General features: G+C 46.4%; 1 protein-coding gene across 6 annotated transcripts; it reads right to left on the reverse strand.

The window, feature by feature from the left end:
- Positions 1-24,123: 24,123 nt before the first annotated feature.
- ARHGEF10L (Rho guanine nucleotide exchange factor 10 like) lies at positions 24,124-121,027 on the reverse strand. 6 transcript variants are annotated; one of them, XM_087702308.1, is made up of 30 exons: positions 120,657-121,027; positions 111,696-111,791; positions 106,301-106,552; positions 102,532-102,559; positions 90,383-90,465; positions 89,554-89,637; positions 86,038-86,210; positions 85,802-85,804; positions 83,577-83,687; positions 80,894-80,996; positions 72,383-72,486; positions 71,538-71,615; positions 70,553-70,732; positions 70,314-70,430; positions 68,050-68,142; positions 65,440-65,613; positions 63,755-63,900; positions 61,463-61,477; positions 59,374-59,558; positions 56,422-56,537; positions 54,128-54,255; positions 52,880-52,980; positions 49,442-49,563; positions 48,229-48,315; positions 45,779-45,999; positions 43,163-43,317; positions 34,831-34,976; positions 31,748-31,922; positions 26,551-26,673; positions 24,124-25,218 (listed from the first exon to the last, which is right to left on the reverse strand). In XM_087702308.1, the coding sequence occupies exons 2-30, from the start codon at positions 111,730-111,732 to the stop codon at positions 24,686-24,688; spliced, it is 3,873 nt and encodes a 1,290-aa protein (XP_087558434.1). In that variant the 5' UTR covers positions 111,733-111,791; positions 120,657-121,027; the 3' UTR covers positions 24,124-24,685. The 6 variants fall into 6 exon arrangements, with proteins under 6 accessions (XP_087558434.1, XP_087558429.1, XP_087558431.1 ...); XM_087702303.1 differs by lacking the exons at positions 83,577-83,687; positions 85,802-85,804 and adding an exon at positions 76,865-76,969 and having other exon boundaries at positions 120,657-121,026; XM_087702305.1 differs by lacking the exons at positions 83,577-83,687; positions 85,802-85,804; positions 89,554-89,637 and adding an exon at positions 76,865-76,969.
- Positions 121,028-135,314: the final 14,287 nt, after the last annotated feature.

Consider the following 135,314-nt stretch of genomic DNA (forward strand, 5'->3'; position numbering starts at 1 on the left):
TGGCCAAGTTCCTGGTTCTCTTAATCTCCAGAGATGACCCTTCAGCCGCCTCTTTAAAACCTTCCAATAACAAGGGATAAAGGATGTGATTAGGACTGCAGGGTGGGCCCCAGCTAAGACCATTGTCGATTTCAAAAGAAAAACAGGGGGGGGGAAAGAGTCTTGAAGCCATTTGCAGGCGCCCTAATATATATTTTGAAAGAAATTGGTTTTTTTTTTCTTTCTTTCCTTTCTTTTTCTTCCTTCCTTCCTTTTTTTTCTTTCTTTCTTCTTTTTTCCTTTTTCCTTCCTTCCTTTCCTTTCTTTTCCTTCCTTTTTTTCTTTCTTTCTTTCCTTTCTTTTTCTTCCTTCCTTCTTCTTTTCCTTTCTTTTCTCTTTCCTTTTTTCTTTTTCTTTTTCCTTCCTCCCTCCCCTACTTCCTTCCTTTCCTTTCTCTTACTTTTTCCTTTTTCTTTCTTTCCTCCCTCCCTCCCCTACTTACTTCCTTTTGTTGTTTTCTTTTCTTTCTTTTCCTTTCTTTTTTCCTTTCTTTCCTTTTTTTCTTCCTTCCTTCCTTTTTCTTTCTTTCCTTTCTTTTCTTTCCTTTTTTCTTTTTTCTTTCCTTCCTCCCTCCCCTACTTCCTTCCTTTTCTTTCTTTCCTTTCTTTTCCTTTTCCCTTTCTTTCTTTTTTATTCCTTCCTTTCCTTTCTTTTCCTTCTTTTCCTTTTTTCTTTCTTTCCTTTCTTTTTCTTCCTTCCTTTTTCTTTCTTCCTTTGTTTTTCTTTCCTTTCCTTTTTTCTTTTTTTCTTTCCTTCCTCCCTCCCCTCCTCCCTCCCTCCCTTTCTTTTTTTCCCTTTCTTTCCTCCCTCCCTCCCCTATTTCTTTCTTTCCTTCCTTTCTTCTTTTCTTTCTTTTCTTTTTCTTTCTTTCCTTTCTTTCTCTTTCTTTCTTTCCTTTCTTTTTTCTTTTTCTTTCTTTCTTTTTTTCCTTTCTTTCCTTCCTTCTTCCTCCCTCCCTCTCTCCTTCCTTCCTTCCTTCCTTCCTTCCTTCTTTTCTCCTTTTCATTTTGATGGCAGGCATATCAAGAGGTTCAGAGCAGAGACGCAAAATTTACGGCATGGATGCGCTCTTACACTTCAAACCCGAAAGGTGTGAAGATCGAACACAAAGGAACCACTAAGCATGTGCCAAGTGCATTTTCCCCCCAACACTTAACAACTCCATCCAACCCCAGCCTGTCAGGAATCCGTCTTTCACATCTAATTTAACTCCATCTTGGTTTTCATTTTCATGAAAAAAAAGTTCCCATCTGTTTGGCTTTTCTTAAAAAAAAATGAAATCTGTATAAAAAGTGTCATGAAAATTTCTCTCCATCTATCATTGCTGTTTCTTCTCATATTCTCATTTTGAAAAGCATTTTTCGAGTCCCCGAGATAAAGACACCTCCTTAGCAACTCAATCCAGGAAACATGAATTGTGAAAGTTGGCATTGAAAAATGAGATAAATTTACCTCTTGTCCATTTTTTACGTGGAGTAAATTCACATTTGGGACCCTATTTTCGACAGTCGACACCCAGTACCTGAATACCCTATTTTTTTCTCGTTTCTTGCAGTAAATTTTATTTAAATCAACATTGGAAGATGGGTAATTCTTAATCTCGGCCGCCAATCTTAAATATAAAAAGAAAGCGACAAAAGGAAATCAATGATTAGAAGTAGGAAAGAGTATTTCTGGGTTCCAATGAATACTCCGTGTACCTAGCTAGTTCAGCCAATGAAAACTCTGTGCATGCTTTGAAGCAGCGATCACCAACTGGTGGTCCATGGACCACTGGTGGTCTGAGAAATTTTTTTGGGGATCCGCAGAAAAATTATTTGCAGTTTTATATTGCACTAAATCAGGGGTCCTCAAAGTACAGCCACTGGGACGGGTACGTGCAATGAAGGTTTGTGTTGTTGCAGAGAGTCTCCCCCCTTTGGGATCTTTTTCTGCGGGTCAGAGGGGGGCAGAAATCCCAACTTGGGGTCTGCTTCAGCCTCCTGGTGGGGGGCTTTGGGTGAAGGCTAGAGGGAAGAGCCGCTGGTGGTGAAGAGCCGGAGGGGCTCGTTCCAATGGGACTGCATCATGGCCTGGAACTGGCGGATCATCTCAGCCCGCTGAGCCTCCAGGCATCGGTCCCTGGCCTTGCACTCCCTCTGCTTGGAAAGCCTATGCTCCTAGTCCTCAGTGAGGTGCTTCTGCTGAGCCTCCTTCTTGGCCAGATCCAATTTGAACTGAGTTGTTTTGCCAACTCTTTCTCATGGGGGCTGCCTAGCTCCAAGTGCTTCAACAACCCGCTAGCAACCCGCGGCTCAGGAGCTGCATGTGGCTCTTTCCTCCCTCTGCTGCAGCTCCCTGACACTGGTTGGCTCCACAATGGATAGGACTTTCAGTTAAGACAGGTAGAGGAAAAAGGACGCCGCGCTAGGAGGAGAACTCTATGGTGGGGCAACTGGATTTCTGGTCAGCAGAGGAAAAAGGATGCCGTGCTAGGAGGAGACTCTACGGTGGGCAACCGGACTTCTGGTCAGCAGAGGAAAAAGGACGCCACACTAGGAGGAGACTCTATGGTGGGGCAACCGGACTTCTGGTCAGCAGAGGAAAAAGGACGCCGCGCTAGGAGAAGACTCTATGGTGGGGCAACCAGACTTCTGATCAGCAGAGGAAAAAGGACGCCACGCTAGGAGGAGACTCTATGGTGGGGCAACCGGACTTCTGGTCAGCAGAGGAAAAAGGACGCCACACTAGGAGGAGACTCTATGGTGGGGCAACCGGACTTCTGGTCAGCAGAGGAAAAAGGACGCCGCGCTAGGAGAAGACTCTATGGTGGGGCAACCAGACTTCTGATCAGCAGAGGAAAAAGGACGCCACGCTAGGAGGAGACTCTATGGTGGGGCAACCAGACTTCTGATCAGCAGAGGAAAAAGGACGCCGCGCTAGGAGGAGACTCTATGGTGGGGGGTCAGCTCCACAATTGTAAGGGGGGCTTCCTGTTAGGACCTTTGTGGCTCTTTGAATGTTTAAGGTTGCCGACCCCTGTGCTAAAAGGATGCCAATGATCAACTGTCTGCAAGGAGTATCAATCCTTCCCTTCCCCACCATCCTGTCAGAGCTGATGAAGCTTCTTGGATGAGAAGCAAAACGTCTTCAAAAGAAAAGAAAAAAACCAAGAAAATCCAGTTGCTTTCTGGGCGCGGAAAAATCTCCTTTGAGACAATACTTTCTGCTGTGCACTAAAATTCAGAGGAGTGGGCTGCTGGTTAGGGTCCATGCCTTCCACAGCCCGCCCACCCCGTCTGCAGGATGCACACATCTCTTTCTAAGCCCATTTAAATGTCTTTCTCTCTCAAAAGCAGCGCAGGGCATCCGATGCCCCCAGGAAGCCTGCCAACCTGTTTTTATCTCTTCTTGGAAAGCCGGCTTGCGCACAGGTGTGAAGAATGCGTTGGATACGAGCACTAAATAGATGTGCTTTTGTTGTGAACCAAGGGTAAGGTTGCATATCATAAATAAAATGGAAGCAAAACAAACCTTCGGCTAAACAAAGAGACAACAGCTGATAAAACATACGTGAGTTAAAACAAATAATTGGGTGCCGACAGACACAAAAACACAAAATGAAACCCAAGCAAATTTTGTGCTGAAATCTCCGGCAGGGAGTTTAAGTAATTAATCAGCGGATTTCAACTCTGGAAGCTTTTACGAAGTATGGACTTCGATGGAAAAGATTACTAAGGTGGACTGCCCCTCTTGATGTAGATTCTACTCGTTTATTCTTCACTGCTATTATGTATCATTAAGGTAGACTGCCCCTAAAGATAGAGGTTCTGCCATTTATTCTTCATTGCAAGATCCAGTCTTCATTGCAAGGTATTATTAAGGTAGACTGCGCCTAAAGACTGAGGTTCTACGGTTTATTCTTCCTTGCAATTATGTACCATTAAGGTAGACTGCGCCTAAAGACAGAGGTTCTAAAGTTTATTCTTCATTGCAAGGGTCATTCTTCACTGCCACATATTGTTAAGGTAGACTGCCCCTGAAGACAGAGGTTTCACAGTTTATTCTTCATTGCAAGGGTCATTCTTCATTGCAATGTACAGGCATTATTAAGGTAAGGTCCCCTCACACATATGTGCTAGTCATTCCTGACTCTAGGGGGCGGTGCTCATTTTTGTTTCAAAGCCGAAGAGCCAGCACTGTCCGAAGACATCTCCGTGATCATGTGGCCGGCATGACTCAACTCCGAAGGCGCAGGGAACGCTTTTAGTTTCCCACCAAAGCTGGTCCCTATTTTTCTACTAGCATTTTTTACGTGCTTTCGAACTGCTAGGTTGGCAGAAGCTGGGACAAGCAACAGGAGCTCCCTCCGTTATGCGGCACTAGAGATTCGAACTGCCGAACTGCTGACCTTTCTGATCGACAAACTCAGCGTCTGAGCCACTGAGCTACCTCGTCAGGTAGACCGCCACTAACGAGAGAGGTTTCTACACCCGTGTAAAAAGTCTAGCAGCTGTTGGCAAGGCTGGTGCGTCGAACATTTCCCTCTAAACCCATCACGTGGCATGGCACAGCATGTATGTGTGAACCCATCAACCTGGATTTTTTGAGCTTTGGCCCTCAAAGCAAGTTTCCCTGCAGAAAGAGGCAATTTGGCAGCTTCCCCTGGCAGCCAGCTGAATCAGAGCCGGCTTTTCATCTCTTGGCAAGGTGGACCAGACGCTCACCTTCAAAGAACGGAAGCTGCTGAGATGTGAAGTCCCCCGGACATCAAAAGAGTCCTGAAATAGCTACCTGGAGGAGGGCCAGCCAGCCGAGCAGCATCCTGGGAGCACCTGATCCCATGCTTCCCTCCTTTCTCCTCCTCTCTTCCAATCTCCCAATTGTCAGACCTCGGTGGGGGGAGGGGGGACGTACTCTCCTGACTCCCTCTGATGGACAGGTCTGGTTTTATTGTCGTACGCCGAAAGCACGTGCGGGAGGGCGCATGCGCACGCTTGCCCACACCCATAATGCAATGTGTGCGCGACAACTCCTCACGCCTGTGTATGCGTGCACGACCCCCGTGCTCCCCCCACCCACCCGCCACGCAGAATTTTGGGCCTAGCAGGCCTCCCTGAAGCCTTCTGGAACAAAAAACAGGGCACAGGGGGGCGTGCTTAGCAATAGCAGTTAGACTTATATACCGCTTCATAGGGCTTTCAGCCCTCTCTAAGCGGTTTACGGAGTCAGCATATTGCCCCCAACAACAATCCGGGTCCTCATTTTACCCACCTTGGAAGGATGGAAGGCTGAGTCAACCTTGAGCCGGTGAGATTTGAACCGCCGAACTGCAGATAGCAGTCAGCTTAAGTGGCCTACAGTGCTGCACTCTACCCACTGCGCCACCTCGGCTGCACCCCCCGTGCTCCTCCCACCCTCCACATGTGCCCTTTGAACACACGCATGCATATCTCCAGCAGGCGCCCGAGCCCCCGTGCATGCGCAGCAGAGACCCAAAATCAGCTGGCTGGCGGGAGGTGCATGCGCAGGAGCTGAGCTGGGGCAACATCTTGTGTGCCCACAGAGAGGGCCCGGCGTGCCACCTGTGCCATAGATTCGCCATCACAGGACTAGGCAATCCTTTAGCCAAACAGGGGAGGGGGGAAGAGTCCCCTATAGTTGGTCCTCGCTTAGCGACAGGCTTGTACAGTGGCTATGCATAGTGAAAAAGTAACTTCACACGATCCACCCTCGCATCGAGGACCTTCTCAGAGGTGTAAAGCCAAGGAAAGATCGAAGGGAGAGCTTAAGCCACCTCGCGTTTTCACTTAACGACGCATCTCGAGATCCAATTCTAGTTGCTAAACGAGGACCATCTGTTAAGGCGGTTTCTAGAATATCCCCTTGCTGTCATTGGCAGCAGCTGCACTCCTTTTTTTACCCTTCCTGGGATGTGGGTTATGGCAACGAAATGCACAGGTACAGTATAGGTGGTACCTTGCTCAATAGTAGTAACTGTAAGAGGGATCCTCCCCTTGCCAGCTTTATAATGCATGGACTCTCTCCCTCCCTCTCTCTAACACACACACACACACACACACACACACACACACACACCGACGCCGAGAGAGACACAACTGAAATGTTCTTCTGAAGAAGTGAGGGTTGGGGAAATGGAGTGGTTTGCGTTTGGCGAAGGATGAGCAAAGAAAAGGACCATGCATAATTCATCCTTCGACCTTCAGCCAGGCACCGGAAAGAAATAACAACGGTTGTATTTTTAATCTATGCCCTCCGTCGCACCATCTCTCCTGGGCTTTCCCCAACGCCTGGTCCTAGGCCAAAGCAAGCAAGGAAAAGTTTTTTTTTTTTTTAAACACTCCAGGAAAGCCAGAAAATAATTGCGGTTTATGTCCGGCGAAGAGGAGGAGGAGAAGGAGGAGGAGGAGGAGGAGGAGGAGGAGGAGGGGGAGGGGGAGGAGGAGGAAAAGCAGAGAAAGAAGAGGAGCAAAAGGAAGAAGAGAAGGAGGGGAAGGAAGGAAGGAAGGAAAAAGAAAGGAAGGAAGGAAGGGTAAGAAGAGAAGAAAAGGAAAGAAGAGGAGCAAAAGGAAGAAGAGGAGGAGAAGGAAGGAAGGAAGGAAGGAGGAGGAAAAACAGAGAAAGAAGAGGAGCAAAAGGAAGAAGAGAAGGAGGGGAAGGAAGGAAGGAAAAAGAAAGGAAGGAAGGAAGGGTAAGAAGAGAAGAAAAGGAAAGAAGAGGAGCAAAAGGAAGAAGAGGAGGAGAAGGAAGGAAGGAAGGAAGGGGAGGAGGAGGAGGAGGAAGAAGAGGGAGGAGGAGGAGGAGGCAGCAGCTTGTCCCTACCGGAAGATACGAGAGAGAGAGAGAGAGAAGTCCTTCTGCCTTCTCTTGTGTGGCACCAGATGGACAGATAGACGCTTCAGGGCATAGAACAGAGGATAAGGCATTTTGGCGTTTCTCAGCTGGACAGAATCAAGACAGAGAAGTTGCATCAAGCAAAAACGTTCTCTTTTTTAAAAACCAAAAATGCAGAGGAGCCCTTTTGAGGATTGTTTAGACCCCATGCTCGTATGATTATTTCCTGGGGAAGATTCAGGGGTGTGTTTCCCTCCACCCCCCAAAAAAAAATCCCCAAAGAGGTTGATTTAAATCAAGATTGCCCACATGCTTTGGTCCTGGGCTTTTCCCCCATGCAACTGAAAAATAATCAACGACAGATAATCCCCAGAATTACACCCAGGCATTTAATCGCTTTTATAAACATGTTTTATAAACAAAGACGCTGAGCTTGTCGATCAGAAAAGTCCGCAGTTCAGTGGTTCGAATCCCAAGCGCTGCATAAAGGAGGGAGCTCCCGTGACTTGTCCCAGCTTCTGCCAACTTAGCAGTTCGAAAGCACGTAAAAAAATACAAGTAGAAAAATAGGGACCGCCTTGGGTGGGAAGGTCACAGCGTCCCGTGCAACTTTGGTGTTGAGTCATGCCGGCCACATGACCACGGAGACGTCTTCGGATAGCGCTGGCTCTTTGGCTTTGAAACGGAGATGAGCACCGCCCCCTAGAGTCGGGAACGACTAGCACATATGTGCAAGGGGAACCTTGACCTTTATAAACCTATTTCCTGCCTTCCACAGAGTTTAAATCTAGTAAATTCCTCCCTGGGTGCAGCTGCCTGGGACAGGGAGAGCAAGGAAATATTCCAGAAACCGCCTAAAAGCAACCAGAATTGGGACTCGCCACTCTGGCCATTAAGTGGAAGTGTGAGGTTGCTTAAGCCCTTCCTTGGTTATACAGACCTGAGGAGGACCTCAATGCGAAGATAGGTCAAGTTACTTTTTCAACACAGCCATAATTCTGAACAGCCACTGTACAAGTCTTGTCGCTAAATGATATCATGCCCCCGTCGGAGTCTGAATCTGCGGGGGACGATGAGCTGGAACAAGAGCCGACAGAGATTGAGAGGCCGGCTCCGTTGGCCTTGCAGGAAACTGGGGAAGGGCAGAGTCAGTCCGGGAAGGGTTTTTCAGGATTTAGAAAGGAGAACAGGCAGAGATCAGGCAAAGAGCAAGGACCACCTGCTCCTGATCCTAGAGCACGGAGAGAAGAGAGAAGGCGAGAACGACGCACAGACCGAGCTGGCTACAAGGGAGGAGAGTGCCCTGCTCCCCCTTCACAAGGCACACCTGGGGACTGAGATGTAAGGAGGTGCCGGTGGGAGGGGCATTTGTTGGGAACAAGCCTTGAATCTGTGGAGCCTCGTGTGCACTTGCCGACGCCCTGGTTACTGTTTGGCTAATCCTGGCTTACTGCACTCCTGGCAGCCAAAGGCTGCTGAAGGTGGGCGCGTGAGCTTTGTTCCAGGACTTGTAGGAAACATGGGGAAGTCTGGGGGCAAAGTTGGAGCAATAAAGGGGAGTTAGACCTGTTCTCTGGCTAAGTTGCTTTTGTGCCACTCCCAGGGGTCATCACAAAACGAGGACTACCTGCGAATGATCGGGGCAGTTGAAAAGCAGACCGACGTTGGCCTCAATTGCACCCCTCCCAACTTACATTTGGAGTTTATAGGCTCAGCAATGGTAGTTTGAGTAGGGTGTGCAATGAGCTGCCTCACCCTCTCACACTGCTGCGTCCGTCTCTCTCTCTCTGCCTCTCTCTTTTCCTGCCTCCTGAAGGCTCTGCTTCCTTAATGCTTCTCGTAAACTCGGGGTCCCTTTGCAAACAATACAATAGCAGAGTTGGAAGGGGCCATAGAGGTCTTCTAGTCCAACCCCCTGCCTAGGCAGGAAACCCTCCACCCCTTCAGACAAATGGCTATTCAACATCTTCTTAAAGACTTCCAGTGATGGAGCATTTACAAACTCTGGAAGCCAATTTTCCCCCTGATTAATTGTTCTCACTGTCAGGAAATTCCTCCTCCGTTCTAAGTTGCTTCTCTCCTTGATTAGTTTCGGAGCAAAACACAGGGTCACTACTTCACTTAAATCATTCCAGCATTGTAACACACATAGGCACACATGTCTCCATTCTATACAACAGGGGTCCCCAAACTTTCGGGCCTCAGGGACCACTAAATTCATAATTTTAAATCCTGCAGACCACTAAGAGGATCTGCCTAATGACTGGCTGGGTGGGCGTGGCTAGGTGGCCATGTGACTGGGTGGGTGTGGCCAACTTGATGTCACTCATGGCGAGGGGTGCCTCGCTGGCCTCTATTCACCCCTCCCAGCCACTCCTCACCTGCCTGCCCAGGCTCCTTAGGGCCACAACAGGAAGCTAAGCAACCACCAGGAGAAAGAGTTGGCAAAACAGCTCTGTTCAAATTGGATCTGACTGAGAAGCAGCAGAAGCACCTCACTGAGGACTAGGAGCATAAGCTTTCCAAGCAGAGCCTGCAGGAGTGCAAGGCCAGGTTACCGGCGCCTGGAGGCTCAGCAGGCTGAGATGGTCAGCCAGTTCCAGGCCATGATGAACTCCCACTGGAACGAGGCCCTCCGGCTCTTCGCCACCAGCGGCTCTTCCCTCCAGCCTTCGCCCAAAGCCCCACACCAGGAGGCTGAAGCAGACCCCAAGTCGGAATTTCTGCCCCCCCTCCGACCTGCACAAAAAGACCCCGAAGGGGGAGACTCTCTGCAGCAACACAAGCGTTCATTGCACGTATCCATCCCAGGGGCCGTAGTTTGAGGACCCCTGATTTAGTGCAATATAAAAAATCCAAATAATTTTTTTGCAGACCCTCCAAATTTTCTCACGGACCACCAGTTGGTGACCGCTGGTTTGCATAGAGCAATTTTTGTGGGATGCCAAGCAAATTGGGCACGGCCTACTTATCAACTGACGGTTCGATAAGCAAAGGAAATTTTGCTCCCAATTTGCAGTCGCAAAAAGAGGACTAGCTGTCCGGATCCGTTAAAACAAAGGGGCAACGGAGTTCGCCCGTGCTCATTTCCGAGTAAAGATTTGCTGCCAGCCCTCCGATGGAAAGGAAAAGCTGAGTGTGGAGAATTGATTATTGGATTCTCTCTGTGACAGAAGACAGTGAACCAAATCTCGGCGACAAAGAATGTGCCACTTAGCCGAGATGACGGATGGCGGAGACCCTGATTTGACACCAATTTATCTCCCCTTATTAGCTTTTAGTCCACTGAAGCCCCCCCCTGCTCTTCCTATGAAGTTCCGGCCGAGTCCCCGGAGCCTCGGGTGCGTGGCCTCCCAGCCGGCCCCCTCCACAACGCCCTCTGCAAACCTCCATCAGGGACTCTGACCTCAATTTGAGGACAGAGAGATTCGTTGGCCCGAATCTGCCCCTTTTCAACTCCATTCCTCCCGCGCTCCTGCCACTCGGACTAATTTGCCTCCGGACTCGGTCGATGGAGCACAGCGGGCCGAGGGTGCGGGAGAACCCTCCCAGGGGTCGGGGGTTCATCCCTCTGCATTTTTCCCCTTGCCGTTCTCTTTTTCTTACACAGTCTTTCACTTGCAAATGCCTGGAGCTCGGAAATTATAAGGCCTTGGTAAGGCCACACTTGGAATACGGCATTCAGTTTTGGTCACCACGATGTAAGAAAGAGGTGGAGACTCTAGAAAGAGTGCAGAGAAGAGCAACAAAGAGGATTAGGAGACTGGAAGCTAAAACATATGAAGAACGGTTGCAGGAACTGGGTTTGTCCAGTTGAATAAAAAGAAGGACTAGGGAAGACATGATAAGGGGATATTGGAAGAGATATTGGAAGGTGAGTCTTCCAATATCTCAGGGATTGCCATAAAGAAGAGGGAGTCAAGCTATACTCCAAAGCACCTGAGGGCAGGACAAGAAGCAATGGGTGGAAACTATTCAAGGACAGAAGCAACTTAGAACAAAGGAGAAATTTCCTGACAGTGAGAACAATTAATCAGTGGAACAGAAGTTGCCTCTAGAAGTTGTGAATGCCCCAACACTGGAAGTCTTTGATGTTGGATAGTCATTTGTCTGAAATGGTTTAGGGTTTCCTGCCTAGGCAAGGGGTTGGACTAGAAGACCTCCAAAGTCCCTTCCAACTGTCATTCTATTCTATTCTATTCTATTCCATTCCATTCCATTCCATTCTATTCTTCCACTGTATGTCATGACAGTTGTAAGCCGAGGGACACCACTTGACCAACTCAATTTTATGACATTTATTTTTGTAGTGGTGGTTAAGCAATGATCATGTTTTTTCAGTGAACTCATTGTCCACAAGTCTTTTTTTTTTACCAGACACACAAAAAGGGGGCGCAAATCAGTGTCACATTGTATAGAATAGAATAGAATAGAATAGGGAATAGGAATAGACTAGAAAACAGAAAAGAATAAAATAGAAAAGAAAAGAATGGAACTGAATAGAAAAGTATAGAAAGGGAATAGAAGAGAAAATTAAGAATTAGGAATAGAATAGAACAGAAGAATGGAATGGAATAGAATAGAATAGAACAGAACAGAATAAGGAATAGTAATAGACTAGAAAATAGAAAAGAATAAAATAGAAAAGAATAGAAATAAGGAATAGAAGAGAGAATTAAGAATTAGGAATAGAATAGAATAGAAGAATGGAATGGAATAGAATAGAGAATATGGAATGGAATGGAAGAGGAGAATAAAGAGTGGAATGGAGTGGAATGGAATGGAATAGCATAGGGAATAGAATAAGATATGATAGGAATAGAGCTGGATGGGACCTTGGAGTCCAGCTCCCTGTTCAAGCAAGAGAACCTATACCATCACAGGTAAGTGAGGTTATATGTAGGTTGGTTACTGACACCCAAAATACATTCACATGACTGAGGGGCAGGATTGGCACTCAAAACTCCAAATCTAGGTCATAAGTAGCTTTTTTTCAGGGTGGGGGGTCTGTTATACTTTTGGTCACTAAATGTCTGTTCATTTTGGGGAGGGGAGGGCTTATTTTGGGGGTTGGGCTTATTTTAGCGCATGTGCTTGAAAGCCCAATTGGGCTTATTATCCAGAGAGGTCTTATTTACGGGGGAACAGACTTGATTTCTTTCCCCCAGTGATGGAACCTAGCTGAGTTTCCCAACGCAAGAGTTCCTTGAGGAAACCCCTGGCCAGATGCTTTTCTTGCATTGCCCTTCATTTCTCCCTTCTGCATCCTGGTTTGTTGGAAAAGAGGCTGGCTGCCTTTCATCCATCATCCCCTCGGCAGCTCACTCAGGCTCTGTTTTTCCCGAGCCGAACAATACCGCAGACACAAAAATCGTTGCATTGCTGGTGACGGATGGCGTGAATGATTAATTTCCCGTGCCAAGGGCCAGAGAAAGCACAAATCTGGACATCACCCAGCTGGACACTGGGGGGGGGCTCCCTCTTTCCATGCACCCCTGCTGAACCCCCAATTCCCAGGGCGAAGGGTCGACCCCAAAGCCCCTGATCGCCGCGAGAGCAGCCAGGATGGGTGGATGGATGATTTGGACAGGGAATGATGGTGCCACGAGGTTTTGGCACAGCCCACCTTATTAAACCGAAAGCATAAAAGGTGACAAGCCATCATCTTCATTAGCCAGCTGGAAAGATGTTGATTTGACCCTGAGACCATCACGATTGCGGGCGCTTGAAAGCAATGTTTGGGGCAGGACGAGATCTAAACCTAGGTAGGGATTTCTGCTTGAAGAAAAAAATAAATAAATCACAAGATTGATTTCGAGCAAAAAGAAGAGATTTAGAGGGGGATTTTTTTAAAAAAAAACATGCTTCAAAAATTAAACCCTTGACCTACCGCTGTCCCAAAATAACTACAGCTAGTCCTCGACTTATGACCAGAATTGAGCCCAAAATTTCTGTTGCTAAGTGAGATGATTGTTAGGTGAATTTTGCTCCATTTTACAACCTTTCTCGTGACTGTTGCTAAGCAAATCATTGCCGTTGTTAAGGGAGTGACACCGTTGTTAAGTGAAGCGGACATCCCCACAGATTCTAACAAGAGTCGGAAGGGGCCTTAAAGGTCATCTAGTCCAACCTCCCCCCCCCTGCCCAAGCAGGAAAGACCCTACATCTGCCTCTACCTAGGATTGAACTCACAACCTCCCGATTGTGAGGCGAGAGCTCCATCTCTAGGCCACATCAGGCCACTTGGCTTGTCGGAAGGTCTCCAAAAAGGGATTATGTGACCCTGGGCCACTGCGGCCGTCGTAAAAATGAGCCCATAACCAAGCTTTTGAATTTTGAACACCTGACCATGAGGGAATGCTGCAACGGTTGTTAAGTGTGAAAAATGGTCGTAAGTCACTGTTGGGGGGTACCTGTACCTAGTTAAGAAAACTACATTGACCCTTGCTTTCCCAGAGATCGTAAAATGAAGTTTTAAAAAGGAAATAGGAATCAGGATGGGATTTATCTTGGGCACAAGGCTTCAATCCCTTAAGGGCCAAATTGCTCCCTGGCTAATAAATGAAGGCCAGGGTCAAAGTTATCTTTTCCCCAAGGCTTAGTTAAAGGTAAAGGTTCCCCTCATTTTTATGTGCTAGTTGTTCCCGATTCTAGGGGGTGCTGCTCATCTTGGTTTCAAAGCCGAAGAGCCAGCGCTGTCCGAAGACGTCTCCGTGGTCATGTGGCCAGCATGACTCAACGCCAAAGGCGCAGGGAACGCTGTTGTCTTCCCACCAAAGGTGGTTCCTATTTTTCTACTTGCATTTTTACCTGCTTTCAAACTGCTAAATCGGCAGAAGCTGGGACAAGTCACGGGAGCTCATTCCATTATGCAGCGCTAGGGATTCAAACCACCCAATTGCTGACTATTTTGATTGACAAGCTCAGCGTCTTAGCCTCTGAGCCACCGCGTCCCTTAAGGTTTAGTTACTTGTTCAGTCCCCCCTCCTTCGCTCGTTAAGTTTGACAGGCAGACAAACTTAAAAGGAACTAACTTTATCAGTCCTCAGCTCAAACTAGCTGCGAGCCCACAATAAACCTAAATAAAGTCTCTGCCTGAAGTTAACAGAATGCAAAACAAATCTCTCTTACGGCAAAACCAGGTGTACAAAAAGAAAGCAAAGCACTTCTCCAAGTGTCTCTTCGAATCAGGGTTACAGAAAGCCAATCACTTCTCCAAGTGTCTCTCACAAATAAACCATGACCGAGGATCAATGAACGTGGAATGAACGTTGACTCCTGCAACCAGGGCATGGCACCTCCGTCCTTTTATCACCAGAAGACGCCACTAACGAGCCCCAGCGGCATTGTTAATCTTGCATCTTGAAAAGACTCACAGGAGACTTCTGCTGAGTCACAACAGTTACTAATCCCTTTTTCTCGGTATTAATCGCGATGAATGAGATTGTGCCAATCTAGGTTGCGAATGTTTGCCGATGGGGTAATAGCCGGTTCATGCCAAGATGATGTCAATCATTTGGGTTGTTTTTAACGCTTCGTTTCCTTGTCGATCAAAAAGATTGGTAGTGCGGTGGTTCAAATCCCTAGGGCCATGTAATGGAGTGAGCTCCCGTGACTTGTCCCAGCTTCTGCCAACCTAGCAGTTTGAAAGCATGTAAAAATGCTAGTAGAAAATTGGGAAATACCTTTGATGGGAAGGGAACAGTGTTCCGTGTGCCTTCGGCATTGAGTCATGCCGGCCACATGACCACGGAGACGTCCTCAGACAGTGCTGGCTCTTCGGCTTTGAAACAGAGATGAGCACCGTCCCCTAGAGTCAGGAACGAGTAGCACACATGTTCAATGAGAACCTTTGTCTTTACCTTTCTCGTTGGGAGCGGGGTAGAATAGGGCAGCATCGAAAGATCCTGAATAAAATAGAAATAAATCAATAATTCTTAAGGCTTGGTCTTTTTCATCATCTCTCTTGCCAGGGAGAGAAAGGGGCATCCGGTTGAAGACAGCCTCCGTGCCAAAGCTTACGGTTATCAGACTAGAAGGCTGGGTTCACACGACTTACTAAAACATTAACCCCCCACCCCACAAAAATGGACATTAAATGTGGGTTATTGAAGCTGTGCAGTCTATTTTGCTGACTTCGGAGATAAGAGGGGAGGCGAAGATGAGCACAGAGGCAATTAACCTGTGTTTGTTTTCTCTTCTATGGAGTGTTGTTGTTTTTTTGTTCCAGCAAAAGACAAGCTTATTATGGCTTCTTATGAAGAAACACAACTCCGGGTCCTCCATCGCTAGAGAGAGATGGTGCTGCTCCCATCCTCTGCCCCCCCCCCAAACTAGCCCGAGGTGTCAGCTTCTGCTTTGCTGCTGCTTCGGCTGCCATTGAAACGGGGAGGGGGGCGGCGGCATGGTATTTGGGAAGGGAATCGTTATGTGCTGGAGGAAGATTCTAGATGCTGGCCTGACCATCTCATTGCGCATGTGGAGGAAGGGAGTTTCCCGCCAAGGTTAGCTGTCCAGCATTCCATCCTGGTGATGTCTTTTGAAGTTATCTCCCACCTGACAGTTGGGTGAATTATAATTGGACTATGGACTGGGGTGCCAAGGGGAGGGGATTGAATTATACATGATATTGAATTGAGTTGAGTTTATTAGTCTTGTATGCCGCCCACTCCCGGAGGAATCCGGGTGGCTTACAATAAAAAGGGGGAAGGGGATAAATAAGACAAACAACAATTTAAAATACAACAACATTCATAGTTACCGTGGGGCTGGATACTTCAACAGCCCCCCCGGCCTGCCGGAGCAGCCAGGACTTAGTGGTATTCTTTGCTGTTGTGCCTAATTAACCAGATTCAGCTTAGCTTCGCTACTTTTCATTTGTAATTAGTAAAAGTACACTTAATTTCAAACAAATGGACTTGAGTGGTTTCTTTCCTGATTATTAAATGAAGTCGCACCTGACAATAAGCTGAATCTCACCTCGCACCCAACCCGGAGTGAACAACTATCGAGGGGGGGGGGGCCCTCATAGAAAGAAAAGAAAATGTCTTTGCATGAAAGCGACCAGGAGGAAGACATGGGGGCAACGGCAGCACCATCTCTAATCAGAGGTGACCCGTTCTCTTTCCTCGCCTGAAGGAAGCCGCTCGAGAAGGCAAGAAAACTTTGGAAGGATAGGAAAGCTGAATGTTAGGTCAGAGGAAAGAATGAACAGGCAAAAGAAACCCAAAACCCCAACCTTATTTCTGAGCAAATCTAGACTAAGAAGCAGAGACATCATCCTGTCAATAAAAGGGCGTCTAGTCAAGGCGATGGTTTTCCCAGTTGCAATGGATGGCTGTGAAAGTTGGACCATAAGGAAGGCTGAGTGCCAAAGAATGGAGGCCTTTGAACTCTGGTGCTGGAGAAGAAGACTCCTGCATTGAGTCCCTTGGACTGCAAGGCCATCCAACCAGTCAGTCCTAGAGGAGATCAACCCTGACTGCTCTCTAGAAGGCCAGATCCTGAAGAGGAAACCCAAGTCCTTTGGCCACCTAATGAGAAGGAAGAAGGACTCCCTGGAGAAGAGCCTCATGCTGGGAACGATGGAGGGCAAACGAAGAAGGGGAAGGCAGAAAAGGAGGTGGATGGATGGAGTCACCGAAGCAGCAGGCGTGAGCTTCAATGGACTCCAGAGGATTGTAGAGGACAGGAAGGCCTGGAGGAACGTTGTCCATGGGGTCGGACACAACTTTGCAACTAACAACAAAAATTTCTGAGCGCCGTTTGGCAACTCAAAACAATTTCCGGAAAACAGTGGTTTCTGTAGGTTTTAAGAAATGTTCGCTGGAGGGCTGCAACATATATAGAGGAAGCTACTTTCGGCCGCAACCAATGTTTCATTTCCATCGTATTTTGAAATCCATCCACTGGTGGGGTTTTGTTGCAAAGAAAAGGTGGCAAGAACCTAGGTTTAGTGAATGGGTTTAGACAGCCTAAGAGACTAGTCTCTCCCCCCCCCCCCCCAGTCAATTTCTTGTAAATGCTTCTCATCAACAGCACATCCTATTCTCAGGATGTTTATTATTATTATTATGTTAAATATGTGGTTAATTTTTGGTAAGATTCACAGCCCTTGGGGCTGGTTGGTAGCTCAACAGCTTGAATCCTAACCAAGGACCTAGGAACTGTTAAGGTAACGTCGGAGGATATAAGCTGTTCCAAGTAGGGTGGTTTTTTTGTAGAATCAGAATGTTCAAGTCTGATAAATTTAAATTTTCCAAATAGCAAGGTAGCCCTTTAGGTATTGCTCCAAGGGCTCCAATTACAATCGGGACAACACACAATTTCTTTTTCCACGGTCGCTCAACTTCAATTTGCAAGTCCCTGTATTTTGTGATTTTTTCTTGCTGTTTATCTTCAATTCGTGCATCTCCAGGTATTGCAATGTCAATGAACCATACTTTTTTCTTCTGAACTATTTGTTATGTCAGGTGTGTTGTGGGCCAAGTGCCTGTCAGTCTGGATTCTGAAGTCCCACAAGATGATGATGATGATGAATATTATTATTATTATTGCGTAATTAATCTTTGGTGAGATTCACAGCCTTTAGGGCTGGTTGGTAGCTCAACAGCTCGAGTCCTAACCAAGGACCTAGGAACTGTTAAGGTAACGTCGGAGGATATAAGCTGTTCCAAGTAGGGTGGTTTTTTGTAGAATCAAAATGTTCAAGTCTGATAAATTTAACATTTCCAAATAGCGAGGTAGCCCTTTAGGTATTGCTCCAAGGGCTCCAATTACAATTGGGACAACACACGGCCTCTTTTTCCACAGTCGCTCAACTTCAATTTGCAAGTCCCGGTATTTTATGATTTTTTCTTGCTGTTTATATATATATTATTACATGAAACTCAGTCAACTGAACATTTAAAAATGCATCAAAAATACCATTGACTGGCACTGATGGTTGACACGGGTTGTTGCCAGCATCCTAGATATCAACCAAATACCTTCTTAAGATGTACGATGTTCTGGGTTCCACCACAAAACCGCGCCCGACTAAACCGCGTCGCTGACGTCATCAACAGGGCGACAACAGCGCGGCGACAGGAGCACGCTGTAAACCCTAAACCTAAAATTAACCCCTAAACCTAATCCTAACCCCCCTAAACCTAATCCTAAACCTAACCCTAAACCTAACCCTTAACCTAACCCTAAACCTAACCCTTAACCTAAGCCTAAACCTAATCCTAACCCTTAACCTAACCCTAACCCTTAACCTAACCCTAAACCTAACCCTAAACCTAACCCTAACCCTAAAGCTAACCCTAAACCTAACCCTTACCTTAAGTTGAATCGGCTTGCTTTCAAAGCGCTATTTAAAGCGCCCTTCTTTCTCCGCGCTGGCTGTTGTCGCCCTGTTGATGACGTCAGCGACGCGGTTTAATCGGGCGCGGCTTAGTCGAGCGCGGTTTTGACGGGTCACGGATGTTCTGAGTAGCACAGTTTTTTGCACTTCTGCTGGTGCTACTGCAGGAAGCTGCAGTTTCTTGATGTATTTTGTAAAATTCTTGGACATGGTACCAAGTGCCCCAATGACAATGCGCATCACTGTTACATGCTTCATCTTTTTTTATTTATTTTATTTAACTATTTATTATCATCATCATTATTATTGGTCTTAGCATTGCCTGGTGGTCACCCATCCAAGCAGAGCAGAGCTGCTGCCCCCCCCGGAACGAGGACAGACCCAGTGTCAGCCTTCAGGCTGCCATCCAGGGGGAACCTGTCCATCACCATGCCCGCTCGGCCATGATTACATGCCACTGACGCTGCCACGTTGATGCTGCCTCTCTGATGGCGATTGAGCCTGTAGCTGCATGTGGCTCTTCTACTCGGGTGCAACTGCCTACTCTGATGTAACTCTTTTGCTCCAATGCGGCTAAAAAGGAAAGAGGCTATGAAGACACTAAGTGGGGGTGTGGCTGAGGGTGTGGGTCATGGCGATTGGTGATGGTGGATGGGTGTCATCTGGGTGAAGTTGTGGGTGGAGCCGGGTGGGGTAATAGTGTGTGTGTGTGTGTGTGTGTGTGTGTGTGTGTGTGTGTGTGTGTGTATGTATGTATGTATGTATATATATATATATATATATATATATATATATATATATATATATATATATATATATATATATATATATATATATATATATATATATATATATATATTTATGCTGATAAATAAATAAAGGGAGACTAGTATAGATCTATTTCAAGCTATTTAGCTCTCATCAGCTAGCCATACCCTTGCTGGGAATCGAACCTGTGCTCTGTTGCCTCCCAGACAGGGAGTTAACCATTTGAGCTACAGAGAACGACTCCTTTATCAGCCAGCCAGGGTGGGAGGTATATACTTAAAGTCACAACCCCTGGTATGCCCAAGTATGGGAGGAAGGTCACACTTCCACTCTCTGTCATTAGGCTCGTCACAAGAGACCATCCAGACAGAAACCCAATATATTTTACTGTTGCCTTTTTGTTACATTTGTTATATTTATGCTGATAAATAAATAAAGGGAGACTAGTATAGATCTATTTCAAGCTATTTAGCTCTCATCAGCTCAAAATTGGGTATGGCTAGCTGATGAGAGCTAAATAGCTTGAAATAGATCTATACTAGTCTCCCTTTATTTATTTATCAGCATAAATATAACTTATATATATATATATATATATATATATATATATATATATATATATATATATATATATATATATATATATATATATATATATATACATACATACATACATACATACATACATACATACATACATACACACACACACACACACACACACACACATATACATATATATATACATACATACATACACACACATATACATACACACACATATACATATATACATATATACATATATACATATATATATATGGGTGATGGTGGTAACTTGGTTAGAACTGACTTGGATTTGATTACCTTTGTATCATTGTCATTCAGTGCTGGTTATCATGTAGTTTCTTGTGACCTGACAAAAGCGCGCCAACAAAACGTCACTAAAACCGCGACGTCATCAACGCGGCGACAACGCGGCGACAGAAGGGCGATTTACAACAGCGCATCGACAGAAGAGCGATTTAAGTTAATGTAAGGGTTAGGTTTAGGGTTAGGTTTAGGTTCACAGTGCGCTTCTGTCGCCGCGCTGTTGTCGCCGCGATTTAGCGCTCATTCGTCGGAGCGCTTTAGAACTCGCGGTTTTGTCACCGCGGTTTAGTCGGGCGCGTTTTTGTCGGTTGCCCTTTTGTCGGTGAACCGTAGTTTCTTAGATAGAGATAAAAGTTTTCCACCAAACAAACTGAATCTCTGTTTGTATGCAACGTGAACGCCGGAACGTAACACCCACACCACCACAAACAAGGCAACAAGGCCAGAGATAACATCATACCACCATGCCCTTTGGGCTTGGCCTCAAAGGAGTCCTTTTGTCAGAAACCTGAGGACTAGCATCTTGGCTGGTGGTCCAGGCTCAATTCTCAGCACCTAAGAGCCGGTGCTTCCCGAAATCCAGGAGAACCAAGCTCGCAGGCAGGCAAGGAACGGACTGTCTCAACAGCCAGTTTTTAAAACATTTCAGAAGCGACCATCGGCAAAATAACACAACCGAAAAGCTGCAGGCAACGCACAGGTTGTACGGTTGGTTTCTGAAGACGGTGGAACTGTTGCCTCCCTGCACTCCGTCGCTTTCATTTTTCCTCATTACTTGGTGGGGGGTGGGGGGAAGGGGGGGCGAGAAAGGAGACAGGCTGCAAAGTTATTGATCCTCAAGGGTTAAAAATGGAACCTCCACAAGCAGAGGCAGTTGATCTGCAAAGTTCTAGGGTCCTGATGGCAAATAAAGGGGATTGGGCGGCATATAAATATATTTAATAATAAATAAAATAAATATATTTAATAAATAAACAAACCTATGGCGCCCACTTTCCCTTCTCTTTCTCCGTGAGAACAATGAATCAGTGGAACAACTGGCCTCCAGAAGCTGTGAATGTTCCAACACTGGAAGTTTTTAAGAGGAGATTGGACATCCATCTGTCTGAAGTGGTGGAGGGTTTCCTGCCTGAGCAGGGGGTTGGACTAGAAGACCTCCAAGGTCCCTTCCAACTCGGTTACTCTATTCCATTCTATTCTTCCTCTTTCTTTCTTTCTTTTTCTTTCTTTCATCTCTTTCTTCCTTTCTAGCTTTCTCTATTCCTTTCCTTCTCTATCTTTCTCCTTCTCTATATCTTTTATCTCTTTCTATCTCCGGCTCCCTTTCTCTATCTCTTTCTGTATTCCTTTCATTCTCTCTCTTTCAGGCCTGGAAAATGGCCCAAAAAAGCCCCCCCCCCCCCCCAAAAAAACAGGTATGTGTACATTGGCCAGCCTCGGGTTTCGGGTGCGTGCAAAGACTAGCTTCCCGCTATGCATGAACATGCCGGAAACCCGAAGACCAGCTGACCCTAACCTTAACCCTAACCCTAACCCAGCACGCGCATTGGAGTGTGGGCACTTGGTGCCGAAAAGATTCCCCATCCCTGTTCTAGGGTAAGAAAAGCCAACCGGGCTCTCTTTAAAGCCTGTTGAAAGCAGGGAGAAGCAGCCAGACGAAACACCTTTTCCGTTTTCCATGCGCACACCGGGGCTCCCGCCGCCGACTCCGTAAAGGCAGCGCGGCAGCCAAGGAGCTGAACGGCGTGATGCCTGCTTGCGTAATTGTATTGACACTTTAATGAATCTCCACGCATTGTATGCAAACCGTTATTGTCTCCTGCAAGATTTGATAATGGCCTGTGACTGATGTAAAATGCTCAGGGTTGAGAGACGGGGGGGGGGGGGAAGGCACGCAGCCCCTTCCTCATTCACCCTCCCTCCTCCTCTCTCTCCCCGTCAAGCCGAAGCAACCAGCCAAGAAATGGGTTGAGTGTGTTTGTGTGTGTGTGTGTGTGGGAGGGGGGGCAGTGGAGAGACAGCTTAATCTGGAGCAGACTTTTTAAGGGGGAAAAAAAAGAGATGCTACATGCATTTAATGTCTAATTAGGGGAGGGGGGGAGGGAAAAAAAATAAGCTGTGGAAATCATGTACATCTGGTAATAGTCCTTCTACCGAAGGCAGCGGCAACGGAGATGACCCTATTTCAAGGTTGAGTTGCTAAGAATATAATTGAAAGCCGAAAATGAAATGAAATTGGGAGTCTATCAAAGCATCGGATCCGGGCTGAATGGAGCTGGGGAATAGTACTGCGCGCGATTCTATCCCGGCGCTCTCCCCATTACGGGCTCCCAATTCGGTTGGAATATAATGCATCAGCCGTTCTGATTTTCCTTCCCAAAGTTCTGCAGTTTAGTGGTAATTGGTGGTGGTGGGGCACTTCCTGCAAGCTCAGGGTGGCCCAACTCAACCCTCCCCGGGGTGCACGTTTCCTTCATCGCAATGCCGTTCGATGGGAGGCCCGCTGGGCTGCGTCCCTGCTTGGGGATCAGGACTTTATTGATATAGTGTTCTAACCGAGGCTTCCCAAGAGCCTGAAGCCAACTCGTTGTCCCGACAAAAAAACCCTTTTATTAATTGACTGGTGAGTTCTGCTGAATCACATCCAGTGAAGTCTTTCGAGGGAGGATTTACAGTCACAGACCTCATCTGGCTTGGAGAGCTGCCAGGCAGATATCTGCAGATCTTGGCAAGGAGTCTCGGAACTAATGCAGCAAACTAATTGTCTCCCTTCCCTCCTCTTTTATGTCCTCTGGGAGGGGCCATTCATCGTCCACCTGTGGCTTTACTCCCAAGTTGACCCCTGTTCCTTAGCTGTTCCCTTCGTCTGGCAACTCTGTGCATGCACACGCTGGGAACAGGCTCCAACTGTTCTTCTGCCTCACTGATGTCTGACTCTGAAGGCAGCTGATAACTGGCATATGGCCCTGCCCCCCTCTCTGCCTCCGACACAGAGCCCTCATCAGAGCCTTCCCCAGACTTCAGGACCAGCCCAGGTTCCTCCCCAATCTCCTCACTGTCCGAATCTGCTGCCAGCTATGTTGGCGGGGAGCAACCGACAGGAGTCTCCATTACCTATTGATCGCTGCCATCCTCACGGTCCTGTCTGTGCATCTCACACAATATTTATGGTTCTGCTTCTCCGCTTCGGTTGTATTCTCCCTAAAAGCCGCTCCCTTCCTTTTCCTGGGGAGATCCTGCCTTGGGAAGCTTTGCAGAAAAAAACGTGAAAATAATAAAATAAAAGCAGAGATGTGCCTCAGATCTCGAAGAGCCCACAAACCCAGCGGAATTGATCTCTGTGTTCTCCCACATCTGGAGTGGTTGGCAGCAGGGTGCCCGCTAAGGGGCAGCAGCTGCATATTTTTTTAGTGTTGGCTTGAGAATTTTCCTGGCATCTCATAAGACGGGCCTGGTGAAGAGGAGCTAAAGAGCCTCTTGAGGCTGGTGAAGGAGGAGAGCTCAAAAGCTGGCTCGAAACTCAACATTAAGAAAACTTAAGATCATGACATCCGGCCCTCTCAACTCCTGGCAAATAGATGGGGAAGAAATGGAGGGAGTGATTTTATTTTCCTGGGCTCCAAGATCACCGCAGATGGGGGCTGCAGCCAAGAAATTAAAAGAGGCTTGCTCCTGGGGAGGAAAGCTATAGCAAATCTAGACAGCCTATTCAAAAGCAGAGGAATCACCCTGCCAACAAAAGTGCATCTAGTCAAGGCGATGGTTTTCCCAGTTGCAATGGATGGCTGTGAAAGTTGGACCATAAGGAAGGCTGAGCACCAAAGAATTCAGGCCCTTGAACTCTGGTGCTGGAGAAGAAGACTCCTGTGAGTCCCTTGGACTGCAAGGCCATCCAACCGGTCAGTCCTAGAGGAGATCAACCCTGACTGCTCTTTAGAAGGCCAGATCCTGAAGAGGAAACTCAAATGCTTTGGCCACCTCATGAGAAGGAAGAAGGACTCCCTGGAGAAGAGCCTCTTGCTGGGAAGGATGGAGGGCAAAAGAAGAAGGGGACAACAGAGAAGGAGGTGGCTGGATGGAGTCACCGAAGCAGCTGGCGTGAGCTTCAATGGACTCCAGAGGATGGTAGAGGACAGGAAGGCCTGGAGGAATGTGGTCCATGGGGTTGCGATGGGTCGGACACAACTTCACAACTAACAACAACAACAAATAAGACAGCCAACTTCAAGCCAAAGCCCAGTGGGAATAACCAAGACCAGAGCTTCTTGTTGAGCTGGACTAGGAAGGTTTTCCTACCATTTTATTTCTGCCCCCAATATATACAGATTTCATTTGTACAGTTTAATAATATACAGCACTTTTATATTAAGTGTGTGTGTGTCTGTCTCTATATATATTTGTAGGTAGGATATTCACACAGGGGGTAAACCAAACCCGTATGTCCCTGCCTGGGAAGGGAAAACACCCGGGGAGGATGGGTGGGGGGATTCATCTGCCCCCTCCAAAACCTGCAGGGAGTGTGCAGTTTTCCTATAAAACCTGGAAAAGTTCACGGAAAGAAAATTGGAAGTTTTTGCTGGGGTCAAGATCGGAGGTGCGAAAAAGAAGGGGTGTCAGCTTCAGAGTCGACAGCTGTCAAACAGCTCTGGGCGAGGACGAAATTTGGAGACGACGAAATCGGTAAAAAGCTGGTGGGCTCAGCAGGACCGCCAAACAAGAGGGGGTACCCCGACAGCCATAATGTCCCCCCCCTTCCCGGCGGTCCCCGTCGTCCACCATTCCATGCCGAAAACAGAAGACGGGAAAAGCAAAAACGACACCGCGCTATAAAATCAACGGGATTTGCCACAGGAGTAACGTGCTGTCGCTTTCGCTGCTCGACGGGGGGCGGCCGTTGGCGCCGAAGTTGCGGTAACCCCTTCCTCCCGAAATCACGGCCAGGGAAGAGATCTCCTTCCGGTGAGACTCCTTCGCGCACGTCCGGCTTCGCACCCAGATGTCCGGATCGTCCGCCATTTCGTAGATGGAGCCGTCTTCCTCGGTGTGTTCCAAAGAATTCCCGCCGGCTGGCGAAGGCGTGTCCCTCACGGAGAGCAACTGTCCGGGTAGGTGAGTCGTGGATCGGAGCCGGTACTGCAGAAGGATGCCCTTTTTACGGATTTCCCGGGTGGAGGAACTGTCCGCGGAGGACACATCGGAGGTGCGAGCTCCCGGGCTGGGGTGTGCGTCCTCCGCCAATGGCCCTCCGTCTCCATCTTCTTTGTCGCTCTTCAAGACCTCGGGAGCCAGAGTGCTGAAGGCCACCGCCAGGAAGTCCACAGGGCCGCAGTGGCCATTGAGCGAGACCATCCCCTTCCCTGGGCAATGAAGAGAAGGCTTTTGATTAAATGGAAAGGTTGCTAAAGATGAGCCACACTCTGAAGCAGAGCTGGATCCACAGCTGTGCAAGCCGAAGCCGGAGAGATTTGGGAAGGAAAGTCATTTCTCCAAAACACAGAGAAATTCGGTTGTATCTCTGAGCAGAAGCGCCGAGGAGTTATGCAGAAGAACAGGAGAAGAGAAGAAGGAAAAAGAGGAAGACAAAGAGAGAGGAAGAGAAAGAGAATGAAAGGAATATAGAAAGAGATAAAGAGAGAGAGATAGAAAGAGATAAAGTTATAGAGAAGGAGAAAGAGAAGGAAAGGAAGAGAGAGAGATAAAGGAGAAAGAGATATAGAGAAAAAAAGAAGACTAGAATGGAATAGAATAGAATAAAAGAGTTGGAAGGGACCTTGGAGGTCTTCTAGTCCAACCCCCTGCTTATAGGCAGGAAACCCTATAACATTTCAGACAAATGGCTATCCAACATCTTCTTAAAACGTCCATTGTTGGAGCATTCACAACTTCTGGAGACAAGCTGTTCCACTAATTAATTGTTATAACTGAGAAAGAGAAGGAAAGGAATAGAGAAAAATGAACAGAAAGAGATAAAGATATAGAGAAGGAGAAAGAGATATAGAAAGAAGAAAAGGAAGAGAAAGAGAGAGACAGATAAAGATATAGAGAAAGAAAAAGATTATAGATAGATAGATAGATAGATAGATAGATAGATAGATAGATAGATATAGATATAGATATATAGATATAGATATATATAGATATATAGATATACAGAGAGAGAGAGAGAGAGAGAGAGAAGGAAGGAGACAGAGAAGGAAAGGAATAAAGATAGAGATAGAAAGAGATAAAGATATAGAGAAGGAGAAAGAGAGAGAAAGAGAAGGAAAGGAATAGAGAAAGAGAGAGAAAGATATATAGAGAGAGAGAGAAGGAAGGAGACAGAGAAGGAAAGGGATGGAGAAAGATATATAGAGAGAGGGAAAAGGAAAGAGATAGAGGGACAGAGATGTAGATATAGAGAAAGAGAGAGGGAGAGAACTAAAGAGGAAGCGAAAGGAAGAAAGGAAGACGGGGAGAGAAACAATTGCAAAGCAAAAGAGACATTCCACCATCAGAATCCAGGATGCTCCAAATCGATTCTTCCGCGAGATCAAATCTGCGAGAATCTCTCGCCGCAAAAGAGAGCAAGTAAACTCGGGTGAGTCTTGCATGCCAAGCCAGGAAAGATTTAAAAAAACTGGATTACGGCAAGAGGCTTCAGTGTCCTTAGGACTCCCTCCCTGTGATCAAGGTGGCCTCTTCTGCCTTACCTGTGATTTTGGGGATCCCCTCCAGCCTGGGCACGGGCAACAGGACCAGAATGCCTTGGTCGGTGCCAATCCAGAGCAGGCCCTGGCATATGAGGAGGCTGGTGACTCGGACGTTCTTCTGCCCTGCAGAACGAAAAAAGGAACCGGCTGTTAAATGGAAGAGGGAAGCTTCTGCTTTGTCTGGGGTGGGGGTCAGCAATATTAAACACTCAGAGCCACCAAGATCCTAACTGGAAGCCCCCCCATTCAATTCTGGAGCCGACCGGAAGTCCGGTTCCTCCACCATAGAGTCTTCTCCTAGCGCGGCTTCCTTTTTCTTCCTAACTGAACCTGTCCTAACTGAAAGCCTTATCAACTGTAAAGCTGATCGGCGACAGGGAGCTGCAGCAGAGGGACAAAAGTGCCACATGCAGCTCCAGAGCCGCAGGCTGCCGATACTTAGTCTGCGGGGGTTCTCCACCATCTAAAGACCATCATCCTGAGCGGTGGGAATGGACTCCCTACCCTGGGAGCCACAGCTTCTCCTCCTGGCTTGCAAAAGGGAAAGAAACCAATTCCTTCCCCTTCTTCCTCCTCCGCCCTCTTGAAATAAATCATCCTGAGTTTGCAGAGTGTATAGGGAGTTCCTCAACTTACGACCATAATTGGAAGTTCCGTTGCTACGCATGAATTAAGAGAGTCACACCCAATGTTATGGTTTTTGCTACGGTCATTAAGCAAATCGCCTGAGTGGTGCGGTGGCCTAGAGGTTGGGGATCTGGCCTCACAACCAGGAGGTTGAGAGTTTGATCCTAGGTAGAGGCAGGTATTTCTCTCTCTGGGCACCATGGGAATATAGCTGCTGAACAAAACTCCACATTGGCAACAGGAAGGGCATCTGGCCAGTAAAAAAGTCTGCTCAATTCAGTTGGCCAGATTCCACCCCAAAAGGGATTATGGGGGTCATTAAAAGAAGACGATTAAGCAAATCACCCCGGTTGTTAAGTGAATCTGCTTGTCGGAATCTGGCTAGGTCACAACTGGCGATCACGTGACGCTGGCACATCGTCTTCGGCTTACAACTGTTCGCTTAGCGACAACAGCACTGGATTCATGACTGTTTTTCACACTTATGACGGTTGCAGCATTCCCCGGGGTCACGTGACTCAAAATCTGGATGCTTGGGCAACTGACCCATATTTATGACGGGGACCCACCCTCCAATTCCAGGGGGTCATTTGATTCCCCTTTTGTGACCTTCCATCAATGGGGAAATCCAATTTCACTTAACCACCATATTCCTAACTGAACAACGGCAGCAGTTCGCTTAACGACGGTGCCCAGAAAGATCGTACCATGGGGCAAAACTCACTCAACAACTGTCTTGCTTAGCAACAGAAATTTTGGGCTCAATTTTGGTCGTACGTCGAGGACCAATGCAAAGGAAAAATTGAAGATTCTCCGGGGGGGGAGGGGGGCCCTCCAGGTGAAAGTATGACAAACAACTCTGTGAATTAACACATTTTTCAGCCATAAGGTGCCACCACCCAGCTCAAGTTTTCCATGTAATAAAACCAAGGGGAAAATGGAAATGGCCCTCCCCACGCCCCCTCCCCATATCAGCAGATAGCTACCTCTCCACGGCCCAAACCCACCCAGGCCCCAAATCCAGCATGCATCCAGAGAAGAGGCTGCCTTATCTAATTTTAATTTATTCTCACAAACCTGGCTTCCCAGACAAAACCTGCCTTCCCAAAGTCGCTCACATTTTTTAAAACCCAGACAGGCGTTCGTCGATATTGGCCACAAATCCACTTATCAGAACAAGAAAGATAGTGAGAGAGTGGGTAGGGGAGAGAGATGAGATAGAGGGAGGGAGGGAGGGAGAGATAGGGGGGGGGGGAGAGAGAGATGAGATAGATAGATAGAGAGATAGAGAGAGAGAGAGAGAGAGAGAGACATAGATAGATAGATAGATAGAGAGAGAGAGAGAGAGAGAGAGAGAGAGAGAGAGAGAGAGAGAGAGAAAGATATAGATGTAGATAGAGAGATGAGAGATAGATAGAAATATAGAAATAAATATAGAAATAGATAGAGATAGAGATTGATAGAGATAGAAAGAGATCAAGATAGATAGATATAGAAAGAGATCGAGATAGATAGATAAAGATAGAGATGAGATAGATAGAAATAGAGATAGATAGATAGAAAGAAATATAGAAATAGATAGACAGATAGAAAGATAGATAGATTGATATAGAGATAGAAAGAGATATAGATAGATAGAGATAGAGAGATGAGATAGATAGAAATAGATAGATAAATATAGAAAGAGATAGAAAGAGATAGAAAGAGATAGAAATAGAGATAGAGATGATAGATAGATATAGAGATAGATGGATATAGAGACAGACAGACAGACAGATATAGATATAGAGATAGATAGATAGATAGATAGATAGATAGATAGATCTAGAGATAGATAAATAGATATAGATAGATAGATAAAGATATAGAGATAGATATATATAGAGATAGATAGATCGATCTAGATAGATAGATGGAGATAGAGATAGATAGATAGAGACAGAGAGACAGAGACAGAGAGAGATACGTAGTTATGTAGGTATGGATGGGTTTCCCCCCCCCCCCAATCCGTCTAATTAGAAAGGATGGCCAACTGGGTTTGTGTGAAGCGTCTGGCAAAGGCGAGGAAAAAACCAGGGGGCCCAGCCGCAGGAAAATGATATTTCAGATCAATCCACCCTCCGCAGAGCCCAGAAGACGCCGGTTGCAAATGCATTGTGACCTTTCCTTGTTTATTTATAGCCCCAACTCTAGCAGAGGCTTAGAAATTTTATAATGAAAAAGCTAATACAGAAAATACATCCAGCCCCGGGAAGCCTCTTTGAGGGGGGGGGGGGGGAATAAGGCACCAGCAAAAAGGCTGAATCATTCTCATCGCCTTGCAGGTTGAAATCCCTGAGCATGCACAGAGTTCCCTCTGGACTCCTTTCCAACTGGAGGGCCCACTGTTTTAATCCAGGAAACCCCCCCCCCATTTTGGGGAAAAAAAGAGCCTGGGTTTTTTTCCATGTTCCCCTCCGCCTTTTATGATGTATTTTAATTGCAAATAGGGGTTGAAAAAGAAACCCAGGAGAATTTGGAGGCAGGGAAGGAAGTAAAATCGGTAATAAAGGTAAAGGTTCCCCTCGCACCTATGTGCTAGCCGTTCTCGACTCTAGGGGGCATTGCTCATCTCCGTTTCAAAGCTGAAGAGCCAGCGCTGTCCGAAGACGTCTCCGTGGTCATGTGGCCGGCATAACTCAACTCCCGAAGGGGCACAAAACGCTGTTCCCTTCCCACCAAAGGTGGTCCCTGTTTTTCTACTTGCATTTTTTAATGGGCTTTCGAACTGTTAGGTTGGCAGAAGCTGGGACAAGTCACGGGAGCTCCCTCCGTTATGCGGCTCTGAGCTTGTCAATCAGAAAGGTCGGCAGTTCGAATCCCTAGTGCCGCAGGATTTGCAGGATTTATTTCTGGTCTCATCCCAAAGCTGGAATACGGTCTCCCCCCCCCCCCCCGTTGCTAAATTAGGGCGAAGGCTCTATTGGCCTACCTTCAAGGGTTGTTCGGAGGATAAAAGGGAGGACCAGCTATTTTGAATCTTTGGGGAATAAAAACCTCTGAATTTAGCAGCAGAATTTTGACCCACCCCTTTTTCACCCCCAAAAATCAAAGAGGAAGGGAGGAGTATAGGGCATAGGGACTCCTGCTTGAGCAGAGGGTTGGGCTAGAAGACCTCCAAGGTCCCTTCCAGCTCTGTTATTCTGTAATTCTGAGTCCTGGAGACAAATAAATATTTTATCCGCAGACTTAAAGCTCCAATGTCAGACCAAGTAACCTATCATCCAATGTACAAATTTAAAAAGGCTGCTTCTGTTATGCAGAAGCCTTTATTAATAGCCTGTCTAGTTAAAAAAGATGAGGGGAGCTGAAGTTCAAAAATACATTAATACAAAAAATACTTACACCGCGGAAGCCGAGCGGCCGCGATAAATTTTTAAAATACGGCTCTTGTGCGACATTTTTTTTTAAAGAAGAGAAGGGGGAAAAAGAAAAAAAAAGCAACCACGAAACACTTTATACAAGTAATGCATTTAAGCACTAATTATACAATTACTTCTTGCTAAGGAGTGGGAAAGAGAGAAGGGAAGGCTGGGAGGGAGGGGGACAGGGAAAGATTAATGGAGAATTTACAGTGGCTTTAATCGGCCATTTTTCCCCCCTCCGTGGAGCCTAAAATTCTCCCTCCTTCCTGCCACCCTAGGCCCTGCATTTGCCACTGGGGGGGGGGGGGAATGATGTATTTTCTGGGTGTCCATTTCAAGTCCTTATTAAAAGAGAAGGAGTTGGTGAAACCACTACATAGATTCCAGAAAATAGAACTCAAAACTCAGAAGGCGTTCGTTAGCGTCTTTTCCAACTAATAAATTTTATGAACAGGAAGAAATTTTGGGGATGTGGTGGCCCGCCAGTGGAGCTGGCAGTAGATTCGGACAGTGAGGAAGCTGGGGAGGAACATGGGCCAGTCCTGGAGTCTGGGGAAGGCTCTGATGAGGACTCTGTGTTGGAGGCAGAGAGGGGGCCAGGGCCATATGCCAGTTATCAGCTGCCTTCAGAGTCAGACATCAGTGAGGCTGAAGAACAGCTGGAGCCTGTTCCCAGTGTGCGCATGCGCAGAGTTGCCAGACGAAGGAAACAGCTAAGGAACAAGGGTCGACTTGGGAGTAAGGCCACAGGTGGACGATGAATGGCCCCTCCCAGGGGACATAAAAGAGGAGCCACCTCGAGGTGTGTGTTTGTTAAGATACAGACTGTTGTGCCTTAAAACGGTTTCTACCGTACTAATGTAAAATGGCTTCTACTGTGCAGCACAGTGGAGTTGCCATGGTAATGGCTTCACAGTACTTCACAAGGGTGCCTTCCTCTGGTAAGGGGGAAAATCTAACGTTAGAAATTGCGTTTGGTCTGCACATTTCCCCCCTATAAATAAATACCCGGGCCATGCCGGGTTATCGGCTAGTAGTTCATAAATTGGGTCCGGTCAAGTGATGACCTGGTTTACGACCGGGCTCAATTACAGTCGCAACTCAAGGACGACCTGAATTGGTTTTTCCTGCCGTTGACCTTTATGGTTTCCAGTATTTCAGCCTACCTGGGAGAACCACCGTAGTTCGGGTAGCCACGTTGATGTCCTGCAGAAGCTCCAGCGTCTCCGTGTGGAAGAGACGTATGGAAGACCCCGAGGAGAAGGCCATCCACACCCCACTGCCGGCCTTGATCATATGGGTCACGTTGCTCTCCTCTTCCGGGTGGACCTCGAATATTTGCTGTGGACGAAGAAAAGGGAGAATCGGACATCGGCGGGCAACAAAGCGAACGGGTTGTGTTGCTTTTGTGTGTGAGTGATGCTTCCTCACATCCCACGAGGAAACATGTTCCCTTTTAGATGGGACAGAAGGTGGGAGCAGCCCCCTTTTTAATGCCTCTGTTATAAACTCGGAATATTACCCGGAAAATGCTGACACAAGCCTTCCCGCGGTGGCATTTATGTACCTCAACATGTCTCTCTGTAAAAGCAGAGCTCCTATCAATCCCGCTGGGCGGCTGGGGAGACGTAAAACCTTGCATTAGTGTTGACAAGGCAGTGAATGCCACCTGACAACAAAGTGCCAAGTGGAAGGAGGAGACGGCCTCGCCCAGGCAAGAGACAGAGGTGGCAACGGAGAAAGAAAGGAAACTGAGGCATGGCTATAAAAAAGAAAAAGAAACCAGATTTCATCTTCCCTAAGGATAGCTGTGCCTTCACTCTGTTTACACACGCGTGTGTATCCGTGTATCCAGAGGTGGTATTCAGCCGGTTTTGACTGGTTCTGGAGAACCGGTAGCGGAAAGTTTGAGTAGTTCGCAGAACCGGCAAATACCACCTCTGGCTGGCCCTGCCCCCAATCTATTCTTTGCCTCCTGAGTCCCAGCTGATCGGGAGGGAATGGAGATGTTGCAATAACCTTCCCCTGGAGTGGGGAGGGAATGGGGATTTTGCAGTATCCTTCCCCTGGAGTGGGGAGGGAATGGGGATTTTGCAGTATCCTTCCCCCAGGAGTGGGGAGGGAATGGGGATTTTGCAGTATCCTTCCCCCAGGAGTGGGGAGGAAAGGGGATTTTGCAGTATCCTTCCCTTGGAGTGGGGAGGGAATGGGGATTTTGCAGTATCCTTCCCCCAGGAGTGGGGTGGGAATGGGGATTTTGCAGTATCCTTCCCCCAGGAGTGGGGAGGAATGGGGATTTTGCAGTATCCTTCCCTTGGAGTGGGGAGGGAATGGGGATTTTGCAGTATCCTTCCCCCAGGAGTGGGGAGGAAATGGGGATTTTGCAGTATCCTTCCCCCAGGAGTGGGGAGGGAATGGGGATTTTGCAGTATCCTTCCCCCAGGAGTGGGGAGGAATGGGGATTTTGCAGTATCCTTCCCTTGGAGTGGGGAGGGAATGGGGATTTTGCAGTATCCTTCCCCCAGGAGTGGGGAGGGAATGGGGATTTTGCAGTATCCTTCCCCTGGAGTGGTGGGGAGGGAATGGGGATTTTGCAGTATCCTTCCCCCAGGAGTAGGGTGGGAATGGGGATTTTGCAGTATCCTCCCCCTGGAGTGGGGAGGGAATGGGAATTTTGAAGTATCTTTCCCCCGCCACACCCACCAAGCCATGCCCACCAAGCCATGCCCACAGAACCAGTCATAAAATTTTTTGAATCCCACCACTGCGTGTATCCATGTGTGTCAATTTGGCTACTGCCTCTACAGAGGAACTGGGATGGCCAGTCATCCCTCTCTGTGCCAACCTGCAGTATTGGTTCAATCTGAAGTCACAACTGGCACAAGGAGAGCATCCCCAAACCGGGCATGAGTTTGTCTCATGAAGAAGAGAATGGAAAACTTTTGTAGAGTGGCAGATATTTGCACGGGTAGGGTGAAAATGATGCTGTTAAGTCCTGGCATCCAGCATTGTCCAAAAAAGTAAGGGGAAAGGAGCAGGAGAAAGAGAAAGAGGAAGGGGGGCATCTCTGCCATTCTGAGTGGGCACCTGCATCCATGCAGGGACAGTGCCACACAGTGGCCGGCCCAGAGGAGTCACAGCACCAGACAGGGAAATATTTGGAACAGCGAATAATGAAGTTGGAAGAGACCTTGGAGGTCTTCTAGTCTGACCCCCTGCACAAGCAGGAGACACCATTCCAGACAAGTGGCTGTCCCAGTCTCTTCTTAAAAACCTCCAGTATTTGAGTGCACACACAACTTCTGAAGGCAACTTCTATGCCACTAGTTAACTGATCTGGGATTATAGAATTAGAGAATAATGGAGTTGGAAGGGACCTTGGAGGTCTTCTAGTCCAACCCCCTGCACTGTTCTGACCAAGGCTTCCCAAGAGCATGAAGCAAATTCCTTGTCCCGAATTTAAAAAAAACCCTTTTATTAATTCATTGTCAATTCTGTTCATTCACATCCAGCTAAGTCTTTCAAGGGAGGATTTACAGTCACAGACCTTATCTGGCTTGGAGAGCTGCCAAGCAGATATCTGCAAAACTTGGCAAGGAGTTTTAGAGAGTCATGAACCAATTAAGCGAAGTAATGGTCTCCTGCAAACTCCACTCCCCTTTCGCTCCTCTTTTATTTCCTCTGGGAGGGGCCATTCATCATCCACCAGTGGCCTTATTCCCAAGTCGACCCCTGTTCTTTAGCTGTTCCCTTCGCCTGGCAACTCTGTGCATGCTCACACTGGGAACAGGCTCCAGTTGCTCTTCCGCCTCACTGATGTCTGACTCCGAAGGCAGCTGATAACTGGCGTACAGCTCTGGCCCCCACTCTGCCTTGGACACAGAGTCCTCATCAGAGCCTTCCCCAGACTCCAGGACTGGCCCATCTTCCTCCCCAACCTCCTCACTGTCCGAATCTGCCGCCAGCTCCACTGGCGGACCACAACAAGAGTTGGAAGGGACCTTTGAGATCTTCTAGTCCACCCACCTGCTCAATCAGGAGATCCTATACCATTCCAGACAAATTGCTGTCCAATCATTCTCTAATACCTCCAGTGATGGAGCACCCACAACTTCTGGAGCCAAGCCGTTCCACTGCTTAATTGTTCTCACTGTCTAGAAATTCCTCATTGCAGCGAGAGAATAATGAATCAGAGGAACGGCTTTTGATTTCCAAACTCAATCGAGACACACTTAAGAGACAGATGTACCTGAGCCTTCAGGCTGACGGCATCGAAGACGGTGACCTGATTGCCACAGCTGGCCCATACGGCATCATCCAAGGTGAGCAGCGTCCGCACGGGGGCCAGCCCAACCGCCAGGATGGTGGGCTCAACGTCGGCGTCCCACAGGCCTCCTGCAGCAGGGAAAAGAAAAACGGATAAGACCAAAATCGAAGAATGGGAATTGGAAGGCCACCCTTTCAATGCCCCACAACGTGCAGCGCTTTTGTGACCCCAACCTCACTTTCAGAAGCTAATTTTCGCAGGAACCCCTAAAGTTTGTCTGAAGCCTGCTGAGAAGTGGTCTAGTGAAGAGAAGGACCAGGGGAGACAGGAGAGCAGTCTTCCAATATTTGAGGGGCTGCCACAGAGAGGAGGGGGGCGTGTCAAGCTATATTCCAAAGCAACCGAAGGCCAGACAAGAAATAATGGATGGAAACTGAACAAGGAGAGATTCAACCTGGAAATAATGAGGGATTTTCTGACAGGGGGAGAAATCAACCGATGGAACCGAAGTTGTGGGAGCTTCATCCCTGGAGGCTTTCAAGAAGACACTGGACAGCCATCTGTCAGAAATGGTGTAGGGTCTCCTGCTTGGGCGGGGGGGTTGGACTAGATGACCTAAAAGGTTCCTTCCAACTCCTGTTCTGTTCTATTCTACTCTACTCTATATTCTATGCTACTCTCCATTCTATTCTATTCTATTCTATTCTATTCTATTCTATTCTATTCTACTGTACTCTATATTCTATTCTACTTTCTATTCTATTCTATTTTCTATTCTATTCTAATCTACTGTACTCTATATTCTATGCTACTCTCAATTCTATTCTATTCTACTTTCTATTCTACTCTATTCTACTATACTCGATATTCTATTCTACTTTCTATTCTATTCTATTCTACTGTACTCTATATTGTATTCTACATTCTATTCTATTCTATTCTGATCTATTCTATTCTACTGTACTCTACTCTATATTCTATGCTACTTTCTATTCTATTCTATTGTACTCTATATTCTATTCTATTCTATTCTATTCTATCCTATTCTGATCTATTCTATTCTATTCTATTCTACTGTACTCTACTCCATATTCTATGGTATTCTATTGTATTCTATGCAAGACTAGAGGTTAAAACGTATGATGAATGGTTACAGGAACTGGGCATGACTAGTGAAGAGAAGGACCAGGGGAGACATGAGAGCAGTCTTCCAATATCTGAGGGGCTGCCACAGAGAGGAAGGGGGTCAAGCTATTTCCCAAAACACCTGAAGGCTAGACAAGGAATAATAATGGATGGAAACTGGCCAAGGAGAGATTCAACCTGGAAATAAGGAGGAATTTCCTGACAGTGAGAACAATCAATCCATGGAACAGAAGTTGCCTTCAGAAGTTGTGGGAGCTCCATCTCTGGAGGCTTTCAAGAAAAGACTGGAGTGCCATCCGTCAGAAATGGTGTAGGGGCTCCTGCTTGGGAGTTGGACTAGATGACCTACAAGGTCCCTTCCAACTCTGTTAATCCATTAGAGGTTCCGTTAGAGAAAACGACCCCTGTAGGAAATCTTCCCACCTGGTTCCAGAACTCAGAAATGGAAAACAGAAAACGATCTGTGAAGCCACAGAGTTAAGGCCATGCAACAGCTTGGAAAAGCATAAGTCTAAATCTCTAATTATTATTTTTATGTTCCTCCTCCAGCCTTGAAATTCTGTTTTCCCACTTTTGCACCAAAACCTCCTCCGCCTTGGAAGGATTTTTTACTTCTCTGGTCCGCCAGCCCAACCTTGTTTAAAATTCCTCCCGTTTCATTCTCCTGGAGGCATGGGCTAAGTGCAGTGAATCTTTGCAAGCAGGACCGTTCTTAATTGATCCGAAGAGCAAAAAAAAAAAAAATCTCTTGGACCACTAAATTAAATTTCTCCGTTAGCTTTCTCCGCCACCATTCCTATAAACCCTTCCCCCCCCCCTCTCTCTCTTCAGGGCCTTTTATCGATTTAACATGTAGAAGAAATTGCACGCAAAAAAAAAAACCTTTACCGAAACATGGGGAAAAAGAGGTTCCTGGATGTCTCTCAATTTATGGGGTTTAAAATGAAATATGACATGCCCTGTCTGTAAATTTCCCAAGCGTCCACGCCACAGAGTCTTCCCAGAGAGGTTTTTCATAACGGTATTTCAGTGGCATTTCTCGGAACACATCAAAACACAGTGTTATCATGTCACATCACTTTGTAACTCTCTCTTCTGGCCCAGGCTTCCTTAACAAGCAAGAAGTGGAGTTTTGGTCCTGGCAAAACCCCTTTTATTTACACGACTGTGGATTCCTTTCATTCACAGTTAGCAAGGTTTTAGCAAACAGTCTTTCTGAGGAATGTTTATCCACACGAACCTTATCTCGCTTGGAGAACTGCCAGATATCTAGTTTCCAAACGCAGGGCAAGCCAACCCTTGGCACAGAGTCTCTTATAGTCACAAACAGAATTTCCACTCTTGACATGAATGAATGAATGTTTCCTGCAAAATCCCCCTCCCCATTCGCTCCTCTTTTGTTTCCTATGGGAGGGGCCAATCACCTTCCACCTGTGGCTTTACTCCCAAGTCGACCCTGCTTTCTTAATTGTTCTTGTCTTCTGGCAGGCTCCAGCTGTTCCACTGCCTCACAGCTGTCTAGCTCCCTCTCTGCCTCCAAGGCAGAACCCTTGTCTGAGCTTTCCTTAGCCCCCAGGAGTGGCCCATGTTCCTCCCCAACCTCCTCACTGTCCGACTCTGCTGCCAGCTCTGCTGGCTGCCGGCGGTCCAAAACACTCCCAGACAACTGTTTTGACATCACTCCTGGATATAATCAGCTCAGCCTTTCCGCTGCCCAAACACACACACACTCACACAATTCGGTAGCCCAAAGGACACCAGTGTTTGGGGTGTGATCTTGTGGGTAAAATGCAGCATAAAGTAGACTTTTTTTTATCCTTCCCCAGGAGGGCTAAAATCTAGAATATAACTTAAGGCAGTGTTGGAAAATCTTTTCAGCACCATGAACCAAAACTGGAGCGCTGGAAAATGGAAGAGTAATTCCCCGGCACGAATGTGCACACTGGGAAGCTGAGCTTCCAGTTTCCAGCATGCACATGTGCGCCGGTCATCTAGTGCGCCTGTTTCTGGCATGCATCTGCGTGTGAAGAACAGCTGGCTGGAGTGCACGCGCATGCTGGAAACTGGAAGCTCAGCTTTCCAATGTGTGCATGAATGCATTGCAATTTTTTAATACCGGTTCTGTGGGCGTGGCATGGCTTGGTGGGCAGGACAGGGGAAGGATTCTGCAAAAGCTCCATTCCCACCCCACTCCAGGGAGGATACTGCAAAATCCCCATTCTCTCCCCACTCCAGGGGAAGGATACTGCAAAATCTCAATTCCCTCCCCACTCCAGGGGAAGGATACTGCAAAATCCCCATTCCCTCCCCACTCCAGGGGAAGGATACTGCAAAATCCCCATTCCCTCCCCACTCCAGGGGAAGGATACTGCAAAATCCCCATTCTCTCCCCACTCCAGGGGACGCATACTGCAAAATCTCAATTCCCTCCCCATTCTAGGGGAAGGATACTGCAAAATCCCCATTCCCTCCCCACTCCAGGGGAAGGATACTGCAAAATCCCCATTCCCTCCCCACTCCAGGGGAAGGATACTGCAAAATCTCCATTCCCTCCCTACTCCAGGGGAAGGATACTGCAAAATCCCCATTCCCTCCCTACTCCAGGGGAAGGATACTGCAAAATCCCCATTCCCTCCCCATTCCAGGGGAAGGATACTGCAAAATCCCCATTCCAGGGGAAGGATACTGCAAAATCCCCATTCCCTCCCCACTCCAGGGGAAGGATACTGCAAAATCCCCATTCTCCCCCCACTCCAGGGGAAGGATACTGCAAAATCCGCATTCCCTCCTCACTCCAGGGGAAGGATACTGCAAAATCCCCATTCCCTCCTCACTCCAGGGGAAGGATACTGCAAAATCCCCATTCCCTCCCCACTCCAGGGGAAGGATACTGCAAAATCCCCATTCCCTCCTCACTCCAGGGGAAGGATACTGCAAAATCCCCATTCCCTCCCCACTCCAGGGGAAGGATACTGCAAAATCCCCATTCTCCCCCCACTCCAGGGGACGCATACTGCAAAATCTCAATTCCCTCCTCACTCCAGGGGAAGGATACTGTAAAATCCACATTCCCTCCTCACTCCAGGGGGAAGGATACTGCAAAATCCCCATTCCCTCCCCACTCCAGAGGAAGGATCCTGCAAAATCCCCATTCCCTCCCCACTCCAGGGGAAGGATCCTGTAAAATCCCCATTCCCTCCTCACTCCAGGGGGAAGGAAGCTGCAAAATCCCCATTCCCTCCCCACTCCGGAGGGAGGATACTGCAAAATCCACATTCCCTCCTGATCAGCTGGTACTCGGGAGGCAGAGAATAGATGGAGGCCAGTCAGAAGTAGCATTTACCGGTTCTCCGAACTACTCAAAATTTCCGCTACCGGTTCTCCAGAAGTGGTCTGATCCTGCTGAATACCACACCTCTGACCTTCACCTTCAAATGCCTCTGTCTCAATTGGCAGTAAATAAATAAGCTGGTGCAACAGGTTTCTTTCAACAGCAATGCTTTTGCCACCCGGGCCCTGGGAAGATCTAAGCGGCAGATGAAACTGCCTGCGAGATACGTCCCCCTTTCTCTCCTCTGCCCTAGCGCGCACTTTAATTAAAAAAAACATAAACGGCTTATCAAAAGCTAATTAATAAGAAGCAACGTGTTGGCAAGTGGCGCTGGGAAGCCCAAGCAGCGTAAACAGGCGTTTATAACCCTGGAACGGAGGGCAGCCGAAGCCACAGATGGTGGGAGTTTAATGGGACGTGGAGAGGAATCGCTCTGGAAGAAAAGGAATCGGGGAACGCACAAAAAGGTAGAGAGAGAAGGATGAAGCCATGCCCGATGAGGAGTGGAGACCGCGCTCGGTCCAAAGGAAAACCACGTTTTGGGGGGCCAGGAGGAAGGATCCGGTATGAAACAGCAGAGATAAGAGATGGATCTCTGCGTTTTTTTTTCTATCCAGTTCTCTGCCACTTTGCAGCAATGTTGGAGAAAAAACACTGGATGGGACTTGTAGGATTTCGGATTGGATGCTTACGATGAAGGTTTTCTCTAGCTGGTTGTGGAGAAGTCAGAAGAACAAGGTGGCTGAAGAATGACCAGTATTTGGGGGTGATGCGAGCACTAAGACACCCCAAAGTGGCCTTAAAAGTGAAACGTTGATTTGATACTTGGATTCGAATGACAGCAAGGAGGAGGAGGAGGAAGAAGAGGAGGAGTGGTGAGGGGGCCTTGGGGCTCTTTGAACTTGGTGGTTTTCTTACAGAGTTTCATTGTCTAACTAGGTAACATCAGTGGTAGAAGGGAAGGGGATTTTGCAGCGAGGAGAAGGAGGAGGAGGAGAAAAAGGAGGAGAAGAAGATGAAGAGGAGGAAGAGATGGAGGAGGAGAAGAAGAGGAAGAGGAAGAGAAGAGGAGAAGAGAAGGAGAAGAAGAGGAGGAGGAGAGGAGGAGGAGGAGAAGAACAAGAGGAGGAAGAGGAGATGAAGAAAAGGAGAAGAGAAGGATGAGGAGGAGAGGAGGGAGAGGAGGCGAAGAAGAAGAGGAGGTGAAGAAGGAGGAAGAGGAGGAGGAGGAGGAGAAGAGGAGGAGGAGAAGAGGAGGAGGAGGAGGAGGAGAGGAGGAGGAGAAGAGGAGATGAAGAAAAAGAGGAGAAGAGAAGGAGGAGGAGGGAGAGAAGGCGAAGAAGAGGAGGAGGAGGAGGAAGAGGAGGAGGAGGAGGAAGAGGAATAGGAGGAGAGGAGAAGTGGAGGAAGAGGAGGAGGAGGAGGAGCAGCAGGAAGAGATGAGGAGGAGCAGGAGAGGGGGGAGATGGACAATGATTGTGGGTCTTTGGTGCTCTCTAAGCTTGGTGGTTTTCTTACAGACATTTCATTACCCAACTAGATAACATCATCCATGTTGAAGGATGTGGGGCTTGCAGAGGAGAGGAAGAGGGGAAAGAAACTCTGGGCATTTTGGATCCGTGAATCAACCTGCTCAGATGACCCCACGTCCCAAGGGGCACAGAAAGGAAGGATTGAAAAGAAAGCAGATTAAAAAAAAAACAATAAGTATCGTGCCTGAACGACGGGGCTGCCTCCAAAGACACTGGACACGCGGCTGGCGCTGAGACCTACCAACTCCGGACTGTCGGGGGGGGATCGGAGTCAGCCGAACGCAAAGGTGAGTCTTGTTTTGACTATTTTTTTTTTAATCCACCCGAAGCTGACAAAAGCAGGAGGATTAAAACCCAGCTGACAGATTTCGGCAGGAGTAAAACAGCCACCTTCCCCAGGGCTGGGGAGAACTGACAGCCGATCAATAGGAAATTACGCAGCTTTCAAATTCGTTTTCTTTTTTTTTTTTTTTGGGTCTCCCGACTCACATGCCAGACGCCGCCTGTTGAAAGCCAATTAACGTTAAGTATTTTGGGTGTCTGTGGGGACACGACGCGGGCAAACGCTCCGCCTTCCGGGGCAGGAAATTAAAATAGATTTTAAATTAATTAATAGCACCTGGAAACAAAAGTGGGAGTAAAATCTTCCCCTGGAGAGAACTACGGAGGAGTGGGGAAGGGTGTGGGGGGGGAGGACAGACACAAAAACTGGTTCTTCAAGGTGTCAAACTCAGAGGAAGGTAAAGGTTCCCCTTTTGCATATCTGGGCTAGTCGTTCCTGACTCTAGGGGGCGGTGCTCATCTCGGTTTCAAAGCCGAAGAGCCAGCGCTGTCCGAAGACATCCCTATTTTTCTACTTGCATTTTTTTTACGTGCTTTCAAACTGCTAGGTTGGCAGAAGCTGGGACAAGTCACGGGAGCTCCCTCCGTTACGCGGCACTAGGGATTCGAACCGTCGAACTGCCGACCTTTCTGATCAACAAGCTCAGTGTCTTAGCCATTGAGCCACCGCGTTCCCTACAACTCAAGATTAACAGACACACAAATAAATTTCCTATCCGCAGTCCTCGACTGAGTGCCACAAAGAACCAAGCTCCAAAATTGCCACCACTAAGTGAGGCATTTGCTAAGGGAGTTTTGCCCCTTTTTAAGACCTCTCTTGCCCCAGTTATCAAGTGTATCACTGCAGATGTTGAGTTAGTAATGCAGTTCTTAAATGAATTTGGCTTCCCCCGCCGATTTTTCTCATCAGAAAGGGGGATCGCGTGGGACACTGAGGCCATCATAACTTCGAGTCACTGTTCTGAATTTTGATCACATGACCACGGGGTTGCTGCAATGGTCATTAAGTGCGAAAATGGTCCCAAGTCACTTTTTTCTGTGCCCTTGTAACTTCTGTCAATAAATGAACTGTTGCAACTCAAGGAGTAGTTGTACTATTTTTTTTGTGGGGGGAACGGGACACAGAAAGGCTGAGCACCAAAGAACGGAGGCCTTTGAACTCTGGTGCTGGAGAAGAAGACTCCTGCATTGAGTCCCTTGGACTGCAAGGCCATCCAACCGGTCAGTCCTAGAGGAGATCAACCCTGACTGCTCTTTAGAAGGCCAGATCCTGAAGAGGAAACTCAAATCCTTTGGCCACCTGATGAGAAGGAGGAAGGACTCCCTGGAGAAGAGACTCATGCTGGGAAAGATGGGGGCAAGAGAAGAAGGGGATGGCAGAGAAGGAGGTGGCTGGATGGAGTCACCGAAGCAGCAGGCGTGAGCTTCAATGGACTCCAGAGGATGGTAGAGGACAGGAAGGCCTGGAGGAACGTTCTCCATGGGGTCGCGATGGATCGGACACGACTTCGCAACTAACAACAACACTCCTAAAAGAAACTTAGTGGAGTGGATTGTATTTCCTCCTCACTTCTCAACTGCTTCTAGGACAAACTTGTCGAGGTGTGGCTCAATGGAAAGTCCTCCACTTACGAACGGCTGCATAGCGACTAATTTCTAATTGGTGACGGATTATAATTCCATTTATTTTCACATCTCTAGGTTCCCAGGGAGAAAACCACTGCCAACCCATGTAGATAATTCTTTGGTTGAAGGGACTATTCGAGAGAACTTAAAAATTCCACCAAATCTGTTTGTTTTTAAACAGACACCTTCCCAGTAAGCCATGGATGACACTGACGGAACATCCGGAGTCCAAATTTTGGGATGATGCACGTGATTCTCGTGAGGGTTGGGAAAAAGGCTCGGTGCTGAAAATGCACCTTGAGATGGAAAAAAATTCCAGGTACAAAAAGATTCTCACCGTTAATTCTGGCGTACACCGCCACCGTCCCGTTCTGGAGGCCGGCAAAGAGGTAATCGGTGTTGTGCTTCAGGCAGAGGACGGGGTGGGCTCCAGGGGTCCGGCTGGTCAGCAAACACTGGGCCCCTGTGTCCAGGCTGCTATAGGCCAGGATGCTGCAGTGGGAACAAACCGGCACTTGCCTTTAAAAAGCCATCATGAGCCCATAGTACCATTTGCTAGCGTTGAAAGGTCACCCCCCAGTGGCCGACAGTGGAGTAGCTTCATCCCTTTTTCTTGAATTAAGACTGTTGGGAGTGGTAGGCACAGTGGTGGGTTTCAAAAATTGTTGGAACCTACTCTGTGGGTGTGGCCTCATTTGTGGGAGTGGCTTGCCACCCATGTGACCGGATGGGAGTGGCTTGCCGCCCATGTGACCGGATATGAAATTATGAATTAGTACTTAGGTCGGTCCAAGTAGCTATTCAGAAACTCTGGCATTGAAGCATGCAAGTCTTAAAGCTGTCAAGTTACAAGGTCCTTGCCAGTGGTGGGTTTCAAAATTTTTTGGAACCTCTTCTGTAGGTGTGGCCTGCTTTCCGGGTCCACTGGGGGAACCTCTTCTAACCGGTTCAGTAGATTTGACGAACCGGTTCTACCGAATAGGTGCGAACTGGTAGGAACCCACCTCTGGGTAGGCAATATATATCTATATACAATAACAAATGGTCGTTGTTGCTTTAAATGAGTGGATGTACTTAACAACTGCAATTAACTTTACAATAAGGAGGAGTTAAGAGAGCTCATTCTCTCTCTCTGCTTGTCCTATGCTTGATGACTGGAATGTGAACTGCGACTGTAAGCTATTGTTTGTTCTTTGAATTGTGTTTGGACTAATATCTACTATCACTGCTCGTGAAGCAATTATCAGTAGTAAAGCTACTTGTTTTTGCTAGCAGTGTCTGAAACTCTATTCATGTGTTTCTACTAGCAACGTTCTTTCTCTCTAGCTATACATTCCGCTGCACTACTTTCTGTCTCCCAACGGAGATACCCCTACAAAGACCATTTGAGACCACTCCTCTGAACATGAGCAGAGTGCTTCTCCCTCCCCATTCCGAGGAAGTGCAATGGGGTTGGGTGGAGAGAGAGGACGGTTCAAAATACGTGGATAGAAAAATCAAAGATCAGCAGCACGAATCAAACTGCTGGGGACCTAACACTGCACCAATACAAGGTAAAGGTTCCCCTCGCACATACGCGCTAGTCATTCCCGACTCTAGGGGGCGGTGCTCATCTCCATTTCAAAGGCAAAGAGCCAGCGCTGCCCAAAGACGTCTCCGTGGTCATGTGGATGGCATGACTAAATGCCGAAGGCGCACGGAACGCTGTAATCTTCCCACCAAAGGTGGTCCCTATTTTTCTACTTGCATTTTTCACATGCTTTCAAACGGCTAGGTTGGCAGAAGCTGGGACAAGTCACAGGAGCTCACTCCATTATGCAGCGCTAGGGATTCAAACCGCTGAACTGCCAACCTTTCTGATCGACAAGCTCAGCGTCTTAGCCACTGAGCCACTGCGCTGCACCATAGAGAGTATTTTAACTTTAACTGCAGCTGTGTCTGGTTTGCCAATTGCCCAGTGCCAGATAGGACAGCGCCCCAAAGGGTCAACATCATTGCCCAGAGGATCATGGACTGCCCCTCTCCCCTCTTTGGAAGAGCTTGATAGCCTTAAGAAAGTTCAAAACGTTCCTAGAGATCCATCTCATCCTGGGCACCCTTTTTTTTTTTTAACTATTACCACTTGGCAGCCGGTACAGGACAATAAAAACAAGGACCAATTGGCTAAAAAACAACTTCTATCCCAGGGGAGGAACTATATTGAATTCTACCGTATAGTGCAATGTTAATGCAGTATCAAGGGTTTTCAATTCAGTTGCATAGAATGTGGATGTTTGCGTTTATGTTTTATTTTTATGGTTATAATGTACACCGTACATTAATTTCGTTGTATGAGGTGCAATGACAATAAAGTAAATTAAGGTAAGCATGGGTGTCCAGCAGTGGTGGGTTTCAAAAAATTTTTGAACCTACTCCGTGGTTGTGGCCTCCTTTGTGGGAGTGGCTTGCCGGCCATGTGTTTTCTCTCTCTCTCTCTCTCTCTCTTTCCTTCCTTTTGTGTCTCTGTTCCTTTTTCCTTTTCTTCTTTCATCTCTCTCTCACTCTTTCTTTCTTTCTTTCTTTCTTTCTCTTTCTCTCTCTCTGTGAGTCAGTGTGTGTGTGTGTGTGTGTGTGTGTGTGTGTGTGTGTGTGTGTGCGTGTGTGTGTGTGTGTCAGTGGTGGGTTTCAAAAATTTTTGGAACCTCTTCTGTAGGTGTGGCCTGCTTTCCGGGTCCACTGGTGGAACCTCTTCTAACCAGTTCGGTAGATTTGACGAACCGGTTCTACCAAACTGGTGCGAACTGGCAGGAACCCACCTCTGGTGCCCAGGCTCTGCAGGTGGCATTCGACTGACCAGCCCAAAAGGAAGACTAAACAGACAATATCACAATGGAGTGTCCTGCACAGACAGGAGGGGGCTTCCCAACTCTTCAAGCCCCTCCTCCCCACCAATCATTTCCCGATGATTTCTCACCTGCCATCCTGCAGGCCGAGGCAGAGGGCAGGCTGAGCTGGAAACGACTGGTCAGCCCCAGTTGGAGACTCCTCGGCTCGCTCCTCTTCGGCCCTTTCGGGGATGTATTCCAAGCAGAGAACCTGTGAGGCCACCGGGAAGGATCTGACCGTACGAGGCACTGACCGGTTCAGGGAAAATATCTCCACTTGACCCCCGGCGCCCTCCTGACCTCCTCCGACCTAGAGGAGCCAGAAAGAGTGGACGCTTGTCTTTTTTTTAATTCTTTAATAGTATTTATTGAATTTTCCAACATTTAAAAGACAAAACACAAGGCACAAATTTATAACACTTATAACAGCTATTCCATATCGGTATCAATACCTTTCGTAACAATCCTATTAACGAAACTTCTATCTCCATTTCACTATCCTAAATTATATCCTTATTTCGGTTATAATAGCATCAAGTCAGTATCATCCTTTACCTTTTACATTCTATGTATTATACTTTAACGTTTAATGCCCTGAGTTTTACTCTTACTTTCAATCCAGGAATACCATCTATTCCAGCTTTGATAGTACTCGGTTTCTTCCCTCTCCTTCATTTCTATAGACCCGTGATGGTGAACCTGTGGCACGTGGGGGCATTTCTTAGGGCACGCGAGGCATTGCCCTGTCAGCTCCAGCACGCATGCGCGCACTGGCCACTGACTTTGGCCTTCTTTTAAGGCTGTTTTTCATCCTCTAGAGCAGTGTTTCTCAACCTTGGCAACTTGAAGATGTCTGGACTTCAACTCCCAGAATTCCCCAGCCAGCCAGTGAGAAACACTGCTCTAGAGGCTTTTCACCTTCCGGAGTCCTCTTCAAAGCCTCCGGAGGGCAAAATGCAGGCCCTACAGGCAAACTGGAACTTCAGGAAGGCTTCCCCGAAGGCTCCAAAGGGCAAAAACGGCCCTATGGCCAAACCGGAAATCACCGTTCCCGAACTTCCGGGTTGCCCATAGGGCCGTTTTTTGCCCTCCGGAGGCTTCAGGGAAGCTCCTGAAGCTTCTGGAGGGCTTCTGGGTGGCAGAGGGAGGCTGTTTTTGCCCTCCCCAGGGTTCTAGAAAGCCTCTGGAGCCTGGGGAGGGCGAAAAAAGCACGCCTAAAGCAGTGGGGAGTGTTGATCACACACATATGCACGCAGGGGGAAGGGTGTACATGCGCGCTGGGGTCACAGGCATAGCATTATGGGTGTGGGCACGCCTGCGCATGCACCCCTCCCTGTGCTCCCCCCCCCCGGCTTTTGGCACGCGATCCAAAAAAGGTTAGCCATCACTGCTATAGACAGAGGAAGAGGAGGAAGTAGAGCTGGCAGAGAGAGAGGGAGAGAGAGGGGGAGCCTGGGCCATCTGTCAGCCCTTATAGATGGAGAGTCTATAGCCCTCAAGCCTAGAGGTGGCTGATGAGGAAGAGGAGGAATAGCTGAGTGCAGTGCTTGACACGGGGATGCGCAAAAGGCAGAGGAGAGGAGAGCAGTGGAAATCTATGGGCAGATCCTTGGGAAGGAAGAACCACTCCTGCTAGCGAAGCCACACTCTAACTCTGGGGAAGAAAGGCAGGGGGCAGAGATGAATAGATGGCAGACAACTATCCTATCCATTTCTGCACATTCATAAATTTTTCTTCTTATGATCAGGTCTGGGGGAATATCTGTTTGTTTCCAGTTCTGTGCTAACCCGATTCTGCTTGCAAGTATAATATGTAATGTTACGTAGTATAGTTTTGCCCCCCATGTCCCCATCAAAAAATATCCAGGAGAAATTGTTGCATCCTCCCGACACAGCCGGCAGCCGCAGCCAGAGCCCGAGGTTCACCTCAGGCTCGAGTCTTTAAAAGAAATAGTTCCAGTTTCAACTCTATCCTCTGTTCAGTGATCTCTTCCAGCCACTTTCTTAACTTAACGCCAATATTTCCTGACCTTAGAGAAAATCCCATCACATCTGATGGACCTGCCCTAGGGAAACCCTACTACTGAATGTCTATAATGAAGCTTTAGAGCAGGCAAAATTACCAAAGACATGGATGGAGGCACTGATAACACTCATTCCCAAGGATGACACAAAGACTCAACAAATTAAGAACTATAGGACAATCTCACCACTCAACGTTGATTACAAAATATTTGTGATGATAATGGCTGAAAGAGCCGAAAGAAAAAAAAAAGCGCTGTCTTTTAACCTGGACTACAATTTTATCACTTTGTTGTTGACCAGGGTGCTTTGGGAAACAGCTTGACCCCCTTCTCCTCTCTGTGGCAGCCCCTCAAATATTGGAAGATGCTATCCTGTCTCCCCTGGTCCTTCTCTTCACTGGACTAGCCAGGCCCAGTTCCTGCAACCGTTCATCGTACGTTTTAGCGTCCAATCCTCGAGGCCGTAACAGATATAAACTCACCAATCCGCGAGGCCGTAGCAGATATAAACTCACCCAAAGGTAGCCCTGTGGCAGAGAAGTGCTGATGGCCGAGAATCCCAGCAAGGAAGACTGGACGGGGCTGTGCATGGCCGCCCCCAGCTGACGGCAGGAATCCATTCAGAAGAGGAGAGAAAAAAAAGAGAAACAGTTATTCGACGGGAGAGTTTTTACAACTCTTTTGAAACCAGCTTTGGCGAAGGGACGTAAAAGCCCAACTTTCTAAAGTGATATCTTCACCACCAGCCTCCGAAAACAAAGGAAAGGAATTGTTAAGAACAGCTAAAAATACATCTGGGGAACAACAGAATCAATCAATGGAAACACTCAATTAAGGCAGAGCCACCAGAGAAGGGGCTGAGGGGGAGCAGCAGGAACAGAGGACTAAAATTAGTCTCGGGGCCCAACTGCCTGGGGAAAACGGCAGATGTTCCAAAGAAAGGGAATGGGTGGGCATAAAAGTCTGGGTTTTTTTAAAATGTGCCTGCTTTCTCTCTTTTTTTCCAGCTGAATTTATTCTTCCACCTCGCCAGAAAACAGAAGCGGAGAGAAAAGGAATCAATTAGCAATGCTGGGTGAAATCTTGCACTTTGGAATTGAAAATGTCCTTTTGACCCTTCCTTCCTTCCTTCCTTCCTTCCTTCCTTCCTTCCTTCCTTCCTTCCTTCCTTCCTTCATTCCTTGCGATCTTCCTTCTTCTACATTCTCCCTTTGCCTTCCTTCCTTCCTACATTCCTTCCTTTTGCTCAATTTTCCTTCTCCCTTCCTTCTCCTACTTTCCTTCTCCTTCCTTCACCTCAATTTTCCTTCTTCCTTCTTCTCCTTTCTACCTTCCTTCTTTCCTCTTGATCTTCCTTCTTCGTTCCTTCTCCTACATTCTACCTTCGCCTTCCTTCCTTCATACGTTCCTGCCTTTCGCTCAATTTTCCTTCTTCCTTCCTTCTCCTACTTTCCTTCCTTTCCCTCGATCTTCTTTTTCCTCCCTTCTCCTCCCTTCTTTCCTCTCAATCTTCTTTCTTCCTTCTCCTACATTCTACCTTCGCCTTCCTTCCTTCGTACATTCCTCCCTTCTTCTACTTTCTTCCTTCTCTTTCCATCCCCTTAATTTTCCTTCCTTCTCCTACTTTTCTTCTCCTTCTTTCCCTCTAGAAAGTAAAAAATGATGCCAGTTCTTGAAAAGACGGTCAGAAGTTGGCACAGGGTGGGGGCCAACTTCGAGCTTGCTTACCTGCAGGTCGAGGGCCCTGGATGAGAAGGCAGGGATGTGACAGACCAAAATGGGACACCAGAAAGCGGCTTTGCTCTTCTTGTCTTCTTCGGGGCAGACCCACCCAGGCTGGTTTTCTTCTCCTGAAGGGAAAGAGAGAAGAGTTGGAAAATCCCCCCCTCCAAGGGTCAGCTCCAAATGTGCCCTACGACATTGGCCAATAGTCAACTTTGGCCAACAGTCAACCTTGGCCAACAGTCAACCTTGGTTAACAGTCAACTTTGGCCAACAGTCAATCTTGGCCAACAGTCAAGTTTGGTCAACATTCAAACTTGGTCAACAGTCAACCTTGGTTAACAGTCAACTTTGGCCAACAGTCAATCTTGGCCAACAAGCTTTGGTCAACATTCAACTTTGGTCAAGAGTCAACCTTGGTCAACAGTCAACTTTGGTCAAGGCAACTTTGATCAACAATCAACCTTGCCCAATATTCAACCTTGGTCAACAATCAACCTTGGCCAACCTCTTGTCTGTGAAGCAAAGCAGAATGAGAATGCCTTTCACAAAAGCCTGGAAGAGCCATCTTGGTTGTGCTGGCCATGGGTAAAAATGATAATTTTTCTCACTGCCCCCTCCTCAAATGCACAGAAAGGACCAGAGATAGTCTAGCACCCCAGAGCCACAGTTTGCTGAAAAATAATGTAGAATTCCCCACACTATGCTCCTTGCAAAGGAAGTAAATAATTTTATTGATAGAGTCTCTAGATTCCTTAAATGAAGGTTGACCTATGATCTTTAGAAGTATTGAAACACTCAATAACTAAAAAGAAGACCAAGAAAGGAAGGAACTGACACATCAGCTCTGTCCCCTGTCCTCCCTGCAGCTAAAAAGGGTATAAACTTTTACTTATTAACTATTTTTATTTATCAATCAGATTGATATGGCCGTCCATCATGTCTGCAAAGGTGATGTTTTCATCAGTTTCTGAAAGGCCTTTCTCTCATAAAAAGGGAAAGATGTGGCAGTCCTTTTTCTACGATTTAGATATTAGGGGTGACATGATAGCAGTATTCTAATATTTCAGGGGCTGCCACAAAGAAGAGGGAGTCAAGCTATTCTCCAAAGCACCTGAGGGCAGGACAAGAAGCAATGGGTGGAAACTAATCCAGGAGAGAAACAACCTAGAACTAATGAGAAATTGTTCCAGTGAGAACAATTAATCAATGGAACAACTTGTCTCCAGAAGTAGTACATTTTTAAAGAAGAGATTGGATAACCATTTGTCTGAGGTGGTGTAGGGTTTCCTGCCTAAGTAGCGGGTTGGACTAGAAGACCTCTAAAATCCCTTCCAACTCTGTTATTCTATTCTATTCCATTCCATTGAAAAGAAGGACGAGATGTAAGTGTTCCAGTATTTCAGAGGTAGCCACAAAGAAGAGGGAATCAAACTATTCTGAGGGTAGAACAAGAAGCAATGGGTGGAAACTAATCAAGGAGAGAAGCAACCTAGAACTGAAGAGAAATTTCCTGGCAGTTAGAATAATTAATCAGTGGAACAGCTTGCCTCCAGAAGTTGTGAATGCTCCAGCAGTGGATGTTTTTAAGATGTGGGGTCACCATTTATCGGAAGTATTGTAGGGTTTCCTGCCTAGGCAGGGGGTGGACTAGAAGACCTCCAAGGTCCCTTCGAACTGTTTTTCTAGATGTCTATTCTATTTCATTCCATTCCATTCCATTCCATTCCATTCCATACAATAGGATTAAGGACTGAACCAGTCATTATTATATTAGCAGCATGTAGGATGTTCTTTCCTTTCCAACTTCTCATTCCCCCCCCCTCTTAATTTTCATTTTAATGCAGTGGTTTTCAGCCTTGGCAACTTTTAAGTTGCAGGAGCTTCCACTTTCAGAACTCTTAAAAGTTGCCCAGATTTTTTGGGGGGCGGGGGGTGGGGTGGAGAGAAAAAAAAAACCAGTAGCTTTAATGTATGTAGCTCCTTATCGTATTATCCTTAACGCATTATTCTTTTATTTGCTACACTTCATTAATAAAATTTAAGCAGACTGTATCGCTCTTCCCTTGTTTATTTGCCGCACTTCATTAATAAAATTTAAAATAGATGAAGCAATTGAAGCCTCTCTTCACCTAAAGTTATCTCATTAGGGCAGGCAGGGAAGAAGGCAGAGTAGAACCCAAGGGGATCCGTAAGAGTCACAAACTTTCGTCGATTTCCTTATGGAATATTCGGGGAGGGGGGAAAAGTCCCGCCACCCACCGAGAGAGAAGCAATTAATTTCTCTTCTTTCCCACGTGCCTTGGGAGCGGCAGCTCAGCACTTTAATTACAGAAAATATTAAAACATAAGCCATTAAAAAAAACCAGCTTGCTGAATATTTTAGCAAGAGCTCGCACAAGGGTTCCTGATGATCACTGCTTTTTCCAAAAAGCTTCTGCAGAAACAGTCCTCAGCTTACGACCAAAGTTGGGACTAGAATTTCCATTGTTAAACAAGAAAGTCCAGTTGCCTCTTGGGGGGAAAAAAGCACCTTTGGGACAACCGTGACCTGGATGACTGAGAATCTCTACAAACTTTGAGCTACACAATTTGGGATGAAGACCCTTGGGATGGTGTGGGAGTAGGAATGGATTTCCAGAGGGAAAAAAATTGCAGACTACAGGAACCATTTGCACCACTCAGGTGACCCTGAGGACATGGACAAACCTCCAAGTGGCCTCAATGACCCTCTAAAAGGATGAAGATAAACAGCTGTCTGCAAGAAATATACAATACAATACAATAGCAGAGTTGGAAGGGACCTTGGAGGTCTTCTAGTCCAACCCTCTGCCTAGGCAGGAAACCCTATACCGTTTCAGACAAATGGCTATCCAACATCTTCTTAAAGACTTGCAGTGTTGGGGCATTCACAACTTCTGGAGGCAACTTCTGTTCCACTGATTAATTGTTCTAACTGCCAGGAAATCTCTCCTTAGTTGTGAGTTGCTTCTCTCCTTGATTAGTTTCCACCCATTGCTTCTCGTTCTATCCTCAGGTGCCTTGGAGAATAGTTTGACTCCCTCTTCTTTGGGGCAACCCCTGAGATATTGGAAGACTGCTATCACGTCTCCCCTAGTCCTTCTCTTCATTAAACTAGACATACCCAGTTCCTGCAAACGTTCATCGTATGTTTTAGCCTCTTGTCCCCTAATCCTCTTTATTGCTCTTCTCTGCACTCTTTCTAGAGTCTCCACATCTTTCTTACATCCTGGCAACCAAAACTGAATGCAGGATTCCAAGTGCGGCCTTACCAAAGCAATATAAATCCTTCCTACTTTTCTCCCCCAAGGCCACTGTAACTTTGAACTGTCACTAAACGAACGGTTGTAAGTCGGGGACTAACTGCTGCGTTACGAAGAAGCATTGAACCAAGGCATAGCGAAGCCAAAGGGATTTACTCACGGAGGGCAATTTTGGCCAAGTGCAAATGATTCACCCAGGAAATTTTGCTGAGTGGGTTGGGTGTGATGAACACCACCATGACGCTGACGGGGCGACCGGACCTGTCAATATAAAGAAATACGTTAAAAATGTAATATATTGAAAAAAATATCAATACAAAAACAATAACTTCCTGTTTGGCCGTAGGGCCGTTTTTTGGCCCTCCGGAGCCTTCAGGGAACCTCCTGAAGTCTCTGGGGTGGCGGGGGAGGCTGTTTCTGCCCTACTTAGGCTCCTAGAAAGCCTCTGGAGCCTGAGGAGGGCGAAAAAAGCGTGGGAAAAACAGGGGGGAGCACTGGTTGCACACGCATGCATGCGGATGTGTGCGCGCGCCAGTGGTGGGTTGCAGGTGGTACGCCCCACTCCGTCCGTACAGTTCCGGTACGGTGCTCCAGAGGGCCCACCCGCCCGCCTGAGCTCCTTACCAGTCCCTTAAAGCCTTTGGTGCTTCTGCACACAGTGCGTAAAGCGCCTGCGCGATGCTCCGACGAGCAGCTGGAGCATCGCGGAGGCTTGCAGAAGTTTCACTGGCAGCTATAATGCATGCGCATGCCGCGCATGTCCATGTAGGCGACGCCGGGCCCCACCACTGGTGTGCATGTATGTGCGCTGGGTCGCATGCACAGCATTATGCGTGTGGGCATGCCAGCGCATGACCCCTCCCCCTGTGCTCCCCCCGCTTTTGGCATGCAATCCATGATGCCAGTCTAAACAAAAGAAGGGTTAGGGTTGATATGATAGCAGTATTGCAGTATTTGAGGGGCTGCCACAGAGGGGAATCAACTTGTTTTCCAAAGCATTTCGAGGGCAGGACAAGAAGCCACGGATGGAAACTAATCAAGGAGAGAAGCAACCTGGGATTAAGGAGAAACTTCCTAACAGCGAGGACAATTAATCGGTGGAACGGAAGATGCTGAGAGTTCTTTTCTTAAAAACTAGACGTTGTCTGAAGAGCCACCTGTCTGAAACGGTATAGGGTCTCCTTCTTGAGCAGAGGGTTGCACTAGAAGACCTCCAAGGTCCCTTCCACCTCCATTCTGATTGATTGACACAGCTTGATAACAGGTGGGTCACCCACTCCTAGCTTTGGTGGAAAGGAAGCAGCCATGGAGGGTTGGGCTGAAGCCAGAGTGGTGACGGGTGGACAGACTCCGGACGTCGTTATGGGTTCTCCTGAGTCAGCCTTAGGAAATAAACCCCCCCACGTACTTGTCGGGCTTCCCAGGAAGTAAGAGACGGAGGCGGCACTTGTTGGCCGAGTGGATCTCCTCTTCCTTCACCCTCATCATCCTCTGCAGAGCTAAACACCAGTCTTGGGCCACCGTCATGTTCAGGTTCTAGAAGCCAAGTGGAAAAAGAAAATTAATTCATTGGGGGGTCTTCGTTTTCAGGGGCACAGCCTGGGAGGGTATCGTGAGTCTGGATTGTGGATAACAGTGTTGAGAGCAAATCCTCCCCTTATGATTGAAAGACGTATCCGTGATTTTGACAGAAAGGAGCCTCTAAGGTTTCTCTCTTTCTGGCCTGACCGAGGATTCCCAAGAGCAAAAAGCAGACTCCTTGTCTCGACAAAGACCCCTTTTATTCATTTACTTCTGCTTATTCACACCCAGCAGTCTTTCGAGGAGGATTTACAGTCACAGACCTTATCTGGCTTGGAGAGCTGCCAGGCCAATATCTGCAGAACTTGGCAAGGAGCCTCGGAGAGTCACGAACCAATTAAGCAAACTAATTGTCTCCTGCAAACTCCACTCCCCTTTCGCTCCTCTTTTATTTCCTCTGGGAAGGGCCATTCATCGTCCACCTGTAGCCTTACTCCCAAGTCGACCTCTGTTCTTTAGTTGTTCCCTTCGTCTGGCAACTCTGCGCATGTGCACACTGGGAACAGGCTCCAGCTGTTCTTCTGCCTCACTGATGTCTGACTCCGAAGGCAGATGATAACTGTCCAACGGCTCTGGCCCCCTCTCTGCCTCCGACACAGAGCCCTCATCAGAGCCTTCCCCAGACTCCAGGATTGGCCCTTGTTCCTCCCCAACCTCCTCACTATCCGACTCTGCTGCCAGCTTCATGGCCGCTGGCAGGCCACAACACCGGCACTCAAGAACAATACAGATGGTCCTTAACTTACAATCAGCTGCTTAGTGACAGTTCACAGTTACAATGGGACTGAAAAAAGTGGCTGATGACTGTTTTTCATGCAATCGTTGCAACACTCCCATGGTCACATGATCAAATTTTGGTCACTGACTCATATTATAGATGGTTGCAGCCATCCCAGGGGTCTTGTGTTTCTCTTTTGTGACCAAAGTCAACGGGGAAGCCAAGCTTGTCTTACCATCGGGTTACTAACTTAGCAACTTGCACTGATTCATTTAACAACTGCGGCTAGAAAGGTCGTAAAATGGGGCAAAACTCACTTAACAATTGCTTTGCTCGGCCACAGAAATTTGGAGTTCAACTGTAGTCGTAAGTGGAGGACTACCTGTATTTACACATCATGTGCTCGCTGGAGTCTCTCTAAGGCCTACCATTTTTGTAATTCCTCTAAAACTAACCCACCCAGAATCCCGAACTGATCAATAAATTAGCATCAATACATCAGCTCTTCAGCTCACCAGACAGAATAAAGAATGTCGGTTTCCTTTCTCCTCTGTTCTCCACATATTTAGAACATGCTACATGCATTTATTCCTTACTTGGACCAAAGGGCTGAATAAAAATCCAAGCAATTGTCCTGTGAGGAGGAGCTGCAAAGCTGTCAAGGGAGCCTTAAAAGACCTCTGAAATAACTACATGATTCTGCATGGACTTCACTTCCATGCGGAGAGGGAGAGGTGGGCTTGAAGCCAGGGGTTGGAAGGGAGAAAAGACCCCCCCATGTTGTTCACAACGTCTGCATTTCAAACGAAACTACCGTATTTTTCAGAGTATAAGACGCACCAAGATTTTGAAGAATTAAAAAAAAAAAGTTATTGCACTCTGCAGACCTCTGAAAAATGGCCTGTTTTTCTCTAAAAGGGCCCATTTTTTAAAGAAAAGGGATGAATAGTCTTTAGGAGGCTTGTAGAGTGTTCCTAGGGGTGGGGAAAACGAGCAAAAAACAGCCCATTTTTGTGAAAAACGGGCCCGTTTTTTTTTTTTAAGGGCATGCATAGCCTTTAGGAGGCTTATAGAGTGTTCCTGGGGGCTGGGGGCAAAACTCAGCAAAAAAATGGCCCTTTTTTCGTTCATTTCTGCCCTCCCCAGCCCCCAGGAGCACTCTGGAAGCCTCCTAAAGGCTCTGCACGGCCATTTTGGTGAAGGGGGCGGGGTTTCAGGAGGCCAAAAATGCTGTATTCAGTGTATAAGACGCACCCAGATTTTCAGCCTCTTTTTTGAGGGAAAAAGGTGCGCCTTATACTCCGAAAAATAGGGTACCTCACGTGGCTTCAAAAGCGCTGGAAATAACAGGGTGTTGGCAAAGGGCCCCAAACGGCATTCAGGCTACCCCGAAGTGGACTCACCTGGTAGGTGCCATGGAGGGTGCTGATTAAAAGTGTGATCTGTTGCACTACGGCCAAATCCTTTTGCAGGTCTTGCAGCTCTTGAAACAGGCGAGGAGGCCCCAAAAAAACTTTATCTGAAGGAGGCAAACTTGGATTTTAGGGAACGTCACGACCAGAGAATCTCCTTGCCTAGAGTGGACATACTCGTGACCTGACAAATGCGCGCACGACAAAAGCGCGCCGACGAAACCGCAGTGCGAAAACCGCGATGTCATCAACGCGCCCACAACAGCGCCCCGACAGAAGCGCGATTTAAGTTAAGGTAAGGGTTAGGGTTAGGGTTAGGGTTAGGTTTAGGGTTAGGATTAGGTTCAGGGTTAGGTTTAGGTTTAGAGCGCGCTTCTGTCGGCGCGCTGTTGTCGGCACGCTTCTGGGCTCATTCGGCGGCGTAGTTTAGAACTCGCGGTTTTCTCACCACGGTTACATCGGGCGCACTTTTGTCGGTGAACCGTACATACTCAGCAGTGGTGGGTTCCAGATTCCGTACCATCACCCACATGGACATGCGCATGCTTGGTACTTCCCTGAGACGCTTCCCTGTGACGCATTCCCTCCGCAATGCTCCTGCTGCTCAGTGGAGCGATGCACAGGTCCCGTACACACCATGTGCATGCGTGGAAGTGCCAAAGGCTTAAAGGAGCTCGGGCGGGTGGGTGGGCCCTATGGAGTACCGTACCAGAACATACCCAGTGCTCCGGGCAGGCTCCAGTACGCCCATACCAGGGTGTACTGCCTGCAACCCACCACTGATACTCAGCCTTTCCCAGTACACTTGCGTTTCAAATATATATTTTCCTTTCTTTTGTTCCCAACGCAGGTAGTCTTAGCAGCCATTCAAATTTACGCTGCAATTTGGGGGCTATTTATGACCCAGATCCAAAATTCTTGGCAACACAACTGCAATTATGGCCATAGGACCTCACTTTACAGCTGTCGTGATTTACAACCACGATGGACAGATTCCATTACGGTCTTAAGTTGAGGACTAACTGTACTAGCAAACTCAGGTAATGGATGCATCACACTGAACCCAAACTGAACTCTATTGATTAAAAAAAAAAGGATGCTCTTTGAATTTTACAGGGTGCCTAACAACTTTAAAAATAAAATTCAAAAATTTCTTCAGTTTAAATTCAGCAGGGGCAGCCTGTTGAATGCTGGGGCCCCTTCCAGGAAAAATATTGGTAAAATAATTTCTCAAGTATTTCACAACTTCCAACTGGGCAATAGATGATAGGTACAGTAGATGATAGATAAAAGACATAAAGAGATAGAGATAGACACAAAGATAGATTGATGGATAGACAGACAGACAGGATAATAGACTGTCAGAGACAAATAGATGATAGATAGATAGATAGATAGATAGATAGATAGATAGATAGGTAGGTAGGTAGGTAGGTAGGTAGGTAGGTAGGTAGGTAGGTAGGTAGGTAGGTAGGTAGATAGATAGATAGATAGATAGATAGATAGATAGATAGATAGATAGATAGATAGATAGATAGATATAGAGATAGGATATATATATATATATAGGAGGCAATAGAGCACAGGTTCGAATCCCAGTAAGGATATGGCTAGCTGATGAGAGCTAAATAGCTTGAAATAGATCTATACTAGTCTTCCTTTATTTATTTATCAGCACAAATAAAAAACACAAATATAACAAAGGCAACAGTAAAAATATTGGGTTTCTGTCTGGATGGACTCTTGTGACGAGCCTAATGACAGAGAGTGGAAGTGTGACCTTCCTCCCACACTTGGGCATACCAGGGGTTGTGACTTTAAGTATATACCTCCCACCCTGGCTGGCTGATAAAAGGAGTCGTTCTCTGTAGCTCAAATGGTTAACTCCTTGCCCGGAGGCAATAGAGCACAGGTTCGAATCCCAGTAAGGATATGGCTAGCTGATGAGAGCTAAATAGCTTGAAATAGATCTATACTAGTCTTCCTTTATTTATTTATCAGCACAAATAAAAAACATATATATATATATATATATATATATATATATATATATATATATATATATATATATATATATATATATATATATATATATATATATATATATATATATATATATATACTTTTTAAAGTCACAACCCCTGGTATGCCCAAGTATGGGAGGAAGGTCACACTTCCACTCTCTGTCATTAGGCTCGTCACAAGAGACCCAAAAACTTGGGTATGGCTAGCTGATGAGAGCTAAATAGCTTGAAATAGATCTATACTAGTCTCCCTTTATTTATTTATCAGCATAAATATAACAAATGTAACAAAAAAGGGAGAGAGAGAGAGAGAGAGAGAGAGAGAGAGAGAGAGAGAGAGAGAGATAGATAGATAGATAGATAGATAGATAGATAGATGGGATGGATATAGCTATAGAGAGAGGGATGGATGATGGAGATAGAGAGAGAAATGGATGGATGGATAGATAGAGATATAGATAGATATATACATAGATATAGATAAATGGATGGATGGATGGATATAGAGATAGATAGATAGATAGATAGATGGATGGATGGATAGAGATAAAGATGGATGAATGGATATGGAGGGAGAGAGAGAGAGGGATGGATAGAGATACAGACAGACAGACAGACGGACAGACAGACAGTAGATAGAGAGATTAATCACAGTCCATTTTGAATACATAGCGGAAAAAAGAGTCCTGAGAATTTACAAGCCCCCTAAGTCAGCTCAAACAGAGTTTACAAAACATTTCAGGTGATATTTGCAATGGGGGCTCACAAAAGGAAAAAGGATTTTTATGCAAGGAAGATTTTAAAAGAAGATTTATTTTAGGGGTGAAGGCCAACTGTCCCGACTGTTCATGTTCCGTCCCCCTCCCCTCCCCTCAGCTGGCCGTTTTGAACCGTGGGGAAAGGAGAGAAATGTCCTTACTGTGGCCAGACTGGCTGGGTGGCGCCGGTTTCCTAGAGCCCACGTTTGGGATGGCGACGCCGTCTTTCTCCTTGGCGCTGCTCTCCTGCCCCACCTCTAGGACCTGAACCTGGGGCAAGGCTGCGTTCCACTTCACAATGTACTTGGGCCCCAGAGGGACCAGACTGCTGATCTCTAGCTGCCCCCTGCAAGAAAGAAAGCCCGGGTTTTTTTCCCCAGTTCCATAACAACCAGGATAGGATAGGATAGGAATAGAATATAGAAGTAGAAGTAGAATGGAATGGAATAGGAATAGAATTTAATAGAGAATAGAATAGAATCCTTTATTGGCCAAGTGTGATTGGACGCACAAGGAATTTGTCTTTGGTGCATAAACTCTCAGTGCACATAAAAAGAAGATACGTTCATCAAGAATCATAAGTGTACAACACTTAATGATAGTCATAAGGTACAAATAAGCAATCAAATCATACTAGGAAACAATCAATATAAATCATAAGGATACAAGCCACAAAGTTACAGTCATAAGTGGGAGGAGATGGGTGATAGGAACGATGAGAAGATTAATAGTAATAGTAATGCAGACTTAGTAAATAGTTTGACAGGGTTGAGGGAATTATTTGTTTAGCAGAATGGGGGTGGCGGGGGGGAAGCAGCCCACGAAAATCTTCAAGCCCCATTCCGAAATCCTCAAAGCACCGAGCAGATTTTTGCAAGAATATAATTCTTGAATTCAGCCGTAAAGAAACTGCAAAGACATGCAAGGGGAAGAAAAAATACTGCCCTCTGGTTCTTCCCAAAAATTTTAGTGGAGGGGAAGCTTTCTTCCTTACACACCAGGACGGGGAAGGGAGACATAAAACGCCCCCACTCCCAGTGCCTGGTTATAGCACCTTGAGGGGGGGGGGGTGGCTATTCCTCATTTCTCAGGAAGAAAACAGGAAGTCCTCGGCGTGTGACCACAATCGCTGCCAGAATTTCCATGGCTAAGTAAGGTGGATAAATGAGTTGCTTCCAATGTTACCGCCCTTTCCACACGGTTGTGTTGTGGCCCGCCAGTAGCCAGAAGAGCTGGCAGCAGATTCGGATAGTGAGGAGGTTGGGGAGGAAGATGGGCCAGCCCTGGAGTCTGGGGAAGGCTCTGATAATGGCTCTGTGTCGGAGGCAGAGAGGGAGCCAGAGCCGTATGCCAGTTACCAGCTGCCTTCGGAGTCAGACAACAGTGAGGCGGAAGAACAGCTGGAGCCTGTTCCCAGTGTGTGCATGCACAGAGTTGCCAGATGAAGGGAACAGCTAGAGAACAGGGGTTGACTTGGGAGTAAGGCCACAGGTGGATGATGAATGGCCCCTCCCAGAGGACATAAAAAAGGAGCCAAAGGGGAGTGGAGTTTGCAGGAGACTTATTAGTTCGCTTCATTGGTTCGTGACTCTCCGAGACTCCTTGTCAAGTTTTGCAGTTATCGGCCTGGCAGCTCTCCAAGCCAGATAAGGTCTGTGACCGTAAATCCTCCCTTAAAAGACTTTGCTGGCTGTGAAGGAGCAGAATTCACAGTCAATTAATAAAAAGGGGTTTTTTCGGGACAAGGAGTTTGCTTCAGGCTCTTGGGAAGCCTCGGTCAGAACAGGTTGTTAAACGAATCCCCATGGTTGTTAAATAGGCTTCCCCTATTCCCGACTTTGTATTTTGGAAGTTTGGCTAGGAGGGTCACCAGTAGAGATCAGATGAGCCCTGGGTGTTTGAAAAACATCCTGGTTGATGAGCCCCTAAATGTGGATTGTGTGAATGTGAGGATGTTGTGATGGCCAAAAGTGAAAGAGTTTTTTCAGTCCTGTTGTAACTTTGAATGGTCACTAAATGAACGGTCGTAAGTCGAGGACTAGCTGTAGAAAAATCTTTTCTCCCCACCCCCACCCCCGAACTGGAATATTGTTTAAAAAACACAATGCACAACGCCACTACCACTGGGCGCTACAGCCTCACAAATCAACACCAAGATGCTTCCGTGGGGCATGCTTGTTTCACATTATGCATTCACAGCCGTTCACACAATCACTGCACACACTTGCAACATTGCCATTAATATCCTACCCGGTGTTCACAGGCCTGACAGAGAGAAACATCAAAGGAAAAGCCGTTATCTAATTCTCCTCCAAACATCTTTGTTAAAAAATAATAATAATAAAATTCCTTGACAGTTTGGAGAAGTGGAAGGATTTAATGCAACACACACACCCCCCCCGCCTCCAAAAGTTAATTCTAGCTTCTCTTTGCGTTCTTGCTTTCGGATCTTCTTCCCCGTATAAAGCAGGGGACTCCAACCTTGGCAACATTTAAGACTTGGGGACCGGAGATGGTATTCAGCAGGTTCTGACCAGTTCTGGACAACGGGAAGCAGAAATTTTGAGTAGTTCGGAGAACCGGCAAATACCATCTCTGACTGGCCCTGCCCCCATCTATTCTCTACCTCCTGAGTCCCAGCTGATCAGGAGGGAATGGGGATTTTGCAGTATCCTTCCCCTGGAGTGGGGAGGGAATGGAGATTTTGCAGTATCCTTCCCCTGGAGTGGGGAGGGAATGGAGATTTTGCAGTATCCTTCCCCTGGAGTGGGGAGGGAATGGGGATTCTGTAGTATCCTTTCCCTGGAGTGGGGAGGGAATGGGGATTCTGCAGTATCCTTTCCCTGGAGTGGGGAGGGAATGGGGATTCTGCAGTATCCTTTCCCTGGAGTGGGGAGGGAATGGGGATTTTGCAGTATCCTTCCCCTGGAGTGGGGAGGGAATGGGGATTTTGCAGTATCCTTCCCCTGGAGTGGGGAGGGAATGGGGATTTTGCAGTTTCCTTCCCCTGGAGTGGAGAGGGAACGGGGATTTTGCAGTTTCCTTCCCCTGGAGTGGGGAGGGAATGGGGATTTTGCAGTATCCTTCCCCTGGAGTGGGGAGGGAATGGAGATTTTGCAGTATCCTTCCCCTGGAGTGGGGAGGGAATGGAGATTTTGCAGTATCCTTCCCCTGTAGTGGGGAGGGAATGGAGATTTTACAGTATCCTTCCCCTGGAGTGGGGAGGGAATGGAGATTTTACAGTATCCTTCCCCTGGAGTGGGGAGGGAATGGAGATTTTGCAGTATCCTTCCCCTGTAGTGGGGAGGGAATGGAGATTTTACAGTATCCTTCCCCTGGAGTGGGGAGGGAATGGGGATTCTGCAGTATCCTTCCCCTGGAGTGGGGAGGGAATGGGGATTCTGCAGTATCCTTCCCCTGGAGTGGGGAGGGAATGGGGATTTTGCAGTATCCTTCCCATGGAGTGGGGAGGGAATGGGGATTTTGCAGTATCCTTCCCCTGGAGTGGGGAGGGAATGGGGATTTTACAGTATCCTTCCCCTGGAGTGGGGAGGGAATGGAGATTTTGCAGTATCCTTCCCCTGGAGTGGGGAGGGAATGGGGATTCTGCAGTATCCTTCCCCTGGAGTGGGCAGGGAATGGGGATTTTGCAGTATCCTTCCCATGGAGTGGGGAGGGAATGGGGATTTTACAGTATCCTTCCCCTGTCATGCCCAACAAACCATGTCATGCCCAACAAGCTACACCCACAGAACTAGTAGTCAATTTTTTTGAATCCCACCACTGTTGGGAACTTCAACTCCCAGAATTCCCCAGCCACGAACAGGAATTCTGGGAGTTGAAGTCCCTGAGTCTTAAAAGAAGTTGCTAAGGTTGGAAAGCCCTGGCATAAAACCTCCGAATTTGAGCAAGAAATAACTCTCACAGTCTGCCAATAATTCTAAGCAAGGCAGGAAATTAAGACCTGTTTCCAGAGGCCAAAATAAGGGCAAGAAAGGTGATTAGGGGACTGGAGGCTAAAACATATGAAGAACGGTTGCAGGAACTGGGTATGTCTAGTTTAATGAAAAGAAGGACTAGGGGAGACATGATAGCAGTCTTCCAATATCTTAGGGGCTTCCACAGAGAAGAGGGAGTCAAGCTATTCTCCAAAGCACCTAAAGGCAAGACAAGGAGCAATGGATGGAAACTAATCCAGGAGGGAAGCAACCTAAAACTAAGGAGAAATTTCCTGACAGTTAGAACAATGAATCAGTGGAACAGAAGTTGCCTCCAGAAGTTGTGAATGCCGCAACACTGGAAGTCTTTAAGAAGAGGTTGGATAACCATTTGTCTGGAGTGGTGTAAGGTTTCCTGCCTAAGCAGAGGGGTTGGACTAGAAGACCTCCCAGGTCCCTCCCAACTCTATTATTCTAGATATGTCCTGAGAATACCAAGGAAGGGCACCAAAACCCCTTTGCATTTTAAATTTCTGTTTCCGTTCCGACATCCGCTGGATCACAACCTCCCCTGTGACACACAACTCCGACCGACTTGACTCACTTGAAGTTGATGTTGGCGCAGACTAACACGTCATTCAAAAGAAACACCTTGCGTTCCTTGGATTTAATAAGTTGACCTCGGTCGCCATAAACAGTCTCCGTCAGGGTCTCGCAGAATAAGAGCTGCCGTTGCCCCGAATTTAACAACTGGGGGAAGGGAAAACAAAGCAAAACATAAAATAAAATTACAAAGCAGAACAGAACCTTGGCCTTATTGGAAAGCGACCCGGGTGGGGGAAAAAAATATCTTGCTTTTTAAAGGCTATTTTCCCTGGAGGAAAAAGCAAACAGAAAAAAAGAGGGGAAAAAATAGGGAACCGTACTTCTGATATTGTTCATGAACATGGCGGATTTAATCATTATTTGTTGAAGAACTAAAGGCCAAGTCACAGAACGCTACCAAATAAATTGATTTTATTTTTTAATGAAAGGATTGCTTTGCTCGGAGTAAGCAAATTAAGGATGTATTAACGGTTTGGATCAGAAGCAGGTTTGGGAAAATCTGCTTTGTTGTGTAATATGTGAAATGGATCAGCTCAGTGGGGAGAATTCAGAGGTTGTGTTAGATAGATAGATAGATAGATAGATAGATAGATAGATAGATAGATAGATAGATAGATAGATAGATAGATAGATAGATAGATGATAGATAGAGATTGAGAGAGACTGAGAGAGACAGAGAGAGAGATAGACAGAGATAGATAGATAGATAGATAGATAGATGATAGATAGAGATTGAGAGAGACAGAGAGACAGAGAGAGAGATAGACAGAGATAGATAGATAGATAGATAGATAGATAGAGATAGATAGATAGATAGATAGATGATAGCTAGATAGCTAGTTAGAGAGATAGATATGATGGATGGATGGATGGATGGATGGATAATGACAGACAGGCAGGCAGACAGACAGATGATAGCGAGAGAGAGATGATGATGGATGGGTGGATGGATAATTATATATATATATATATATATATATATATATATATATATATATATATATATATATATATATATAATGAGAGACAGAGACAGAGAGAGACAGATATAGATAGATTAGAAGATAGATAGATAGATAGATAGATAGATAGATAGATAGATAGATAGATAGATAGATAGATAGATAGATATGATGGATGGATGGATAATGACAGACAGACAGATGATAGAGAGAGATGATGATGGATGGATGGGTGGATGGATAATGATAGATAGATAGAATGAGAGAGAGAGAGACTGAGACAGACAGACAGATATAGATATAATGAGAGACAGAGACACAGACAGACAGATAGACAGAGAGAGAGATTGCTAGGTAGATAGAGATAGATAGAGATAATGAGAGATAGACAGAGATAGACAGACAGACAGATAGAGAGTGAGAGAGACAGAGAAAGAGGGAGACAGATAGAAAGAGATAATGAGAGAGAGATATATACAATACATACATACAGTATATTGACCAGCTTCAAAACCTTTTATTTATTTTCATTTTAGATGAACCCTAAAATAGTTCCAGGAACCAAAGGGGACCCTCACAGAGCCAACCAAAAGCAAAGCAAGTTTCCGGAAGATGTCCAGGTGACAACCATACTTGGAAGCTAGAAGTTGTCAACCGAAGACATCCAGAAGGAAATTGGAACTGGCCGCTGGGGCTGGGCATCCTGCTGAGGGTCACGCACCTTATGGAGATGGCTGCGGTCGCTGACGCTCTTGGTTAGCTGCTGGATCTCAGCCACCTGGTCGGCCAACCTCTTCTGGTCGTTCAGCTTCTCAGCCAAGGTCTCCAGTTCGGTTAGGGCGAGCTGGAGGGACAACCGGTCAGCGTGTCCTTTTGGGGTGTTCTTCAGCATATCCTGGTTGGAGAGAAGAGAGAGCAAAGTTTGGAAGCAGACCAGTCAATTGAGGGACATCTGAGTTCCATCCTCAGGCCCACCCCAGATGTTTCCTCAACATGCCAAGCCAACCTTTCCCCTCTACTTGGCGTAACCCAGATCAAGGGTCCCCAACTTTTCAGACCTCAAGGACCAATTCATAATTTTAAATCCCGCGGACCACTAATAGGACCTGCCTAATGACCGGATGGCTGGGCGTGGCTAGGTGGTCATGTGACTGGGTAGGCGTGGCCAAAGTGATACCACTCACGTCGAGGGGCGCCTTGCCGGCCTCTACTCGCTACTCCTCGCCTGCCCGCCTGGGCTCCTTAGGGCCTCAACAGGAAGCAGTTGCTGGAGCTAAGCAGCCACCAAGGAGAAAGAGTTGGCAAAACAGCTCAGTTCAAATTGGATCTGGCCGAGAAGGAGGCTCAACAGAAGCACCTCACTGAGGACTAGGAGCATAGGCTTTCCAAGCAGAGGGAAGACCTGTGGGAGTGCAAGGCCAGGGACGGGCGCCTGGAGGTTCAGTGGGCTGAGATGGTCAGCCAGTTCCAGGCCATGATGCAGCCCCACTGGAACGAGGCCCTCCGGCTCTTCTCCACCAGTGGTGCTTCCCTCCAGCCTTCGTCCAAAGCCCCCCACCAGGAGGCTGAAGCAGACCCCAAGTCGGAATTTCTGCCCCCCTCTAATTCGCACAAAAAGACCCCGAAGGGGGAGACTCTCTGCAGCAACACAAGCGTTCATTGCACGTATCCAGCTCAGAGGCCGTAGTTTGAGGACCCCTGATTTAGTGCAATATAAGGAATGCAAATAATTTTTCTGCAGACCACCAACATTTTCTCACGGACCACCAGTGGTCCACGGATCACCACTTGGTGACCCCTGACCTAGATTGTAGGTTTCCCAACCTTACAAACTAGGAGATGGATGGACTTCAACCCCAAGTGGGCTGGGGAATTTGAGGAGTTGAAGTCCACCCATCTTCAAACGGTTGAGAAACATGGATCTTGTCATGCCCCCCATTGGAGCCTGAATCTATTGTAGCCTGAATCTGCGAAGGAAGATGAGCCTGAGCAGACAGCGATCGAGAGGACGGTTTCATTGATTTGGGAGGAATATGAGGAAGAGTAGGCTGAGTCAGGCCAGGGCCTTTCAGGATTGGGATGGCTTGTAAGCAGGGAGGAACAAGGGCAAAATGACCAAGAGAGGCTAAGCGGTAAATACGAGAGACTTAACTCAGATGATGAACAAGGAAGGACCACTCCCTCCTGATCCGCGAGCATGGAGAGTGGAGAGAAGGCAGGAACAGTGCAGGCTGACCCAACTACTAGGAGGAGGGCGCCCTGCCCCTTTCCACAAGGCACACCTGGGGACTGAGACTTAAGGAGATGCTGTGGGGAGGGGAATTTGTCGGGAACAAAATGTTGAATTCATGGAGGATTGTGGGTCGTTGCCGATATTGGACATTTAACTGGATTTCTTGCTTTATTTCTTGCTTCCTGAATTGATTGCCTTAGTTCCTTTGCTTCCTGAACTAATTTACTTATTCCCTTGCCCTGCTGGATTTCTTGTTTTTTAGCCGTTGTGTTAACAGTATTGTGCTGGACTACTTGCAGCCAGGGGCTGCTGGAGGTGTGTGTTTGTGTGTGTGATCACTTTGCTCTGGGACTGTTCTGACCCAGGCTTCCTTAGAAAGCAAGGAGCAAACTCTTGGTCCTGACAAAACCCCTTTTATTTACACGACTGTGAATTCCCTTCATTCACAGTCAGCAAGGCTTAGCACACAGTCTTTCAAAGGAATATCTATCTACACAAACCTTATCTCATTTGAAGAGCTGCCAAATAACTGGCTTCCAAACGCAGGGCAAGGCAACACTTGGCACAGAGTCTCTTATAGTCACAGACAGAATTTCCACTCTTGAAACAACCAAAGGAACGGATAGTTTCCTGTAAAAGCCCCCTCCCCCTTCGCTCCTCTTTTGTTTCTTATGGGAGGGGCCAATCACCTCCAAGGTGTGGCTTTACTCCCAAGACGACCCTGCTTTCTTAGTTGTTCTTGTCTTCTGGCATGTGCACACTGGGAACAGGCTTCAACTGTTCCTCTGCCTCGCTGCTGTCTGGCTCCCTCTCTGTCTCCGATGCAGAGCCCTTGTCTGAGTCTTCCCCAGACTCCAGGACAGGCCCATGTTCCTCCCCAACTTCCTCACTGCCCGACTCTGCTCTCAGTTCCACTGGTCGCCGGTGGGCCACAGCAGGGTCTTGCCAGAAATTTGGGAGTGTTTGGGTAACATTTGGAGCAATAAAGGGGCAGTTTGAACAGTCAGCTGACTGTGTTGCCTCTGTGCCGTGCCCGGGGTCGTCACAGATCTAGATGTCCTTCCCTAATTCAAGAACCCGAGAAAACAAAAAGGGTACCTGGAGTAGAAGAATAAACTGGGGGAACCTTTGAATGGGTTTCACCATCAAGCCGTAGAGGGTGACACGGTCAAGGCTGGCCATCTGTTTCTTCTGCAAAAAGGAAGTTATAATGGCTCAGTTGAGGTGTGAAAACCACTGTTCTTCCTTCTCCAATGTTATCGGTGGGCCCTTCGTGGCGTGGTCCCATCTCAGCAAGGCTCGTCCTATTCAACGTCGATTCTGCTCTACGACCATCCACAACCCCATCTTGCCAACTGAATGAATTCAGGATAATTCAGTGATGGGCAACCTTTTTCTCGCGGCACGCCGAAAGTGTGCGCAACAGCACATTCTGCACGACCACACCCATAATGCAATTTGTGTGCAACACCCGCCCTGCGCACCTGCCCCCACGCAGGCGCAAGCGAACCCCCATTTTTTCTGCCCCTGCATGCACATGTGATCCCCCCCCTGGAGCTCCCCCGTGCATGCAGCCCCCTCCCCCATTTTTTACTTCCAGGTTGATGCAGGAGGCCTTGCAGGGCCAAAATGGGTTGCGAAGGGGGGGCCCACAGCGTGAGGCTCCCCGTGCCCCATTTTGGGCCTGGAAGCAGAGGTGGGTTTCTACCGGTACGATACGGTTCAGCCGTATAGGTAGTAACTCCGGCGGATACGTCACTGTACCGGTTCTATCCTCGGCGGCACCATCTGTTTTCTGTTCGGCACATGCGCGGAACAATCTTCATTGAAAAAAAATGTAATTCCCCCACCCCCTTTTTAATGGCTTGCACATGCGCAGACCGTTTAATGTGCAAATGCGCACCCGCAAGGAGGGCGCATTTAGCTTTCGTGTGAGCGAAATTTTTGCATTCGAGTGCAAAGTTTTTCAGGCACCGAATGAGTAGCAATGGCAGCAGGGACCCACCCCTCCATAGGTGGCCTCCTGCATCAACCTGGAAGCCAAAATGGGGCATGGGGGTGCCGTGTGAGGCCCCAAAATGCAACACGAGCGCCCCGCCCTCCCCCGCGCATGCGTGGCAGAGACCCAAAGACCAGTTGGCTGGCGGGAGGCGTGCGCGGCATGAACGAAGAGACTGGGCGGGGCCAATGGCTTGCGTACCTGCAGAGATGGCTCTGCGTGCCGCCGGTTCTCCATCACCGGAATAAAAACCATTCTACTCTACACCTGTAACCTGAAGTGGGTTTTGGATCCAGGAATTCTTCAGCTGCGTCCAATTCTGCAATATTTCTCCATTGTTTACCCCCCAAAAAAACCCCGACTCCAATTGAACGAAGCAGGGGATTAGACCCAAATTATTAATTGTTACACTTCTAAACTCAACGGCAGGAAGCAAACACAATTTTTCATTATCCCCATTAGAACCTCACAACGCATTCATATTCAAATGCAATTTAGCCGCAGAATGGATTAGTTAACGAATCCAATTATCTTTCATTTCGGTCGTTGCTTTCCTAACTATCGAAACTATCTCCCTTCTCAAGAGCGGAAACCTCAAGGACAGCAGAATACTTCAGATAAGTTAAGAGATGAAGAGATCACCTGTTCTGGCCCATGGCTTCCTTAACAAGCAAGAAGTGGAGTTTTGATCCTGGCAAAAAACCCTTTTATTTACACGACTGTGAATTCCTTCCATTCGCAGCCAGCAAGGCTTAGCAAACAGTCTTTCCGAGGAATGTTTATCCACACAAACTTTATCTCGTTTGGAGAGCTGCCAGATAACTAGTTTCCAAATGCAGGACAAGGCAAAACTTGGCACAGAGTCTCTTATAGTCACAAACAAAATTTCCACTCTTGGACCGACCGAAGGAACAAATTGTTTCCTGCGAAAGCCCCCTCCCCATTCGCTCCTCTTTTGTTTCCTATGGAGGGGCCAATCATCTCCAAGGTGTGGCTTAACTCCCAAGTTGACCCTGTTTTTTTAGTTGTTCTTGCCTTCTGGCAGCTCTGTGCAGGCGCACACTGGGAACAGGCTCCAGCTGTTCCTCTGCCTCGCTGCTGTCTAGCTCCCTCTCTGCCTCCAACGCAGAGCCCTCATCTGAGCGTTCCTCAGCTCCCAGGAGTGGCCCATGTTCCTCCCCAACCTCCTCACTGTCTGACTCTGCTGCCAGTTCTGCAGGCCGCTGTCGGGCCACACCATAACCATCATCTATCTGGAGAAACCAGGTTGATGGATAAACCTCTATGGCCACTAAACTAAGAATAACCCCTTGATGGGTCTTGCCCCAGGGTCCAGGGCCTTTGTGATGCCCATTCTTCTTACCTTGAGGAACTCCAAGAAAGCTGGTTTGGTCATGCAGGCCTTCTTGATTAAGGACATAGCACTGGTGAAGTTGTTGACGTATTCACTGTACACATCCAAGACCATGGACTTGGAGAACTTTGGAGAAGAAATGGAGGACAGTGAGACCCCAAGATTCACTTCTAGAGTCCCCTAGAAGGTTCGGAGAAGTCACATCTTTGAGACGGGCCTCCATGTTCCACGTCTAATCAATTGCTCACCGAGGCCACGAAGAGGTCACCGATCTTCTCCATGGAGTCCCACTCAACCACCCGTGAAGACAAGGCGATTTGGAACATGGAGTGGCACTGGAGGATCTCTTTGACCCGGAAGAAGACCACTTGGCATTTCCTGGCACTGAGGACTTTGGGCTCCATCTCCATCAAGGGGTTCCTATAATCCTGTTTCGGAAGGGGACAGGAGACACTCTTTTGATGACTCATCCATCTTTTGGGTTATCATATTGATGTACAGGTAGAGTGGTGTGGTGGCCTAGAGGGGGAGCCCTCGCCTCACAATCAGGAGGCTGTGAGCTCGATCCTAGGGAGAGGCAGATATTTCTCTCTCTGGGCACCATGAGAATATAGCTGCTGAATGTAACTCCGCACTTGCAACAGGGAGGGCATCTGGCCAGTAAACATTCATCTCCATTCAGTTGCTCAGACTCCACCCCACAAGGGATTATGGGGGCATTAAAAGACGATGATATCGATGTACAGATAGTCCTTGATTTACCACCATTCGTATAGTGACTGTTCCAACTTACAACAGGACTGAAAAAAAGACTTATGACTGTTTTCCCGCACATATAACCGCTTATGGTCACATGATCAAAATTCTGATGCTTGGCAACTGACTCGTGTTTATGACGGGTTGCAGCGTCCCGGGTTCATGTGATCCTCTTTTGCGACCAAAGTCAATGGGGAAGTCAGATTCGCTTAACAACCACGTTACTAACTTAATAAACGCGGTGATTCGTTTAATAACTGCGGCACGAAAGGTCGTAAAAGGGGGGGAACCTCACAACCCACGTCTCACTGAAGAACAGAAATATTGGGGTCCATTGTGGTCGTAAGTCGAGGACTACCCGTATTACAAAGCCGGAATCAACCAGAAGATGTGAGATGTGGCTTCCCACCCTTGGCCAAAGGGGCACCCAGAGAGCATCTCCTCTCGAGAAGTCAAAAGAAAAAAAAGACAAAATACCTGTAAAATGCGTCTCAGCGAGTCCACATAACTCCTCTCGCTTTGCACAATGGAGCCCAGGATGTGACGACGTATCACCTGGGAGGAAAAAAAAAAAAGAGAGGCACAGAATTAAGCCCACGGGGGGCAGCTTGTGGAACTCCCCGCCACAGGAGGCGATTCGCCAGCTCGGTAGCGTTTGCCTCAAAACCTCAAACGTCCCCTGGAGGATTGGTTTGCGGCGGACGGGGCCCTTGTCAGGAAGAGGGCCCCAAAACCCCAAATAAAGAACCCAGTTCGACCAAATTTAGATGTCAGGTTCGACATCCTAAACCCGGGATGGTGAAACTGTGGCATTTGGCCCGCAGGTGGCACACAGAGACCCCTCTGTGGCACGCCAGCCGGCGCTCCACCGCGCATGCGTGCACGCCTCCCACCAGCCAGCTGGTCTTTGGGTCCCTGTCGCGCATGCATGGGGGAGGGGGGCATGAGGGGGACCCGTGTCTGCATGCCGAGGGAGCGTCCACATTGCATTTTGGGGCTCGTGCAGTGCCACGCGCCCCGTTTTAGCTTCCAGGTTGGTGTGGGAGGCCTTCCAGGCCCAAAATGGAGCACGGGGGGGCGGGGCGGAGGGGGGCTCGCGCTCTCCCCCGCCCCAGTGCCCCCATTTTGGACCTGGGAGGCCTCCTTCCCCAACCTGGAAGCAAAAAATGGGTGTGTGTGTGGGGGGGGTTTGCATGCCCGTGGGAGCGCAGGGGGGTGTCCCACGCGTATGCGCTGGGGAGGGTGCGGGGGTGTTTGTCGTGCACGCATTGCATTATGGGTGCGAGGACAAAAAGGTTACCCACCGTGGGCCCTAAACAAACCTGCTGAGGGTTTAACCCTTCGGGCATCGGCCCCAACTCGGGCAGCTGTTTGGCATCTGAAACTGGCACCTCCAGGAAGCCCAATTCTTCTTCTTCGGAGTCCCCTGAGGTAAAATGAAAGCAATGTGACTTTATACAGCGCTTTAGCGCAATCGAGGGATGCTGTTAATACCCACAGAGCAAAACGCGAAGCGACGCGGATTAAACTTAACGCACGCCAGCCGAGTTCCCTCACGACACACTTCCAACATCGCGCCCCCCCCTCCCCCTTCACTGACAATCCTCCGGGTTTTAAAACATGCGTCTAGTCCTCAACAGGAGAGAGCCGGCGTGTGGGTGAAACTGGCAAAATCAGAAGGAAACTCATGCCAACATCATGCAAATGTATTATTCTGATTAGTCTGGCAATTTCACCTTCCTTGAGTGGCGTTAATTGGTGCACCGACAAAGTCCCAGGCCGGGGGGGAAAAAAAGCAAGGTTTTTTTTCTAAGTTTTGCACAACGGCCCTTCTCCAGCACCGACGAATCGACGGCGCGAAGTGACTCAGCAAAAGTCCGTCCCTTGGGCACACTTGGCACTGCCAGCGGAATCCAAGAAGATTCCTGGATGGGCAGCGTCTCCAAACCAACGTCAACGAAAGGCAATCAACAAAGCGTTTTGCAGGGCGGCGTTTTTGGAAGGGATGCGAAGAAAACACAGAGAGGCGGCATCTAACTTGGCACCCCCCAAAAATCACAGGCTGCCTGGGGGGGAGAAAAAGCAGGAGCGAGCGACTCTTAGCAAGTAAGCCAAGCTGCATTCTTTGGGGATGGGTGGGAGGGTGCTGGATGGGGAGATTTAATTCTGGTTCCGGGCTGCAAGTGTGCTCCCCAGGTGATTCTGTGCCAGGCCGTCCTATTACCCCAAACCCAGAGGAAAAAATAAACATAAAATATAAAGATCAGTCAGACTGCGAATGAATTCACACACCCCCACCCCCCGACTGCGAATGAAATCCTTGCCAAGGCGGTTAAAGCACCAACCAGCCACGCAGGACGCGATGCCACCGAATCTCGGCAGCTGGTTTCAGCTCTGCTGAGCCCGATACAGAAACTCACCCCCCAGCACACGACTCAAGCCCTCCCGGTATATGTGTGTGTGTGTGTGAGATAGTCCATCTGCCTGGCCTTACCTGAGAGCGAAGAAGAGGAGGAAGAGGAGAAGTGAACAATCACGTAATCCTTGGCACTTGCCCGATGCCGTTTCCTCCACATTTTAGCCGTGGGAGCTATTCTCCCCCCGTCATTCAAACTTCCTCTTTCTCAAAAGACTAAAATCCGGTCGAGTCGGAGTGGTGGTCTCTCCATCCTTGCAGAAACGGGCCCGGGTACCGGCAGGACCCCAGGGAGAATCAAGCCGGCAGCAAGAGTGGGGAGTGGGGGGGGGGGGAATGAAGCTCGTGAGCCGCGCTCGGGGCGGGTTGATGACAAGAATAGCTCAGTGATGGCGAGGCTGACCTTTCCTTCCCTAATTTTGGGAACAGCTGCCTGGCTCACTTGGGAGAGTTGCCATCCGGGGAGGCGGCCCAGAGCGGAAGCAGCTTGAAAGGAGAAGGGAGGGGAAGGGTCTCCAAAAACATCCTGTGGGGGAAGACCCTCTTCAAAAACCACTGGTTTTTCATTTTGGCAATTAGCCCAAAAAAAACAACAACAAAGAGAAATAATAGGAAGCGAAAAAGAAAAATCTTGGGTCATCCAAACAATCTATCGAAAAGCGATAGAAAAAATTCAGAAGAAAAGATATAATGCATATAAAAAGAAGAAAAAGGGGTGTGTGTGAATATCTAGGATAATGTTTCTCAACCTTGGCAACTTGGAAGATGTCCGGACTTCAACTCCCAGAATTCCCCAGCCAGCATTCGCATTCGCTGGCTGGGGAATTCTGGGAGTTGAAGTCCGGACATCTTCAAGTTGCCAAGGTTGAGAAACACTGATCTAGGAACAGGGGATTAGTAAAATGAAATGAAATGTGTTAATCATAGCAATGGTACGTAGCTAATTAAGAAGGGAGTAAACAACACTAATATTGTTCATTGTGCAAATTAATTAAGTAAAATGTTTATCATGTAAAGAGCTTAATTTGAAGAGACACGTTACTTATAGAAAATAGATGGAAATGAAATGATAAATTTGGTTTATTTCTAAAGGGATTAAAAAAATGACATTGTTTATGTACATAATAAAAATTAAAAGTTGGAAAACATGGGAAGAAAAATAACACAGCTGAAATTGGAAACGGAAATATAATGTAAAATGAATTATGCCTAGGTGAAAATGTTAAAAGGGGGAAAACTGGACAACCCTGTTTACAAACGAATTTTAATTATGTAACAAAAAAAACAAAAAAAAACCACTGGCTTTACCACTCTCGCAAATAACCCTGCTCATACGAACAACAGCCAGGAAAAAAAACAAAAGTTCCAACTTTTCAGATCTTGTTCAATTTGCAAACAGGGACTTGGGGATAGAGGTGCCCAAACAATCCCACTGGGAAAATTTAAAAACACAATGGGGTGTAAGTAGAAATGAGATCAAAACATTATTTTTTTCCCCCCTAGAAAGCAAACAAATACGGGAGAATCCTGCTGTTTGCTTTAGAGATTAATCCGGGAGAGAGTTAAGTTAATCTATTGGAAACTCTAAAACAAGACAAAGAGGGGGAAAAAATGGTTAACGAATGGGGAGCCAAGCCGAGATGAGAAATTCTGGGGATAAATGCAGAGATGCTGCGGGAACTCCCCCCCTTCTTTTTGTTGTTGTTGCAAAGTTGTGTCCGACCCATTGCGACCCAATGGACCACATTCCTCCAGGCCTTCCTGTCCTCTCCCATCCTCTGGAATCCATTGAAGCTCATTCCGACTGCTGCGGTGACTCCATCCAGCCACCTCCTTCTCTGCCGTCCCCTTCTTCTTCTGCCCTCCATCTTTCCCAGCATGAGGCTCTTCTCCAGGGAGTCTTTCTTCCTTCTCATCAGGTGGCCAAAGGATTTGTGTTTCCTCTTCAGGATCTGACCTTCTAAAGAGCAGTCAGGGTTGATCTCCTCTAGGACTGACCGGTTGGATGGCCTTGCAGTCCAAGGGACTCAGTGCAGGAGTCTTCTTCTCCAGCACAAGAGTTCAAAGGTCTCCATTCTTTGGCGCTCAAGCCTTCCTTATGGTCCACCTTTCATAGCCATCCATTGCCACTGGGAAAACCAGAGCCTTGACTAGATGTACTTTTGTTGGCAGGGTGATGTCTCTGCTTAACTCTCTAATAGTCTACCCTAGGTTAGAGTCACAATCCAGACGCAGCGGCCAGTAAGAATAATAGATTTAGGATGGACAAAGGGAATTCACACTAATTTGTTTCGCCTCCAGAAAAAGCTCAGCCTTTCCGTGCTGCCCCCACCCCCCAAAACCCCTTTTCAAATCTCCCTTTTTTTCTTAATCTAAATTGTTTGCAAAGGATCGTCCAGCAGTGAGCCATGCCCCTTGTTGACACAACTGCATTAAAAAAGAAAGTGGTTCACACAATCTGCTCTCCATAAAGGGTGATTCCCCCCCCCCCGAGATGCCAGTCAGATGCCAACCTCCCCATCAGCTGCTTAGAAGCGGTCACATACCTTTCACACTTCAGAGACCACTAAATTCATAGTTTTAAATCCCGTGGACCACTAATATGATCTGCCTAATGACCGGCTGGGTGGGCATGGCTAGGTGGCCATGTGACTGGGTGGGTGTGACCAACTCGATGTCACTCATGTTAAGGGGCACCGCGCTGGCCTCTATTTGCCCCTCCCCACCCAGCCCCTCCTCGCCCAGGCTCCTTAGGACCCCAACAGGAAGCAGTTGTTGGAGCTAAGCAGCCACCAGGAGAAAGAGTTGGCAAAACAGCTCAGTTCAAATAGGATCTGGCCGAGAAGGAGGCTCAGCAGAAGCACCTCACTGAGGACTGGGAGCATAGGCTTTCCAAGCAGAGGGAAGACCTGCGGGAGTGCAAGGCCAGGTACCGGTGCCTGGAGGCTCAGTGGGCTGAGATGGTCAGCCAGTTCCAGGCCATGATGCAGTCCCACTGGAACGAGGCCCCTCCGGCTCTTCTCCACCAGCGGCTCTTCCCTCCAGCCTTCGTCCAAAGCCCCCCACCAGGAGGCTGAAGCAGACCCCAAGTCGGAATTTCTGCCCCCTTCTGCCCCCCACAAAAAGACCCTGAAGGGGGAGACTCTCTGCAGCAACGCAAGCGTTCATTGCACGCATCCGTCCCAGGGGCCGTAGTTTGAGGACCCCCTGATTTAGTGCAATATAAAAAATGCAAATAATTTTTCTGTGGACCACCAAAATTTTCTCGCAGGCCACCAGTCGGTGGTGACTGCTGACCTAAAAGTCAATTGAAGTTAGCCACACTGCACACCAGGCCATGCTGTGAATCCTTTTTTTTGGGGGGGAGGGAATCCAGTTGGATCTGTACCTCTCTCTGCAGAGAAGCTACGGGCCATGGCAATCTCCCCGGCCCAGGAGAGAGATCGCTTCCTTTCCGGTCCCGAGACCCCTCTGCTCGGCTCTCCATCCGCAGCTACAGTGAAGGAAGGACCACCAAGCTTAATTCTTTCGCTCATGAATTCACATTTGTTCTCTTGGAGAAAGCATCTTGGCAGGATCCGGCTTTTGCTTCCAACCCTGAAAAGCTGAGTTGTGGGGGGGGGGGGAGGGCGCTTTCTCTAGCTCAGGAAAAGCCTCCCCCCCACCCCCACCCCGAAAAAAGCCTTGCATTTATATAACTGTGCAAACAGATAAAAGAAACTTCAAGGGGGAATGTTAAGTTCAGCTGGTTCTTAGTACGTTTTTTTCCCCCTGGGTAAGCAGTTTTGTAGTCGTTCTAGCAAAGTTTTGCAACGGTGCCACCCCAAAACAAGGAAGTGGCTAAGAAATTTATGCTGGGAATGAACTTTTTGAGGGCTGATGGAAGGAGACCCACCCGCTCCGTGTGTTTGTGTGTGTGTGTGTGTGTGTGTGTGTGTGTGTGTGTGTGTGTGTGTGTGTGTGTGTGTGCGTGTGTGTAAGAAAGAGAAAAGGCTGAAGCTGTGTCCCGCAGCAGCTCACACCCTCATTCTTTGCAACTTTCTTCCATTCCAGAAGCAAACCTAGTTCGCAGCAAATGTTTAAAGAGGGACAGCACAATTTAAAAAAAACAACAACAACCCAAAACACTTAAAAAATAAATAAATAAATTCAGGCACCGTCTGGGTTTAATGTACCGGGAGAAAGATTCGCTCACTTGCATGGAAAATAATGTTGTCAAAGAGACTGGGAGTTTAAAAGTTTTTGAAAATGCCAAGAAAGTTAGGAGAGGAGAGGGAAGAGAAAAGAGAAGGGAAGGAAACGGAAGAGAAAGGAAGAGGAGGGAGGAGAAGGGACGGGAAAGGAAGAGGAGGGAAGAAAAGGGAAAGGAAGAGGAGGGAAGAGGAGAGAAGGGAAGGGAAAAGAAGAGAAGGGAAGGGAAAGGAAGAGGAGGGAAGAGAAGAGAAGGGAAGGAAAAGGCAGAGGAGGGGAAGAGAAGGGAAAGGAAGAGGAGAGAAGGGAAAGGAAGAGGAGGGAAGAGGAGAGAAGGGAAAGGAAGAGGAGGGACGGGAAGGGAAGGGAAAGGCAGAGGAGGGGAAGAGAAGGGAAGGGAAAGGCAGAGGAGGGGAAGAGAAGGGAAGGGAAAGGAAGAGGAGGGAAGAGAAGAGGCGAAATAAAGAAAGAGAGAATGAGAAAGAAAGATAGAAAGGAGAAAAAGGAGAAAAAGGAGAAAAAGAGAAAGGAAGGAAGGAAGGAAGGAAGGAAGAAAGGAAGGAAGGAAGGAAGGAAAAGTCTTCTCTCATCTCAGTCTCTATCAGAATTAGAAACATCATTAACAGAAGTTATTCTGAGGAAAATATCTATTGGAACTAAAGAGATACCCAGAAATAGTATAAAGAAAGGAGGTAGCTATTAAACTCAAAAAAGAAAGTGTAAAACAGATAGGAGGAGGGAAAATAATACCACAGTGTCACTTCCAATTGACTTCCTGCAGTCTCTCCAAACAAAGCTAAAACTAGAGGGGGATTTTCTGTGTTTCTTAATCAAGCCAGGATCACTCGCTGGCCATGCTCAATTCATCAAACCGACTACTCACTTCGACTTTGCAAAGGTGAGTCTCAGTTCCTCAGCTTTCCAGGCAACAAAGAAAAATAAAAATTCACTCCCTGTCCCTGTCTTTGCATCTGGCTCAGGGGGTCGGCAACCTTAAACACTCAAAGAGCCACAAAGATCCTAACCGGAAGCCCCCCGTTCAATTCTGGAGCTCATCAGAAAGCCGGTTCCCCCCACCATAGCGTCTTGTCCTAGCCTGGTGTCCTTTTTCCTCTACCTGTCCTAACCAAAAGCCCCACCAATTTCTGGAGCTGACCGTCGAAAGGGAGCCGCAGCAGAGGGATGAAAGAGCCACATGAGGCTCCAGAGCCGCAGTTGGCTGACCCTGTGAACTGGCTGACTGAATGCACAAGGACATGAATTCTACAAAATTTTGCCCAGAAATTCAGAAAACGGATACCCTCAAGTCACTTTCCTACCAATTCTCTTTTATCTTTTAAGACAGGCATCTCCAACCATGGCAACTTGGGGACTTCAACTCCCAGAATTCCCTAACCACCAAGTTCTTAAAAGTTGCCAAGCTTGGAGGGCCCGCCAGAATACCTGTAAGGTAAAGGTTCCCCTCGCACATGTATGTGCTAGTCATTTCCGACTCTAGGGGACGGTGCTCATTCTCTGTGTCAAAGCCGAAGAGCCAGCGTTGTCAGAAGACGTCTCTCTGGTCATGTGGCCGGCATGACTCAGCGCCAAAGGCACACGGAACTCTGTGACCTTCCCACCAAAGGGGGTCCCTATTTTTCTACTTGCATTTTTGTACGTGCTTTCCAACTGCTAGGTTGGCAGAAGCTGGGACAAGTTAATGGAGGCTCACTCTGCGATGTGGTGCTAGGGATTCGAACCGTCGAACTGCCGACCTTTCTGATCGCCAAGCTCAGCAGCTTAGCCACTGAGCCACCACAAATACCTATGCTCTTCTGTTTTTTTTTTTTTTTTTTTTTTAAGACAGCTGATTTTATGGCATCAAAAGTCTCCATTAGCAACCCAATGGCAGAGAAAAATCCAAAAACATTTTCGGTTTCAAGTTTCCACCCTCCTCTTTTTCCCATCAATCACAGGAATTTCACTAATGCTAGAATAAAGGAAGTGATGGAGGAAACAGAAACTGGGTTTTTGTCTGATGACGAAGCGGAGGAATTTTCTGAAGCAACCCGAAACAAAAGAAGCCCAGGGATATTCCATCCAAAATCCTAATTTTTAGAAGGCAGACCATCCGTCAATGCAATTGGGCCATTTTAAGTAGCTTCACCCTTAATGCTTCCCATAATCTGGATTTTACGTTTCCTACAGCTTTGCTGTCTACCTTTTCAAGGTGCTGTTAAACGATACCAAAAAAAGGTAATAAAGTATTTGTCCCAAGTACATGCAGTCCTCAACTTACAATCATAACTAAGTCAACATTTCTGTTGCTGAGGGAGACATCAGTGAAATTAATTTTGCCCCATTTTACGACCATTCTTGCCACAGTTGTTCAGTGAATCACTGCAGTGGTTAAGAAGTAACATGGTTGTTAAGTGGGTCGGGCTTCCCTCATTGACTTTGCTGGTCAGAAGGTCACAAAAAAGGATCGCGTGACACAGCGACAGTCATAAAGACGAGTCAGTCGCCAAGCAGGCGATTTTCGATCACGTGACCACGGGGAAGCGGCAACGGTCGTAAGTGTGAAAAACAGCCACTTTTTTCCAGTGGCGTTGTGACTTTGAACCGTCATGAAATGAACAGTTGAACTACCGAGAACTACCATATTTTTCGGAGTATAAGACGCACCTTTTTCCCTCAAAAAAGAGGCTGAGAATCTGGGTGCGTCTTATACACTGAATACAGCATTTTTGGCCTCCCGAAACCCCGCCCCCTTCACCAAAATGGCTGTGCAGAGCCTTTAGGAGGCTTTCAGAGTGCTACTGGGGGCTGGGAAGGGCAGAAATGAGTGAAAAACAGGGCGTTTTTTCCCCCCTGCCAGCCCCCAGCCCCCAGCAGCACTCTATAAGCTTCCTAAAGGCTATCCATGCCTTTTTTTTTGACAAAAAACGGGATTGTTTTTTTCTTGTCTTTGCCCCCCCCCTCCACCCCCCAGGAGCATTCTACAAGCCTCCTAATGGCTATTCATGCCCTTTTTTGGGGGGAAACGGGCCCTTTTTTGAAAAAAAACCAGGCTGTTTTTGGGAGGTTTGCAGAGTGCAAAAACTTTTTTTTTTAAATTTTCCTCTTCAAAACCTTGGTGCGTCTTATACTCCGGTGTGTCTTATACTATGAAAAATACTGGTAACTGATTCCCCACCCCCCCTTGTTAAAGTCACCTGTGTGCACAACATCAAATAAACCCAGTTACCTGGAATATCTTTCTTATGCAGGAAAGTCCGCATGACTGCAATTTTGGTCTTTTCCAAACCATCCTTGGTGCCGCTTTTGGCTGCTTTCATGAATTGGGTCATCTGCAGAAAAATCAGTTTTAAAAACAATTACAGAAGACGAAGCGGAGCTGTTGGACCTCCTGCCAAGGAAAATCCCTCTCACTGTTATTCCAATTTAGAAAAATAAAAGCTAGGTAAAGGTAAAAGTTCCCCTCGCACATATGCGCTAGTTGTTCCCGACTCTAGGGGGCGGTGCTCATCTCCGTTTCAAAGCCCAAGAGCCAGCGCTGTCCGAAGACGTCTCCGTGGTCATGTGGCCGGTATGATTCAACACCGAAGGCACACGGAATGGTGTTCCCTTCCCACCAAAGGTGGTTCCTATTTTTCTACTTGCATTTTTAAATGCTTTCAAACTGCTAGGTTGGCAGAAGCTGGGACAAATACAATACAATAGCAGAGTTGGAAGGGATCTTGGAGGTCTTCTAGTCCAACCCCCTGCCTAGGCAGGAAACCTTATACCATTTCAGACAAATGGCTAGCCAACATCTTCTTAAAGATTTCCAGTGTTGGAGCATCCACAACTTCTGGAGGCAAGTTGTTCCACTGGTTAATTGTTCTCACTGTCAGGAAATTTCTCCTCAGTTCTAAGTTACTTCTCGCCTTGATTAGTTTCCACCCATTGCTTCTTATCCTACCCTGAGGTGATTTGGAGAATAGTTTGACCTCCTCTTCTTTGTGGCAGCCCCTAAGATATTGCTATCTTGTCTCCCCGAGTCTTTCTTTCTATTCAACTAGACATACCCAGTTCCTGTAACCGTTCTTCATATGTTTTAGTCTCCAGTCCCCTAATCCTATTTATTGCTCTTCTCTGCACTCTTTCTACAGTCTCAACATCTTTTCTACATCATAGCAACCAAAACTGAATGCCGCATTCCAAGTGTGGCCTTACCAAGGGATTATAAAGTGGTATCAACACTTCACGTGATCTTGATTCTATCCCTCGGTTGATGCAGCCTAGAACTGGGTTGGCTTTTTTGGCAGCTGCTGCACACTGCTGGCTCATATTTAAACGGTTGTCCACTAGGACTCCAAGATCCCTCTCACAGTTACTATTATAGAGCCAGGTACCATATACGCTGTACCTGTGCATTTTGTTTTTCTTGCCTAAATGTAGAACCTTAGTCTTTTTTCACCATTAAAATCACGGGAGCTCACTCGGTTATGCGGCGCTAGGGATTCGAACCGCTGAACTGCCGACCTTTCTCATCGACAAGCCCAGCGTCTTAGCCCCTGAGCCACCGCGTCCCATAATCCTCCCTTAATGACTGCTGTTGGGTCCAGCGATTCTGTCACTCAGCGAGATGTCACCTGACCGACAAGCAGTTGTTGAACAAGACATCAAGAGACTGTGAGACACCGTGACGGTCGTCAACAAAGGAACCCCCAATGCTGAGACTGAAGACTTCCTAAACCTGTGATGGCCAAGCTGTGGCACGCGTGCCCGAAGTGGCACAAAGAACTATGTCGCCTGGCATGGGTGGGGGTCACTCTTTCCTCTTCTGGGTTTCAGGCGCGTATGCGCAGAGGATGAGCAGCCGGCCTTTGTGTTTGCGGCAGTGCCAGAAAGTGGAAGAACTGGTCTTCCGTTTTCCGCCGTAAATATGTGGCCGGCCAGCTGACCGTCATGCGCGCAGGAATGCCAGTAACCGGAAGACAAGCTGGTGGAAACCGGAAGTTCATTTTCCGGCATATGCATGTCCCCTGAACAGCTCCTCTTCTGGGTTGCGGCCCAGGCGAATGCATGCCCGCGTGCCTCCTTTTCGGCTCCCAGTGCCAAAAAGACTTGCCATCACTGTCCTAAACTATAAATAGAAGTTCCTAAACTATAAATAGAAGACAGCTATAGTCCTCTCTTAATGACCAGAGGTGGTATTCAGCAGGTTCTGACCAATTCTGGAGAACCGGTAGCGGAAATTTTGAGTAGTTCAGAGAACCGGTAAATACCGCCTCTGGCTGGCCCCGCCCCCCATTTATTCTCTGCCTCCTGAGTCTCAGCTGATCGGGAGGGAATGGGGATTTTGCAGTAACCTTCTTCTGCCATGCCCACCAAGCCACGCCCACAGAACCGGTATAAAAAAAAAATGAATCCCACCACTGTTAATGACTGTCCTGTTTAGCTACTTTGCAAAGTTTCAACGGTGCTGAGAAAGTCATTTCCTAACTGGTCCTCGCATGTGTGGCCGTCAGGGCTTCCCTGGGGGTCACATTCGGGTGCCAATTCAGCCTGTCAATCGTTGAGATCCTATTTATTAAACCTCTTTTTTGAATATTTTGGGGGGGCACCTCCTCTCCTTGCTCCCTAACCTCAACCTCACTCGGTGACTTTTCTCGAAGCCCAAAGGAGAAAATTCTAAATCAGACAGACAGGACCCCGAAAAAAAAACAAAAATATTCTGTGTTTTGTTTTGTTTTTCAAAAGAAGATTAATTCTTGCCAAGCAGACGAAGCAGCAAGCAAAGCTCTGAAAGACCAAGGACAGGAACGGAAAAATGCAGTGGGGTGTTTTTTTTGCACGCACACACACACACCCCAAATCCAAACAGCGCGGGGGAAAGGACAGGGAAAAGAAACAGAGGGCGCAGGGAAGAGAAAGGACAGTACCTTACAATCGTATCTCTGCTTCAGCATCTCTCTGCCCCCGACTTTCAAAGCCAGGATCTCCCTTTTAGTCTTGGAGCACCTCTCTTTTAGCCTGTGAAGGTCGGGAGAAAGCTGCCACCCCCAAAAATGAACGCCAGCAAAGAGAAGCCGTTGGGGGAAAGGAAGAGAGAGAGAGAGACAGGCACAGAAATCGGGGTGAGCAAGCCGGAAACACAGCAACGGCAGGGAGACATTGCAAAGCACTGTGTGGCTGGCAGGTAGCAGCAGAAGCAGTGGGGTTAAGGGCATCCCTACGACCCCTTTGCGAGCGTCCTGCTGCCCCCTCAGCTTGGAATCTGGAGGTGTATTCGATATTCTCCAACCGAGAGACATTAGGATCATCAAAATCGCTTTCAGAGGGGGCATCGCAAGTCCTTTTCTAAGAGTGGGGCGGTGTGGCCTAAAGGTGGAGCTCTCGACTCACAAACCCGAGGCTGTGAGTTTGATCCTAGGTAGAGGCAGATATTTCTCTCTCTCTGGATACCGTGAGAATATATCTGCTGAACAAAACTCTGCAATGGTGACAGTAAGGGCATCCGGCCACTCTGCTAGCTCCATTCGGCTGATGATGATTGCCAAGTCCTTCTTTAGTTAAAGACTCAAGGTGGCATCAAGACAAAGCTATCCAACTCCTGGCAACTTTAAAGACTGGTGGAATTTCAACCCACAGAATTCCTCTGGGTGGCTGGGGAATTCTGGGAGTTGAAGTCCACAAGTGTTTAAAGTTGCCATGGTTTGGAGGACTCTGCTCTAAGGGTACAATAAGTTGTAGATCCCGCAAAGGGGTTGTGTTCTGACCGAGGCTTCCCCAAAAAGCACGAGGAAGAGTCCTGGTCCCGAAAAGACTCCTTTTATTAAACGAATGTGAATTCCTCTCCTTCGCATATAGCAAAAGCCTGGCAAACAGTCTTTCAAAGGAGTATTTATGACCACAGACCTCATCTATCTTGGAAAGCTGCCATGTAAATATATCTCAAATGAGGTGCTGTGCAAGGAAAGACTGGGCACAGAGTCTCTGAGATTCACGGACAGATCTTCATACTCTGGAAACGAATCTAACAACCAAACAAATTGTTTCCTACAAAAGCCCACTCCCCTTTTGCTCTTCTTTTATTTCCTATGGGAGGGGCCAATCAACTCCACGTTGTGGCTTTACTCCCATTTACTCGACCCTGATTTCTGAGTTGTTCTTTTCTTCTGGCGGTTCTGTGCATGCGTACACTGGGAATAGGCTCCAGCTGTTCCTCTGCCTCACTGCTTTCTAGCTCTGAAGGCACCTGATCACTGTCAGACGGCCTTGGTCCCGTCTCTGCCTCCGACACAGAGCCATCATCATAGCCTTCCTGTTGTGGTCTGCCAGCCGTCTGCAGAGCTGACAGCAGAGTCGGACAGTGAGGAGGTTGGAGAGGAACATGAGCCAGTCCTGGAGTCTGGGAAAGGCTCGGATGAGGGCTCTGAGTTGGAGCCAGAGAGGGGGCCAGGGCCATCTGGGAGTTATGTGCTGCTTCCGAAGCCTCCAGAGACAGACATCAGCGAGGAAGAGGAAGGGAAACAGGGGGGAGTCTGTTCTCAGTGCTTGCATGCATAGAGCTGCCAGAAGGCAAGAACAGTTAAAACAAAAGGGGCAACTTGGGAGTAAGGCTTGGAGATGATTGGCCTCTCCCATAAGACATAAAGGAGGAGCAAAGACACCTGAGCCTTTGCAGGAAGCAACTTTATTCATTCTGGTCGGTTTAAACTCTGAAGCTCCGTTTTGACTCTGGCCTTGCAAAGCTAATTGGCAATTACCGTATTTTTCAGAGTATAAGACGCACCCAGGTTTTGAAGAGGCAAATTTTTAAAAAAAGTAGGTAGGTAGATAGAGGGCTAGAGAGGGAGAGAAAAAGAGAGAAATACAGTAGGTAGGTAGGGAGAGAGTAGTAAGGTAGGTAGGTAGGTAGATAAAGGTATATATATATAGAGAGAGAGAGAGAGAGAAATACAGTAGGTAGGTAGGGAAACAGAGTGTAGATAGGTAGGTAGGTAGAGGGATAGAGAGAGAAAAATAGAGAGAGATAGAGAGAGAATATACGGTAGGTGTTTGGCAGCGTTTCAAGGGAGATAAAGGTGGGTGCTTATCAGCCTTATCCCGAAAGACTTTGGCAGACTTCTCTCGGACTCTTTACAAACTATTTGGGACTCATTACAGGCTGTGAATGAACATAATTCACAGCCTTTGAAATAAAAAGAGGGTTTTGGGGATTAAGTGTGTGCTTTTTACTGTCTCAGGAAGCCTAGATTAGAACACTTGCCCAGCCTCTAGGACTAGCCCATGCTCCTCCCCAACCTCCTCACTGTCTGACTTTGCCGCCAGCTCCACTGGCCGCTGCCGGGCCACAACAAGTTGCTTTCCCTTCTGATCACCCCCCTTCCCCCCAATTACCTTCGGCTGGAAGGAAACTTTGGGTTTGGCGTGGGCCGCATTGGCTTTGTTCTCGTCGGCCGAGTCTTCGCTGTAGCTTTCGAATTCGCTGGAGCTCCAGCCTAAATCTTCAGGCTCTTGTGAGGTGAGCTTGGCGTGAGGGACATCTTCATAAATTAAGCTTCTCTCTGAATCTGAGAGAGGGAGAAACGACAGTCAGTTCTTAGCCGAGGGGAGGGGGGGAACGGAGGGAGAAAAAGGGGTCCCCACAGCACAAGGAAGCTTCAAGAAGAGAAGAAATAATAACAGGAAGAAGAAGTTGGTGAAACTGAAGAGCGGGCATCGGTGGCACAGGATAAATTAAAAAAAAAAAGAACGTGGAATTAAGAGGAAAAAAGTTCAGATTAGAGGTAGCCCTCAACTTAAGGGACATGGTGGCTCAGTGGCTAAGACGCTGAGTTTGTCGATCAGAAAGGTCGGCAGTTCGGCGGTTCGAATCCCGAGCGCCGCATAACGGAGTGAGCTCCCGTGACTTTGTCCCATCTTCTGCCAACCTAGCAGTTCGAAAGCACGTAAAAAATGCAAGTAGAAAAATAGGGACCCCCTTTGGTGGGAAGGTCGAAGCGAATCACTGCAATTGATGTTAGTAACCCAGCTGTTAAGTGAACCTGGTTTCCCCATTGACTTTGCTTGTCAGAAGGTCACTGTGTCCGTCATAACTGCGTTGTCAAACATCCGAATGCAAATCGTATCATCATGGGAGGTGGCGACACGGTCGTAAGTATGAAAAACGGTCATAAGTCTCTTTTTTCACTGCTGTTGTAACTTCGATCACTAAATGGACTGTTCTAAGTCGAGGACTACCTGAATTGTCCAAGTACAGGCAGTCCTTGACTTACAATGATTCATTTAGTGACCATTTGAAGTGACAACAGCACTGGGGAAAAAATGACTTATACGACCTTTTTTCACACTTGCGACCGTTGAAGCATCCCCATGATCAAAATTCAAACTCTTGGCAACTGACTCGTATTTATGACGGTCGCAGTGTCCCGGGGTCACGCAGAATTCCCCTTCTGACAAGCGAACTCAATGGGGGAAAAACAGTTTCACTTAACAACCGCGTTCACTCATTCAAGAACTGCAGGGATTCACTTAACAACCGCGGCATGGAAGGTGGTAAAAAACAGAGCAAAACTCACTTAGCAACTGTCTCGGTTAGCAACTGAAATTCTGGGCTCAACCGTGCTCGTAATTCCAAGGATGTAGGGCTAGAATACCTTCCTGAGTTGAGAGTCGATCGATTTCTTCTTAGATTCAGCTGGAAGTTTTTATTTAAAACAAGAGAAATTCACAAGCCCCTAAATGCGTATATTCTGTAGTGATGACTAACAAGGAAGGGAAGTAATTAAATATTGCACTATCAACTGTTTCCCCAAAGATGGCGAAAGCAACGTCAAACATCCCGCTTGCTATGCTGATTCGGGAAAATAAAACAAGAATGTCAAAACAGAAATCTTTTAACGATTAGCACACTCTGAAAAGCCCAATGAGGTTTCGCCAATCCAGACCAAGCCAACTAACATAAAAATTAACTTTTATTCATTGTCTTTTAAAAACTAGTTGATAACCCGGCGTTGCCCGGGTATTTATTGATAGGGGGGGGGGGAAATGTCCGGATCAAACGTAATTTCTAATGTTGGATTTTTCCCCCTTACCGGAGGCCATTAACATGGCAACTCCACTGCGCTGTACAGAAGAAGCCATTTTACAGCAGTACAGTAGAAGCCATTTTAAGCCACAACAGGCTGTATCTTAACAGAACACACACTATGGAACGATCTCCCTGTGGAGATCTGAACCCTTACTACTCTTCCGGCCTTCCGCAAAGCGATTAAGACTTGGCTGTTCCAGCAGGCCTGGCGCTGTTGATTTATCCAGTCCCATTCTAAGCTATATGAATGTTGTGCAATTTTAATGTCTGTTCTTTTTAATTTTTATATGTCCCCCTCCTCGTTTTTATCTGTAAGCCGCCCTGAGTCTCTTGAGAGTGGGCGGCATACAAATCCTAACAAACCGTAAAAACCGTAAACACCCTGAGGGGCGTTAGGGGTGTCTCTCTCCCCCCCGCCCAGTATTTTTCTCCAGAGAGTAAGTCATCTGGGTACCAAGTTTGATTGAAATTGCTTGAGGCGTTCCAGAGTTATGCGGGAAGATACACACACACGCACAGCCATTTTTATATAGATATTACAAATCAGATCTGAAAATGTTAAGGAATTGTAGAGAAAGCATTTGGATTTGACAAGAAAAATCCTCTGCTTCTATAAAAATGGATTAATTTCAGAGAAAACATTGGGGGGGGGGAGGACTCAAAATAAAATAAAGTATAAAGAATACTGATGTTTAACCATGGATAGATTAGGGAAGAGAGGCGAAATGAACAGCAGATAATTTCAGGTCAGCATGATTGCCTGCTTTCCCATAAACTATAAAAAATGGTTTAAAAGGGTAAAGGTAAAGGTTCCCCTCGCACATACGTGCTAGTCATTCCTGACTCTAGGGGGCAGTGCTCATCTCCGTTTCAAAGCCGAAGAGCCAGCGCTGTCCGAAGACGTCTCCGTGGTCATGTGGTTGGCATGACTCAATGCCAAAGGAGCATGGAACGCTGTTACCTTCCCACCAAAGGTGGTCCCTATTTTTTCTACTTGCATTTTTTACGTTCTTTTGAACTGCTAGGTTGGCAAAAGCTGGGACAAGTTAATGGAAGCTCACTTCGTTACGCGGCGCTAGGGATTCGAATCCCCGAACTGCTGACCTTTCTGATCGACAAGCTCAGCGTCTTAGCCCCTGAGCCAACGTGACACTTATAGAGTAAAATAAAGCAGGAACACTTTTGTACTGAGGATTATCAGGGTGCAGGCGGGCAGATAAAATTCCTCTGAGCATGTTTGGAGTGTCATTCTTGACTTGAAAATATATCGGGAAATCACTTATTAAGGGAAGTCCTGAAGAAGGAAATCCCTCTAAGATTTGGAAGTCGGTTAAAAGAAACACTGAATATCTTCTTTTAACTCATTTAAAACAAATTAAATTGGGGTTGCATTCTATTAAGAGCAGGTAGATTAACGGATTTATTTATCCGCAATAATGCAGATTGATTCTTCATTCTCTTTTCTTTTGGAATTTTATTATTTTATCATCTCTGTCTCTGTCTCTGTCTCTCTCTCTCTCTCTCTGTCTCTCTCTCTCTGTGTCTCTGTCTCTCTGTCTTTGTCTCTCTGTCTCTCTCTTATTTCTGTCTGTCTGTCTCTCTCTCTGTCCTGATTTCACATCCAAATATTGTAGATTTATTAAGCCTCCTTCCTTACGGAGGTTATTGTTGTTGCAAGAAATCTTTGCCGAAGATCATTTTAGCAAGACAGTTAATATTTGTGACCAGAAAGGAAGAATGTTGAAGGAGAGGGAAAGAAAATGGTGTGATCTTGAGCGAAGAGGAGACGTGTGAAAGAGAGGCGTGGGGGAGTGTGTGCCTACCACACGGCTGTAAATCGACTTTCTCGCAAGGGACATCATCGTAAATCACTTCATCGTCAACAGAGGGGAAGGTAAACTGATCACCTGGAACAAAGAACGAGATATGGTAGGGAGGGCAACTGAACCTAAAGTGGCTTCCCAAGAGCCTGAAGCAAATTCTGTGTCTTGACAAAAAACCCTTTTATTCATTGACTGGGAATTCTGCTCATTCACATCCAGCAAAGTCTTTCGAGGGAGGATTTACGGTCACAGATCTTATCTGGCTTGGAGAGCTGCCAGGCCGATAGCTGCAAAACTTGGCCAGGAGTCTTGGAGAGTCATGAACCAATTAACTAATGGTCTCCTGCAAACTCCACTCCCCTTTCGCTCCTCTTTTATTTCCTCTGGGAGGGGCCATTCACCCACCACCTGGGCTTTACTCCCGACTCACTCCTTAAATCTTCCCTTTTCCTGGCAGCTCTGCGCATGCGCACCCTGGGAACAGACTCCAGCTGTACTTCTGCCTCACTGATCTCCGACTCCGAAGGCAGCTGATAACTGTCAGATGGCCCTGGCCCCCTCTCTGCCTCCGACACAGAGCCCTCATCAGAGCCTTCCCCAGACTCCAGGGCTGGCCCATCTTCCTCCCCAAACTCCACACTGTCCAAATCTGCTGCCAGCTCTGCTGGCGGGCCACAACAGGTGAATCCAACCACATGGAAGCCGAGGACTGCAAAGCCACCACGAGGACTAGAAACTTGGCCTGCTGGAGTTGCAGCAGGGAGCCATTCGGAGCAAGTGATCCGCTGCTCCCCACTCTCAGCCCGTAGTAGAAAATGGGTCCTCCTACCTTGAGATGAATGTCTTCGCTTCCAGGTGTAGATTCGTGTCCCGGACTGGGAAAAATCTCCATTGCTCACGGTGTCCACCAATCTAGAAGACAATTTTGAAAAAGTGGGCTTCACACCCATAAACCCTTCGTGGCTTTTCTCGTCCCGAACCCAAGCAAGCAAAATATTATTCTGCCTTAAGAGCGGGGCAAATTCGGATCCGCAACCCTTCAATTTAACTCTTCGTTAAGTTTTCACGGGGATCCTAAGTTTGCAACCTCCAGCCAGAGTGGGTATTTCTGAACTTTGCCCACCTGAAAAGCTTTTATAGCACCTGGGACAATGCATCTTTTTTTTCCCCTCCCACAAAAAATAGAAAACAGCATTGCCAAAAAGGCATTAAGAGTCTTTAACCGAATATTGGGAAGCTTCTTCTACTCTGGTAATATTGTGTTGCAAACTAGGGCTTATAAAACCTTGGCTAGACCTATTCTCGAATACAGCTCAACTGCCTGGAATCCACACTGTGTATCGGACATTAATATAATTGAGAGAGTCCAGAGGTATTTCACGAGAAGAGTCCTCCGCTCCTCTGCCCACAATAGAATCCCCTTATGCCCCCAGCCCAAATTTTGGGCTTAGACAACTTAGAACTACGCCCCCTTCAGTCTGACCTGAGCGTAGTACATAAAATTTTCCCTTCAACGTCCTACCTGTCAATGACAACTTCAGCTTCAACCTCAACAATACATGAGCACACAATAGATACAAACTCAAGGTAAACCGCTCCAAACTCGATTGCAGAAAATACGACTTCCGCCACAGAGTGGTCAACGCCTGAAATGCTCTACCTGACTCCGTTGTTACATCGCCAACCCCCCCCCCCATAATTTTAACCTTAAACTGTCTACTGTTGACCTCACCCCATTCCTAAGCGGTCTGTAAGGGGGCGTGCATAAGCGCACCAGCGTGCCTTCCGTCCAGTAGTGGGATTCAAATAATTTAATAACCGGTTCTCTGTCCTAATGACCAGGTGGGTAGGCGGGGCTTAGTGGTCATGTGACTGTGTTGGCGTGGCCAACTCAACATTACTCAGGTCAACTCAACATTACAATATAATAAGGGTTAGCGGGAGAGGCAGTTTCTGTAAGCAGGGCAATAAAGATTAAGCTAGAAACAACACCAGAATGTTTCCTTCCTGCCTTCCTTACAGGATTACCCCTGTAAAGTGTGGAAAAAATAATAGATTTCTTCCAACAACCGGTTCTCTGAACCTCTTAGAAAGTTAAGAACCGGTTCTCCCAAATAGGTACGAACTGGCTGAATCCCACCACTGCTTCCGTCCCTACTGTCCCCCTTTTATTCGCACCCATTTCCTGTATTCATAATCATGTTTATACTTATCTCTGTTATCTTATGCATGCTTGACAAAATAAAATAAAATAAAATATCAAATCAATGCGTGGACAGTGTGTCCCCTGGGTGTCATACATTCCAATACAAATAAAACGAATAAAGTTAATCATAATTATTACATTCAATCAAGTTACATATTTCTAATGATGATGCACATTTATATTAGGTTGCAATCTGTCATTATTCAATTATTCCATGTTCTCCCTTGTTATTACTTTTATATAAAAGCGTACGCACTAATATCCCCCCCCTTTTCTTATTTCTATCACTTATTCTAGCTTTTAGCCATGCCAGCCTTTATTAAAAGGCTTTTCCTTTCCTTTCTATCCTAGCAAACTTCTAATCATGTCACCTACCTAAAAAGGGAAAAAAGAGAAAGAGAGAAAAGAAAAAGCAAATCAGAACAACAACAAAAAAGAGAAATATCTATCCATCGTCTCTTGCCCGCTTCAATACTTTAATTGCTATGCTTTTTTTTTTTTTACTTGCCTCCCAAATCCTCTGTTGAATCTCTGTCTGCACCTGCTTTTTGGCTGTTCAATCTAGGTATTTCAGGTGAGCCTTAAAGGAAGTAAACCATGCCATGCCCCTAAATCAGCTAAAATCCACTCGGTAAGGGATCTTGGATCTTGTTATCTTCCTTTGACATCCTCCCTAAAAACCAAATCGGTGCCCCAGACTATCAAGAATGAAGCTGTTTTCGCTGGAATGAAGATGCTCCCCTCGTAGCTTCAACTGAATGCAAAGTTTGATTAAACTAAATTGCAGCCATTAAAGGAAAGTTCAAAATACTTGCCCACGTCTTAAAAGCCCTCACCGTTTCGCACAGATTTCCCAGCTTACAGAGAGTATGGTTTAATTAGCAGGCAATTTTGGGGGGGGGGAGGGAAACGTGCTAGAGCGAGGACCCCTCCCCAAAACAGCCCACAGCCCACAATTGCTCTTAGGAAACTGTCACTAAGCGTTTAACACGCTCCTGGGATTAAGGAGACTTGGAGGCAGCCCACCAATGCCAAGTGGCAAAACACACACACACACACACACACACACACACAATACACACAAACCGCGCCTTCACGGACACAAACACAGCCTACCAAAGCTTTCTCCCTCCATCCCAGCATCTTAATTTAGAGGAAAAAAAGTTGTTTGTCTGCCAAGATTTCCTGTAAATAAACCCCAAATCACCAGCCCTCTTGACTCACAATATGCAGATTTTTTTTTTTTGAATGTGCCCAGAGCTGATTTGCTGTAAAAAAGAAAGCAAATCCTGAACAACAGAATCTCCCACGATCTATAATGACTTTACTGTTTTTATCCGCATCTTCACGCTAGCGAGCGGGTTTAGTGGTTTTGCACGGAGCTGGTGAGGCTCCCGCTCACCACCCTCCTATCTCTTCTGTGGTTTCCCCCCCCCCCCACCTGCCTCAAAACTCCAAATTTCTGGGCACAGGAAAGAAGATAACATTAAAAATATTAATTGCCAAGAAGACCCTACCCCGAAGTTGGCAGAAGTCCCTTGCAAGCATCCGAATCTTTCGGGGTATGGATATTCAGATTTCTCTCACTCCCCCCCCCACACCACCACTCTTGATCAGCCTCCTTGTATGCAGCACGAAGCCCCTCCCTTCTCTTTACAGGGCATGAGATGGGCTGCCTCCCCCCCCACTCATCCTTGTAAATGGAGTCCTTTTTTTCAAGCTGGCCTCCTCCATCGCTCCGCTTAATGGACAGAGTCGGGAATTGACTCCCAATAAAAGCCACTGTCACTGGCAAGAGAAAACAGAGAGAGAGACCTCTGGCCAAGTGCATTAACTAGGCAATTTAAAAAAAATAAAATTAAAAAATTTCATTAGCCTTTGAAGTCTGTCTAGATTCCTCCATGGGAACCAGGAAGCAGCTCGGGAATAATAAAAATTCCCAGAAAAGGAATGGAGACGAGCTACTGGCTTGCATTCTTCCTTCGCTTGTCACAGCTGCAAGATTTGATCCTTCCTTTGTCATGGGAAAAAAGGAGGGGGGGGCAAAATGAATAGGATCCCTTCCCGAATTAATTCAAACTGCTGCAAAAACAGGGGTGGGGGGGTGGGGGACACAACAACCTCTTGTTGTTGTAACTCTAGGAAAAGTTTCCTAATCTGTTATCGTGGCCCCCATCTAAGGGTTGGGCTAATAATTCAAAACGAAACAAGACTCATTTGGAAAATTGAAAATTTTTTAACCAGAACCCAGACATGACGCTATTTAAATGGAAAGGGGGGGGAATAGAAAACAGCCGGTGAGATCCCACAGAGTGGGCCTCCTTCAGATGCCGTCAGCCGGACAATGTCGGCTGGCGGCCTCCCCCCGGAGGAGGGCCTTCTCTGTGGTTGCTCCGACCCTTTGGAATGAGCTACCCCCAGAGATCCGGACCTTGCCCACTCTCATGGCCTTCCGAACAGCTGTTAAAACCTGGCTGTTCCGGCAGGCCTGGGGCTGTTGACTTCATTGCTGGGGTCCAACCCCGATTAGATTGGGTACATGTGTGATGTTTTTAAATTGTTTTATTTTTTAGTAATTTCTCTTTCGCTTTGTAAGCCGCCCGGAGTCCTTCGGGATTGGGCGGCCTATAAATTTACTAAATAAATAAATAAATAAATAAATTTACTAAATAAATAAATAAATTTACTAAATAAATAAATAAATAAATTTACTAAATAAATAAATAAATTTACTAAACAAACAAACAAACAAATCAATGTATTTATATATAAGTATATATTCAAGAATGAGATATCGAGGGGGGAAAAAATAGCTAGGACATGATAATGAAGAAAAGGGGATAGGAAAGGATAAGCATAAAATTGTAACAGGTTTTGCAGGAATACCACCCCAAAAATACACCAGTTCGGAGTTGAAAAGAGATAACCACAATCATAGAAAAGGAAAGGAAGAGAGGAGAGAGGAAAGGGAGAGAAGGAAGAAAGAGGAAATGAGAGGAAGGAGGGAAAGGATAGAAAGAGACCAGTGGTGGGATTCAAATAATTTAACAACCGGTTCTCTGCCCTAATGACCAGCTGGGTAGGCGTGGCTCGGTGGTCATGTGACCGTGGCCAACTCAACATCACTCACGTTGATGGGCGCTTCGCCTTCGCTTTTACAATGTCATAAGGGTAAACCGGAGAGGCAGTTTCTGTAAGCAGGGCAATAAAGACTAGGCTAGAAACCACACCAGAATTTTTCCTTCCTGCCTTCCTTACAAGATTAGCCTTGTAAAATGGGGGGAAAAAAACAAAAGGAGATTTGTTCCAACAACCGGTTCCCCGAACTGCTTAGAAAGTTGGCAACCGGTTCTCCCGGATAGGTGCGAGCCGGCTGAATCCCACCACTGAAAGAGACGGAGAGAGGGCAGGAGGAGAAGAGAGGAGTAGGAAAAGAAAGGGTAAGCGGAGGAGGAAGGAGGGAAGTAGAGAAGAGAGGGAGGGTGAAAATAAAAGGAGAAAAAAACACGATGGGGACAATAGGTGTACAGGATGGCAAGCAAAGCAACCCAGAATGTATATTTTAACCTTTCATATGGAAAAAACAAATATGTAAAAGTGATAAAGATGAATAAGAACAATAACCACGTTAATGTATACCTGTAACTATACGGTATATCAGAGGATAAAAATAAAAACTTATTTAAAAAAAGAGGAAAGAAAATGTTTAACCGAAGAGAAGTTAAAAAAAAAAAAACAATTCTCAGGCGAAATTTGAAAGAAGGTAGAAGGTACCCTGGGCTGGATTGCCTTCAGGTGTCCCTTAAATGTCGCCAGTTACGATAACAAACTCACGAGTTTTAACCTGTTTCGACTCGGCGATATACTCTTAAGCTAGGGACGGCTAACCTCTTTGTTGCAGCGAGCCGAAAGCGTATGCGCATGTGTGCTGCAGCGTGCTCGAGCACCCGGAACCATAATGCAAGGTGCACATGAAGACGCCCCCCGGTGCGGACGAGCCACGCCCCCCCTTGCCCATTTCTGGCTTCCAGGTTCTTGCAGGAGGCCTTCCAGGACCCAAACACATACACACACACCCCGTGCCCCAAAATGCAACGTGGGCTCCCCCCCGCATATGCGCCCCATCCCTGCACATGCGTGCCTGCGTGTCCTGCATGCATCCGTCCCTCGCACATGTATGGCAGAGACCCTAAGAGCAGGTGGCTGCCAGGAAGCATGCACACAGGGACAGTGCAGCTGGGCTGGGATGAGGGCTGGCGTGCCCGCAGAGAGGGCTGTGCCATCGGCGTGCCACAGGCTCACCATCTCAGCTCTAAGCCACAGAATCCCAGATCCTAATTACTGAGTTTGCCAAGCCCCATAATATAATAAGCCAATGTAATTAGCCAAGCCCCATAATAATAATAAGCCAATGTAATAAGCCAAGCCCCATAATAATAATAATAATAAGCCAAGCCTCATAATGTCTCTAGCACATGAACGGAGACCCCCAAATGTGCTTTTTCAAGAGGCAACTGGACTTTCTGGTTTTTCTTTGAAGAGGTTTTCCTTCTCATCCAAGAAGCTTCTTCAGCTCTGATAGGATAGTGGGGGACAGAAGGATTGATATTCCTTGCAGACAGCTGGTCATTTGCATCCTTTTAGAGGGTACTTGAGGCCACTTGGAGGTTTGTCTGTGTCCTCAGGGTCACCTGAGTTGGTGCTCCTGGTTCTTGTGGTCTGCAATTGTTTTCCATTCCTCCTCCCATCCCATTAAGTTTCTCTGGATTTCCAGAGGGGACAAAAATTGCAGAGTACAGGAACCATTGGCGCTACTGAGGACACAGAAAAAACCCTCCAAGTGGCCTCAACGACCCTCCAAAATATGAGTCAATACAATATACAATACAATAGCAGAGTTGGAAGGGACCTTGGAGGTCTTCTAGTCCAACCCTCTGCCTAGGCAGGAAACCCTATACCGTTTCAGACAAAATGGCTATCCAACATCTTCTTAAAGACTTCCAGTGTTGGGGCATTCACAACTTCTGGAGGCAACTTCTGTTCCACTGATTAATTGTTCTAACTGTCAGGAAATTTCTCCTCGGTTCTAAGTTGCTTCTCTCCTGGATTAGTTTCCACCCATTGCTTCTTGTCCTGCCCTCAGGTGCCTTGGAGAATAGTTTGACTCACTCAAACTGCGGCCCACCAAAGCCATTAATCTGGTCTGCGCAGGGCCACAATGCTGCCCCGCCCACGTCGCCCTGCCCAACCTTCAGCCAAGCACAGGACTTACCTTTGTGAGCCCCCCAGGTTGGAACTGAAAGGTAAGGCCAAAAATTTTGGCCTGCAGAGACATTCTGGAGGCGGGGAAGGTAGCTTCACGAGGCCAAAAAAATGGGTGAAAACGGCCTGTTTTTGGGCTCAAAAATGGACTGTTTTTGCCCGGTTTGGGGCTGCAGAATGCTGTTGGAGGTGGGGAGGTGAAAAATGGGGCGGACAGATGCCCAAGGAGGCTTTAAAAAAAGCCAAAACTGGCCTGTTTTTCACACACACACACACACACACACCCCTCCAGAAGATAAAGAGAGATAGACAGACAGAGAGACAGAGAGAGAGGGAGGGGTGGGGGGGAGAGAGACAGAGACAGAAAGAGGGAGAGAAAGAGAAAGAGGCAGAAAGAGAGAGAGAAAGAGAGAGGGAGAGAGAGACAGAAAGGGACAGAGACAGAAAGAGAGAGACAGAGAGGGAGAGAGACATACAGAGAGAGACAGAGAGACAGACAAAGAGAGAGGCAGAAAGAGACAGAGAGAGGGGGGAGAGAGAGAAAAAAGAGAGACATACAGAAAGACAGACAGTCAGACAGAGAGAGACAGAGAGAGACAGAGAGACAGAAAGAGACAGAGAAAGAGAGAGACAGACAGACATAGAGAGACAGAGAAAGAGAGAAGATAGAGAGACAGACAGACAGAGACAGAAAGAGAGACAGAGAGAGACAGAGAAAGAGAGAAGATAGAGAGACAGACAGACAGAGAGAGACAGAAAGAGACAGAGAAAAGAGAGACATACAGAGAGAGAGAGAAGATAGGGAGACATACAGAGAGAGACAGAGAGAGACAGAGAAAGAGAGAAGAGAGAGAGACAGACAGAAAGAGAGAGAAAAGTGAGAGAGAGACATACAGAGAGACAGAGAGAAACAGACAAAGAGACAAGATAGAGAGAGGGAGAGAGACGGGGAGAGAGAGAGAGAGAAGAGAGATTTCTCAAGCTCCTTGGGGCTGAGAATTCCTGCAAAACTGAGTTTCCCGAACTGGACCACTAGATTTCTAAACAACTGGGGAAAAAAATCTAGTAAAAAGAAAGGCCAATCAAAAGAGCCACATACAAACAAAAGCAAATAAAAACACCCCCAGGAGCAAAACAAATTGCAGTTTAATTTGTGTGCATTGGTCAATGGCCTGTTAAATTAGCCACACCCGCCCAGTCACATGACCTAGCCACCCAGCCGGTTCACTCCCCTAACAGTCTGAATTGGCCCCCTGTTTAAAAAGTTTGACCCCTGCTCTAAAAGTACGCAGAGAGCCAGCTCTCTGCAAGGAATATAAATCCTTCCATTTCCCCACTATCCTGTTAAGAGCTGAAGAAGCTTCTTGGATGAGAAGCGAAACATCTTCAAAAGGAAAAAAAAAACCAAGAAAACTCCAATTGCCTCCTGAAGAAAAAGCACTTTTGGGACAACCTGGACCTGGATGACTTGAGAATCTCTACAGAGCAGATGACTTAAATTCCCTTAGCTCCAAAAATATACTGTAAAAATCAGGCGCCAAACATGTGTTTTGCTTCCTGTTGCCACTGGGGGGCAGAATGGAGCTTTCAGCATCCTTACGATTTGCTTGTCCCTAGCATCCAAATATTGTAGATTTATTAAGCCTCCCTCCTTAATTTCCTTCTCATCAAAGACCCCTCCCCTTGTCCTGGAAACCCCCAGATGCCAGAATGTGCTTTTGAACCCCCATCCCCAGATGCCAGAATGTGCATTAGTTTCCTAACCCAAGCCTAATTCCACTGTGGGTAGCCAGGACAGTCAAAACTTAAAAGACTGGAAGTTTCCCAATTGCAGCTTTGGCATGGCTGCTCCCTCCAAACTTTGGGGGAACTCTTCTGCGGGGTCTTCTGCAAGGAACAGCTGGTTTTCAAGAGGCAGAAATTCCACAAAAACCTTTCTGGGGTTTTACATTACGAGCCATCAACCAACACAACGATGTCACCACAATGTAAAAAAAGATGTGGAGACTCTAGAAAGAGTGCAGAGAAGAGCAACAAAGAGGATTAGGGGACTGGAGGCTAAAACATATGAAGAACAGTTCCAGGAATGTCTAGTTTAATGAAAAGAAGGACTAGGGGAGACATGATAGCAGTCTTCCGATATCTCAGGGGCTGCCCCAAAGAAGAGGGAGTCAAACTATTCTCCAAAGCAGCTGAGGGCAGAACAAGAAGCAATGGGGGGAAACTAATCAAGGAGAGAAGCAACTTAGAGCTAAGGAGAACTTTCCTGATAGTTAGAACAATTAATCAGTGGAACAACCTGTCTCCAGAAGTTCTGAATGCTCCAACTGGAAGTTTTTAAGAAGATGTTGGATATCCAACATCTATCTGGTGTAGGGTTCCCTGCCTAAGCAGGGGGTTGGACTAGAAGACCTCCAAGGTCCCTTCCAACTCTGTTATTATATTGCATTGCATTGCATTATATTATAACAAATTGAGTTCATACAAAATAGGCAAGCCAACATCTAAACTTAAACCAGCTTTGCATTTGGGGCTTAATGAAGGCTTCGGTTTTGAAACTTCCTTGTAAACTCAGCTAGCGTTTTTTTTTACAGGTGGCACAGCCTAGCTTATGGCTTAATATGCATTGGTGAACCTCCTCACGGAAGGAAAATACACAATTTTCTTTTGGCTTTTGTGTTTGGGACCTCCATCCAAGTCTTTGCTAGAGCTAGGAAGAGCCACAAGGAAGGTCACGACGAGAAACAAAATGGGCTTTGCTGGAAAAAAAGGAAGATAAACCTGTAGCCTCCCAACCAGCCTAGCCACATTTCTTTAACCTGCATGACTGGACATGGTTTTCAAAACACAGCGAAGGAGACACACCAAAGGCACCCGAGTGCCATTTATGATTCTTCCTCGTTGTTGTTTTTTAAAGTACTGTAGAAAGTTATCACCCAGCCCTCTCCCAGAAAAAATGAAATATCCTAGGAAATATTGAAAAGGCAGAATATTTCTCTGGATGTGAAAAGGAAGAAACGTGTTTTAAAAGACAGAATAGCTGCCTGCAGCTTCCTGCCCATCCCCACTTTGTCAATGAGCCATTAAAGCCTGAGCTAGTCCACTTTACATAACAAAGAGTTCTACCCTTCAGCTCCAGAGTGATGGGATTAAGGCACGATAATATTGGCCCTTTACCCAACTCACCACATGGCATCTGAGAAGTCAACCAAACCTGGATTCAAAACGCAGCCTAGAGAGTTGCCCCTGCATGGGCCCATGGGAGTCTGACAACCAATCAGAATACAAGCTCAAGATCAAAGGCCAGAGAGAGCATAAAACCAGGGACTCAGTATCTCAGTTCTTCCTTCTCTTTTCTCCACCAACATTGAAGCATGTGATCACCTTTTCTGTTCAGGGCTCAAGCCATGTGGTCCTGTTCACCATTAAAACCATCTTTCCAAGCAGCCTCCATGTCTCCAGTGGCTTTTTCCCCACTTGGAGCCGAACCCAGAAGGACATTTCTTCCAACAGTACTTTTAGGTTTCATGGCTTCTTTCCAAATCCTTCCAGAGACTGGATTTGGAAGTATTTGCAAATGAGCTTTCAGTTCCTCAAGCAAACAGAAGGGGGCATAAAACAAGACTAGGAGACTGAAAACAAGCAAACCACCTTCACACACTCTCTGGAGCATAAACAACCCAGCTTTTAGCCATTGCTAGTTTTAGAGAGAGTGACACTGTGTCCAAGGAGAGAGAAAGAGAGGGTGAGAAAGAGAGCGAAAGGGAGGGAGGAGGAGGGAGAAAAAAGGAGGAGAGAGGGAGAGAGAGGTGAGAAAGAAGGAGAGGAAGGAAGGAAAAAGAGGATAAGAAAGGGAGAGGAAGGATGGAGAAAGAAAGAAGAAAGAAAGAAAGAAAGAAAGAAAGAAAGAAAGAAAGAAAGAAAGAAAGAAAGAAAGAAAGAAAGAAAGAAAGAAAAGACAGGGTGAGAAAGGAACAGAAAGAGTGAGAAAGAGAAGGAGCAAAGTGGGAAGGAAAGAAGGGAAAAAAGGAAGGTAAAGGAAGGTAGAGAAAGATAGCCGGTGAGAAAGAGAGGATGGAAGGAGAAAGAAAAGGGAAAAGAAAGGAAAAGGAAAGGAAAGAACAAAGGAAAGATTTGAATGCGAGAAAGCATTTTTTTTACTTATGTATTGAAGAATGGGACTCTCTTAATACAACTTGATTTTTTAGTTTAGCAAACCATATAAATAGGTTTGCTAAGCACAATTACAAAAACTAATAAAATACACTGCTCTCCACTTTTCCCTCCCTGGTATATATATACCCCCTGTGGCTTAAAATACCATATATATATTGGGGGGGGGGGGAGATTCTACTATAATCAAACCTACTGATCAACATTTTTTTTGTTGGCAACATACAGGGTTAACCACTTGACCCCAAATAAACACCTACTGCCAGGAAAATTATAATTTGATTGCTCTTATTTGTATTTCAAAAGCTATTCTCTTCCATCTGGGCTTACAGGAGGAAAACAACACACCTCCACCCATAAACGAAGCTGCCAGACCAATATCGGCCCGCAAGGCCAGGGGTCTTGAGGTTGGCTTTCCAAAAAGTATCCCCCACCAGAAAGAAAAACTTAAGAATCCAGTCTGGGGAAGGAAGGGAGGGAGAAAGGAAGGAAAGGTGGGAGGGAGAAAGAAAGGAAGGGAGGAAGAAAGGAAAGGAGAAAGGAGGGAGGGAGAGGGGGAGGGAGAAAGGAGGGAGGGAGAAAGAGAGAAAGGAGGGAGGGAGAAAGAAAGGGAGAAAGGAGGGAGGGAGAAAAGAAGGAGGGAGAAAGGGAGAAAGAAAGGGAGAAAGGAGGGAGGGAGAAAAGGAGGGAGAAAGGAGGGAGGGAAAGGAGAGGGAGGGAGAAAGGAGGGAGGGAGAAAGGAGGGAGGGAGAAAAGAAGGAGGGAGAAAGGAGGGAGGGAAAGGAGAGGGAGGGAGAAAGGAGGGAGGGAGAAAAGGAGGGAGAAAGGGAAAAAGAAAGGGAGAAAGGAGGGAGGGAGAAAAGGAGGGAGAAAGGAGGGAGGGAAAGGAGAGGGAGGGAGAAAGGAGGGAGGGTGAAAGAAAGGAGGGAGAAGAAAGGAAGGGAGAAAGGAGGGAGGGAAAGGAGAGTGGGAGGGGAGGGAGGAAGGGAAGGGGAAGGAGGAAAAAAGAGAGAAAGGAGGGAGGATTTTAGCATGATTAACTGCAGGTGCCGGATCCATAAAACAAGAAGCAAACAGAGTTCTCCTACCTGTGTCAACATCTGGCTGCAGAGACCCTGCCAGGATTAACCCCTCCCCTCCCTTTACAAGAAGAGGATAGTTGCCACAATGCCACACCTGTTCAGAAACTTTGTGTAACCTCCACACACACCTGGTGATTAACCGGGAGAGAGAAGAGAAGGCAGGATATTTAATTCTCCAGCCAACACGCACCAATTTCCTAATCCTGGGATGTTTTTTTTTTCTTTCTTAAAGTGTAAATACAGAGGGTCACTTACTCGGCCTGTGCCTGTAGATCTCGGCAATCTGTCAAAAGAGAGAAAAATAATTCCCATCAGTTGGTAGCCTGAGAAATTTGAATTTCTTTTGTATTTTTAGTCTTTCTACTTTGTGGGCTTGGGGGAAAAGGTGTGATTGTGAAACGGGCTGCGTTTTCTCCCTTTGCCTGCTAGGAATATAGGCAGTCCTCAATTTACGACCAAAACTGAGCCTAACGTTTCTGTTGTTAAGCAAATTTTGCTCCGTTTTAGGACCTTTCCTGGCCACAGTTATTCAGTGAATTACTGCCATTGTTAAGTGAGCCACTTAACCTGGCTTCCCCATGGACACGGCTGATCAGAAGGTCGCAAAAGGGGAAAACAGGACTCCGGGATGCTGCACCCGTCATAAATATGAGTCAGTTGCTAAGCGTCTGAATTTTGATCCCGTGACCACACAGGGGCTGTTACAACCTTTTTAAGTGTGCAAAAAAACAGTCATAAGTCACCTTTTTCAGTGCCGTGGTAAATTTGAGCGAAGAGTTTGAATTGCAATCATTTTTAAAACATTATGGAATTGCATACTGCTTGGGATATATGGGGATTTAAAATCCGGTGATGTCTGGAAGTCTTAGTTAATATAATAATAATCCAAAGCCTCCTTGAACACCGTGGGCATTGACAAAATCCCCAGCAGTCAATTGCAAGAGGTGGCTTTGCTTGGGAAAAGCTTACATCCTGGGACGATACTTTTGATATTATTAAACCACAACATCTTCCTATCCATCCAGAAGTTGTGAATGCTCCAACACTGGAAGTTTTAAAGAAGAGGTTGGATAACCATTTGTCTGAAGTGGTGGAGGGTTTCCTGCCTGAGCAGGAGGTTGGACTAGAAGACCTCCAAGGTCCCTTCCAACTCTGTTATTCTATTCTATTCTATTCTATTCTATTCTATTCTATTCTATTCTATCCCAGCTCCTTCGGAAGAACTCCGTAAGTGGATAATATTGCCAAATCTGGTCTAAACATCTGTCTGTCTGTGCCACTAACAACAACTACTACTACTGCTGCTCCTACTACTACTACTACTCCTACTCCTACTACTACTACTACTAATAATAATAACCAGGTGATAGCAGGGTCGCTGAGAAGGAACATGAAAAAATCGCAAAATACCAGGACTTAAAAATTGAAATTCAACGACTATGGCACAAACCAGCAGTGGTAATTCCAGTGGTAATTGGCACGCTGGGTGCTATTCCAAAAGCACTGGAATTACATTTAAAACAGTTAAAAATTGACAAAATCACCATCAGTCAAATGCAAAAAGCCGCACTGCTTGGATCTGCACGCATATTAAGAAAATATGTTACGACGTCCTAGGCCCCTGGCTGGGGCCAGACTAGTAACCAATGAGAAATCCGGCGAAACAACTGGCTGCTGTGATACAATTGTAAAATAATAATAATATAATCGTGTGTTGTCCCGATTGTAATTGGAGCCCTTGGAGCAATACCTAAAGGGCTACCTCGCTATTTGGAAATTCTAAATTTATCAGACTTGAACATTCTGACTCTACAAAAAACTGTCCTACTTGGAACAGCTTATATCCTCCGATGTTACCTTAACAGTTCCTAGGTCCTTGGTTAGGACTCAAGCTGTTGAGCTACCAACCAGCCCCAAAGGCTGTGAATCTCACCAAAGATTAACCACATAATAATAATGCCATCGGGACTACATCGGCTATGGATGAAACATATCCAGTAAAGGATACCCATTGTTATTCGGGCACTTGGTACCATGTCCAAGAATTTTACAAAACACATAAAGAAATTGCACCTTCCTGCAATAACCACAGCAGAACTGCAAAAAACTGCACTGCTCAGAACATCCTATATTTTAAGAAGGTACTTGGTTGATACCTCGGACGCTGGTAGCAATCCGTATCAACCATCAGCGCCAGTCAGTGGTATTTGTAGTGCATTTTTGAATGTTCAGTTGGATGAGTTTCATGTTTAATGAATAAAGCATATTATACTGATGATGATGATGATGATTCAGTAGAACGAGGGTCCTTAATAAAACCTGTTGGGCAGGAAAACCCCTAAAAATTGGCAGGGCTGTGCTTGTCTACACTTAAGCAAGCACTTCTTTGTTCATTCAGCCGCCCAGAGTCCCAATGGGAGTGGGCGGCATACAAATTTTATTAAACTCAAACTCGAAACTCATTGGGTTTGCTTCCCAGGTAAGTATATACAGAATTGAGGCCAAGAACATTTGCAAAAAGTGAATTAAAGAAGAGGCAAAGAAAAGGGGGCAGATGAAAAGGAATACTTTTAAGAGGGAAAAAAAAAGTATTTCTCAATCTTGGAAACTTTCGGTCCTGTGGACTTCAACTCCCAGAATTCCCCTTTCTGGCCAGGGAATTCTGGGAGCTGAAGTCCCCAAGTCTTAAAGCTGTCAAGATTGAGAAACACAGAGTAGACTACTTCAAAGCTGGCAGATGAAGGAATAATAAGATTTTTTCCCCTTAAACTATAGCTTCTCCGGAAAGCAACAAATGATTTTTCTGGGTTTACAGATCCAGTGGTTATGATTAGCAAGTGAGAGAAAAGGCTTTGAAAAGCTGCTTGTGGGGCGGAGCCCAGTTTCTGCTGGCCACTAAAACTCTTTATAATGCTCCAAGCAGCTGTGTATGCTTTGTTTCTGTTTTATTTTGTTTTTATTTTAATATTAGCTAATAACCTGGCACTGCCTGGGTATTTATTTATCCCAACTTTCCTTCCATGAATATCGCCCCAATTTCTAATGTTGGACTTTCCCACTTACCAGAGGGAGCCCCCTTGTGGAGTACTGTGAAGCCAGTTACCATGGCAACTCCACAGCGCTGTACGGTAGAATCCGTTTTAAGGCAGTACGGTAGAAGCCATTTTAAGGCACAACAGGCTGTATCTTAACAGAGCACACACCCCAAGGGGGTGTTAGGGGTGCCTTACCCCCACAGTATTTGTTTCCAGAGAGTAAATCATCTGTGTGCCAAGTTTGGTTGAAATTGCTTGAGGTGTTCCAGAGTTATGCTGGAACACACACAAACAAACACACACAACTTACCACCACAGTATTTGTTTCCAGACAGTAAGTCATTGTGTACCAAGTTTGGTTGAAATTGCTCGAGGTGCTCCAGAGTTACGGCAGTACAGTAGAAGCCGTTGTAAGGCACAACAGGCTGTATCCTAACAGAACACACACCCCGAGGGGGTGTTAGGGGTGTCTTACCCCCACGATATTTTTGTACACATACATACACATACACACACACACTCTCTCTCACACACACACTGTTGCATTTGTGCTGATAAATAAATAAAGGGAGACTAGTATAGATCTTTTTCAAGCTATTTAGCTCTCATCAGCTAGCCATACCTTACTGGGAATCGAACCTCCCTTTATTTATTTATCAGCACAAATGCAATACAAATGTAACAAAGGCAACATTAAAAAAAAAAGACTTTCTGCCTGGATGGCTCCTAGGGTGATCTAAAAGACAGAAAAGGGAAGCACTATGCTCCCTCCAATATTTGGGCATACCAAGTGTTGTGACACAATATATACGTATGTGTGTGTGTTTGTGTGTGTGTATGTATGTATATCTATATATAAAATATTTGCATTGTTATTTTCATAATTCGGAGCGGCCAAGAGATGGGCGGGCTGTATAAACGGGTTAAAATTGCTAAACGAAAGCCGATTTGGAGTTGAATGAGTGTGCCCCCCTCTGGCTTGCCCTTACCAAGGTGGGTGCTGGAATCGGAGGTGGTCAAGGGGACCCGATCCTCCAGGAGTGCCTCTTCTGCGTCCCAGCCACCCAACGGCTCGAGGTCATCGCTGATGCTGGACCTTCGCCTGAGGGGCGGGTCCTGCAGTGCCCCCTTGGTGCCCAGTTCCGTCCTGGCATTGCTCACCACGAGGCGGGTGGCGTCCTCTTCTTCGCTATCTTCAAACTCAAAGGCCTCTCCAGCATCGTCAAGGTCCCCCTCGCTCCCTGCACGGAGAGAGGAAATATTGTAAATCCGGGCAGGAAAGGAGCTAGTCCTCATGAAACACACTTCAGTCCCACTTATAAAAGATCAGAGAACAAAGCCAATTCAGACCTTGGGTTTCCCGACTTGGACCTGACTTTTATCATATGAATTAACGCCACTCTTTTCAACCGCCTTCTGTTCCTTTCCTAGTCCATTTCTTTTAACCTGCTTTATAAAGGCTGTCCTCTAATTACGACCGCAACTGGAACTAGAATTCCCACTGCTAAGCAAGGTGGATGTTTAGTGAATGGCGACCGGTTTTACGACCTTTTTTTTTTTTTGCAACTGCAGTTATGTAAATCACCTGGTCATTAAACGAATCACTGACTCTGCTTGTCAAAAACCAGCTGGGAAGGTCACAAATGGTGAACACGTGACTCTGGGACGATGCAAGGGGGTCAAATACCGTATTTTTCAGAGTATAAGACGCACCTTTTTCCCTCAAAAAAGAGGGTGAAAATCTGGGTGAGTCTTATACACTCAATACAGCATTTCTGTCCTCCTGAAACCCCGCCCCCTTTGCAAAAATGGACATGCATAGCCTTTAGTAGGCTTATAGAGGACTCCTGGGGGTTGGGGAGGGCAGAAATGAGCAAAAATTGCGCCTTTATGCATGCCCTTTTTTTGACAAAGAACAGGCCCTTTATCCATGAAAAATGGGCCATTTTTTGCTATGTTTTTGCCCCACCCCCAGGAGCACTCTATAAGCCTCCTAAAGGCTATTCATGCCCTTTTTTGGGAGAAAAAAACGGGCCCATTTTTGTGAAAATGGGTCTGGAAAGTGCAAAATCTTTTTTTAAAAAAATTTGCCTCTTCAAAATCTTGGTGCATCTTATACTCCGGTGCATCTTATAGTCCGAAAAATACGGTAGATACCAGTTGCCCAAATTTTGATCTTTTATTTTATTTTATTTTTCATGAAAGAATGGGACTCTTTTAATATAACTTGCAAGATTATTTATCTTAGCAAACCAAGTAAATTGGTTAGCCAAGCACCACTACAAAAACCGATGAAATATATTACTCTCCACTTTTTTTTAAATTCCTGTGGCTTAAAATACTTGCCATATATATTTTTTTGGGGGGTGAAAGGTCAACAATTGATTCTACTCTAGGTCATCAAACCTGATCAATATTTTTTTCCGTTGGCTACACCGAGGTAAGCCCTTCACCCCAAATAAACACCTAAAGGTAAGGTTTTCCCTCGCACATATGTGCTAGCCATTCCCGACTCTAGGGGGCGGTGCTCATCTCCATTTCAAAGCCGAAGAGCCAGCGCTGTCCGAAGACGTCTTCGTGGTCATGTGGCTGGCATGACTCAACTCCCGAAGGTGCATGGAACACTGTTCCCTTCCCACCAAAGGGGGTCCCTATTTTTCTACTTGCATTTTTGAAATGCTTTCGAACCGCTAGGTTGGCAGAAGCTGGGACAATAGCAATATCAGGTAGACTTACTGTATATACTCGAGTATAAGCCTAGTTTTTCAGCCCACTTTTTGGGCTGAAAAAAGCCGCCTCGGCTTATACTCGAGTCAGTGAAAAATTTGCCCGAAATGGAGGAGAAAAAGGGGCGGGGCCATGCCGCTTGGTGACACTCGTGAATGGCCCAGTGCCCCTGTGAGTTTCCCCTCCCTCTGTGTCAGTTTGCCGCGCAGCGCGCACCGCACCATCCCCCCTCCTCACGTTCTAATGTAATGCAGGGCTGTCTTACGATTCCCCTTCCTCCCCCTCCTGCCGCTCTGCAACGATGTTTCATTGAATACACCGCTAGTTTACTGTTTTTCTTTTAAATAAATATTCAAAAACATTATTGGTATCTATTTTTATTTTTGAAATTTACCGGTAGCTGCTGCATTTCCCACCCTAGGCTTATACTCGAGTCAATAACTTTTCCAGTTTTTTGTGGTAAAATTAGGTGCCTCGGCTTATATTCGGGTCGGCCTATACTCGAGTATATACGGTATATACCGCTTCATAGGGCTTTCAGCCCTCTCTAAGTGGTTTACAGAGTCAGAGTCAGCATATCGCCCCCACAGTCTGGGTCCTCATTTTACCCACCTCGGAAGGATGGAAGGCTGAGTCAACCCTGAGCCGGTGAGATATGAACCGCTGAACTGCTGATAGCAGTCAGCTGAAGTGGCCTGCAGTACTGCACTCTACCCACTGCGCCACCACGGCTCACGGGAGCTCCCTCCGTTACGCGGTGCTAGGGATTCGAATGGCCAAACTGCTGACCTTTCTGATTGACAAGCGTCTTAGCCCCTGAGCCACTGCGTCCCTTATTTAAATAAATTTCGGGGGTGCCGAAGAGAAAGAAAAAAAGAGAATCTTGAATAAGGTTAGTAAAATTAGAGATCCTTGTGACTTTATAAATGTTATAAAATCAGGTTGGTGCTATAATTATTTATTCAGACAGTGTCCAGTTCAAGAATCAAACTGGAAAGTGGACAGCTGCAAAAAAATTGAACCCAGATATTTCTTTCAAATATATGATTTCTCTCTCCCCATCCCCCTCTCTCCTTGTCTTTCTGCTCTGGGCCTCCTCTAGCTCAGCTTGGGAGCGAAACGTCCTTGCGCGGAGTCTGGTTTCGGCAGAGTCCCGATTTAGACCAGGTCCAGCTGCCCATGCAAGACCAGGGATTAAAGCTGGCGGGATAAACATTGCTACTGACTCGTGTAAGTGAGCCAAGCCACGGAGGACGTCTCCCTGGAATCTTTGGGGATTTTTTAAAAGAGGACTGAAACACAGAAGTTCGTGGCAAGGCTTAAGTTTAAGCTGCAGGGAATGCATAGGTGGGAGGTTTTGTTTTTTTTTAATATATTTTTATTTTCAAAACAAACATAGAAATCCTCCTTCTTTACATACTGTAGAAAGTGTTATCAGTTGGTTACAAAAGGCTTTCGTGCATCTCTTCCACCGTCATCAAATATAATTCATATTAATTCTAATATCTTAACTCGGATATTTATTATATTACCATCATCATACCTCCACTCTTATTTGACTATGATTATTTAAGTGGGAGTTTTTTTAAAGTCCCTTCCAACAGGAGCCACAGTTTAAACTGCAAGCACAAGTAGAGTCCTCAACTTATGAGAGTTCCATTTAGTGACCATTCTAATATGGGAGAAGTGAAGTTCCTGAGAAACTGAGAGAAAATGGCTGAAAGCAGGAAAGAAAGAAAAGGATTTACTAGCAGAATAGAATGAAAATATAGCCAACGGGACATATTTAATAAAATGTGTGGGATGTAGATTAAAATTGCTACTTGTGGATAACTAATTAAATGTTTACTATATAAAATTAAATTTGGAGGACATGACTTATTAATAGTAAAACAGAATAATAGATGGAAATGATATGTTAAATTTGATTAACTTGGAGAGGCGAAAGGACATTGTTTATGTATTAAGAAAAAAAAATTTAAATTAAGCGGGAGAAAATGGAATAAAAATAAGGGGACTGAAATGTAAAATGGAAATACGATGTAAAATGTAATATGCATAATGGAAGATGTAAAAGGGGGGGCGGGAAATCTAGGACAACAATTTTTTTTCACAAAAGAAGTTAAAATATGTGACAAAAAATAAATTAAAAAACTTTGTTTGAAAAAAAAAGAGTTCATTTAGTGACCAAAGTTACAACGGCGCAGAAAAAAAGCGAGTTATGACCATTTTCCACACAACTGTTGCTGCATGGTCACATAATCAAAATTCAGGCACTTGACATTTGACTCATACTTATGACCGTTCCCCCAGAGTCATGGGATAATAATCCTTTTGCAACCTCCTGACAAACAAAGCCAATGTGGGGAGCCATTCACTTAACAACCGTGGGACTCACTTAACAAATGTAACTGATTCGCTTAAACAACTGTAGCAAGAAAGGTTGTAAAATGGGACCAACTCACTTAAATGCTTCGCTTAGCAACATAAATGTTGGGTCCAATTGTGGTCGTAACTCGAGGACTACTGGTACAGGCAATCCTTGACTTACAACGGTCGCTGAGTGACGGTTCAAGTTACGACGGATCCACTTATGGTCACGTGACGGCAATTTACGAGGGTCTTGCCAGAAATGGAGGTTTAATATTTTTTCCGCAAAAAAAGTGAACAATGTGTTTGCTTAACAACATTCAGTTTCACTTAATGACCACTCCGAAAAAAAAGGTCGTAAAAACAGGTCTGGCACACTTTACGACTGGGCTCAGTTACAGTTGTAAATCGAAGACTACCCGTCAGAAGGAAAATGCACCCTTACATTCGTCTTTCCCTCCAGCGACAATGAGGTTAGCCACTTGCTTTGCGCTTATATGCAAACCGAACTGCCTGCCACTGTGGATATAGGTCAGTGATGGATAACCTTTTTCTCCCCGCGTGCCGAAATCGCATGTGTGCCCTCATCCGTAATGCAATGTGCCCCCTGCACATGCACACAAAACCCCTCCCCCCCAGTGTGCCCCGTTTTGGGCCTAACAGACCTCCCTGAAGCCTCCTGGGACCAAAAATGGGACCCGCGAGGGAGGGCACTGCAACCGCCGCACGCCCTGTTTTGGGCCTAGCAGGCCTCCCTGAAGCCTCCTTGGACCAAAAATGGGACCCGCGAGGGCACTGCAACCGCCACACGCCCCGTTTTGGGCCTAGCAGGCCTCCCTGAAGCCTCCTGGGACCAAAAATGGGACCTTCGAGGGAGGGCACTCCCCGTTTTGGGCCTAGCAGGTCTTCCTAAAGCCTCCTGAATTCAGAAACGGGGCGTGTGCTCAATGCACACACACCCCGCGCTGCCTCCCACCCTCTGCGCATGGGCGCATGATCCCCCCTGCTCTTTGCGCATGAGTCTCCCGCATGCGCGGCAGAGACTTGAAAATCAGCTGGCCGACAGGAGGCGTGCACGCATGCATGTTGCAGTTGAGCTGGGTGACAGCTCACGTGCCCGCAGAGGAGGGCTCTGCGTGCCAATTGTGATACGCGGGCCACGGGTTTGCCATCACGGATAGAGGTAGAAACAGATATTTTATATATAAGCACAATCTCCGGGCATGCTTGCACCAATCCCTGGGAGCCTCTTCGTGTCTGCTTTTCTTTTTCTGCAGGTGACGGTACCTAGTGAAGCTCTTTTGGGGGGCTGGGAAGAGGTCATCTCACTGTCTCCCACACTTTCCTGGGACTTCTGTCCTCGTTCCTTCCCCTGCCGCTTCCCTGGGGAGAAAAGGAAATTAAATCTGTTCAGCAGGGATTTTGCTCTCCTAAAAAAAAAAAACACACACACGTTTTCCTTCTGTCCTTGTCCTCATTTAAATCTTCTTCTTTCTAGAAATGTGATGGCGAACCAATGGCACGCATGCCAGAGATGGCACACAGAGCCCTCTTCGTGGGTCTGCGTGCCATCACCAGCTGCTTTTCAGGTTTCCGGCATTCCCTTGCATGCCAGCCACCTGGTCTCCCAGTTTCTGGCGCTTCGGGGCGCGGACAGGTTCCAATTGGGGCACTTGGTGCCGAAAAGGTTTGCCGTCACTGTTCTAGGAGATAATTCGCAGTGGGCAGATCCACCCATGAGTCAGGAGCAACATGCAATCCGTGCACGCATTAGCTAAAAAGCAGGGGCAGCCCATGGCATCTCACCCACCCCACCCCACGTGCTTGCAAAGGTAACTTTTTATTTTTCAAATTTACTGCCTGGGGAAATTCACTCGGTCCTTTAACCTCCTTAGATGTCCTTGTTAAGACGAGGGAAGGAGAAAAAAACGCAGTAATAGGGATTCCAGCTTAAACCAGTTTTGTTCAGTGATGGATAGCACAAAAGACAAGATAGAAGAATGAATAGAAGAGAGAGACAGAGTTGGAAGGGACCTTGGAGGTCTTCTAGTCCACCCCTGCTTAGGCAGGAAACCCTACACCACTTCAAATGGTTATCCAACTACTTCTTAAAGACTTCCAGTGTTGGGGCATTCACAACTCCTGGAGGCAAGTTGTTCCACTGATCAATTGTTCTTACTGGCAGGAAATTTCCCCTTAGTTCTAAGTTGCTTCTCTCCTTGATTAGTTTCCACCCATTGTTTCTTGTCCTGCCTTCAGATACTTTGGAGAATAGCTTGACTCCCTCTTCTTTAGAGAAGCCCCTGAGATATTGGAAGACTGCTATCATGTCTCCCCTAGTCCTTCTTTTCATTAAACTAGATATACCCAGTTCCTGCAACCGTTCTTCATATGTTTTAGCCTCCAATCTCCTAATCATCTTTGTTGCTCTTCTCTGCACTCTTTCTAGAGTCTCCACATCTTTTCCACATTGTGGCGACCAAAACTGAATGCAGGATTCCAAGTTCTTTTAATTCATGTGGGGGAGGAGGACCTCTGAGCCAAATGCACCCATCCAATTGTTTCAGTTGTAGACAAGCGGGTGACCATCCCTATAGTCCTCATTGAGGTTCCTCCAGAAACTGGTGAATGATATGATGATGGAAAGATGCCAACTCAGACATTTAACTGGGTGTTGAATCCTCTCAAGGGCGTTTAAGCAAAAGGCATGAAGAAAACCTTTGTTATAGGGCAGGCATCGCCCTGCCCGGCCATCTACCTCTCCGTGCCAACGCTGGGCGTGGCAGAGGGAGACATGCCACCTCCAGGCAACTTGTGTTTGCAATCCAACAACCTGACAAAACGTGTTTGGCTTCTCTTATCTTTGCCAGGTTCGGCAACGAAGTGACAAAACAACTACGAAACGTGGGTAACGGAGGATTACCTAATTAGTTCTCCAACCGCAGCACGCTGGCAGAAAGTGGGTAAATCAGCCTGTTTTCTCCCATCACAAACCGGCTCGCACGAAGCAGATGGCTGCGGGGAAGATTGATCGGGTGGCATCCATATGGCACGTGTTAGATTAAAGAGGCTTTCAGATGTCTTCCCGCTGAGAAGACAGCTTTGGAAGTGCCCAACCTGGGTGGCACGAACAGCATTCACACAACATAATCCACCTGGTTAGTCGGAAACACAAGCAGCGCGCCTGCACTCACAAACCACGCTAGTTCTAGGTAAAGGTAAATGTTTCCCTTGCACATGTTCTAGTTGTTCCCGACTCCAGGGGGCGGTGCTCATTTCCGTTTCAAAGCCGATGAGTCAGCGCTGTCCGAAGACGTCTCCGTGGTCATGTGGCTGGCATGACTCAACGCTGAAGGCGCACGGAACGCTGTTACCTTCCCACCAAAGGTGGTCCTTATTTTTCTACTTGCATTTTTTAAGGTGCTTTCGAACTGCTAGGTTGGCAGGAGCTGGGACAAGTCACGGGAGCTCACTCTATTACACGGCGCTAGGGATTCGAACCGCCGAACCGCTGACCTTTCTGATTGGGGATGAGGGAGGGTGTAATCTGTTCCGGATAGGAAAGTACTCAAAACACCTTTCGCCTCCATTTAATTGCTTGTGGTCAAAAGAAACCCTTTGATCACGCCAGAAGAGAATCAGGAAAAAAACAAAACATTTCGGCAGCCAAGAATGTCCGGGGTCAACCTTTGCTTGCAGCAATTTGTGTGAGTGTGTGTGTGTGTGTGTGTGTGTGTGTGTGTGTGCGCGCGCTTTAATGGAGAACAGAGTCCAAAATTTCACAATCGTCAATCTAGGCTCAGCATCTGCCAAACTGGGTGGGGAAAAAAAAAACACTAAACAGAGATAAAGGTAAAGTTTCCCCTTTTGCACATATGTGCTAGTCATTCCCGACTCTAGGGGGCGGTGCTCATCTTTATTTCAAAGCCGAAGAGCCAGCGCTGTCCGAAGACGTCTACGCGGTCATGTGGCCGGCATGACTCAACGCCAAAGGCGCATGGAACGCTGTGATCTTCCCACCAAAGGTGGTCCCTATTTTTCTACTTGCATTTTTTAATGTGCTTTCGAACTGCTAGATGCTGGGACAAGTAACAGGAGCTCACTCCGTTACGCGGCGCTAGGGATTCGAACCGCTGAACTGCCGGCCTTTCTGATCGACAAGCTCAGCATCTTACAGAGACAGTAGGCCTGAAAGGCGTGTATTGTAACTACAAACTGCTTTTGCAGATCAGAGAAGTAAACCAACTTCTTCTTTTCTGGTGGGGTCCAATTATTCAGTTTCTGGAAAGCCCGCCAAAATTGTTCAACGCCCACTGAATTTGGGACTGGCCACACTTCGGGAAGGTCGGTATTATAAATCCCAGCGTCCTTCCAGACCCTCAAAAGCATGAAATTGCTTTTTATTTTTTTCCAGGGATACCTAAAGAAGAGTTGTGACACTATAATTGAGCCCCAAATTGAAGTGAAAAATTTGTTAAGTGAGCGTTGCCCCATTTTATCACTTGTTCTCGCCACGTTTCTTAAGTAAATCACCTGCAGTTCTTAAATTGGTTCACACGGTCATTAAGTGAATTTGGCTTTCCTGTTGAGTTTGCTGGTCAGTTGGTCACAGAACGGGATCCACGTGACTCTGGGACGCTGCAACCGTCATAAAGGCGAGTCCAGTCGTCAAAACGTCCAAATATAACCCCCCCCCCGACCCTGGGGATGCTGCAATGGTCATTAGGGTGAAAAATGGTGATAAGTCATTTTTCCCAGGGCCGTTGTGACAGCAAACTGTCACTAAATGAAATGTTGTAAGTCAAGGACTATCTATACTTTGGAGCACAAGTTGCAATTTGAGTATTCAGATAAAAGGGCAATTAACCCAATCAAGAAGACAGGGTGCTGTCCTAAGACCAAGGAAAAAATATTCGGCTTTTTTCTGTAACCAGCCAAACTGGCTGCCGTTTTATGCATTTTGAAGTTTCCTGGGTTTTCCCCCCCACCCTTTTTATTTTGTGATATATCCCCTTAGGATACAAAGCCAAAAAGAACGGATTGCCTAGGAATAAATTTCAAAAACAGTCTGGAAATTTCTCTTTTTCTCTCTCTCCATTTGTCCTACAACGCCAAGCGGAATTTTAAATTGTATTTCCTGTTTCAGTCAACTCTGTTTAGACTAAGGAATCTGTTTTATCTTGTGGTTGTTGTTAGTTGCAAAGTCATGTCCAACCCATCGTGACCCCATGGACAACGTTCCTCCAGGCCTTCCTGTCCTCTACCATCCTCTGGAGTCCATTGAAGCTCACGCCTGCTGCTTCGGTGACTCCATCCAGCCACCTCCATCTCTGCCATCCCCTTCTTCTCTTGCCTTCCATCGTTCCCAGCATTGGGCTCTTCTCCAGGGAGTCCTTCTTCCTTCTCATTAGGTGGCCAAAGCATTTGAGTTTCCTCTTCAGGATCTGGCCTTCTAAAGAACAGTCATGGTTGATCTCCTCTAGGACTGACCAGTTGGATTGCCTTGCAGTCCAAGGGACTCAATGCAGGAGTCTTCTCCAGCACCAGAGTTCAAAGGCCTCCGTTCTTTGGCGCTCAGCCTTCCTTATGGTCCAACTTTCACAGTCGTCCATTGCAACTGGGAAAACCATCACCTTGACTAGATGCACTTGTGTTCGCAGGGTGATGTCTCTGATTTTTAGTTTTGCCATAGCTTTCCTCCCCAGGAGCAAGCCTCTTTTAATTTCTTGGCTGCAGCCTCCCCATCTGCGGGGATCCTGGAGCCCAGGGAAATAAAATCGGTCACTCCCTCCATTTCTTCCCCATCTATTTGCCAGGGATTGAGAAGGCCGGATGCCATGATCTTAAGTTTTCTTAATGTTGAGTTTCAAACCAACTTTCACACTCTCCTTCTTCACCTGCCTCAAGGGGCTATTTAGTTCCTCTTCACTTTCTGAAATTAGAGCGGTATCATACGCATATCTGATATCCTCAGGTTATAAAGCCGAAAAGAATGGATTGCATAGGAATAAATTTCAAAAGCCGTCTGGAAATTTCTCTTTTTTCTCTCTCTCTCCATTTGTCCTACGAAGCCAAGTGGAATTCAGAATCGTATTTCCTGTTTAGACTAAGGAATCTGTTTTGTCTTGTGGGTAGGAGAGAATATTGTAGATGAAGGCAATGGGTAAACCATCTGTAGTCCTCAACTTACAACATTCACTTAGTGATGGTTCGAAGTTACAAGGCCACTAAAAAAAGTGACTTATGAACCGTTTTTCCCCCCCACAATGACGACCATTGCAACATCCCCATGATCGTGCGATCAAAATTCAGACGCCTGGCAACTGACTCATATTTATGACGGTTGCAAAAGTTTCGCGTAAATCCCCTTCTGACAAACATCAATCGGGAAGCCAGATTGACTTAACCACCGTGTGACTAGCTTAACAACGGCAAGGATTCACTTAACAACTGTGGCAAGGGAGGTCGTAAAATGGAGCAAAACACACTTAACTGTTTCACTTAGCAAGGGGAATCTGGGGCTTCATTTGGGCTCATAAATCGAGGACTATCAGGATTCATACTTAAATAAGCCTTGCAACCTGGTTTCGGAAAACAGGCTCGTTTAATGTTTTAAATGCGATTAGCTATTAACATTATTTGTTAATATTGTTAGTATTAACAGCCTCTCCTGAGCTGGGCCCCATAGGATGCTCTTATTCAACAGCAGTGGAAATGTTCAAACTTGAGTTCATCCTGGATTGTACAATTGGTGGTTATGTTTGTTCACACCATGCTAAACCATAGTTTGAACCACTAGAATAAAATAGAATAGAATAGAATATGAATTAAGAATGGAATGGAATGGAATAGAATAGAATTTTTAAAAATGGAATGGAATAGAATAGAATATGAATTAGGAATAGAATAGAATATGATTAAGAATGGAATGGAATAGAATAGAACAGAATAGAAAATATGGAATGGAATTTGGAATGGAATAGAATAGAATATGAATTAGGAATAGAATAGAATATGAATTAAGAATGGAATGGAATGGAATAGAATAGAATAAAAAATATAGAATGGAATTTGGAATGGAATATGAATTAGGAATAGAATAGAACAGAATAGAAAATATGGAATGGAATTTGGAATGGAGTGGAATAGAATAGAATATGAATTAGGAATAGAATAGAATATGAATTAAGAATGGAATGGAATAGAATAGAAAATATGGAATGGAATTTGGAATGGAATGGAATAGAATAGAATATTAATTAGGAATAGAATAGAATATGAATTAAGAATGGAATGGAATGGAATAGAATAGAATAAAAAATATAGAATGGAATTTGGAATGGAATATGAATTAGGAATAGAATAGAACAGAATAGAAAATATGGAATGGAATTTGGAATGGAATGGAATAGAATAGAATATGAATTAGGAATAGAATAGAATATGAATTAAGAATGGAATGGAATAGAATAGAATAGAAAATATGGAATGGAATTTGGAATGGAATGGAATAGAATATGAATTAGGAATAGAATAGAATAAGCTGGAAGGGGACCTAGGAGGTCTTCTAGTCCAGCCCCATGCTCAAGCAGGAAGCAACGACAGTTATTCATTATTTATGGAATTTATATCACTGACCAGCAAATGTGTCCTTACAGAAATAAACCTTTGCATTTAATACTCTAAGACACTTTACACAACAGAATATTTTAAAAAGATCTAAGCATGTTATATTAATATCATTGCATCAAAATCACATATTGCATACCAGAACTGAGAAGGCGGAGGAATATATGGTTTATATCGGTATATTTCCCAACCTCGGCTCAAAAAGGCCTTAAAGCAAAGTTTAATCTACTGATCCTATCTACTCTGTCTTGAAAACATAAAACAATGGCTGCTAACAGGCTTTGCAGTGCCAGCCTGAGGTTATGATAACCCATCGCTGCTGTTCTGTTGATTTGGCACACTGGAATGTCCATTCATTACACAGGAAGTCCTCGACTTACAACGGTCCATTTAGTGACCGTTCAAAGTTATGACGGCATTGAAAAAGGACCGTTTTTCACTCTTACGACAGTTTGCAGCATCCCCACGATCGTGTGATCTAAATTCAGATGCTTGGCAACTGACCCACGTTTATGACCATCCCGTGGTCACCTTTTGCGGTGACCATCCCGTGGTCACCTTTTGCGACCTTCTGACAAAGCAAAGTCAATGAGGAAATCCGATTCACTTAACAACCAGGTGTCTAATTTATCCACCGCAGGGATCAACTTAACCCCTGTGGCAAGGAAGGTCGTAAAATCAGACAAAACAAATGTCTCACTTAACAACATAAATTGTTGGGGGTCCATTGTGATCTGTAATCCTTGGTGAATTTAATTGCAGATTCTACCTTTATGTGTTTGGGGGCTCTAGAGACGAAGAGAAAAAAGAAGAGAATATTTGGTGGGTGCTAAAGAAGGTCATTTCATTGGGATCTCCCAACCTGGTAGAATAGAATAGAATAGAATAACAGAGTTGGAAGGGACCTTGGAGGTCTTCTAGTCCAACCCTCTGTAGGGAACCCTACACCACTCCAGACAAATGGTTATCCAACATCTTCTTCAAAACTTCCAGTGTTGGAGCATTCACAGCTTCTAGAGGCAAGTTGTTCCACTGGTTAATTCTTCTAACTGTCAGGAAATTTCTCCTTAGTTCTAAGTTGCTTCTCTCCTTGATCAGTTTCCACCCATTGCTTCTTGTTCTACCCTCAGGTGCTTTGGAGAATAGTTTGACTCCCTCTTCTTTGTGGCATACCCTGAGATATTGGAAGACTGCTATCATGTCTCCCCTAGTCCTTCTTTTCATTAAACTAGACATAACCCAATTCCTGCGACCGTTCTTCATATGTTTTAGCCTCCAGTCCCCTCATCCTCTTTCTTGCTCTTCTCTGCACTCTTTCTAGAGTCTCCACATTTTTTCTACATCGTGGCAACCAAAACTGGATGCAGTATCCCAAGTGTGGCCTTATAAAGTGGTATCAACACTTCATGTGATCTTGATTCTATCCCTCTGCCTAGAACTGGGTTGGCGTTTTTTGGCAGCTGCTGTACACGGCTGGCTCCTATTTAAATGGTTGTCCACTAGGACTCCAAGATCCCTCTCACAATTACTGCTATTAAGCAAGGTACCACATATACTGTACCTGTGCATTTCGGGTTTTTTTTCCTAAATGATACATTTAGTTGGGTAAAGTTACGGTATAATGTCTGGTATAATGTATAATGTATAGTATGGTATAGTGTATGGTATAATGTATAATGTATAGTATGGTGTAATGATAAATAGATGCAAACTTTAGACCTTTCGTTTGTTCCCATCCAAGAAAGAGTGCAGAGAAGAGCAACAAAGATGATTAGGGGGCTGGAGGCTAAAATATATAAAGAACCATTGCAGGAACTGGGTATGTCTAGTTTAATGAAGAGAAGGACTAGGGGAGACATGATAGCAGTCTTCCAATATCTCAGGGGCTTCCACAAAGAAGAGGGAGTCAAGCTATTCTCCAAAGCACCCGAGGGCAGGACAAGAAGCAATGGGTGGAAACTAATCCAGGAAAGAAGCAACTCAGAACTAAGGAGAAATTTCCTGACAGTTAGAACAATTAATCAGTGGAACAGAAGTTGCCTCCAGAAGTTGTGATTGCCCCAACACTGGAAGTCTTTAAGAAGATGTTGGATAGCCATTTGTCTGAAGTGGTGTAGGGTTTCCTGCCTAGGCAGGGGGTTGGACTAGAAGATCTCCAAGGTCCCTTCCAACTCTGTTGTTCTATTTTAAATCCCAAGAGGGAATTTACTTACACCCCCACAGGGTGGTTATATATAAACCGTCCCTTCTTCGAGCCCAGGCAGTTTATGCTGATCTTAGAAAGTTCTCTTGTGTCCTGCCTGGCATTTCGGACGCTTCATACGTGGTGCCCGTTGACCTTGCTCCCCTCTGCAAACTTGGCGTCTAGAATTAGCTTTTGATTCTACAAAAAAACCACGGGGGGACCCTGCACTAGCCTGGAAAGTTAGCTATTTCCCCCAGTTTAAAAGGGGGAGAGGTTTAAGTAAAAGAAGAGAGACAAAAATAAAAGCAAATTTGTAGAAAAGAGAAGCGCCGAAGCGGGGGCGCGAGGGGAAGAGCGGCCAACAGCTTGCCAGAAAGATGCCCTCTGCCCTGGCATAGCCGAGTCAGTTCTAAGGCGGTTGCCCACTGACTTACCCCCACGGTGGTCTTGGTGGGCAGGCTAGTGTGAGCTGGCGAGAAAGAGCAGCATGATGTGGCTTGGAAATCCAGCCCCCTCCTTTGTCTCCTCTGGCCGGGTGGGGAAGGTTGAAAAGGGGCTGCCCGTTAGGTCTCCCCTCTCGTGCCGTTCGGCGGTGCCTCCATGGCTGGGACAGAGCAGGATCCAGGCCTCCTCGGCGGTGGAGCTGCACCAGCGGGTCCTCCTGGGCTGAGGAGGGGAGGGGAGCCAGCACGGAGCTCCCCTCCACTGCCCTCCCCTTGCGCTCTCCGTCAATCGCGGCCCGGCCATGGGTTGACAGAGCATCCAATGGTAGCCCGGCTTGCCTCTCCCTCTGGCCCCAGCAGCCCTCGGCCGGCTGGGAGAGGAGGAGGAAGAGGAGGAGGAGGGCAGTTGCAGCAACCCAGACAATGTCAGTCACACGACACACAGAGGATGGGAGAAGTCCACGCAGCCGACTTTCCCTTCCCTTCCCTCTTTCCTTTCTCCCTCATCCTCACTTCATCTTTCCTTCTTTTCTCTCCCTTTCTTCCTCTTTCCTTTCTTTCCCTTCATCCTTCCTTACTCTCTCCTTTCTTTTGTTGTCTTCCTTCCTTCCTTCCCTTTTCTTCCCTTCATCCTTCCTTCCTTTCTCCCTTCCTTTCTTTCCCCATCTTCCTTCTTTTTTTCACTTCTGTTCCGTTCCCTCTTTTCCTTCCATCATTCCTCTCTCCCCGATCCTCGCTTTATCCTTCCTTCCTTTTCTCTCTCCATTTCTTCCTCTTACTTTCCTTTATTTCCCTTCATCCTTCCTTACTCTCTTTTCTTTTATTCTCTTCCTTCATTCCTTTTCCCTTCCTTCCCTTCATCCTTCCTTTATTTCCATCTTTCTTCTTTCTCTCATCCTTCCACTTTCTCTTTTCTTTCCCTCTTTTCCTTCCACCCTTCCTCTCTTTCTTCTTCATCCTCCATCCTTTTTTCTCTCCCCGTTTCTTCCTCTAACTTTCTTTCTCTTCAATCTTCCTTACTTTCTCTTTTTTTCTATTCCCTTCTTTTCCTTTCCCTTCCTTCTGTTCATCCTTCTTTTCTTTCTCTCTCCCTTCCTCTTTCACTTACTTTTTCTTTCTTTCTCCATCTTCTTTCCCGCACCCTTCCTTGCTCTTTCTCTCTTCTTTACTTTTCTTTCTTTCCCTTCACGCTTCCTTCCTCTCTCCCTTCTGTCTCTTTCCTTTCTTTTCCTGCCTTCCCCTTAATTTCCTTTCCTTCCTTCTTCTGTCTCCTTCCTTATTCTTCCTTTCCTTCCTGTCTCTTCCTGTCTCTTCCTTCCAGCTTCAATCTCCAGAACTGGTGAGAACCATGGAACAACTCTTACAGCTGCTCTTATTAATAACCTGAAGTCATTCTGACTCAGTTTCCCTCAATTTCTCTATTTGGAAGATAGGAACCCTCTTAATAAGGATTCACAACCCCCAGGTACGAATTTTTTACAGGTAGGTAAAGCAAAATATATAAAGATTCAGGGCAGATAAGGTTGAACCTGCAACCCATCTTAAAAGAAATTAGGTTACACTTGATTTATAAAGAGGTTGCCAAGCAGGATTTGGGGTATAAAATGTAAGAGACTTTTCCTTCCTTCCTCCCTTCCTTTCTTCCCCCACTGAATCTTTTTTCCTTCCTTCCTCCTTTCCTCCCTCCATTATTTACCTCTTTTTTTCCTTTCTCCTTCCCTTCCCTTTCCCCTGTACCCCTCCTTCCCTTTTTGTCTCTGTTCCTCTCTTTTCCTTCCTTCCTTCTCTTTTATTCCTTTTTGACTTCTTTCTCCACCCTCCCTGCCTCTTTGTCTCTGTTCCTCTTTTCCTCCCTCCCTTATTTATTTTCCTTCCTCCTTTCCTTCCTTTCTTCTTTCCTTCCCCTTTTCCCCGCCTCTTTGTCTCTGTTCCTCTCTTTTCCTTCCTTCCTTCTCTTTCCTTCCTTTTTTCCTTCCTTTTTCCTCCCTCCCTGCCTGTTTATCTGTTTTCCTTCCTTCCTTTTTTCCTCCCTGCCTGGCTCTTTGTCAGTTCCTCTTTTTCTTCCTTCCTTCCTCCTCTTTCCTTCTTCCTTTCCTCCCTCCCTTATTTACTTTTCCCCTCCTCCTTTCCCTCCTTCTTTCTTTCCCTTTCCCCTCCCCCTCCTTCCCTGCCTCTTTGACTGTTCCTCTTTTCCTTCCTTTCTTCCTTTTTCCTTCCTTCTTTTCCACTCTCCCTGCCTCTTTGTCTTTGTTCCTCTCTTTTCCTTCCTTCTTTTTTTCCTTTTTCTTCCCTTCGTGGCTCTTTGTCAGTTCCTCTTTCCTTCTTCCTTTCCTCCCTCCCTCCCCTATTTACTTTCCCCCTCCTCCTTTCCTTCCTTCTTTCCTTCCCTTTTCCCCTCCCCCTCCTTCCCTGCCTCTTTGTCTCTGTTCCTCTTTTCCTTTCCTTCCTTTTTTCCTTCCTTCTTTTTCCTCCCTCCCTGCCTCTTTGTTCTTCTCTTTTCCTTCCTTCCTTCCTTCCTTCCTTCCTTCCTTCCTTCCTTCCTTCCTTCCTTCCTTCCTTCCCTCCCTATGTTCCCAGCCTACTTACTTCTGAACAAACTCCACCTGCCTGTAAAGGACTTTTTATACTCATCGCAATTCAGGCAGCCATGGATTCCGTCTCCTGAAACACTTTCCAGCTTCCCTGCGCTTGGACAGAGACCGCCTGCCAAGCAGGAAGCCTAATATTTATCAGCGAGATAAAACACAAATTGACATAATGACTTTCCAGGTATTCTTCCTGTCTGGAGTTCAGAACAGCTGCTGCTTTACGCAAGTTTGCTAACCCCTTGAACTCTTAGGAGTCTGGTAAGATAAACCTGATGATCTTGCAATTGATTTTATTTATTTACAAAATTTCTATTTTGCCCATCTCACCTAAGGGGCTCTGGGTGGTTTAAAAGTAAAGGTTGCCCCCGCACATCTGTGCTAGTCGTTCCCGACTCTAGGAGGCGGTGCTCATCTCCGTTTCAAAGCCGAAGACATCTCCGTGGTCATGTGGCCAGCAGGACTCAAAACCGAAGGCGCACGAGACGCTGTTCCCTTCCCACCAAAGGTGCTCCCTATTTTTCTACTTGCATTTTTTAAAAGTGCTTTCGAACTGCTAGGTTGGCAGAAGCTGGGACAAGTCACGGGAGCTCCCTCCGTTACACGGCGCTAGGGATTCGAACCGCCGAATTGCCGACATTTCTGATCGGCAAGCTCAGCGTCTTAGCCCCTGAGCCACCGCGTCCCTATCTGGGTGGTTTACAACAGCACAATCAAACAATCTAAACGCCTGATTACAGATAAGCCTTCAATTTACGAACGCAACCACCCCAGAATTTCTGTGGTTAAGCGAGACGTTTGTTAAGATTTGCCCCATTTTGCAACCTTTCCTGCCACAGTTGTTGAGTGAATCACTGCAGTTGTTAAGTCAGTCACACGGTTGTTAAGTGAGCCTTGCTTCCCCATTGGCTTCGCTTGTTAGAAGGTCACAAAAAAACCCATGACACCACGACACAGAAACCGTCATACATGTGTGTTAATTGCCATGCATCTGAATTTTGATCTCTCTCTCTCTCTCTCTCTCTCTTTCTCTCTCTCTCTCTCTCTCTCTCTCTCTCACACACACACACAGCTGTGTGTTTGTGTATGTTCATGCATAACTCTGGAACGCCTCAAGCAATTTCAACCACAGTTGGTACCCAGATGACTTACTCTGTAGAGAAAAATACTGTGGGAGTAAGGCACCCCTAACACCCCTCGGGGTATGTGTTCTGTTACGATACAGCCTGTTGTGCCTTCAAATGGCTTCTACTGTACAGCCGTAAAATTGCTTCCACTGTACAGCGCAATGGAGTTGCCATGGTAATGGCTTCACAGTACTCCACAAGGGGGCTTTCTCTGGTAAGGAGGAAAATCCAACATTAGAAATTACATTTGGTCTGGACATTCCCCCCCCCCAATAAATACCCGGGCAACGCCAGATTATCAGCATAAGTGTTCACTAAAGAAATAGTCGTAAGGACTAATTATAAAAGCACAGATCTAGCCAACAGAGACTAGTTAAAGTGAATTTTTAACCCACATCAGTTCCAATAACCCCTCTTAAGCTTTTTTTTGACACTTCAAAACTATTTCTCCCCCCCACCCTCCCCTTCCATCCATATGAGTATTAGTACCAGCTGGCGCGATAAGATTATCTACAAATATCGCCACGGTGCAGAATGACTACCGGCTTCAGAAGGGGCTGCGCGGCGTTTGTTAACTTCTAAAAAAAAAAAAAAATCCCAGTTCATCGTTATCTGTTAAGCAAAGAGGAGATCAGGAGGGATTCCAGAAAATTTTCTGAGACCCCAGTCGGTTAATCCTAATCAAGGAGTGGATTAAGTGAGGTCTTTTGAGCACTTGGTTGGCGTGTTATGGATTATGTGTCCCTGAAGTTGTGTGCGAACTGTTAAGACGGAAGGGAAGGAGGGGGCTCCGGGGGGGTGGGTTGTAAGATGAAACGAGGGGGGAACGATCACACAAGGATCGGCACACCTTCTTGAGCGCGACGGCTAATCTGATGTGTCGGCAAAAAAAAAATTAAAAAAAAATCAAGAGCTTCCATCTTTGAACATGGAAATCTCTTAATGGGCTTAAGGATTTAAACCAGATCGGTTTCGGTCCCTTTGCCGATTTAACTGCTACCAATTCCTGAAGGTTTTGGGGTGAAAAAGGAGAGGCGTAAGCTTAAAATTATACACGCCTAAAACTTCTACAAAGCTTCGGGCAAACTAGGAATTTGCTACATTAACAGGAGAATTAATTCTACTTTCCTTTAGGGAATCAACCATTTTATGAATCATCTCCAGGCCCATGCGGTCTTTTTAAAGCCATTGTGGGATTGTACAAACCATCATTTCAGGTTTGTCCCCAAAACTGGACAGTCAAAGGATGACCAATGTTTCGGACCTCAGGGACCACTAAATTCATACTTTTAAATCCTAATATGATCTGCCTAATGACCAGCTGGGTGGGCGTGGCCAGGTGGTCATGTGACTTGGTGGGCGTGGCCAACTTGATGTCACTTACGTCAAGGGGCGCCTCGCCGGCCTCTACTCGCCCCTCCCCTCCCAGCCACTCCTCACCTGCCCGCCTGAGCTCCTTAGGGCCCATCAGGAAGCAGTTGCTGGAGCTAAGCAGCCACCAGGAGAAAGAGTTGGCAAAACAGCTCAGTTCAAATTGGATCTGACTGAGAAGGAGGTTCAGCAGAAGCACCTCACTGAGGACTGGGAGCATAGGCTTTCCAGGTAGAGGGAAGACCTGCGGGAGTGCAAGGCCAGGGAACGGCGCATGGAGGCTCAGTGGGCTGAGATGGTCAGCCAGTTCCAGGCCATGATGCAGTCCCACTGGAACGAGGCCCTCCGGCTCTTCTCCACCAGCGGTGCTTCCCTCTAGCCTTCACCCAAAGCCCCCCACCAGGAGGCTGAAGCAGACCCCAAGTCGGAATTTCGGCCCCCCTCCGACCCACACAAAAAGACCCCGAAGGGGGAGACTCTCTGCAGCAACACAAGCGTTCATTGCACGTATCCGTCCCAGGGGCCGTAGTTTGAGGACCCCTGATTTAGCGCAATATAAAAATTGCAAATAATTTTTCTGTGGACCACCAAAATTTTCTCGCGGGCCACCAGTTGGTGACCACCCACAGAGGATACTTAACCAAAAAGCTCCGTTGAGGGACAAGTTACACTGGTAGAATTTTTAATCTTTTGGCTGTTTTAAAGACAAAACAGGGGGGCGTTTGGTTTTGCTCACGTGGACAATCTAATCTTTCAACTTTTCAACTTGTTTATTTTTCAATAGGACACGCTTTTTTAAAAAAAAAAAATGAGAAACATGTTTTTAAAGCAATTTAAGTCTAGGTGAGTTTTCTCGGAAGGAAAGAGCAAGCAACCTTTTGCTGAACTCAGTTGAAATTCACTTTTTCATCACACCCCAAAACACAACTTTGCTGTTAAAAATCTAGGCCTGGAGGGAATTGGTGGTCAAACATATACTCACAGAAACCCCAAAAGGAAGGCTATCCCAATAAATCATCATTCTTTGTTTTTCCTTCATTTTTTTTTTCATTTTATTGAAAAAAGGTTATAATACAAAACACCAAAATATTTTTAAACACATACACACACACACATATACACACGCGAACAGAGATTAATTAAAGAAATATACTCAGAAAGTATATAGCCTGCCAATGCCATATGCCAGGTGGAAGTTTGCAAGGTGCTTTTACAGGATATAATAGTGGAGAAAAGAGCCTCTTGATGTGGGTGAAGGAGGAGAGTGCAAAAGCTGGCTTGAAACTCAACATTAAGAAAACTAAGGTCATGGCATCCGGCCCCCTCAACTTCTGGCAAATAGATAGGGAAGAAATGGAGGGAGTGACCGATTTTATTTTCCTGGGTTCCAAGATCCCCGCAGATGGGGGCTGCAGCCAAGAAATTAAAAGAGGCTTGCTCCTGGGGAGGAATATAGCAATAGCAATAGAAATAGCAGTAGACTTATATACCGCTTCATAGGGCTTTCAGCCCTCTCTAAGCGGTTTACAGAGAGTCAGCATATTGCCCCCAACAATCTGGGTCCTCATTTTACCCACCTCGGAAGGATGGAAGGCTGAGTCAACCCTGAGCCGGTGAGATTTGAACCGCTGAACTGCTGATCTAGCAGTAGCCTGCAGTGCTGCATTTAACCACTGAGCCACCTCGGAAAGCTATAGCAAATCTAGACAGCCTACTAAAAAGCAGAGACATCACCCTGCCAACACAAGTGCATCTAGACAAGGCTGTGGTTTTCCCAGTTGCAATGGACGACTGTGAAAGTTGGACCATAAGGAAGGCTGAGTGCCAAAGAATGGAGGCCTCTGAACTCTGGTGCTGGAGAAGAAGACTCCCGCACTGAGTCCCTTGGACTGCAAGGCCATCCAACCGGTCAGTCCTAGAGGAGATCAACCCTGACTGCTCTTTAGAAGGCCAGATCCTGAAGAGGAAACTCAAATGCTTTGGCCACCTCATGAGAAGGAAGAAGGACTCCCTGGAGAAGAGCCTCATGCTGGGAACGATGGGGGGCAAAAGAAGAAGGGGACGGCAGAGTAGGAGGTGGCTGGATGGAGTCACCAAAGCAGTCGGCATGAGCTTAAATGGACTCCGGGGGATGGTAAAGGACAGGAAGGCCTGGAGGAATGTTGTCCATGGTGTCACGATAGGTCGGACACAACGTCACAACTAACAACAACAATAGCTTAGAAATTTCTCGGTCGGCAAGTGGCAAATGATTTTTCTTTAAGGAGTTTGATGGAGAGAGAAACAGATTTAATACATCTAATTGAGGAACTAATTCTATCTGGATTTTGGAGGGAAGATAGATTGGCTTTGGAGATTGGATTTACTGTATTCAATCGATCAGCAACTGAAGAGGGAGTCAAGCTATTCTCCAAAGCCCCCTGAAGGAAGGACAAGAAGCAATGGATGGAAACTAATCAAGGAGAGATGAAACCTAGAATTAAGGAGAAATTTCCTGACAGTTAGAACAATTAATCAGTGGAACAGAAGTTGCCTCCAGAAGTTGTGAATGCCCCAACACTGGAAGTATTTGGGAAAAGATTGGACAACCATTTGTCTGAAAATATATAAAGAACGGTTGCAGGAACTGGGTATCTCTAGTTTAAGGAAAAGAAGGACTAGGGCAGACACGATAGCAGTCTTCCAATATCTCAGGGGCTTCCACAGGGAAGAGGGAGTCAAATTATTCTCCAAAGCACCTGAGGGCAGGACAAGAAGCAATGGGTGGAAACTAATCAAGGAGAGAAGCAACTTAGAACTAAGGAGAAATTTCCTGGCAGTTAGAACAATTAATCAGTGGAACAGAAGTTGCCTCCAGAAGTTGTGAATGACCCAACACTGGGAGTCTTTAAGAAGATGTTGGATATCCATTTATCTGAAGTGGTGTAGGGTTTCCTGCCTAGGCAGGGGGTTGGACTAGAAGACCTCCAAGGTCCCTTCCAACTCTGTTATTCTATTTTATAAAGAGATACTGTAAAGAAGCAATCTTGGATATTTCTTCCAGGACCAATTTAGGTTAATATTTGGAATGATTAGGGATTGAAGTCGCAGTAAATTTTCTACAAGTTGATTATAATAACAGCTTGTTAACAGAAGGTTTTGGAATGTCAGCTTCGCTTTTCTTCTATAATTGTTCACACTCTTTATTACTTTTATATTCTTACATAATAGGTTCCTTATTGTTGGGGGGGGGTTTCTGTTAACTACTTTGTTATTAACATAGCTTAGAGATGACAGGCTAACCATTTGTAAGTAGATTTAGTAGTTTAAGAGTTTGGAATTCTTTTGGCCTGTTTTGTAAGGGAGGTGAGAAACCAATATCACTCTGTTACTCCAAACAGCATTTAACTAGGGAAGGTGTTATGTGTTGGAGGTTTTTAAAGACACTGTTTAAACACGGTCTTTTCTGTTCTTTTTACCCTGTTTCCTCGAAAATAAGACCCAACTGGAAAATAAGCCCTTGCATGATTTTTCAGGATGCTCGTAATATAAGTCCTACCCCAAAAATAAGCTCCTGTTAAGATCGTCAGCTTAGTACCATATTTCCCCCAAAGTAAGAACCTAACCAGAAAATAAGGCCTAATGCATCTTTTGGAGCAAAATAATAATAATAATATAAAACCCTGTCTTATTTTCAGGAAATATTTCGGTGTTTTTTATTTTAACCTTTCTTCAATAAATCATCATTCTTTCAAGTACAATACAATGCAATACAATAGCAGAGTTGGAAGAGACCTTGGAGGTCTTCTAGTCCAACCCCCGACCTAGGCAGGAAACTGTGTACCCTTTCAGACAAATGGCTATCCAACATCTTCTTAAAGACTTCCAGTGTTGGGGCATCCACAACTTCTGGAGGCAACTTCTGTTCCACTGATTAATTGTTCTAACTGTCAGGAAATTTCTCCTCAATTCTAAGTTGTTTCTCTCCTTGATTAGTTTCCACCCATTGCTTCTTGCTCTACCCTCAGGTGCCTTGGAGAATAGCTTGACTCCCTCTTCTTTGTGGCAAACCCTGAGATATTGGAAGACTGCTATCATGTCTCCCCTAGTCCTTCTTTTCATTAAACTAGACATATACAGTTCCTGAAACCATTCTTCATATGTTTTAGCCTCCAGTCCCCTAATCCTCTTTGTTGCTCTTCTCTGAACTCTTTCTAGAGTCTCCACATCTTTTTTACATCGTGGCGACCAAAACTGGATGCCGTATTCCAAGTGTGGCCTTACCATGGCAATATAAAGTGGTATCAACACTTCATGTGATCTTGATTCTATCCCTCTGTTGATGCAGCCTAAAACTGTGTTGGCTTTTTTGGCAGCTGCTGCACACGGCTGGCTCCTATTTAAACGGTTGTCCACTAGGACTCCAAGATCCCTCTCACAGTTACTACTATTGAGCAAGGTACCACCTATACTGTACCTGTGCATTTCGTTTTTCTTGCCTAAATGTAGAACTAAAAGTACATTTGCATATCGTCAGCCCTGATCTGAAATAAAGTACAAAATGCAACCTTGTTGGCCTTGCAGATCCATGTCAATCCCTAAAACTAACAAAGTTTGAAAAGAGAAAGCTACCGTTGGTGGATTAAACCTGGAAGTCCTATGAAAAAATTGTTGGCTAGGGTAGCTGGTTGCGGCTATTGTGTCACTAAAGGTTACAGTGACACGAAAGTGATCAATTATCAGATTACATTGTGATTTCTTATTTTGTGAGTTGGGACACTATTTTTCCCAATCTGCCCACCTGCGCATTCTCCAACCCCAGGTAGGATAACAATCTGGGGGTAATTCAGTAAAACATTTCTTCTTTCCTTTTGGAAACTTGCTTTACGGACAGTCCTCAACTTACAACCATTCGTTTAGTGACGGTCCCAAGTTACAACAGCAATGGGGAAAAAAAGTTTTTTAACAGGACGGTTGCCACTCAAGGGATCAAAATCCAGATGCTTGGCCAACCGACTCGTAATTATGACGGTTGCAGTGTCCCAGGGGTCCTGTGATCCCCCTTTTGCGACCTTCTGGAACGCAAAATTGATATGGGGGGGGGGAGGGAAAGCCACCACTGTGTTCCTAACCACACGACTGCTTAAGTGATTCGCTTAACAACAGTGGCAAGAAAGTTAGCAAAATGGGGGCAAAACTCACTTAACCACCGGTCTCACTTGGCGACAAAAATGTGGGGCTCAATTGTGAGTTGACAAGAGTGGTGCGGTGGCCTAGAGCAGTGTTTTTCAACCACTGTGCCGCGGCACACTAGTGTGCCGTGACATAGTATAAGGTGTGCCATGGGAAAAACACTTTATATATAGTCAATATAGGCACAGAGTTAAATTTTTTTAACATTTTCTAATGGTGGTGTGCCTCGTGATTTTTTTCATGAAAAAAGTGTGCCTTTGCACAAAAAAGGTTGAAAAACACTGGCCTAGAGGTTGAGTTCTCGCCTCACAATCAGAAGGCGGTGAGATCGATCCTAGGTAGAGGCAGGTATTTCTCTCTCTGGGCACAATAAGAATGTATCTGCTGAACAAAACTCCCCATTGGTGACAGGAAAGGCATCTGGCCAGTAAACACCCAGTTGGCCAAGACTCCCCCCTGCAAGGGATTACGGGGCCGTTAAAAGATGACGATGATGAATTGTGAGTTGAGGACTACCTGTATTTTCTGCGAGCAATTTTTTCGTATTAACGTGGCGAGGGTAGAAAGGTAAATGATAAAACATGGCTCAGGGTGTAAATATGTGTCTCATCAAGCTGATGTCCCATCCGTGACCCGGCTCCACCTTATAAGGTGAGGTCACAGCTTACCTACTTCTTTAACAAATCCTTCCGACATGACATTATATTAAAATATTTCAATGACTTCCTTTTTATAAAGAGGTGCAGCTCAGAGGCATTGTAGGCAGAAAGTCAGAAACTGGATCTAAGAATTGGGAGAAAAACCATTGTTTTTTGTGATTAAATCCCTGGGGAGCTTTAGAGCAGGCAACAACGGGCCAAATATAATATTTTAATTCCGTGCGAGGCAGCTTATTCAGGTTTCATATCACAGAAAGGACACCCGAAAGAGCAGAGTTTAAAACTCTTACTTCTGAATGGGTGGGTGGGAGAAAAACACTCTGTCTATGCTCAGATTATTTCCTTTTCTGCCTGGGTTTTCAGAGTTTGGGGGTGGGTGGGGTGGTAAATCAGAGATCAGTTTGTAAGTAGAACTTTCTTTTAAGAGGGGAAGGAAAGAAATCCAGAGAAAGGAAACTGAATTAAATCGCACTCTTTCTGGAGTTCGCGCCGACCAATGGCTTCGAATCAAACATGCAAAATAAAAGAGTTAATAAACCTGTTTGTTGACTCTCTGCGTCCTCAAGTAATCTGGTTGCCTTTGTGCCGCCGCTGAGTCCTGGATTTGTTGGCTGCCTTTCTCCACATCCGAGACCGAAAACCAGGCGAGGCAGGTAAAGCTGCGCAGATCTGTGGAAGGAGCAGAACAGGTGACTTCCCCTAAATTCTAGCCCTATCACCTGTTGGGAGGAACTTGTCTCTGACTCAGCCGCCCCAGGACCAGGATCCACCCTCAGCAAAGTCACAACTCTGCGTTGATGTAAGAGTTTTGCTCTGCAAACAGTCAAGGTGACACCCCCCCCCAACCTTCATGCAAGAAAAAAAAGTGGCTCGAGAGTGCCACCTAGTGCTCATTTGGAGTCTTGCCGTCCAGAAATTTATTCCTATTGTGATTAGAACTTGAATAACAGAGTTGGGGGGGGGGGGGGGCGCTTGAAAGTCTTCTAGTCCAACCCCCTGCTTAGGCAGGAAACCCTATAATATTTCAGACAAATAGTTATCCAACATCTTCTTCAAGACTTCCAGTGTTGGGGCATTCACAATTTCTGGAGGGAAATCCTGTTCCACTGATTAATTTGTTCTGTCAGGAAATTTCTCCTCAGTTCTAAGTTGCTTCTCTCCTTGATTAGTTTCCACCCATTGCTTCTTGTTCTACCCTCAGGTGCTTTGGAGAATAGTTTGACTCCCTCTTCTTTGTGGCAACCCCTGAGATATTGGAAGACTGCTATCGTGTCTCCCCTAGTCCTTCTCTTCATTCAACTAGACATACCCAGTTCCTGCAACCGTTCATCGTATGTTTTAGCCTCCAGTCCCCTCATCCTCTTTGTTGCTCTTCTCTGCACTCTTTCTGGAGTCTCCACATCTTTTCTACATCGTGGAGACCAAAACTGGATGCCGTATTCCAAGTGTGGCCTTACCAAGGCATTATAAAGTGGTAAGAAGAAGGGGACGACAGAGAAGGAGGTGACTGGATGGAGTCACCGAAGCAGCAGGCATGAGCTGCAATGGACTCCAGAGGATGGGAGAGGACAGGAAGGCCTGGGGGAACGTTGTCCATGGGGTCGCGATGGGTCGGACAACAACTTCGCAACTAACAACAAAGAAGGCTGTAAGTGAAAAATGTAACACAGGCAGTCTTCAACTTAAAACCACAATTGAGCCCAAAACGTGTGTGGCTAAGTGAGAAGTTTGTTCAGTGAGTTTTGCCCCATTTTACCACTCTTTTTGCCATATTTGTTAAGTGAATAACAGCATTTGTTAAAATTAGTCACACCGCTGTTCAGTGAATCTGACTTGACTTCACTCCTCAGAAGGTCATAACGGCAAGTGTCGTAATTATGAACTAATCATCAAGCATCCAGGCTTAAATCACATGACCTGGGGAATCTGGGGTGGGTTCCTACCAGTTGGGATCGATGCGGCCGAACTGGTAATTGTTTGGTGGCCTGGGTCACTCGGAACTGGCAGCGACCCAGGCCTGCCACGCCCCTGAACTGGCGCCGCCATCTTGTTTTTCCCTTCTGCGCATGCGCAGAACAATTTTTATTGCACTGCACATGCACGCATTAAGTGCACACACACAGTGCGCCCGCAAGGGAACCGGAAGTAGTGCCTGCCAGAAATCACCCCTGCTGGGGATAGTGCAATGATCTTAAGGGTGGAAAATGGTCACAAGTGACTTTTTCAGTGCCCTTATAACTTTGGATGGCCACTAAACTAATTGTTGTGCCTTGTTTCCCTGAAATTAAGACCTCCATGGATAATAAGCCCTCCCACGAAAATAAGCCCTCCCCGAAAACATCGCAACACAGCAGCAGCCATGAGGTGACCACGCTCGCCGCCTCCTGCATCTCAAAAGTGATAAGACCTCCCCCAAAATAAGGCCAAGGGCTTATTTTGGGGGGGTCAAAAGAAAATAAGACCCTGCCTTATTTTCGGGGAAACACAGTAAGCCAAGGGCAATCTGTATATTCTCATCTGCTTAGAGGTGGGGAATCAGAGGTGCGTTTCACATAATTTTTCGCCATGCACTGAAAATGTGTGTGGCCTTGCACAAATGTGCTGTTTCACACATGTGGCTTGCACACACAGCTTTGAAAATGCAGCTAAATAGGACGGCACAGTGTTGGGATGGTGTCACTTACAAGTTGCCCCTAACCAGTTCGCCACACCGGTGCAAACCGGCTGAATACCATCACCGATCAGAGTGAAAATCAGATAAGGGAAGGCAGAAATCGTTAAGGTAAAGGTTCCCCTGGCACATATGTGCTACTCATTCCCAACTCTAGGGGGCGCTGCTCATCTGTTTCAAAGCGCAAGAGCCAGCGCTGTCCGAAGACGTCTCTGTGGTCATGTGGCCAGACTCAACGCCGAAGGAGCACGGAGCGCTGTTCCCTTCCCACCAAAGGTGGTCCCTATTTTTCTACTTGCATTTTTTAACATGCTTTTGAACTGCTAGGTTGGCCGAAGCTGGGAGAAGGAACGGGAGCTCACTCCGTTACGCGGCGCTAGGGATTCGAACCGCTGAACTGCCGACCTTTCTGACCGACAAACTCAGCGTCTTAGCCACTGAGCCACCGTGTCCCTGTACAGAAATAGTAGAAGTTGCCAATAATAATTCTGCTCTTCTCCAACACAGCCTTAACCAGTTTTAAATCTGACTTGGTCCTTGAGATTTCTACAAAGCAGAAAGTTGAAGTTTGAGTCAGTCTAGAAAAAGACTTTTCTTAACCAAAACTGCACACTCAGGATGAGGGATAGGTTCAGTTTTAACGCCAAAGAGACCTAGTTTAGTCTGCCCCGATTCTAAATTTTAGTCGTTCCCATAGAGCAAAAGTTGAGGAACCGATGATGTCACCATTTTCTTCTGAATCAAGGACTTCTCCTCCAGACTTCCTCAATTCGATCCTGCAAATCCAAGCTCCGAAGAAATATGAGGAAGTCCTCCTTGAAAAGTTGTAAAGACTTTTCAAGGATTTGTTTTCCTTTTTCCTTTCTTACACGGCATTCCTGAAAGGCATTTGGTGACAAATTTGTTCCACCTGAGCTCCCTCCCTCTTGCAAGTTGGTGCATGATGGGAGTTGCAGTCCAACCAATTTGGGTAATTATTAAGGGTGGGATAAGGGATGCAGTGGCTCAGAGTCTTAAGACGCTGAGCTTGTTGATCAGAAAGGTCGGGAGTTCAAATCCCTAGT

This window comes from Thamnophis sirtalis, unplaced genomic scaffold, assembly GCF_051295495.1.
Source record: "Thamnophis sirtalis isolate CommonGarterSnake01/CBP01778 unplaced genomic scaffold, rThaSir2_p1.2 scaffold_15, whole genome shotgun sequence".
In the NCBI taxonomy this organism is placed as follows: Eukaryota; Metazoa; Chordata; class Lepidosauria; order Squamata; family Natricidae; genus Thamnophis; species Thamnophis sirtalis.

Excerpts from the sequence above, each read along its gene's own strand:
- ARHGEF10L (XM_087702308.1), bottom strand. The coding sequence starts at position 111,732 with ATGACCTCTTCCCAGCCCCCCAAAAGAGCTTCACTAG. Across the intron at positions 54,256-56,421 it reads CCCTCCATGGCACCTACCAG|AACCTGAACATGACGGTGGC; the intron begins GTGAGTCCACTT and ends CTTGGCTTCTAG. Across the intron at positions 52,981-54,127 it reads CTTCCTGGGAAGCCCGACAA|GTCCGGTCGCCCCGTCAGCG; the intron begins GTACGTGGGGGG and ends TTATATTGACAG.